At 41.8% G+C, this 144,179-nt stretch overlaps 2 protein-coding genes across 2 annotated transcripts in view; both read right to left on the bottom strand.

Moving 5' to 3' along the window:
- Positions 1–3,840: 3,840 nt before the first annotated feature.
- Positions 3,841–76,070, bottom strand: PLCXD3 (phosphatidylinositol specific phospholipase C X domain containing 3; the record flags this gene model as incomplete). The annotated part of the gene is made up of 3 exons (XM_084225093.1): positions 3,841–3,997; positions 28,991–29,699; positions 75,968–76,070. 3 exons carry the CDS (start codon positions 76,068–76,070, stop codon positions 3,841–3,843), a joined length of 969 nt encoding a protein of 322 aa, XP_084081219.1.
- A 65,858-nt stretch (positions 76,071–141,928) lies between these two features.
- OXCT1 (3-oxoacid CoA-transferase 1) overlaps positions 141,929–144,179 on the bottom strand; it is an 82,524-nt gene continuing 80,273 nt past the window's right edge. Inside the window, exon 17 of the mRNA XM_084224694.1 lies at positions 141,929–144,179. This exon is cut by the window's right edge and continues 1,475 nt beyond it. The gene's annotated coding sequence lies outside the window, so the exon portion shown is untranslated.

Raw genomic sequence — 144,179 nt, forward strand, 5'->3', positions numbered from 1 at the left:
CATGGATAGTATATCCCCACATGCACTTTTTTCTTTTAGTAATTAAGGCAAGTTTGTTTACCTGTTCCTACCATAAAGTGCTGTGCTTCTCCAATAGAAAGATTGACAGCTAAATGAAAACATATTTTTTCTGACCAGAATTTAAGATTTTGCTAGTATTCTTTCCCATTAATGGACAAATGATACAATTTGTCTATTATTGTTTCTTCTCAGAGGATTTTTTTTTTTTGCTTTGCTTTTACTTTCTATTTATTTCCAAATGAGAATTAGAATAAAACTGACACTAAGCAAACATTTCATAACAATAGTAACAAACTCTAGATAGCTCTATAGTTATTCATATATACAGGCACACACACATACACTTTTTAAAATACAGCAAAGCATTTGCCTTGAGTACACCTCTGAGCAAGCGAAAAGCCTGGTGTGTCTGGTGTGTGTTTGAGCAGGGATACCAGCAGAAACCTGGTGTTGATGCTCTCAGATGCAACAAAATTTCAGCCAGAATCCAAAAAAAAAAAGAAAAAGAAACCTAATTTTCACTCCACTCAAGGATTCGGATCACTTTACTGTGAGAGAATGATAGATTAACTCTTTTGGCTACATTTGAGCAGCTGAAGAATCACAGGAGGAGTCTGGAAACAACTGACTCCAGCTAAATGGAAAAAAGAGCATTTTACACTACACTGCCAATAAATAAGCAAACATTTTCACATTTTTATGTAGGACACCTACATAGGTGTGAGTTCAAAATTTGTTTTCATGTTTCATTTTATATGTCTGTGACATAAATTTTGCCTGGAGAGCCTGTGGAAACCAGAAACAAAGACTATCAAGCCACTCTATAACTTGCTTAGTTGTGGGTGAAAACATTAAAGTCATACCCCTTGTTCAACTAAAGCATGACTTGTGACTCTAGGTAAATTTTGACAAGGTCTGGATGAAGTTTAAATGCCATAAAAAACCTTACTAGCTTAGATCACAGATTTCATTTGGGATGACTTGTACAGTCCTAACCTATACAGAAGAGAATGCTGCAGAAAGAGCCATCAGAACTTCATAATGGCTGCATGGGTTTTTTTCAAACAAATTTATAGAAGTCCTCTCCAGAACCCCAAAGATCATTATGCAAGTGTACAAGGATGCGTGTGTTATACACACACATTTAAATGTGTCATTACACTACACATACACTTAAATTATTCTTTATTCTACACTCACATGTGCACACACCTTTTTCAAGGCACCCTCTCAGTACAAAACAGCAAGAAGTGTTCTTTTTATGTCACTCCCTAAACTAAAGCAAACAAACCCCCTATAATGCTTGTTACCCATCTGTTCAATACGGCCATTTCTGAATTTCTAAACTCTGATGGGAGATAGCAGTCATTATCATCTGACAGAAAAGACCAATGGACTGTATGATCAATTCTCTCTTCTCATTCAAACAAAAGTTCTCGTAATATCAACAGAAATTTGACCTTAATTCTATCCCATGAATCCTTGCAATATTTCAAAGTCCATTTCCTTGTAAGATGCTATAGCATCTATTGTTTTGTACAGATGAGATGTTTTATTTTCCAAAGTTGTATATGTGTGTATTGATATGTCCAGGAGATAAGACTGCCTGTATTTTATCCAGTTAGGTGTCATACAGTTGCAAAGCTCTCATTTTATAAATTACTAAGTTTTCCATTTACTTTTTATATATGTTTCTTTAAAGCTAGGATGATCAGTGATTTTGTTGCTGGAACAGTGCCATTCAGTAGATTTTCAATCTTGTGTTATGCAGTATTATATCCCACAGACAATTTAAGGACTATAGAGTACTGCTCTTAGCTAGAATTAAACTACTACATTCTTTAGTACAGGAACTTTTCACTGATGAAACTGGCACTGATTTTTTGTAATCAGTGGAAAAGTGTTCTGCTCATAGCTGCCTTCAAGAGAAGCTTAGACTGCATCTATTTTTAAGCGCAGTTTCAGTCTTGCAGAAATCAGGTTTCCACTGCAGGACAAAATACTGCCCATGTTAGAGTATGCACAACTCACCATATGCTCAATCCATGCTAGACACAGTCATTTTCATATTCAGGACACAGGATCAGGCTCTTACATAAGATTAATCCTGGGAAGAAGTGGCACTCAAAGCTGGCCTAACTGTGTTCCTGATGGAACCAGGGAAAATATGGACCAGCACCTGTTCCTTAGAGTTCATATTGTGACCAGTGTTATTTAATATCTTCATTAATGACGTAGATGAAGGAATCAAGTGCACCCTCAGCAAATTTGCAGGTAACACCAAGCTGAGTGGCACTGTTGACACACCTAAAGGATGGGATACCATCCAGACGAATGTGGACAAGCTCAAGAAGTGTGTCCATGGGAATTTCATATGGTTTAACAAAACTAAGTGCACAGGCAGCCCCTGGTACCAGCACAGGCTGGACATGAGCAGCCCCAGAGCAGCCCTGCCCAGAAGGACTCGGGGTGCTGTGGGTGAGAGGCTGCACATGCCCTGCCATGGCACTCACAGCCCAGAGAGCCAAACGTGTCCTGGGCTGCAGCCAGAGCCCCGTGGGCAGCAGGGCAGGGAGGGGATTCTGCCCCTCTGCTCTGCTCTGCTGAGACCCACCTGGAGCACTGCATCCAGAGCTGGGCTGCCAGCACGGGAAGGACAAAGACCTGCCTGAGCAAGTCCAGAGGAGGCCATGAAGTTGATTAGAGGGATGGAACACCTCTCCCATGAGGAAAGGCTGAGATAGTTGGGATTGTTCCATCTGGAGAAGAGAAGGCTTTGGGGTGACCTAATTTTGGCCATCCAGTACCTGATGGGAGTCTACAAGAAAGGTGGACTTTTTACAATGGTATGTAGTGACACACAAGGGGGAATGGCTACTGAAAGTAGGTTTAAATTAGATATTAGGAAAGAATTCTTTGCTGTGAGGGTGATGAGACACTAGAACATGTTGCCAAGTAAAGCTGTGGATGCCCCATGCCTGAAAGTGTGTAAAGCCAGGCTTTGGATGGAGCTCGGAGCAACCTGGTCTAGTGAAAAAATGTCCTGCCAATGGCCAGAGTGTTGGAACTAAATGATCTTTAAGGTTCCAACCCAGGCCATTCTGTGATTACAGAGTTAAGCCAGTATCATGTGCCTGCTGGCTTGATCTGAGGCAGAGACATTGGAAAACCCCATTTTGAGAATGAAAAGCAAGCAGGATTTCATCTGTGCATTGTGCAAGCTACACAGTACATGATGTTTACTGTCCACTGATTATGGTACATAGCACGTCATGTTTACTGTCTACTGATTATGTGTTAGAAGCATGACTTTGGATTTACATCACAAAGGCATTTAAACCTGCAGCTCATTGATAAATATGATCAGTTAAACCACCTAACAGATGAAATGTAGCAGCTTAAAATTTGTGTGCCAGATATACTGTCCTCAGTCTCCTGGTGCAATGCTCACACCGTTGGGAATCCTGCTGCGAGCAGGAAGAGGACAATATATACATCCCCTTGCTCTGAAAACAACAAATTTCTGTTCATAACCACAGAAGACACATGAATCACATTTGGTACCTCATGGAGAACCTGTAAATGGCCTTCTTTTATCAAACACTGTAAACATGTTTAGTTTTGCTCTTCACACTAAACACAAATATGAAAAATGATCATAAATGATGAAAACATTTCCCTTATGCCCACCCACTAAAGCCCTAAACACCTCAGTGTGTTACAAGAAGATGAGTGTTTTACAATGTAATCCTTTTAGAGTACAATCTTTCTTTTTTTTCAAATTCTGAATAACGCAACAACACACATATCACAGTACTATCAAGTAGTGTCATCTTCACCTTCATCCAGGGAATAGTTGAGCTTTATGACTGTGCTGATAAAGTCACCAAGTTCTACAAAATCTGCAGTGATAATATTCACACCACTCTCTCCTGCTTTCTGAGTTCGGACCCACTCCATCATTGCAGGAAGAGCCCTAAGGAGAAAAGAGGAACAATAATTACTCATGAATCAGTGAGACAAATGCATCAAGGCAGGATCTACTGACAGTGTCTCCCATCGATCCTACTTAGTTCCTAAGGGATGAAATCCAAGTGAGAGAGGGCACAGGTTACTGCTCAAGCTTTTAAAAAATTCTTTTTCATTTTCATTCTCTGGGGAAATAATATGTTGGTTGCACTTCAACTTCTCAATGGAAAAGAATGGAAGGAAGATAATGCAGGCTTAGAGTAATTATTGATTTTGCCTAGGCGCAAGGCAAAATTGGACCAAGGACCAGATACTTTTTGATATAATCTGGCCATATGACTCCAAGGGAATTGCTTATGGAAAAACCAGTACCAGAGAACTCAAGCCATTTGCCAAGCATGTTTGATACACTCAAGGAAATGAGGAAAATAGTATTTCAAGGAACACAGAAACAACCCTGATTCCTACAATATAAGTACAGCATATACAAAAGACCCTTTCTTCATCAGTACTGATACCCAAGTCATTAACTAATTAGACTTTATAATAAACCAGTGGCTGGTAACTGAAATAGAAACACGACAGTCATATCAACTCTTTTCTAAGATGGCAGATTTTAATTATGTCAGATCATTAGCACAGGAATACTGGAGTCTGAAGGATATCTGCCTAACTGTGCTTTTGAATATAAAGAAATTTTTCTGACATTTTTCTGTGCAAATACAAACTAACAATCACAAGAAACATCTGTGAGAAAAATAAAAGGCTACTTAGACCTCCTGAGGCTGTCAAGCAGCAAAATCCAGGTTTTAGAAGAAAGAAGTTAAGAGACTTCCAAAAAAATAAGGTACACATTTTTCAGAGAAAGGGTATTTTTCAGAGAAAGGGCATTTTTCAGAGAAAGGGTAATTGACCATTGGTACAAAATCCCAATGACTGTGACAAACTCTGCAGCAGTCTTTAAATCAAGCCTGGGTATCGTTCCAAAATTATACTTTTGGTCAACCTCAAGCTGTTGAGTTAAATAAAAGAACCTAAAGTCTGGGCAGGGCTGCAGTCAGTTTAGATGAACATTGTGTTCTCCCTCTGCTCTAAGATCTATAAATCTGTGATTTCTCCTAAACCAGCATGTTATGCAGCCTTTTTCACAGACACAAGGTACGTGGAAAATTTTGGTGTGACAGTAATTTAAATTAAGGTGAACATGTTGAACCTATATCTTTTCTCAAAAGCTTTAGGAAAACAGAACTGTTAGCAGACAGAGATTGTACTTGTCAGTGGCTACTACAATCAGTTTTAAAAATAATTTAATACCATATTAATAAAACCCAAGTGGCTAAAATTATTCATCTCTGTGTTTTCACAGGAGAATACCAAGGTTTTATTTCACCAAAATGTACTTGAATCTACTGTAAGATCCACATATCAGCAATACATTTTATTTCGGTCATTGATTCCGTATGACTGAAGCACTTGTGTGTATGCACACCAGCTGATAAAACCAGACTCAAGCATTCTGCTCTTTATGAACCCAGCCAGTAGCTTTAGATGTAAGTTTATGTAACCCTGAAAAGCTGCACTCTGCAGAACTGTAACAAGGCACAGGTCAGGTGTTAAAATACCTGGCAATGCCTGGACTGCTTGAAAAGATCTGCAAGCAACCGGAACAAGGACAGATTTCAGCAGAACACCACAGACCACCAGGGTGACAAAAGGCAGCTCAGAGCAGCTGTAAACTCCACTGCATCTTCACATGTGAAAGGTGCTGCTGAACTCTGCACAAAGATACAAGGTGGAACCTACGAGATGCCAGTATGTTGCTTTTGTATTTAATACCATCCTATTACAGGCCAAAGAGTTAGAGGTTTAAAGGTCAACTGATTCATTGTAGGCAGGCACATATCCTTCCTTCCTTCCTTCCTAATAACCGTAATATTTTACTCCCTCTTGAGGCATAATTAACCCCTTTTGGTGTCTTTTACTTGTTCTGAAGATGGTTCTGATGTCATTCTTTCTTCACACCAAGCAGTTTGCTGTCCATACACTTACCCACATTGACCAAAACACTATTTTCCTTTTCCTGATGTGTTCTTAGTAAGTCAGACTCCACCAAAAAGTCATGCCTCCTTTTGATTAGTCAGCCTGCCTTGCCATTTCCTCCACAGCTGGCTTGGTTGGTTGAATAGGTTATTTTTGTTTTACTAATATTTCACACAGGACACCATTGCACGACCCTCTGCTCATATGTAAACTGCTAGATAAAGTCAAGGAAATCTTTTGTTCATGAGACTAGAAAGCATTTAAAGGTAAGTCAGAAATTAATCACATTATCAAACAAAAAGCTTATTTGCATAGCAAAGCCAAATAAAAAAAATCCTATTAAAAAAAAAGATAGTTGAAGAAAACTTAAAGATTTGATGTAGGCCCTGTAGCTTTCTTTATGACAAAAGTTAATACAAAAACCATACAGATGATCTCTTCCCCATGTGCCATCTTGAGAGTGGATTACACCAAAGACTCTAAGAACCACACGTTGCTCAGTTTCAGTGTTTATCGCGAATGCTCACAATAATTATTAGAATAAGCCTGCTTTAATATTCCTCAGGGTGCCTTTGTGGTAGTAGTACAAACCTTGCTCACCCTGCCTTGTAATTTCCAAATTGTGCCTCAAACTAGTGATTGTGCTCACCAGGGTTTTACTCAGGCGAACAAACCACCTGCATGACTGAGCTCACAAAAGACCAGTACGTACCATAATCTTCATAGATATTCTTATGTGGTTCTCTGTCAGACATGGGGGAAGCTTCTAGAAGCTTCTCACAGAAGTCACCCCTGTAGCACCCCCCCTCTACCAAAACCATGCCACTCAAGCCCAGCCCATCTTTCTGGGTAGGTAAGAAATTACTTTATGCACGAGCAGAAGCCTCTCAGCCTGCAAACCCCAGGAGCATCACTGCCTCTGTGTTAGGCAGGTCCTGGCTCTCCTATGGAGGATATCTTAGGGTGCCTCCCACAGCTGATACAGTCCAGCCCCAGTTCTCACAAGGAATCATTTCTAACACCTACAGGTTCCAAAGCCACCATGTTACCCAGAGCCACATGCACAGAAGGTGCTGCTTGTCTTTGCACAGAGCCAGGGAGGAGAGTAGGTGTGCTCCTCCACAAGACCTGTCCCAGGAGAAGGAGAGGAGTCCTCTCCCCTTTACTTCCTGGGGCACTGTTTTCCTTCTGCTGCAGTTCCTCTGACCTGGGTTGGACTTGGCCAGATCTGATCCCTGCTGGTGCAGCACTGCCCCACAAACCAGCATCTGAAGACAATTAGCTTTTTCACATCCCTGGGGCAAACAGAGGGGTTAATGGAAACAGTGGTCTAGGGAGGGCAAAGACACAAGGCTGGGGGGCTTGAGTACTGGCAGGGAAGGAGGTGAATGGCATGTTACCTCGATTTGACCGTGGATTGAGATCAGTAATCTTGGTGATAAATTTTCTGGCCTGAAGGAACATGCCGAGTATCTCATTTCTTTTCTCAAACTGGAAACAAGGAGGTGCCAGACAGCTGCCCCTCACTGCCAGGATGGTGGGAGTAAAGCCATGTGACTGACTGATGTGGAAGGACCTCATGGGAAGGGCTGTGGTCCAGCCCCAGCCACCACCACTGCGCCTCCACAGAAGCAGACAGATCCAACCCCTGTGATGCCCAGCAGCCTTCTGGAGCAGCATTTCCGCCTGCCAAAGACTGCATGGGAAGGGGGAGAGTAGAGGAGGTCTGGGTGGTAGGGACCTACCTATGCTGGACAATGCAAAGTCACACAGAGATGCTTGATGTGGCTGTGTTACTTCAGAAATCTAAGTTTTTATCTCAGGTGGCACCACACTAGGTTAGTCAAAGGTACTCATAACGTGGGTATGACCTGGGTATCAGGATGGTTTATATCCTGACTGCAAGCAAGCCTTACACCACCATCCTCAGCCGTTTTGGTTTTTTTTGAGGGGCCATGCACTTTCTCATACAGCATTGCTACAGCAATTTTCACTTACAAGACAGTAAAATCTAGGCTCAGCTTTGACACTTATTTTATTACCTCTATTTTCCCCGTTCTGCTTGCTTGCTTATATAAGCAGAAATTGCACATATTTATTTTTAAGTTTTTTTCCTCTTTCAGGAACCATTTTCTGATACATTAGAGATCTGCTGAGAAGCACTGACCTCAACTACAAAACAGGCATAGCCCTTTTTAAGGTTACTGAATATTCAAGACCTCTTTCTTCTTCTTTTTTTTTTTTAATCTATCAAAGCTCTCAAGTGACTTCAATGGCATTGAATTTTGCTCAAAAATAATAATTAAGCATTCAACTTGTTTCAGTTCAAGCAGTAAAATCATGAGTCCCATTAAAAGCTTTCAGAAAGAAAATATGACCTAATTATTTGTATTAAGATTTGCCTTTAAAAAACTGTTCTTAGGCTATTTTAGTTCAGGAAGAGGGTTGGTTATTTGGTTTTTTTTAATGCCTGAGTCATGAAAGCCTGACAGTGCGACAGAAGACTAATGACAGCAGTGCTGTAAGACAGGACCTCCCGTGGCGGAACAGCCGCTCCTCTCTGCAGAGATTCCACAGGAGAGGAGAAGGAAAAGCAACTTCACAAACACAAAACAGAATGGCTATTCACTATTTAATGAGAGTTTGGTCACTAAAGGCAGAGAACAGGTTTTCTTCTGGAGTGCAGGGAGTCAGTACAACCTAATCCACAGTGAGAAATTGGTCCCATTCACAGGGAGTGATGCTGCCGAGCGCTAAGTGCCCATTCCCAGTAACACCAGTGAGAACTGCAGCAGGTCTCCACGCTCAGGGCAAAGTGACATGTGACATTTCTTCCCTCTCCAGTGAAGCACACACTCTGCTCCCTGCAGCCTCTTGCAAATAGCTGTTATGGCTGAACAAAACCAGCAGCCCTATGCAGGAGGCTGTGCTTACACAAGCCTGACTCAGCGTCCCTACATTCCTTAATCTCCCCGCTCTCCATTCAGTTTTACCACTGTCTGCAACAACACTGAATTCTAGAGCCATAATTCAGCATATGCTCACCTTGGCTTTTCAAGGATGCTGAGAATTCATCGCTCCAGTGGGAGTAGTGGGTTTCCTGTGTGTCACTGAAGCATGAAAATCATGACTGGAAAGAACTTTAAAAAGTCATCCAAGTTCATCCAGCCCACCTTCAACAGGATCAACTGCACTAAGATCAGTGATACAAACCACTCCTGGTTGAGTTTAATCTATTTATAAGCCTCCAGTGAGGGAGATGTCACAACCTTTCAGTGTATTCAGAGCAGCCCTATAGAGAAATCCTTATACATCCTCATTTGCTTCACATGGAGTACCCAGAAATATTAGCATTGTGGCACGCTGCTCAAGAGTGTTGACCATGCCCTCACTCTGCTCCTTTTGAAGACTTACTCTGCATCTGTAAATAAGTTTCCTGCAAAGGATGAGCCTGAGGTATCATTCCACACTACACCATTCTACCATAATTTTCTCTGTGGCAAAACTACTTTAAAAGGTCCTCCTCTTTTATATGCTAGCCATTTGTTTCCACTCCCTGATCAAAATTTGCAATTCTCTCCGTTGTGCTAATAGACCTGTAGAGACAAAATTAACACAGCACATGGAAATGGTCTGAATTAACAGAACAGTTAAAACAGAACAAGTGGTTTTGCTCTCCCTCTGTCCCTGATTCATGGACAAGTTTTGGTTTGTAACACGTCCTCACTAACTGCTGAAATGCGACAAACAAGGAGCAAATTAACTGAAGCACAGAGATTTACACGAGCTCAGCACAAAAAGGCTGGAAAGGAACTCCTCAGATGCACTTCCACAGCCCTTGGATCCTCTTTAGGCAGCAGGAGCATTGTCATACAATTGGCACCACCAAGATCAGATTGACTCAAACCAGAAAATTTGGGCAACATTGAGTGGGAATTGCTTTCCCTGGATCTTGAGTGGACATTACTGCAAGTGAGCTGCCATGTTGCAAGAACAACCTACATTAATACCTAGCAACCTTGAATCTATTCTTCTGAAAAGCTTGTCTGTAATTTAGTCATCCTCAATTGCTTTATACAATTTGGAAATGCATCTATTCAAATGACACAGACAAGCATGGGGTCAGATTCATCTTTTAATGCAATTATTTTAGTAGTATACTCCTTAGAGTCACCAAGGGCCAGATGTCTTCCTTCACAGATTGAACTGGTGTTAGCTTTCTGGGTTTCTTTTATAAAGGGAGGCAGAAATGAGCTCAAAAGGAATATTCCTGCCCTCCCTTCGAAAAGTATTTCAGCTGAATTTGTTAAACCTACATGTTGTACAAAAATATAATGGGATATTCAATAGCAGCAAATGGTGGTTTCTGGAGGTAATTAATGTTCAACATCCCATTTTTCCCTTTTCCCTTGTTTTTAGCCATTGCATCTAGAGCATTAACTAATAGCATTAGGGATGCAGGCAGGAGGAAAAGGACTCAGTGGACACTGTAGTATAAGTGCTCTCTGTAGTATACTGTAGTATTTTGGCTACTCTCTTGGTTAATGCAGTAGGGAACTGAAGTGGAAAAGACAGAGCTGAAAGTTTGAGCTGCTGCCATACAAACCATAGTGTTTAGCTTTTACATTGGGACTGAAAAAGGCTTGTAAAACATGTAGTTACCCTTGTATGGAAAATACACAATAGCCAAAGGATTTAAAGGAAAACTGTTACTTGCTATGAGGATGTCTCTACTCAAAGGCTGGTTTTTCTCAATGATTCAGCAGATCAAATTAGACAATCTCATCAACTTCTTCTCTAACCTGGAGCTGTGCAAAGCATTTGACATGGTTGTGATATCCTTGTCTCTAAATTGGAGACATAGATTTGGTGGATGGCTCACTTGGTGGATCAGGAATTGGCTGGACAGTCACACTTAAAGTGCTGTGGTCAGTGGCTTCATGTCCGGGTGGAAAGCTGTGTCAAGTGGCGCTCCCCAGGAATTGGCATTGGGACTGGTGCTGTTGAACATCTTTGCTGGTCACATGGACAGTGGGATTGAGGATTCCCTCAGCAAGTTTGCTGATGACACTGAGCTGTGTGGGGCAATCGACACATGGGCGGGAAGCGGTGGCACCCAGGAGGACCTTGACAGGCTTGAGAGGCAGGTCTGTGCAAACCTCATGAAGGTCAAGGTCAAATGCAAGGTTCTGCACATGGGTCAGGGCATCCCCAGGCTGGGGGCTGACAGGATTGAGAGAAGTCCTGCAGGATGCACTTTGGGCTGTTGGTGGATGAGAAGCCCAACATGACTCAGCCACGTGCACTTGAAGCCCAGAAAGCCAACCTGGGCTGCACCCAGAGCGGTGTGGCCAGGAGGCTGGAGGAGGGGATTCTGCCCTGGGTGAAACTCCACCTGGGCTGCTGCATCCAGGTCTGGAGCCCCCAAAATAAGAAGGAAATGGACCTTGGAATAAGTCCAGAGGAGGCCATTAAGATGATGGGCTGGAGCAGAAGGCTGGAGTACCTCTCCTGTGAATACAGACTGAGAGAACTGGGATTGTTCCGCATGAAGAGAAGGCTTTAGGGAGACCATAGAGCACATTCCAGTACCTAAATGAGGCCTACAGGAAAGCTGAAGAGGAATTCTTCACAAGGGCATGGAGTGAGGAGACAAGAGGAATGTCTTCAAACTGAAAAAGAGCAGGTTCAGATTAGATGTTAGGAAGCAATTTTTTACCATGAGGGTGGTGAGGCAAAGAAGCCACAGATGTCCCATACCCAGAAGGGTTCAAGTCCAGCTTGGATGGGGCTTTGAGCAACCAAATCTAGAGGAAGGTGTCCCTGCCCATGGCAGGGGCTGGCATAGGATGACCTTTAAAAGGTCTCATACAACACAAACCATTCTGTGATTCTATGTTAATCAGTTATCTCTTGGAGATCACAGAGTGGTGATCAGAGAGGTCAGAGCAGTGTTCAGCCGTTAGTCCTTTTAACCTCTTGTAGCACAAACACAAAGCTTGAACACTCAGCTATCTGGATGAGGTATATTTAATCTGCATGAGACAGCTGGTCCTGCTCCCAGTTCCACATAGAAATCTGAGTGTTCAAGAAACATTAAAAAATTCACATAAATGACAGTATGCCTGGAATATGGAAACTGGAATTGGAACTTATTCCACTGTCTGTGAAACAGAAAACCTCTGCTTTACAGAAGAAAATATCTGTCACCAATCGAAGGAACAGCTACAGGTTTGGGGTTTTTTTCCTCCCCTATCTTCTAGTTCTTTAAAAAAAGAGATATGATCTATTCATACAGCCATTACACTTGAATCACTGTATTAAAGCATCCAAATCAGGTGTTAAAATCTGACAGCAGAGCTGGAACTCTTTGACACAAATGTATGTTGTAGCCAGTACCAGAACATTCACAGCCAAGGTTTCCTCCACCAGACTCAGCCAAAGGCTTCGTTTTGTCCAGGAGCTGGCACCATGTGTTATCTGGGATCTTTCAAAGAGCTGTCCTGCTGAGGAACTTATTTGGGTACTCGAGGCATAGAACTGGTCAGCTGCCCCCCATTTTGGAGTGTCACTTGCTGCTGCTGGCTCATCTCCATGTTACAAAACTCACATTCTTGAAAATGTAAAATTTCAATGATTCAAGAAAGGCAGAGATTTAGAGGGGAAAAAAAAGTAGACGGTAGAGGAAATACTCTGAAATTTAATGTGGAGAAGAATGAAAGAGAATCTACCACATCAAAGTAGAAGAGGTGATTTTTACAAGCATTAAGCCCTGCCCAGAACCTTGAAACACAGATGAATTAGCAGAGTGATTATGAAAATCCTACTTATGAGTAACAGGAAAAGTTAGTAAAAAGGTATGTAACATTAGCAGAGAAAGCAGAGCCGTTAGGTGGAGGGCAAGGTTTATTAGGAAACTTCTGACTGCCAGCACTATTTCTCTGCTCTACGACTTGTAACAGAATTTCACACATCATTGCAGTTTCCACTGACATTGTTGCTGCAACAAATCTAAATTACTTAAGTATAAAGATAAAACATGCATTTTTTCAGACCAGTAGTGTAGCCTGAAAAACTGTTTTTTCCTGCAGATACCTTAAATGAGAGTTAATCTCACCAATATTTTAATTCTTTATTATTGAATACAGAGACAACCAAAAAGTAAAAATCTTCAGCTGACTGTTTGCCATAGTACCTTATTCAGTATATTCCACAATATGTTATTCAGAAAGACATATGCAAAATAATTCATTTGGAAGGCAAAGTTGAAAAATGCAAGGAAAATAACCATATTCAAATAAGAGAAAGTTACAGTAAAGAGATGCATCTTGTAGTTCCCAGGAGTTTAATACTTTCTTACTATTTAGAATAAAGTTGAAAATATGCTTTGTTCATGAAACATTCAGCAAACAGATTATGATGAAGCAATGCACCTAATAAAGTTGAAAGAGAAAATTATAAGAGAAAGAATTACCTCCAAAGAAGGGAAATAGTAGTTTTCATCCCTAGTGCTATTTGGACAGCAAGAAGCAAAGAATATAGTAAGGGTTTCAGGCAGCACATCCAAGTAACAGAAATTGGGCATAATTACAGCTCTGATTTGAATGATGTTGTGATTAAAACAAGTCAGAAAATTAGATGGTGGAAACAAAATGACATAGGAACACACAGTTTTTCAGTTAATTAAAAATATATTAAATGTGTAGCTCATGTTCAGCACAGCCAATTAAACATTCTTTTCTCACTCATTGGTCTCTTAAAACTGTCAAAACACTTCAATATTTCTAAAACACTAAGGTTGAAAATATCACATGTAATTGTTTTCTTACATATTTTTCTCATATACAACTAGTCTTCAAGTTTGTTCCCATTTCACAAAGAGAATCAACAACATTCACATTTCTGTTTTCCCAGTGCATTTCATTTAGCCCAGAAACTCCTCTCTGCTGTACCTCTCTACACCTGAGGCATCACTTCTTCTTCTTCCTGACGTCTCTTTTTTTTTCTTCACCAAGCCTTCATCTGCAAGGCTGGCTTTATCATTTCCATTGCAAGGCATGTACCAAAGGATCCACAGCACATACAATAAGGATGCTTATTTCACTGCTGTCATGGCCACCTCTAGTGCAGCGGTGCCCCAAAACCCCAGCTTGGTGCCTGGACCACAGGCACACTCCTATTAACTCCTCCACAAAAACTGCTTCACCTCACCACAGAGAAGGATCAAGCTGCTTATTATAATTTATACATCTTCTGGCTTCTAGCTCTGGACTCCCACAGCTAAACCATCTTTGTTAATCAGCTGGATCCCAGAGGCACTATCCTCCTAAATAGTATCCTGGGCATTGCTGTGAATCATTTACCAGGAGCAGCCTTCCCAGAGCTATTCCTCATTCCTTCTACTTAACTTTCCTCACAACCAAGAATTAACAAGCCCAAAGCATTCATATGATAAACCCTTTACTATGCCAATTATAATTATCTAAAATATAGTACCCAGGAGATATTACAAAATAGTCACTGCTCTTTTACAGTGAGAAATGTTTGTCCTGGATACAGCTGGTGGAAACAGGATCACCAGCTTATCTTTCTGCTGAGGTGGGAACTGTGCCCCTAACACAGACTTCTCAGTAATCAGTGGGGTCATGGATGAATACTGGAAGAGCACCCCTTTCCCCACCCCAGTGTGGGAGCTCCCATCCCATGTCTCAAGACCAGAGTTCTCCCAGGGCTCCCACAAGCAGACCAGCGGGCAGCAGAGCACAGTGAGGTCCTGTCCTCCCATCTCTGGTGACAAAGCAAGTGCCATGGTAAAGCACTTTGGTAACGCAGCTTAGCAGCCACAACATTCTTTTGTAGAATGGTGTCTGGGAGGAACTTGCTAACTAGTGATCTTTGTTCCTTTTTCAAAAGTTGATGAAGCTCATCTTAAAAGCAGTCAGTTTTCTCACTCCCACTTTTCCAGCTGGAAAACTTCACTGCAGGGAGCCCTTCTCTCACTTCCAGCTTAAATTTATTTAGTCAGTGTTGCTCTTCTAAGAATGTTGGCCCTTAGCCTAAACTGTTTTCCCTCAGTGGTATTTATTCCCATGATATTTACAGTGAGTAGGTAATCACAGAACCTCTCAGGATTCACTGTGCCAGGATAAACAAGATAAGCTTTCTTGATGTCTTCAGCAATTCACTCCCTGTTTATCCTAGTTAGTAGTCCCTCTATGCAGCTGTGCCAGTTTTATCTACCCAGAACATGGATGACCAAAATTGCATTGAGCATCCAAAAAGATATCCTATCATACCTTAGAGGGTAGTGTCAGCATCTTTCTGTGCATGCTGTGAATGTCTAGGTGTATAACACGAGGGTACCACCCTTTCTTCTACATGGTTTCCACCAAGGGCTAAGATTTAGCCAACCATGGGTGACACCACAGCAGCTACCTTGCCTGGCAATCCCAGCTGATGAGATCCTGCCTTACAAGAGCATGCTGCCATCATCATGACATTACAATTACACCACTGAATTTTGCCTCACTTCTGCAGGCATCCAGGCCTTGTTACCCCTCAGCTTTCCTCAGTTACAATGACAGACTCTTTCTTTGTGTTAGCAGCAAACTCCCTTATTTACAGCAGAATTCAAGGTCCTTACTGGCAAAATTAAAGACAATCAGGTTCTTTGAGGAAAGCTGCCATTTCTACAGTCTGGTACTTCTAACAAGTCCAACTTTATTTCTGATTTTCAAACTCCAGCTGACAATACACTCCTTCACACTTTACCAACTGCGTTATTTACCAGCTGCACCGGGCCTTCCCAGGTGTGACAAACATGTCAAGGGAGGAAATTATGCCCCTCTGCCCTCCTGAGACCTCACCTGGAGCACTGTGTCCAGCTCTCAGGTCCTCAGCACAGGAAAGACAAGTACCTGTTGGAGTGGATCCAGAGGGGGCCACAAAGATGATCAGAGAATTAAAGCACCTCCATCAGTATGAGAGATCTGGGGCTATTCTGCCTAGAGAAGGCTTTGGGGAGGCACTAGAGGAAACAATATCTGCTTCTTTCATTCTGCTAGATAGTTCTGCTGACCTCTGAGCAACCCTTTCTAGCATTCATTACTGGCATATTTTGTAATCAAACAATAATACTAATTTTTTCTTTTAACTCAACCTTATAGCCAACAGTCTTGAAAAGTCGTGTTGCAACCATCAATGGCATCATAACATGACAGACTGCAAAATTCAGATCAGTCAAAAGCTAACTTAGACTCTTCCACATTCCATAGTCCTGAATTACTACCTCTAGACTACATCTGCCAATATGCTATGTGCCTTGAGTTCAAATAATCTTAGATTTTAGAGAAGGCAGTTTGGTCATTTAACTTCTATCCAAAATAAAGCAGTTGAACTTTCTCAGAGAAAAATTAAGGGCAGATTCTGATTTATTTCTCCTGCAAAAAAGTAAAGGATCCTGAAACGTGCCACAGTATTACTTAAACAATAGTGCCCCTGAAGAACTCCATCCTTCTACAGTGCGTATGATTGTGCACACCATGTTAATTAATATTGTTAATAATACTGCTGCTTTGCTTGGCTGGTGGTATTCACCTTACAGATAGCAGATAAAACTGTAGGTTCTAATAGTCATGAGCAAAGTTAAAATGGATATTGAGAATGGGACATAAAGGCTTGATCAACTTGATCCACTGTGATACCAAGGGGCAGGCAAAGGCTGGATGCTTCAGGGCTAGACATCCACTGTGGGACTAAATAGATGTGAAACCAAGAACTGCTGTTCTGTGAAACTTCAGCATTTCAAAATATGATTTTGTTTCATATTAGAAAGCAAAACAAAAATTTTGGCCTTTCCACAAAACAAAGTCCAAGACCTATTTCTAAATAAAAAAATGAAAAGCTGTGAATATAGAAATAGCATTAAATATTGCAATTAAGAGTGTAACATAAATCTAAAGACAAGACAGAATTAATAAGAGTGAAAATCGAAATGTTTTGACATAAAGTATTTTGCTAAAATAGATTTTTCCCTGGGAAAAAACACAGAAAGGAACATTCTTGGGAAAAAAAATAGACTTTAAAATACTGGCAGTTGTCAATAAAAAGTGGCATTGATGGCAAAAGGAAAAAATGGCATTGTAATCTCTGGGTTGAAAAAAATCACAGAAACATGCACTTAATGTCACATCTAAAAAACTAACAACAGTAGACCAAACTCTTAACAAAGGAAATAAAATATTAAACAATATACCACTGGTGTGATCTCAAATTACCTTTAAAAACAAAAAATTATTTGGTGACTTGGAGCACTCTTACTGTTCTGATCAGCACTAAAAATAGGCAGACATTGTGAGAAGTCTCATGTTTCCAGTAATGCTGATAACTTTTGAATTGATCTCATATTTTATTTAACAAGAACTCCACAGCAATGAACTGTGGTTACCAACCAAAGGGAAAGGTAGACTAAAAAATACATTATATGTCTTGTAAAAATTTACCAAGGGACTACAGAGGATGCATCAGCAATAAAGTAAAATCCCCAAGGAGAGAAGAAAAGAGAGGTACTTGGTTGAGAAACACTTCAAAGAGGTCATGGAATACCTGAACTGTTTGGGTTAAAATGGAGTTTAAAAGTCATCTGCGGGACACAACTTGTCACTGACGTCCATCAGGAGGACTCTGAGCTGTTAACAACTATACTCTGGATATCTATCCAAGCCATTCCTCATTCACCAAAGTCTACTCATCAAATCCATCTCTGATTTAGAGAGAAAGATGTTGTGGGGGACCACATCAAAGGTTTTACATGAGCCCACACAGATGACATCCCCTGCCCACTGTTGTGGTCGTTCCATCATAGAAGCCTAGCAGGCTGACCAGGCAATACCTGCCCTCAGTGAAGCTGTGATGCCTGTCTTGAACCACCTCCCTGTCCTCCCAGTGACTTCATATAACTTCCACGAGGAACTCTTTCATCATCTTCCCTGGCACAGACGGGAGGTGACAGGTCAGAGTTCCCAGGGTCCTCCCTTCTACCCCTCTTAAAAATGAGTACAACATTCCCCTTTTTCCAGTTACCTGGGACTTCACCTGACAGCCATGAATTTTCAAACACCAGCAACTTGGTGGCTCCAACAGCCAATTCCCTCAGGATTTTAGGATGCATCTCATCAGGTCCCATACACTTACATACTACCAAGTTCCTGAAAAGAACGCATACCTGATCTCCCTCTTAGAGAGGTTTTCCTCCCTGCTTTAAGGCCAATTCACTCGAGGTATCTGGGAGGAAAGGCTGCCAGAGAAGTCATTCCATCATCATAGCATTGAGCCATGCTGCTTCATCAGCACAAGGAAAAGCAGACCTGCCACCTCAGCCGTACATGGTGCCTGAGAGTCCCTGCGGCGGCTCACGCTCGTCTCGTGGAATGCAGACCAAGCTGCACATTCATCACAGGGATGCTGCCGTCCTCTTCCTCCAGTAAACTCCTCACACCAGGGGCTAATGGTGGTCAGGCTTGGCTAAGCACTTGTCTTGCATCAAAGGCCAGCAGACAGACCTTGCACACCTCTGCCTCAGCACAGACTGGGGTAGACCTGCTGGACAGCACAACCTCTGTCAGTGTCACCCTGTGCACTGGCACACTGGGCGTCAACAGAGATGTTATTTAAGAGACCCCAGGGTTCACAAAGTGTGGCCTGGAGAAACACACACACCACTTCAACAAGCAGATGTGAATCTGTATCTCCAGAGATACACCCTCTCTTCTCAGAAGAGCTGGGCAGTTGGTACGGTCAGTGCTGGCTGTTAGCAGAAGAGGAATACAGAAAGTTACTGAGAAGCAATTACAGTAACTGACCCTGGATGTCAGTTCATCCAATGCATTATTTCATAGAATCATAGAATCTTTTGATTTGGAAAGAACCCACAAGGATCATTGAACTCCAACTCCTGGCTGCACAAGACAACCCCAAGAGTCACACCATGTGCTTTGAGAGCATTGTCCAAACTCTTCTTGGACTCCGTCACATTTGGTGCTGTGACCACTGCCCTGGGGACCTGTTCCAGGGCCTGACCACCCTCCAGGTAAACAACCTTGTCCTGATATCTCACCTAAGCCTCCCCTGACACAGCTTAATGCCATTCCCATGGTCCTGCCACTGGTGAATATAGAGAAGAGACCAGTGCCTGGCTCTCTGTTTCCCCTTATGATGAATCTCCAGTCTGCTATGAGGCCTCTCCTGAAATTCCTCCAGGCTGAAAAAGCCAAGTGAACTCAGCCGCTCTTCATACAGTATCTCCTCTAGACTCTTCAGCATCTTTGTAGCTCCCTTTTGGATACTTATACTTCCAGTTACTAAAGGAAAAAGCAATGTCCTTCCAGAGCTGAAAAGTATTTTTTCAAACAGTCCATCTGTATTTCTTATTAGAAATAGATTAGAAGAAAAAAAAACAAAATAAACAAACCAGGTGTTCATCACATGGATTAATACTTCCACAAATGTTCCTCAGACTGCTGAGCTCAAATGAGGGCGATTTCCACCAAGAGAAAACCATTCATCTGGATTTACGTTTCTCCTGTTCCAGCACAGCCAGACACTAACAGCAGTGAAACGCTGTCTGATGGAGAGAGGAAGCCAGCAGCAAATGCCACTGGGCAAGACAGATCATTATCAGCCAAATGTTCTGAGCTGCAATTAGCAACAGGCTCAGAAGAACTTGCTGTGCCTGGTGTGAAACAGGGCAAGAGGCAAGGCACTGCTCTTGTTTGCAGTGGCACTGCAGGGACCTTGCTCACATCTCTCAGCTGAGTTCTATCCTTCACCTCAAGCAGAAGGACACTTGACTAACTGGGCACAGAACCCTCCCCATGTGTCCTCCTACTCTTCACGGAAACAGCACCAGTCTTGGACAACACACAAGTACCTTGATGACATTCCAGCAGTGAGCTTCAGGACCACCTGGCTGGCACCTGACAACAGCCTGGAACAGCATCCCTGCGTACAAAACATCTTTTTCTAAATCTTTACAATCTTCAAAGGCTGGTAGCATTCTGGCTTCAGGTTTATATTCTCACCCTAATCACCCAAACCCTAACCAGCACCTCACATGCTGAAGTAGAAATTAAACTTGCTGGGGTGACTACTTGCAATAGTTTAGAGGAAAAAAGCAAATCTGGGTAAAAAGAACATGTGGGAGGAGAGAGGCGAAGAGAGGGGCTAAGAAAGGATGTGACGGCAGTGCTCCTTTAGCAGAGGCAGATCCTCCTCCTGACATGGGGTGGTTGGCACAAGACCCACACAGCTGGAGGTCAGCTGAGAGAGTGTGAAAAGTCGTGAGGAGCCAAGTCCTCACTGTTTCAGTGTTTTCCTCAGCCAAAAGCAGGGAACAAAGAGATGGCCCTGTAGTTGCTTTTCTCTGGTAAAACATTCAAATCCAAGACAAATCATAATGAACTTAGCTCTGAGAAAAAAGCCTGCTCACAAGGAAGCAAGTTTCTTTTCAATATCCACTCAAACCTTAGGAAACAGCAGTGAACACTCTGGACAAAATGACCACTTTCCCATTATTTAACCAACAGTGCACTACCATACCTGCAGGAATCATTTGGGATTACAGCCTTGCCTCAGAGCTATAATTTGAAAAGGTCTCACTGGAAAAGCAAAGAAGCCAGTTTCAGACATCAGAGTATGTAAATAATTTGGGCTGGAGTGTTGATCTGCTGGAGGGCAGGAAGTTCCTGCAGAGGGATCTGGACAGGCTGGATCCATGGGCTGAGGCCAGTGGAGTGAGGTTCAACAAGGCCAAGTGCCAGGTCCTGCCCTTGGGTCACAACAGCCCCAGGCAGTGCCAGGGCTGGGACAGAGGGGCTGGAAAGGACCTGGGGGTGCTGGTGACAGCAGCTGAGCACGAGCCAGGCTGTGCCCAGGTGGGCAGGAAGGGCAATGGCATCCTGGCCTGGATCAGCAATGGTGTGGCCAGCAGGGCCAGGGCAGGGATTGTCCCCCTGTGCTGGGCACTGCACCTCAAATCCTGTGCCCAGCTTTGGGCCCCTCACTCCAAAAAAGACATGGAGGTGCTGGACTGAGTCCAGAGAAGGGCATCAGAACTGAGAAAGAGTCTAGAGAATAAGTCAAATGAGGAGTGGCTGAGTGGGTGGGGTTGTTTCACTTGCAGAAAAAAGGCTCAGCAGTCAACACTTTGCTCCCTCCAAATCTGTACAGGTTGGAACCTGGTGGGGTTGACCTGCTCTGCCAGGCAACCAGAGACAGGACATGAGGAAATGGCCCCAAGGTGCACCAGAGTAGGTTCAGGTTGTACATCAGGAGGTTCAGGAAGAACATCTTCACTGAAAGGGTCATTAGGGATTGGATCTGTCTGCCCAAATGGGTCCTGGATTCGCCATCCCTGGAAGTGTCCAGGATACTATTGGACGCAGCACTTTGTGGTACAGTTTACTTGGCATGATGGTATTTGGTCAAAGGTTGGACTCAATGATCTTCATGATCTCTTCCAAGCATTTTGAGTCTTTGATTCTAAATGCAAGTAAGAAGAGAATAAAGATCCATGGCAGTCCCTCTTTGCTGTCCAGCAGCAAAATTAATGCATCCATTACCCAAGATCAAATTTCATACTTGATTTACTATGCAACAGTGTCTGCTCACAGAACTGAGAGTGCAAGGTGCAGGTTTCAATACTCCACCATGGAACAAATCGTGGTAAAGTTCATCCTTTGTGCTATTCCTCTGAAAACAAGAATGTTCAATAGGAAAGTGCCTGCATCTCACCATGGCTCCTATTTCACTCTAACTACTTAGTCTCCTTCATATCTTAATACTCTTTTATGATATAATACATTCTGGATGACAGTTGCTTAGCTACAAAAACCCTCAGATCAACAGCTACAGTATTAAAATATTGCCAAAGGTCAAATCCCACTGTATGATCATTCAGCATCTTATAGATATGTCTTTTATTATTTTTCTTAGTGCCTGAAATAAATACTGAAAGACATTTTAATATAACAGGCTGTGCTCTCTAGGGCAACTGTACAACCCAGGACAATACATGCAATTATATCATTATAATTACAGTTAAATTCTTATTATAAACTTTGACTACTTCAAGTTTGTGTATTAGACCTAGCCCTCCCCTCCTCCTCCTCCTCCTCCAAAAAAACAAAATCACTCCTGGAGAAAAATATTATCATTAAAAATTTGCCCTAAAGAAAAGTTGTAAAGAAAAGATCAATAAAAGAAGGCTGGATATTTGAAGGATTTCTATTCATGAAACCAGCATCTTTCACAGTGACAGTGGCTCCTTAAGAAAAAATTGCATTGCAACCCACAGACATTACCAAATTCCTAGGGAAAAATCTGATCACCTCTGCTTTAACAAAAAAAAAGCATGAGCATTTTTACGGCTTATGCAAATTCTGCATCATACAGAAGGTGGTACATCAACAAGACATTTGGCCTGCCTGCTTTCACTACTTCCAGCCCCCCTGTTGCAGTGATCTCTTTGTACAATTGTGGCAGCAGTGTGCCAGAATCCCTACTGCTTCCTCTGCATGCTTTACCCAACACATCTCTGGCTGTAGCCTGCATGGCCAACTGCTCACTCTGCCCACAAAGGCTGCTTGTTTGTAAGCACAGGGAAGCATTTAACTAAATTAATTGCAGGCTTGGTGTATCCCCTGAAAATGGATTTAAGGGGTTTCTGTTGCTAAGGCTCCTTTAACACCTCTTCCTGTCTTAAATTTTTCCCACCAGCCAAGTGGAGATGCCCACTGCAGAAGCTGGGGATATGCAGGTGACTTCTCCAGGGACAGTGTGGATGCATTCTCTCCAGAGTGCATTTGAAAGACCTCTTAGGTTTTAGAGGCTGCTGAGAATTGCTCAAACCAATCAAAAATGTAGAGCATGTTCAACATGGTTTTACAAGCTGACAGGGTTTTGTTTTGGCATTTCTATTCGCATCCTACCCCTCCAGGACCGTGGAGCAGCGTCAGAAGGTTAAAAATGGAAGGGGTTTTTTTGGAAGTTTGATCCAAACATATAATAAGCTGTTAGTTCGTGCAGAACTGTCCAGTTCTCTGCTTAAACTGTGACAAGGATGTGCATATAGATCTACATATATAGTTCTATAAGCAGACTAGCATGGGTTGCAGCAGTGGTTTGCAGCATGCAAGAGCTAACACAACACAGAGACATGGATGTTGCCAAACCTACTGAGTTTGTATTTTCTTGTGTTTGTGTGAAACATCTTTGCGTTACAGAAAATTATTACCAACTTGAACAACACCTTCTGAATATATCTGGAAAAGCTTGTTTGTGTAAATCTCTGGGCTCATTTTGTACCTTATAAAGGAAGAGCAGAAGGATCAACCCATCAAGGAACCATTTCCTTCCCAATGAGGTAGAGAAGCAGCTACACAGACCCAGGCCCAACATTAGCAAATGCATTTTCCCTGAGGTCAGCACTTGTTAGCATCTATTAGCTTTTGAGTTTCCTTAGTGATCTGAGTAACACAGAAAGATCAAAGAAAACCCAAGCGACTTAATGAGACATTTGCAATTTCACTACAGCAGCCATAAAGACTGAAGTGTGAAATCTTTGAGACAAGTAGATGTTAGACAGCTTACAGCAGTGGAGCTGAGAGAATGAACATTTCCTTTTTTTGTGATGAAAAGCACTTGCTGCTGTCTGTATGTGCAGGGTCCCACTGTGCCCAGAGTGCAACGACAGGAAAACATAAAGCATATTTACGATAGTCACACAGCACACACAGTAACTGTAAGCAGGTGTTTTGATGCCCAACATGATAAAACTCACAAGCACACCAAGCAGAGGGAAAAACTGTGAGAACCCATGTCTGCCACAAGAAAGCAACAGAAAACTGCCCCAAACCAACACCCAAAAGCCAAGCCATTGATCACAGAGGTCTCTGTGGTGATCCCCACGCCAATCTTCTTTCTCCACCAAATCCCACAGGCTACTACTGGGTATGTAGATAAATACTTCAGCAAAGCCATTAAAAACCTGTGCTCCTGTATTTTGTGACAATTCAATACTGTTCCAGAGCCATCAGACACTGCCACAGAGCCCTTCCTGTGGGAATGCTATACCAAAATTCTCGTGCAGGCAGATGGTCCATGATGAAATGCCACTACACACAGGCAGCCCATTGGGGGTTTCATTGTGCAGGTCTGTTGACCTGGTCGATAGATTCTTCCAATGAAATCTCCCTGTGCTGTTCTCTGTGCAAACACAGCCTGTTGTGTAGAAAGACTGGAAAAGTAATTAAGCATAGTTTGAGGAAGAACAGAAATACTAAGGATTTGTCTGGATTGTCCAGAGCTCTTTTGAATAGCTAGCTAATATACCAGAATGCCATTTTGTGCCTTCTGTGGTCAGGAAATGATAACCAAAAAAAAAAAAAAAGGAAAAAGGAAACGACAGCTGCGTCCCAAGGCAAACATGTGTGGTCAGGCGTGCTTGCACCACACACATCAGGGAGGGACTGAGTCTCCCCTCACCTCTCAGCAGCCAAAGAGCTGACACATCAGCTTCTCGAGTCCTAAAATTGGAACCAGCTCACTGGAGCCTGCTGCTCTCCTGCAAATCTATAATGGAGACAGACATCAAGGTTACAATCAGGAAGGATGCAGAAAATTAGGAAATCAGAGTTGCCATTTCTGTTGTTTTTCTTTTTCATATAAAATAGTTTAAGAATGGCATCAGTCAATATGGAATGCGGATTAAAATACGATCAATTCCCACTCTTCCTGTCACACAGAAACTCAAAAATTCAGCTGAAGGAGGTGTGGCACCATCAGTAACTGACTCAAAAAATCCTACTTCTTGCAACTTCAGGAATCATTCTCCATACAATATCCACCTAATCATCTAATATCCATACTCTAGCTAAATCTGACTCTGCTTAGTTCATGACTGTGCCCAGAGATGGATTTTCTCCTGACAGTTTCTGTGGCCTACTTACCACCCCTTCTGTTAATAGTGTGAATTGGATGCTTTGCCTCCCTTTCAAAAGGTTTATTCTCATGTGCAGGACATTTTTTTTTAAATTTGGTTTGGTTGCTAAGGAGGAAGCTTTAGCATGGTAGGCAAGGATTTAGTCATATGTGAGCCGCAGGGAACATTATCCTTAGAGATTAATTTGGAAATCAAGTGACAATTGGCGGGCTTGTGTTTGCTTTCTATTTTTTGAAAGCTTTACAAGTATCACAGGGTTTCTGCATCCTCTGAAGGAGATCTATTCTTCTGCTACATTAATAAACGACAGAGACAACAAAGAGAGTATCATGCTTGTCTCAAGTGTCATAGATAAAATTAGTAATTTCACTGCAAATCAGAAAGCAAACTAGATTATTAGGAACAGCTCTACACTAATCAAAAGTGTGTCTCACAACCACCTTTCAGATATACTGAAGGCAGCTGCCTCACTGTGAAGTTAATTCAATGAGCACAGCAAATGTAATTCATTTGGCATTTATTGTTTGCTAATCAAAGAGCATTTCTTGGCATCTAAACTGCATGTGTGAAAGAATGTTAAGCCTGGAAACACATTGATAGTCCTCAAAGTTTTTCATCAAATCCAAGAAACATAATGTGCACACATGCAAGAAATTCTCCTCATTCAAGTAGTGAAGGTGAAATCTGTGTTACCGAGTTTTGTTACACTGAAGTGTGTTCCTAGGAAGACTTTACAAGAAATAGCTTTGCCCTCATGTATTTGTGCAGGACAGAAAGCTTCAAAACTTTTAAAATTTCTCCTTCTTTCCAATTACTGTACCACAGAATGCTACCTGTTATGACAGCAAACCCTGTGAGCAAACATTATCAGTAGAAAGCTCCTGGCCTATCTTCACTGAATTGAGTCTTAGGAGCAGGAAAAGGTTTTTTTGTTTTTTGTGGGGTTTTTTAATTGAGGTTATTTTGGGCCTCACAGCTTGCATACCTGTGCTCTAGGGAACAGGCTGAGGAATAACATCTCTTCCCCCTCTGAAGTATATTGCCTTGGCAGACTGCTCTACTGCAGGGTGCGTGTGGACCTCCACCACCACCACAGGCAATCATGATGAAAAGCCATTAAACCAACCATCTCGGCTAAGAGGAATACTTCACTGTGCTCTTCCCCAAAGAAAGCTGCAAAACAGCAGAATGGAGTCCCGATGGGATTGCTGTATGGAGTCTGCTCACGGATTTCCTACTCCAACGATGCTGTGACTGAGGGAAACCCTGCTCTCCTTCTAAGGCAGCCACTGCTCTTCAAATCATAAACAATTTCATTATTAAAAAACAGCTTCAGACATCAAAACCTGGCATGTTTCATTGTATCTGAGAGGATCTAAACTTTGCCCTATTTTCAAAACTGAGTCAATATGTAAAAGGCCACTGTGCAGGTGGAGAAACAACACAAAAGAAATTACTATATGTTTTATTCAAAATGCAAAAGGAACATTTCTCAAATGTAATACTTAATTAGGAAAAAAATCCAAACCAAACCAAACCAAACAACAAACCCCCATACCAGAATTATTTGAAAAAGTCAACCTTATTCATTTGCATTCATACTTTTAAAATTCAATGAGAGGGAAGAACCCCATCCAAGCATGGTTACAAAACTGCTTCCAAAAGCAAGATAATTCCATTCTAAATGTAAGGCTCTTCACCAGCACGTCTTAAAAAGGAGAAAACAGTATAATGTATAAGTCTATGCAGTAACTGGCAACAAAGAGACATATACTATCTACCTGGACACAAAGATGGGATTTGATCTGAGTATTTATTTTGAAAAGGACAAAATAATGTTTTTACTAGTGATGGTTCAAGTTGGCAAACACAGCACAGCTGGAAGGTACATTTTGCTACCTTTGGTGTAGATTGCATATTTTTAAGCTACTGAAACATTAAGGCAGGGAGATTGAAGACAACTGAGCAAATACTCCTGTGTAAATTTTACTTCATCTTTTAATTGCTTGCCTATTTATTTTTAACAGAATCATCATAAAATGAGGAGCACTTCTGAATATATCTGATGTTTACTTTTAGAGCAGTTAACTCAAAATACAGGCTCAGTTTCTATCAACATTATCATAAATTCCAAGCCTATTTCTTCCTACAGTCTATTTTTGTATTAAAAATAAAAATTAAAAATGGGATGCCATACTTGGAAGACTAAATATTGGCCTTGGAGATTATTTTGAAGGTCTATTTTTCTTATAATGGCTAAAAGAATTATGCAAAAAAGGAAACAACTTTTCATGTAGAAACATGACTACACGCTTGGGAATCATGGGAAAAATCTCCATTGAAATCTGGCAAAACAACATTTCCAGGTTTTTCAGCCCAATTACTTGTGGATTTTTGAAGGTAGTTACAATTTCAAGATTTGGGAAAGGCATATTAAGAGTTCAACGTCTCTGGACATTCAAAATTCAGTCAAATGTTTTCAGCATCTCTTTCAAGTCTTTGCTTTACAAACAGCTTCTAAAGAGCACATTATAAGCCAAAGATGAAGAAAATGGGGTCTGATGGCTATTTTATTGGTACAACAAGCTTTAAGAGCAACCTGTTAGTTTCCTGATTGTCCTACTTCATGTTCTAAAGAACACTCAGGAAGACGTTTACCAGAGGAAGAAGTTCTCTAACAACAAGGTGTTTATCAGTAAAATCCACCAACAAAGCAGTGTTTTAGTACAGAGAAGTGCTCTTCAGACTCAGGAGAGAGGGAGACTCCCCAGTCCAATGGAGCCCCTAAAACACAGATGAAGGATATACCAACAGCTGCAAGTACAGTCACACAAGAGCTTCTAAATCACTTTCCACTGCTCATAAAACCTTCCATGTCAGTGTTTTACCATGTCAGGTAAAGTTTGTACCTATTTTTTCAAGTCAAGAACTGCTTTGGAAAGCTGTTGTAAAAACAGCCCAACCTTCTCAAATATGAGGCGTGTTTTCTTTGCAGACACTGCATCTTTCACTTCATAGAAGGGGATATGCTCCCAACAGACCTTCCTGTCAGAGGCAAAGAGGTCTCTGACCCTCACTGTAATTTTTTTTTACATTCTGCAACCCTTCTTTATTTTTAAGGAAAAAAAATAACATAGCTCTTTTGTCTGGGCATTAAATTTCAGTTTTCCTACCAAGTTGTCAAGAACATAGTCACATATATATGCCTTTAAGCTCAAAACTGGCTGTGATTTATCAAAGTCAGAATGGTATAAATAATGCATGTCTTGCAGAGGTGGCTTTTTTTGTAATGTAACAACTAATGGCCTATCAACAAGCTGTTCCATATACAGAAGCTATACGATGGTCTGCCATCTCGTTCCTGTGTGGTAAATGAAGAAAGACTTTAAGGAGCCAAATTCTCTCTAATGGTGTCCTGCTGTCTTTGATACAAAATGTGATGGTACAGAGACAGAGAAACCATGCATCTTTGAGGTGTGTAATGGCAAATCCTGCAGCATCGGGCTTTGCTGATGAGCCAGGAAAATTTTTTTATTTTATCCAATATCTGAAGCCTGATGCACAAATAAAAAATTATCTAGATCATACAGATAGACTTGTCTAGATCATACAGATGAGATTTTCCAGTAAGGAAAATCTAGACATGATGTTCAGTGCTTATGGTAAGAAACCGCATTTGGAAAACAAAGCAAATTAGTAAAACCTGTATTCAGAAAAAGGAGAAGGTTAAGCCAATCCCCCAATATCTCATCATGCTTCAGTGGCAGATTTTCTTTCAAGATGCAAAAGCTTGTCCTTCAATGTGTTTCTCTTTAAATATTTTAGGATCATGCCAAGTTCTGACTAGCCCACAGTAGCATGGAAGAAATGCATCTGCTAGAGTGCCTTTAAAAGGAATTGGGAAAACAGCACTACCAACACACATTCAGCACAGTCAGCACACCTCACCAGCCACAAACTCACCTTTCTGTGATCGTTTCTCTGAGACCACTTGCAACCCCTTTCACCACCGTGCTAGCCTTTGGTGTCAGCACTACTTGAGATATGAAAAAGGAGCCTTTCTTTCTTCTTTCAGTGATTGATGCCTGCAGGAACTGAATTAACTTTTCCGTATCCGTCGTGTTTGCCCAGGGAGCTGGCATCATCTGGCCTGGCCACAGAAAGGCGACCTCGACAGCCACTGGGCTGTGGTAGAACACCAGCACTTGGTGCTCCTTTTCCCACAGGTACTGGAGGCTGACTTCATGGGCAAATATAGCAGGACACATTTTGTTTCCGTACGTGTCTTTGAGCATCTGGACAAGCTTTTCATGGTGGCATTTCTGCATCCCGTAGAAATGGTTGAAGTCCAAGAAGACCACTTCTTTTGGGTGCTCAGTGAGAAACGCATTGATCTCCTCCAGGCCTTCCTTGACTTTGGCACTGAATAAACCATGAGCGAAGTAGAGTTCATTGTCTGGGTCTCTGGGCTTGGTGGAAATTCTGAGATCAAAATACCGTATACCTGCCCCCAGCTGGCTGGTGAAGTTCATGGTCTGTGTAGCCAGCCACTTCCTCATCAGCTTTTTTGCCACAGTCCCAAAAACTGACACAAAATTCTGGACCGTCTCTGGCTGTTCAGGCCCAACTGGAGAGGCTTCATCAATGTAGAAGCTAAAGGAGTCATGAGACCCTAAAACACAAGAGAGAAAAATTGTAAAAAATATATTAAAAATCTTTAGTGGGTTTTTCTCAATGAAAATAATTTTCTGACCTGTACCAACACCCACCAACCACCTCCCCCACCATTTCCCTCAACAACACTACATTTATCTGGCAGCATTTGCCCCAACAACACATTGTAGAAACTTGAAAGAAAGTCTTTTTCACTGTTTGTCTAGATGCTCAGTCATTCTCTTCCAGCTCTTACTTATGCCTTTAGGCTCAATGAACCCAGTGGTCTCTGAAGATCAAAGCAATTCTGGTAGCAAAGCTAGTCACACAATAAATTCCTTGAGCCAAGGAGGAGAGTTTGGCCCTGCACACTGAATTGTGCACTGTCTAGTCTGTATAATTAAAGGGAAAAACCAAAGCAAACCAATATCCTTCCACACACACCTTTATAGCCAGATAAAATAGGAGTTGGAAAAATGTCAAGGAACACAAATATCTTATTTTCTATCTTAAATCAAGTCTCATCTGGTCATACACAAGGTTACTGAAAGGTTTTCCTTCTTAAACTTACTTCTAAAATTCTTAACTTTCCTTTGCTAAATAAGTACAAGAGGTAGAGCCAATTGAATTCCACTGATAAAATTCAGAAGCTCAGACAAAAGCCACAATTAACAATGCTCAGCATTCAGACATTGACGTGAAAGCAGCTATATGGAGATACGAGCTGACCCTAGGAGATGCTTATCACCTCTGTCAACCATTACCCTGCTGAACACCTGGTGTTTGCACCTGGCAGTTTACACAGAAACACTGCCCAGCTGCTGGCAGAGCCACACTCCTGCTGCTCCAGCCATAGATGGTTCTGGTCAGACTCGCAGCAGCAAGCAGGTCTGCTGCTCAGCCTGAGACACACTGCCTGCAAAACTCCTTCAAAGTCAGCAGGACTTGTATTCTGAAAATGGATTGCAGTACTAGGTGCTCAGAGATCCAAATCCTGCATCAAAATGAGTTCAGAGCACTGGTCTTGTCTGTCACCAATGCTTTTGCAGGTGCTTTTCAAAATTGCTTTCCAAAGCACACATGCTGTAGCAAGTAAGTATCACATTAATGAAATTCTGCTAGTCAGTCATTTCTGAGAGTGATGCTTCTTTACCTGAACTGGAATAAGCCCTATAAACAGAAGCAGCAGCTATAACATTTTCGTCTTTAACAACAAATGGAATCATGACAAATCATCCTAGACCTTGGCTTGGATTTGGCTTTGTTTAATCTGAGAAATCTCTTTAAATTTTGTACACACCAGCTTCTCATGGTTGTCTCTTTGAACTGCATTTTGCTTTAAATATTAAATAACTTTTCCATTTTGATGAAGCTTTCTACTGCTAGGTGTTGAAGTGATAATATATTTCCTGCAGTACCTGATTAGATCACGGAGTATCTGGTTACATATTGATATCCTTGGGGACTAGATCTGCATACAGAATTCTGATGGTAGAACAAATTATTACAGCAGTGACCTGTGTATCAACAGTATTAGAGGGAAAATCAATGAGATGCGTTAAATGTTCTGCTCACTGTAACCTGCAGTAATCTAGAAATCAAAGTAAATCCAGTCTTGTTTAAAACAAGGCACAGCTACTGATATTAGGAAGGGATGGATATTTCGAACCCCCCCCTTTGTCCACTGAAGCCCATTTTATTTTTGTAGAGTTTTATGCCAGATTAAGAACCTGTGTAAATCTGATATACTGATTAGAGCAGTAGGCTCAAAATGGTATTAAGACTAATTAAACCATTTGTCTTTTATCTTCTGATCTGCAGACATGGGCAACCTGAAGTTGCAGAAAAGGTAGTAGCTAAACCTGACCCCAGCACTGCCAGGAGGCACATACTGGTTTAAAGGACTTTCTTAAAACTGCTTTAGTCCAGAAAGGCAGCACAATTCTCACAGCAGAAAACTAAGGTGAAAACCTGTCAACAGGTAGCTTTTAGCTACTGGTGATGAAAAACCACAGATTTGTGTGTGTGTGTGTGCGTGTGTGTGAACACCACAGTTAGAAATACCTGAACGCTGCAAGTAGGACAGGTCAGAAAAATATTTTTTCCTCATTAAAGTTTTTGTGCACATATTTGAGCCAAAAAACAGGTATTCCCATGTGGACAGTAATGAGAAAACTGGACAGTGCTCTGAGAATTTTCATGTTTTGTAACCCAAACAAGGAAGCCCTACAGCATAATACAAAAAGGAAATAAGGCTTAACTTGGTTGATGCAAAATGAAGCAGCGGTCAGCTGTTCAAAAGTACGTAAACATTCCTCCTGAACAAAAAATACAGCAAATATTCTGTCTTTCCATGTGTATAACTACTTGGAAGAGAGCAATTCAATATTAATTTTCAACATGCACTCATCTACATTTCCTTTTGCCTTAATCATGCCTGGTTGTCTCAGATAGGTTACTTGTGTAACTCACAGAAATTTAAAATCCTTACACTTAGCAGAGCAAATTGGGGTATGATCTTTTCCACTGTCATGCCCAAAATCACTATATTCCTGGTAATGAGGGAATCCTGTACAAACATGCTTTTGGCAACCATGTTTCTTTTGTGCACAGGGACATTCTCCCCCTACATTTTCACTGCAAAGTGTTCTTGTAGGTTCTCTGTATCACCAAACTTCAGCTTCCATGAAGAGACGATGCAAGTAACATTTAGGAACACAAATGCAATGATGCTTGCAATCTTTGGAAGGGGACAGTGCTTGCACATCATCTATCTCTGTTATGGCAGGTCTGTACCACAGAGACTTCCCAGTCTGAGACTTGGAGAAGCAAAGAGGGGAAATTACTCATACCAAGTCATTCAGGGAGCAAAAGATGATATCCCGCTTGTGTGCAAACATATTTTCTCACCAGTTTACTTAGTGTCTAAAATTTCCTTAAAATATTGCACACTGTTTCCCCACTATTTCAACAACCCAGCATATCCAAGAAGTCAAGGATGAAGGCTCATGGATCAGCATGATGGGGGTAGCAAACAAGGGGTTAACATGGGGTGCACATACTATAGACTGCCCATTCAAGAAAAGAACGTGGATGAAGCCTTTGAACAACTGGAAGAAACTTCATAATTACATGTTTTCATGGGGGAATTTTGAGACATTTGCTTGCAGAGCAGAACAGCAGAGTGCAGGAAATTCAGAGAGCATCAGACTTATTTGTTCTGCAGATACTCCTTTAAGTAGCGAAGTTGCACTGCTGGATCTTGAATGAATTAAGGAAGAAATTGATAGGGACATAAAGGCTGATGACAGCCTTAGACTGAGTGTCTATGAAGAGAAATAAGAATTTGAAATACTCAGGAAAGCAATGAAAGCAAAAAGCAGAATAAAAATCCTGGATTTCAGAGCAACTGTCTTGGCTTGTCCAGGAAATTGGTAAGCGGTAGCCTGGAAGAACTCAATTACCTTAAATGCCAAGAGACTCAGCAGAAAGGGCTGAACTTGAAAAGCAACTTCTCTAAATCATATGAAAAGAGTGTGAAGAAACAAGGAGGTAAGGCAGGAGGCAAGTTTGGCTGAAGGAGTAACTACTGAGTGGCATCAAACTTAAAAAGCCACTAGAGAAGGTTTTAGCAAGGACAAGTTGCCAGGGAGGCACAGAGGACAAAGGCACAGGGGGAGTTCGGACAGGCACAGCTGGGAAGGGAAACCTGCAAGGGATGGAAGAGAGAGAGCTTCTGCTGACATATCAACAACAAAACAAAGCACAGAGAAAGCTGGTCCACTACAGAACAGGGCAGGAGACCTGAAGGATGGGCTGCCATCCAGAGGGACCTGCACAAGCTCAAGAAGTGGCCCTTGGGAATCTGATGAGGTTTAACAAGGCCAAGTGCTGGTGCTGCACCTGGGTAGGAACAGCCCCTGGTACCAGCACAGGCTGGGCATGAGCAGCCCCAGAGCAGCCCTGCCCAGAAGGACTCGGGGTGCTGTGGGTGAGAGGCTGCACATGCCCTGCCATGGCACTCACAGCCCAGAGAGCCAAACGTGTCCTGGGCTGCAGCCAGAGCCCCGTGGGCAGCAGGGCAGGGAGGGGATTCTGCCCCTCTGCTCTGCTCTGCTGAGACCCACCTGGAGCACTGCATCCAGAGCTGGGCTCCCAGCATAAAAAGGAATTGACCTGCTGGGTTGAGTCCAGAGCAGTGCCTTTGATCATGAAGATGGGGAAAGGGCTTCTCCTCCAAGGAAAGGCTGAGAAAGCTGGGGTTGTTAAGCTTGGAGAACAGAAAGCTGCTGAATAGCAGCTTGCCAGTATCTAAAGGGGTCTTATTTGGAAGATGGAGAGCAAGTTTTCACATGGACAGCCATAGGACAAGGAAGAAAAGTTTTAAATTAAAGAGGAGAAATTTAGATTAGATGCCAAAAAGAGGGCAGTGTTACTTAGAGGGCAGTGAGGCACTGCATCAGTTGCCCAAAGAAGTTGTGGATGCCCCATCCCTGAAAGTGTTAAAGGCCAAGTGTTGGATAGCATTTGTAATCCAGTCTAGTGAAACATGTACCTGACCTCAGCAAAGGGGTTGGAACAAATGATCTTTAAGATTCTTTCCAACTCAAACCATTCCATTATTCCATAAGAAATTATCAAGAGACCCCTAAAGTGTCTACACCAGCCATGACTCAAAGAACAAAAGTGGCCAGTTTCAACCACTGAGACACAAAATTTTCATAAACTAGATATTAAAGAATAAATTGTGCAGTATCTTAGATTGCTAGAAATCACCTGCTAGTATTTTTACTAGGGAGACCGGTCTACTCTTTCCTTTACTGGATTCCTGTAATAGGGCAATTGGGAATATTTAACCCACTACCACTCACTATGGACATATTTATGGCTTCCCTGGAGGACTAACCCCCCAATTAAAAAGTGATTTGGCTTGGTGCTGAAAGAAGTCCCTAAGGGCGAATACATTTTAGTTCAGAATTGTTTCTTCAGGCTCTTGGAGATTTACACAGAGGCATGGCAAATCTACTATTTTTGGTGGCTAAGTTTTAATATATCATTCACAAAGCTGACAAGTGTAGCTGAACTTTGCCATGCTTTTCCTTGCTTCCCTGTCATCTCTGGCCATCCCTTGGCAAATACAGCCTTGTAAACACCACCTAGAATAGAACAGCACTGACCAATATGCTTCCAACAGCAGCTATCCCACCCTGATGATCCACAAGTACCAGAAAAAAACCACAAATAGAAGAAAGAATTCACAGGTTTTAGCCTGTTTTGCTCTTCCTCTTCCATGGATCTCTTGTCTCTATGCTAGGAGTCATTCAATAGCTTTTGGAAGTGGAATGTTTTACTAGCACTTGGAGTGTCATTAAAAGCTTTACCTGTTGTCTTTCTGTATTTGGGAGATGTCATCCCTTTGTGACTTGCTGAAATGTCGCATGCAGTGCCACATAATTTCTTTACAGACATCCTTATCAATGAACGCTCTATGGGGACTGACAGCAGGTAATATGTTTCTTGGATGGTGTAGAGACTAGCTAGGACAAAGCCCATGACCTCTGGTACACAGGAGTTCAATGCAAAGATTCTTGCAATCTCATTTGGTCTGTCTCTCTGTATTTTTTGACCTTAAAAATCAATCAGTCAAGGGAGAAGCCCTAGGAATTGTCAGGTAGTTGTACTGCCACTTCAAGGAATAGCAAAGCCTAGTCATGAACACTAGGTTAATGCACCTCAATACTGTGTTTTGCCTTCTTTGTGAGATGGCTGAGCACTGTTCTCTTCATCAAAGCCACAGCACATCTCAGGAAGTCAAAAGGTGCTGCCAAGAGCAATGTAATTCAGACTTAACAGTCTAGTTCCCTTTAGCATGCAAACTGCTTGGGTGATAACAGCTTTGTTTGATGAAAACACTAAACAGGCAAACAAAACCAAAACTGGGAGAAACAGAGAGATTATAGATTGCCCAGTGTCCAAGTGTCCACACAGAAAGTGCCTCACTTTCCAGTTGTTCTTCCAGTGTTCATCACCAGCTGTGTGTTCCTGAAGGTCACAGGGCTTAGTCACATATTCTCACTCAGGAGTCCACAATATAAAGGCATGGAAAGAGTGGTACACAGTACCTCTGATAAAGCAAAAATCCAGATACTGAACAAGTCCTGAGAACAGGAATACTAGCATAACATTAAAAATGGGCATACATGTATATGTATGCAGCACATACATATATATATTTATACACACACACACGCTCATGTCCTCCAAGAAATTGCACCCTTCTTGTACTAGTATCTCATTCTGCCTTGAAGACATTAGTTACAATGTGCGAAACAGCAAGGAAAGGAAATGTTTGCTTCCTTCTTGCCCCATAACTTCTGAGAAGTGACAGACCCCTGCCTCCCCCTGCATATCCTCTCCACCACCAGGTGAGTTCTGGACCAGGCACGGGAATTGCACTTGGACCCTGGTGCTATGCATGAGAATACATCGTTGGCAGTCTGGACTGTGCTGCTTTATTGAGACCATCCTGTAGACAAAAGGGACAATCTGAGAAACCAGGCAGGAGCACAGTAACCACCATGCCAACATTTTAACGGGGTGTGCTCGCAAGGGCGAGCTGAACTACTTTGTATTGTATTTTGCAACCTCTGTCTGGGTTCTAATGCTACTGCTGCCATTCCTGGAACTCAGCATTTCCCAGCCAAAGCACCTCAGCTGGAGCCCTTCAGTCCATATCAAATGTCCAAGCACAACTTCAACAGATTCACCAGCTACTGGACTGACCTAGGACACAGCCTAGAACTGCACATACAAAACACTCAAAACTCAGCACAAAACATCTGCTTCTTGTACAGAACAGAGAGTTTATTTTCAGGGATTCACAGAACAGCTCAGTTTGGAAGAAAACTCTGGAGATCATCTGGTCCAATCCTCCCTTCTCCTGAGTATTAAAAAAAAAAAAAAAAAAAAGCAGACTTGACAACAGATCATTGAAGACTTCTCTATTCTCTAAAACACTTTGCTGAAGCAGCTTCTTAGCCAGGAAGAAAGCAGAACTGGTAGGCCATCAGTCCAGAAATGGCATTCCATATCTAATGACCAACTTTCAAACCTGGAATGACTCTATTTTGTCCTCCCTATAAAAAAAGAAAATTTTCATGCAACAAGAGAGGATTTTAAACAATTACTTGTTCTTGTTCCTCTTACGTGTCCTTATCACCTGTGAAATACTCTTGAGAATCATTTTGGTTTGTACTTTTGAACATGGCTATAATTGCTTCCATGGGGAGATTACTACTGTTGATATTGCCAGTACTCCATGACCATGATGAACTGCTCCTCACTCAGGCCAAAGTTTTTACCTTTTGAAGCTGTTAAGAAACAGCTTATGAAATATGGCAGTGCCTGCATTGGGAAGTGTTTCTGGTCACTGGACTGAGCCAAGATCAGTGCCTTGCCTAAGCACTGCTTCTTTCCTATAAAGAACTCACTTCTAAAAAATAAAACAGGTTGGGAGGTGGGGAGCGATCTGCTTGGTATTAAGGCCCTGGGTAGCTAGTAATTATCACAGTATGACAGACAAGCTTGGCTACAAATCTGATTAGATTACTCATTATTCAATTCATACTAATATGTTTGGTGTATAGAAAAGTACCCACATGCAATTTTGCAAGTTCCCTCCTGCCAACACAAAGACCAGCTCCCATTCCTTTTAGAACACTCTATCAGCCAATTCCACTTTTCAAATCCTCAATACTGTGTTGAAAAGTAGAGAAATAAAAAACCCAAGATGTAATTATGTTTCTTGCTCTCCAAACTGTGTGAGCACATTGACAATCACAGCCATCACAAGCTCAGTTTTGCTAAAGAAACTGTTCTTTAACAGAAGTTTAGCACATGCTGCCCTCCTGAGAGTTTTCCCTCTTACTTACTAACTTCTTTACTGTCCTGTAATTGTTTGTGTGGGATGAGATGAAGTAACTTTTTCTGAGACACTGCCAAGTGCAGATAGCCTCCCACTTCTTCCCAGGCAAACCACCTCCTGACAGATTTCCTTGGAGGCTTCCTGCAGCCAGCGCTCAGAAGGCAGCATAGTGCAGCAGCACATGGACGGCAGGGGCTTTCTGAGAGTCCCAGATTATGTATTCTAAAAGCTCACCTTGAAGTGAATAACTAGTTAATCAAATGCAGGCTCTAAACAAGGCAGGTGCTACCCAGGCAAATGTAAAATTAACACAGCTGGGAACCAGAAAAAGGGCAGCGAGGCCAGGACACAGCAGAGGGTGGAGAAGGCTCCTTCTCCTGTTCGCCCAGCGCTGCAGGAGCAGCAGGGCAGGTGTGGGGCAGCAGGGCAGCTCAGGGCAGCAGAACATGCCCAGAGCCATTCCCCACTGCTCACCCAGAGCGGGTCAGGCCACCAGAACTCCTGCAGGCACTCAATGGCAAACAGAAGTGTGGGGAACATTTTTGCATTATAGATGTAAAAGTGGAAAGGATCATGCTGAGGACTGAGAGATTCAGCTGTGTGTCTTCTCCACTGTTTTTTTTCAAATGTGGTCTAAACCTCTCATCTGTATGCAGAAGAAAAGGTGAAGGTGGAAGGCAGTGATACTACTTGTGCATATACCATTTTCAAAAAAAAAAAAAAAACCTGAATATTTGGGCACTGCGCTGAAAATTTTAAAAGGTGCAAAAGGCTTAAAACTTTAAAAACCTGCCCACAACAAGACACTAAAAAAAAATACTTTTATTTGTTGGGTCAAGCAAAACTGCAAACATGATTTCACAGTGTTTTGTGAGCAGACCAAAGCGCAAATTCTGTAATAGAAGAAGGCTCCCTTCATCCATCAGGCTAAAACACAGCAGAATTCATGTAAAAACTTCAATCCAAACTTACAAAAATTAGTAAATCAGCTCCTCATTTTTGGCAGAGCAGGAGTGAAAAAAAAGCCAAGAGTTTTTAAAAATGATCTTTACATCAGTATTGACCAAGCAACTAAAACATATAGTTTAGGATCATCAGAATTTATAATTTCAGCAGCAGACTGGACACACCACCACGGCTTGCATGGGGCAGGTCAAGTGCTGTAGTGTGCAGAGTGTCATGGTCTTCTTGTTTAGGTGTTTGCATATATGGAGATTGTATAGAATATTCTAGATCACATAAATTAGCATCACATATCGCCCTGTATTTTATGCCCAACTATAATTTCAAGACAAATTAAAAACCTAATCACTGGGAAATAAAATTCATTGGGGCAGCTGTAGCTACTATTACCCAAACTCCGCAAATAAAAATTCTTTCAAGTCTTTGCTTTTCTGTGAACTGTGTAAACAAATATAGTATAACACCTTTTCTTTTCACTCTGCAAGCTCACGGCTGGGTGTTCAGATGCATCAGAGATCTCTATCAGATCTCACATTTTAGTTAAAGACTAGTCTTAGAAGTACCGTAATAGCTATTTTTCATCTTGATTTAGGGACTAGCAGACAAGAATGTGAAGGAAGGAAAGAAAAAGGGAGGGAAAAAATAGCAAGAGGTATATCTGATTCTAAGCATAAAATTAATGTGCCAGGAATAGTTTGGGGCATATTTTGTTCCAGCACCAGCTCAGTCTGTCTGAGTATGTCATCAGCATCCCAGTCATATCTCCTGGGGCAGTCACAAGCACTAGAATCGTGAGCCAATAGCTTTGGGACTAGTGAGAGGCTGTGATGATCCCAGGCAGCTTCGCTGAGCCTGCGAAATGGCATCTGCCAACAGTGAGCACCTTCCAACCATAATTCTGGTTCATGATCCAAATGCTATCAATGACAGAAAAGCCTTGAAGGACAGCATGCACCTGAGAAAGCTCCTAAAAGAGAGAATGCTCATATTTCCTCCTCTCCATGTACACAAGGAGCACAGGTAATTCAATGTTCACACTCTAAAATAGCATCAAATCAGACAAGTTCTGCTGCTTGAGTTTTATTTGATTTATTTTCATGAAAAACATTCTTTAGTACTTTAAAACATGAGAATTTGCCTTAAAATAATTGCCTCTGATTACACTGATATATCTCTTGCCACCTATTGTATCTTTTTTGCAATGCAGAAGGTTTTGGATACTTGATTTTGCCTTTCCCTCACCTCTTCTTTGATTTTTTTTTCTCTGAAATGCACAGTGCAGCCTTTTCCTAACTCACAACTGCACTGACACATCTACTACCCTCAGTATAGTTCTTCTTTCTATTTAAAAATCAGTAACAGTAATTTTAAAAACCCAACAAAATGAAAAAGGTGCAGTATTTTCTACTCAATATGAGCATCCCTTCTAAACAGTTGTAGTGATCTTGTAGCTGACAGAAACTACTTGCACAGCATATATAGTTTCTGCATATCTTTACCCATAATTTTAAGCCAAGAAAAGGACAACAAGAGGTGTGTCTGGATAAAATGAAATTGCATTGCAAAGCCAGTGGGAAGAATCACCACTTCAATCAGGTTTCCTGTTAATTTTAAGATCCCTACAGGACAAGCACTGGGATCTGAGATGGATCACCACAATAAATTTAAAAGGCAAGATTTTTCAATTTCACAAATATCAAACTGTGCTGCAAGAACCTCTGCAATGCAAAGAAAAAGGACTCTTCCTGCACTGTCATGAGTGCACTGGCAGTCAGTTTACCAGAGCTCTGGAATGGGACAGCCGACAGACAATACGGATAAAGTTTTCTATTACCACACAAGAAATCCAGGTTAGCTTTCTTTTCTTTTTATCAGCCACTGAGTTTGAAAAACTGAGGCAAATCTAAGCAGTTCACCCAATTCTTAGGGAGAAAAGCTGCAAAATATTATACCCTGTGATAGGAGAAATATCATACCCTGTTCTGAGTCAGTTTGCAAAGGCTTCCACAAAGAAACACTCTTAAAGTATCATTTTAAAAACCTGTGCATAAAGACTTGACCACACCATGCCTGAGAGATAACAAAAGGATGTAAAATACTGCAAAGTAAGAAGGGTTAAGATGGAAGCTTGTCAGGTGTTTTTTATTTTGACCACTGCCCTAGTTAGGCACCCTTCCTTATCATTGGTTGCCTCAAACGTTCACATTAGACATTGCTCTACTTTTGTGCACTGTTTGGGAGATTTGACAAAGAGCTATAAACAAAGTAACTCCCTAAGCCAATCTGTTGAATGCAAGACTCGTCCTCTGAGACCAGGTGCTCTAAAAGAAGTCCCTCATCCAAGGTCCCCGCAACTATAAGCATTGTAATGTTCAACTTCACGTACCCTAGAGGAAAATATTGGAGCAATTTCCCTAAGACCCTGAGATACAGATGGAAAACATCTGTATCCTTTCTGCCAAAGCACTTTTTTCCTGCCAAACTCTAGAGAAATATCCTTAAGCAGTTGAAGCCCAGACTTTAGGAATTCAGCAGCTACACATGCTCAAATGGAGCACCTCCCCAGCCCAGGGGTTCCCACGCAGTCAGGAACTGTAACTCAAGAGACTGGGCAAAGGAATGGGCAAGTGGAGCAGTATCACCACAAGGAAGCACACGGGCTCATTCAGCTGGCCATAAATATAACCTCTCTGCCAAGTCACCACACCATGGTGTCACTGGCCTTCTCAAGCCCAGAGGTCTGCAAGTAACAGCACAGCTTCAGCTTCGTTATGTACACCACTGCTTGTCTGTCTCAGAAAGCAACTAGAGAAAAAAACCTTTCTAGGAGGCCTCACTGTCTCCTCCACACAATCAGTATTTGTCTTTTACATCCAGCTGCATAACGAGGAAAACAGTCTGATCCAAAAATTTTTGTATGTGAGCACTCAAGTCATGGCTTTCCTAATTCATCAGCTGCAAGGACTCATGAGCCATCAGGCAATGCCACATTCTGAGCTCACAGGCACCCCGAGCCCATGGCAGGTCCTCCTCAGACAGTCCTGTCTTGCACTGTGCTTTGCTGCTCAGATTCCCTCAGAAGTTCTCCAGTCATGTTTAGTAACTGCAGATTATCCATTCTAGTAGCACGTGCAGAAGATAAAAATGTGACTTGCTACACACTGAATGAATAAAACCAACGCCAACACCTGTAAAACACAGGATCAATGCCAGAAAACAGCCTCCTGCTGTGAGGTGGCACCAAAACTGGAAGACAATGAGCCAAGAGGCTTTATAAATGGAAGCAGCAGAGACATGTACCTATTTGGAAAAGAAGGACCCAGAGAACACCTTTCAAGGAAAATATTTAGTTGGTCGTTGCTAAATGGAAATGTAAGAAAAGGTGAGCTGTTTTTTTAGCCATGAAAATAGATCAAAAAGAACAGAAAACACAGGAAAACACCAGAGGTATCAATCTCAATCAACAGAGAGGAAACAGGACACACCTGCATGCTATATTAGTCTGTAGATGAAATAAAAAACAAACAATCAAAACAAACCACCACACTATGATGCACAAAAGAATTACAAGTGCCATTCTTGGAAGAGTCTCAGCTAGGATTGCAAAATGTATCTATCTGCCTCATCACCTGGTCTATATCCTCGCCAGCCCAGTAACATAAAAACACTTTTAATTTCATTTTGCAAACAGAATGAAGACAAGTAAAGACACACAGAATAGAGAGAACTTGAACTGTCGATACCTGTCTTCTACATATCTCTTCTAACATCACTAAAGAGGCAATTTAAAGGTCTGCATGATCAAGGTGTCAAACACCTTGTAACGCCCAGCAATCCAATTTCAATCAGTCCTTTCTGCATTATTTGCTGCTAACATTATCCCTGCTCAATTCAACACAGCAATCAAATAAGGCACTACACAATACAGAGGGCTACAAGAAATGAATGAAACCAGTTATAAAACGGTATTGATGTCATTTCATTTCCTAAGTTTCCAGCCTACAGTCCACACCAGATCCCCAGTTGGCATTTATCAGTATAGCTCTAATGACCCATTAGGCCAGTTTAGACTGCTGCAGATCTGGCTGTTAGTGTTAGACTTTAGCATTAAGAAGTCAATGAAAAAGCACAGGTGGTGCTATTGATTAACTGAAAAAACAGACAGACGATCTGTCCTTTTTCCAGACTCAGGATACAACTAATTTACACTGGATATGCTTGTGTCTTCAAAAGCAATTATTAGTTTGGTTGTTTCATACTAACACTAAGTAAAATACCATAATTTCATAGTATTTTCCTAACATGCAATTGCATAATATTGTCATCCTCTAACTAATTTCAGCTGTTTTCAAGGATTCAAAAGCTAACTTTAATTCAGTAAAACTTAAAATAAGTAAATGCACTGTAAGGACATTTCAAGACTGAAAATGGAATGTTTTTCAGTCTTGCATATGCTCAGAAAAGAAGCCATGTCTTCTCTGAACATAATGGCAATGACTGCAGTCCACCTAGACTGACATTGTTTTGGCTTCAGTGTGACACACAGCTTAGAAGTCAAAATATTGTTATCTGCAGTAATTCCACAGCTGGTGATACTGGTAAAGCTGAGGGTATTAGTAAAGCTGACATTTACAGTGTGGTCATGATGCCAGCACATATTCTTTCATGCTTCTTTTAAATTCTCAAACAACCTATGTGTCATACTTTTCTTCTGGATAGAGATTGTCTTTATTCCTTGGTCAGGAATATCACAGATCAAACTGCCTTAACATCCTTCTTCTCTCCTCGTTTTAGCTCTATGTCATCCTGAATATCTTCAAGGTACTTGCAAGGACTTGCTAATTTCTGACCCAATTGCATGAGAATGTGAGTGGCCTGCAAGGAAGGAGACCCTTTTCCTTTTCCTTTTCCTTTTCCTTTTCCTTTTCCTTTTCCTTTTCCTTTTCCTTTTCCTTTTCCTTTTCCTTTTCCTTTTCCTTTTCCTTTTATCATTAAATAATTCTTCAAAATGACGCTGGCAGACAGCATCTCTGTTCAACAGAGGCACCTCATAGCCAAACACAATGCCAGCTGTTCACAACGCTGCTACTGCTGTTTTTCAAGGAGACTGTCGAAGTTGCCCCATGATCAGTGGCTTTTTTTTAAATCTCTCTACCTTTCCTCCAGACAAATACATTAATTCAGCAATTTGAAAAACTTTGAGTAACTGAGATATTTTGAAAAATAAAGTCCTGTTTACTCACTTTAGGATCAGCTCTACTGAGTAAAATAACTATACAGCAAGCAACTTGCAGTTACCTTAAAGAGGATCAACTGGCAAGAGACTCAGATCTTCACATGTAACTATGTAAAAACCTTTCCCACAACTTTAATCTCTCTCTTGGATATAGAACTGCCCTCCTGCTGGGACATCACTGAAGCTTTAGGGCATATGAAACTGAAGTTCCCAGGACCTTTCATTCCTCCAACCCAGCTGTGATCCAGAGGGAGTTGTGAAAGACAAATTCAGGACGTGGCTTTGGTGGAAATCTCTTTATCACTTAATAGCAATTTCTGCAATACTGAGCTAATAATACACTCTCCCCCATTACAGTAATGTCCTGGCAAGAGGTGCCACATGGGAACTTGGTATTGCTGGATTTTCAGTTGGGGCAGTGTTTGGAGCAGACAGACAGTCAATATCTTCAAAACATTCTCATTGATGCAATCACGGACCGTAAGAATATCCGTGTTTCCCACAACAGCGCAGCTGCACTGCCACCCTTCAGCCTGCAAACCTGCAGACCACGGGCAGCCAGGAGCCCTCAGCTCTGCTGCCAGTTCATCCAGCCAAAACCAGCCACCACGGCAGCTGCAGAGCCTGTACTCTGCCCTTACAGGCACACAGTGCTCCAGATGGTGCTGCAAGGACATGGTCCACCCCTCCTGCCCTGCAAGCATCACGAGCTATCAGACAGATCCCACATACAGCAGAGAAGGAATTTTCACTCAAGTTCATTTTTGTGTTGGGCTCACAATACTAAACCTTGTGTATGGTTAAAATGTTTAATGTTTTAAAAAGGACATATAAAAATAATTGCATGGAAAAGTGTTTATGAACTATGAAAGCACCTAGTCTATAAATCTTCTGTTATTAACAATATCGTTGACATATAAACAAAAAATACATGCCTCTTCTCAGAGTATCTGTTTTTAGATCTAAATATATTCATCAAAATTAAAATTTGTATGAAGCTCCGAAATCTTTCCTACAACTGGAAATCAGCCATTTTTTACATTAGGTTACTGCCATCCTTTAATTAGCTCTAATTCACAAATTATAATCACTGTCTAGAAAAATTGTGACACATTTTTTATGAAGCAGTTTTGCATCTTTATCAACATGCAGTCACCTTATTCCTACAGACTTCGCTAATGCAAAAAAAGGTTTCTTTTCCCATCATGAATTGTGACATACCTGTCTTCCACTTAAGTACACTGGTTCTCTGAAAATCATGTGCAAACTACTAGCTAAAAGCATTAAAATCTCTGTTCATTGGAAACAATCCAGCAAAAAGGAAAAAAAATCACTCCTTTGCTACAGGGACTAGTACTTTTCTCAAATACATTTCAAGAGGGCACAGAAACTAATCATCAGTTCTTCATAAAAAAAGTCTTGGGTGTATGGTTCTATCTTTCTGTTCGCAAGGACCTTTGAGACCCTGACTTGTGGGATTCTGTCTATTGCTGTGAGTCAATGATATCCAGGCTCTTCCAAATGAGACAGTTTTAAGCCTGCTGGTGTTTAACTAAACATGCAGCAATACTCCTATTGAGGAAACACAATTTTAAAATTGGAATTAAAGATTTCAACCCTGTATAATAGTGATATAGCTGTTGGTGTTACTGAAGTTCAGGTCTCATACAGTTCTTCAACATTCACAGTTGATTTCCAAGCATTATTCCAGGCAGTTTTATTTGAGCTCAGTTTTCAAGTGCAGAGTTTTATTCATTTGCTGGACCTGCTAGGTGAAATGTAATCTTCCTGAAGCACTAATAACAAAAACCAAATATGGTACAGGTAAGTGCAAGCCAAAGGAATAATCAGCACAAAGTCTTGAGAAGAAAGGCTTTCAGATTGCAAACTCTATTGTCTGAGAAGAGACTGGCAATACAATGCCTTCTATATTTGTCGAAGTGCACTTGAAGCACAGGAACTTCTTGCTCCATGAGCTTAGCTACCCAGGAAAGCAGAAGATACATTCCAACTTTTGCCTTATTTCATCTTCCATACCCACCTGTGACAAGGTATAAATATACATTAATCACTAATTGTTTCCTTCTTTCACAAGTCAGTATCCTTTGAAGAACTCCAGAAAGAAGACAATTCAATTATTTGCACACAAAGAGCCAGATTTCATGACACTGACTGATTTTCACTAGACAAGCAGAAGAGAGGCACAGAAGGGCATTATGCTCTGGACAGTTAATGACATTCAAGGATGACAAGCCAAGTGTGAATGTAAGTGCTAGACGTGGGTTTGTGTACGGTGCCACACATCAACAGCCCATAAGGAGGGATAGGAGGCAATCTGTGCTGAAATCCACCCCTGCTGCATGCTCCTTTTAGTGGCTGCACACAGGCACATCACCCAAAAGGCTCCCCCATCCTGTGCAGCAAGAGCAGCTGCACTGGAGGCAGAATCCGGCCCCCAGTGTAGGAGGAAAAGGAACAGTGAGCAGAACAGCAGTTCCCACCCTCATGGCACCATTTAACAGTTTTGCTGGTATGTGACCTTTTGTTTGCCATCAAATCATCTCCCTAGCATTCAGATCATATGTTTGTCTATTCATCAAATCCCCTGAACATTCAAACCACATACACAAAGGCTGTTTGAATCCTTCCTGCCTCTATTGTGGCAGCTCAATAACTAAGACAGGGAGCTCCCAGCTGGGTATCAGCAGTAGAGAAATACTGCACAGCCAGAGGGGAAAGACATGTCAGCAGAGCACACTTATATAGGGAGAAAATTAGAGTCTGGAAACTCACCAAAAAGTCTTCCCTTTTCTTCTGAGTGTCATAAAAAAGATGCTCAAAATAATTACTACACTAGCAGTGTTTAAATGTTAATTTGTACAGTACTCTGTGGAGCATACAGTTCTGATTGACATTTTGGCTAGGAAAGGAACCTTACTTAGCAATCTCTGCTGAATTAAAGCATTAATAGAGGCAGTTTGATAAAAATTATGTCACCCTGTTTGAAACTAAGCCAAAGGAAAGATATGCTTTTATGACTTTGGCCCTGCAACTGTACAGGGATATTTAGACCTAGAGACTTTTAGGATGGATTTGAATCCTCACCATTAAAAATTAGGAACTTGGAAATCACTACAAAATTATAGCATTAAAACTGCCCTCAGCTGAAGAAGTTCTGTGTGCAGAAGCAGCAATTTATTGGGTATTTAATTTCATCACACAGTTGCACATTCACTTAGCTAGCCCATGCTTATCACACCAACAATTTCATCAAGTTGCAACCACTTAAAAATGAAGCCTCTTGTCTAAACTGATATGGGTTATCTAAATTCCTTCTGAGGTGAAAGAGAAAGACCTCTGGTGTCTATTTACCTTGTTCACATATCTGTGACTAATGCAAGTTAGGATACTTCATTAGTGAAGGTGATTCTTTTTCTTCCTCTTCAAATGTGGAAAAAACAGCTCACTTCAGTCAGCTAAAATTAGGTGAGATGTATCCCAGCATACATATCTCTGCTACTAATGAATGAGTCTTTAAGGGGAGGGAAATATTATCCCTTTGTTACTAATGGGCAAATTAGGGTCCTGAGAGGCTCTAAGTTGTACTTTCAAAGAATTTAAAGTCCATCTCCTTTAAATGTGGAAGTTTAATGTCTAAAACTGTAACCCTGAAAACCCCTCTGTGGAAGGTAATGAATAGAAAGTCTTACCTTTTTTTGTCTCCCTGAGGTCCAATTACAGCAGTTACACCTGTACAGGGCAGCTTGAAGAAGTGTCCACAAGAAGCATGTCTGTTTTACTTTAGATAGGAGCTGGAGAAACTTCCACAGAGACATAACACAGGGATGCTTGTGTTATTGCTGGGCAGGGCTTATGCAGAGAGAAGGGCTTTCCTGCTTTTCTGTTTTTCTTAGTGCCATACTAGGAAGGACCCAGCAGGGGAGGCTGGGGGGGAGACACAGGCGGGACAGGTGACCCCAGCTGACCAAAGGGATATTTCAGACCATATGACATCATGCTTAGGATATAAGGTAGGGGAAAAGAAGAAGAAAGTGGGAGAGATATTTGGAGTGATGGCATTTGTCTTCCAAAGTAAACACTCCATGTGATAGACCCCTGCTTTCCTGGAGCTGGCTGAACACCTGACTGTCCCTGGGAAGTGGTAGATGAGTTCTTTGTGTTGCTTTTTTTCTACATATGGGTTTTTCTTTCTCTGAGAAACTGTCTTTATCTCTGAGTTTTCCAGCTTTTACTCTTCCAATTCTCTCCACGATTCTGCTAGTGGTGCAATGAGTGAGCAGTTGTGTGGTACTTAGTGGCTGCCTAGGGTTAAACCATGACAGACTGGAATAAGACTCCCAGTCCAAAACAGTGTTTCTCCACTGGAGTAATACACAGAAGCACAAAAGATAAAAGATGATTGTGTTTTGTGGGAAATGCTGACTCAGGTTCAAGAGTAGAGGCCATTACTAAAGGGATGCAGGCAAGAACCAACTCCCCACAGCTACCAGAACTCACTGGATGGGCAGAGGCAAGCTGGGCTCTGAAACCAGGTGTGAGCACCCTGTGTTCAGTGTTGTGGGCAGGGAGGTGTGCACAAGGACAAAAGGAGGGAGAGCCTACAAGACCCGAGTTGCAGCTACGGGTCCTGCAGAAACACCTGCTGGGAAACACACCCTTTTCTGCTTGTTTGTTGTATGTGAGTGGTATTGGGACAAATGTACATGGCTTCACACAGCCCAGAGAAATCTCTTGTAAGCTACAAGAGAGACAGAAATCCTGTTGGGAGAAACAGCATACTTTCTGTTTGATAAACTAAAATTGCACAAGCCAATTTGGTATTACTCCCAACATGACACAAGAACAATGTCGAGACGGTCAGTCCTTGGTGTACCGAAAAAGCGTTTTTTGAAACACATTCAGCACAACCCAGGCTGGAATAGACACAATATCCAGACAGTAACACTTTCAGGTTTCACAGACAGAGCTATTCAGACTGCGTATATTCTTAGATGGCACTAGTATTAGTGTCAGGTTGTATTTTTCTATATAGCTTGAAGTCTGCTGCTTCCATTTCAGGCCTCAAGAAAGCTTTCTATATCTAAAAGTTTATCCAATTTTTTCCAATTATAGCTGCTGGTGGTCAAAAGTTATTACCTTTCCTGTGTGCCTGGGACCATCACAGTCATCAGGAAACTACTGCAATATGCGAAGACACTGAATTCGGTGCCTGAATGGAGATTGCCCAAAATGAAGAAAAATGAAGTCACATTACCACTTAATTCTCAAATGTTCACACCATGCCCAGTAGACCTATACCCCTAAACCTCTAAGTATTACTAATTTTTAACTACTATATACAACTAAGTAGAGAACATCAAACACTGAGAAATCATCTGTTTCACTCAGCAAACTCAACTCCTCAGGAAATAACAGAAACAAGAAAAGGGCTCCCAAACACTTAAACATTCATGCAACAAAACTAAACACTACATAGCAAAGCCTATTACACTGCCAAAATAATCTGGTAACAGACAAAACAAGGGGGAAAACAATCTCATTAGGATGAAAACACACCACTGCCAGCAACAGATTAACCTGGAAGCCCTATGAATGCATCAAGAAGTAACAATGTCATAATCAGCACCCTTGGACACAAACTTAAAGTTAAGTCCTTAAAAATTTCTTCAGTAGAAGGAGACTAATAAAAATCCAAACCTCTTAAACCTTTAATATTTTTTGTTAACTCTAAATTATTCATTAAACTAATCCCTGTAATGCCTGGTCAATAAACTCAGCTGCCAGATCTTAACAATACAGGCAACAACACCCAGCAGTCTGTGCTGGAAGTTTACATTTTCCCTCTGCCAAGTACATAACCTCTGAACTAAGACTGATCTGATACCAAAGGCTCCATTTTTAGATGAGAAAGAAACTACAGAAAATATATGAACTGTCAGGGTACAGAGGTGGCACTTTTTGGGAGGTAGAACCCTTTTCCCCCAGTCACCTCCACCAGCCCTCCCTACTAACATGCCCGACTTTTTGCTTTGATATGCTACTGACATCTGAGGAGAGACACAGCCTAACAGGCAGCAGAAAGGCAGCTCATGGTCCAACAGAAAAGAAATACATCTATAAATAAAAAGCATTACACATTGGCAAATGTGCTGATATTTCGTCTGTGTGCATCTTCCCACCTGCACAGCACTGGAAATTAACATTTTCTCAATTTGCTTGAAGAAACACACAGAAGGTCGGCTCAATCTTGTGATTTCTATGGATTATATTACCTGACTTGAATGCCAAACACAGTTTGGTATTTCCAAATATAGACCTTGCATGTATTTTTCTGAACAGTCTCAGCAAAGGCCTGGACAAAATTTGATTTTCCTTCTTCCCAAAACTGATTATGCTCAGTGGCATATCCACTCCTATACACTCCCTCCCCATCCCTCTCAATTCTCTCAACCTTCTGTTTCCAGCAAAGAAACAAGGGGAAATTATAACCAACATCAGGTACGTTTCAAGTGAAGCCTGTAACAGCATTTTTCCATAAATCTATTGGGTATTTCCCATTAATTATTTATTTATACAAGGGTGTGCAAAATGACAGATAACAGTTTCTTAATCTGGATGCATTCCTCCTGCAAAAGGTGGCTGCAGCTTTGCAGAAAACATAATGCAAAGCTACGATGGTGAATTGAAAGGTCAATCTGACCTTCACTTTGACAGGTTTTAGACATTAAAGGTTAACACACCCAGAAAATGCTAGCTCAGTCTCAAAGCCCCTTTTCCAAGCACTCTTTTGTGTACAGAAACAATGTTTCCATACAGAATCACAGAATCATTTGCGTTGGAAAATACTTTCAGGACCATTGAATCCAACAACATACATTGTTGGACTCCGAGCCCACCCAAGAGAGGCACGGGCACAAGCAAGACTTAAAATGACATTCTAAGTGGCTTTAGATAAATTAATGCAAGCCTGTCAGAGGACACTGACACTGACAGACACAGTTCAGCCCGTGGGGCTGCTGCAGGACACTGTGTCCATGCACTGTGCTCTCCTCCATCCATCCTGCCAAGGACTGGCATCCCACAGCCTGGCAGGGGATGCACCCGGGTGCCTCCAACCCCTGCACGCTCCCTCCGTGCCACAGAAATGGTTCCGTTAATGATACATCGTAACCTCATTGTTCCTGACCAGGGTTCATCTTCTTTTCATTACAAATGCAGTAATTAATCAATGAGGAGGATCTGCCACAGCCGAAAGACTAAGTTGTAACATAAGAACCCAATTGGCATGAACTACATTTCAAAATCTCAGTGGAGCCACATCATCTGTTGTTTAATGGAAGACTTTGCAGCTCTGTCACACTGAAGTTTCTGCATTTGCATTTGATACTACAGATACACCAGCCTGCACCTCCTCCCCAGAAATTCCCACCCTGCACCTCCTCCCCAGTAATGTATACCTCTAAAGGAAAAGAGAAGAGGGCCTCAATTAAAAGATCGATGGAAATTTAATTCCACCGAAACTGGAAAATTTTGAATAGAGTATTTTAATCTAGGCAGTATTTGTGAGCCAGAACTCTGACAAGGACATATTGTAAACTCAAAAAAGAAAAAAAACCCATTCCTGTTCTAAAATAAAAGCAGCGCTGTTTAATTACTTCACCATTTTCTCCTCTGGCAAAAGCATCAGCTAAGCAAATAAAATATTTTAGTATAGAGCTGTGATTCCGTATGGCTTTAGCCAGGTTGACAAATAAAACTAGCATAAACCTCAAAACCTGGGAAGGAAACAGTTATCTCATTAAAGTGCAGCACATTAACTTGCCATCAGCTCTGCTGCGTGCTGTGCTGTGAATAAATTAAATGTGAATTCAGAAGAATTCTGACTGTCTGTGTCTGACAAGCTTTATTACTGTGCATATACCAGCAATCATCTCCCCAGTTTTGCAGGGAAAAAAAACCACAAAAAAACATTAAGGAGGCAAGAGCGAAACAGTCCAAGTTTGTCTCTTGTGGCAGTGAAGGTTTATAAGCTAAGCTTACAATGCCAGAGATGGCCTCACATAAATGCTTTGATGGCAAATGCGTAAATGGAACCAATCTTTTGGACAGTCACCAGTGAAGCAGATATTTTGGTGACCTACCCTTAGCAGCTTCTCCTTGTGGCCAAACCTGCGGAGAATCTGTGATTCATGCAATTGCAATCTAAGTTCTCTCAAACAGAAATGCAACCTGAGCACTGACTCTGATGGATTTTGGCTCAGGCAGGCACAGGGGAGGTCACTGAATAATATATTTTCCTGGGGCAGTAGGAAACATTTCCTTACCTTCTGAAGTTCTTTGTCCTTTTTTCTTGAACTGTTGCTTAATCTTGGAGCATGAAGAGGCTCCAATATGTTAACTGTCTCATACATTTCAATGAGACATTTCACCATGAAAAGCAGGTAGTAGCATTTATTTTCCATCATATTTTCTTAAGTGATATCTCACTAATAAAAATCAGGATTTGTGACCATCTTCATCCATTTCAAAATGCAAACATGATAAAAATTAATGCATTCTAATCAGGCAAAACCATCAAACAACCAAAACACAAATGAGGACAGAAGTGAGACAACCATCACTCTAGCTGGCTCAGGACTCCCAAGACACTACCAGAGTTGCAAGTATTCAAGACTGGAAGCCATTGATCTGGCACAAAGCAGCAATGTGCAACCATGTACTTTTTGCATCTGGGCTTATGTTATGTTGTGTTATGTTATGTTATGTTATGTTATGTTATGTTATGTTATGTTATGTTATGTTATGTTATGTTATGATATGTTACATTATAATTATTCTTCAGATATGCTCAGATATATAAAATTCTTCAGATTATGCTTCAGATATAATAATGTATTAATATATTATTTCTGGCATGAGCTTTTGAAGACCTTATGGCTGGTTTAGCTCAATGGGTGCAGCATCACGTGATGACCATCAAAGGGTGTGTAAGAGCAGAATATGGGGCATGGGCAAAACTACAAATAGTAGCACATAGTAAGAAAGACTTTGATGTCCTGGAGCATGTCTAGAGAAGGGCAACAAAGTGAAGGGTGTGGAGCATAGGCCTTGTTAGAAGTGGCTGAGGCAGTGGAGTGGTTTAGCTTGGAGAAGAGGAGGCTCAGGGGGGACTTGATTGCTCTCCACAACTCACTGAAAGGAGGGGGTGGCCAGGTGGGGGTCCACCTCTTTCTCCAAGTGACAAATTAAATGAAAAGGAGATGGCCTCAAATTGTGCCAGGGAAGGATTAGATTGGGTATTGGGAAGAATTTCTTCACTGAAGGGATTGCAAGCATTGGAACCAGCTACCCAGGGAAGCAGCAGTCACCAGCACTGGAGGTATTTAAAAGATGGGCAGATGTGGCATTAAGGGATATGACTTCGTAGTGAATCTGGTAGTTTTAGGTTAATGGTTGACTTGCCAATTATAGAGGTCTTTCCCAACTGAAATGATTCTATGATTTTCTTCTATTGCACACAGCACCTTAGTCTTTGGCAAAATAAAATCCTGTAGCTCCATGCTCATTTAACTTGCAGATGCATTAAACCATATAATGTCAGCAAGTCTCTTGGACAGAAGTACACTGAATTTCTAGCAGTCCAGACTGATGGGGAATTAAAAATTAACCTTTTACTCATCAATATTTCAATGCCCTATTAGGTTCCATTCAGTAGAGAATGTCCTTAGCACATGTCCTTACAAAACAATCACAGCAAAGCTGGAGAGGACGACAAGCATTTAACTGAAGAAATTAGAAGGGCACAGAATTATGGCCCTTTTCATTGCTAGAAGTTACATTGCGTCAGATAACACAAGTTAGTCTACAGATAAAATTTGTGCATTCCATAGAAGGTTCCTTCTGATGTTGGTCAGAAGTCCTGAGGCTCACCCTACTCTGCTCACCACACAGAGACAGTATTTTCCCAGGGACATTTTAGCTACTAAGGAGGCTTGGAATCAGAGAAATGACATTTGATCTTTGGCCCTAAATCCTACAGTTGTATCAGAGGGATAGACAAAGCATCAACTCCAAGTCACTCACAGGGAACATGTCTCTGACAGAGTTTCTGAGCTGAAGTGCAATCTTGCAAAACTGTAAATTTAAAGCATGGGGATGCTGTAAGTGCCTGGTACCCACCTGCAGAAGGAAAGTGGGTTGTACCTCTCATACAAAGGACTTCTGGGGAATTAAAGCTCTGCCACAGCAAAACATAATTCCCATACCTAGTTTTTTTCCCCCTACCAGATTTCTCCAGCCAAATAAGACAGGTCATTTACAGGTGTTGGGGGGGAAAAATAAGCTAAGATAAAGGAAACAACTATAATGTACCTTTTAAATGAGAGTTGTCCAGACACTATGTCATCTGGTGATTTAAATTAACTTCTCTGGAATTTACAAGTGGTAAAGAGGTCAAGCTATTAAATACTGAGTAAATAATTTTCCTCAACAAATATGCTGTTTTTCTCTGGGAAACAGTACAGGAATCACTATAACGTACCTGAACAGACACAACTTACACATGTTCTCTGAGAGGTTCTACATGGGTTCTTGCTGCTCAACTGCTTCTGCACTACCTGGTGTAGGGCACCCATGTGTGCAACTGCCACACATACAGAAAACAGAGGAGTAGAGAACTGCAGAAAACTATGGCAATGTTCACTCTGGAAAAGGACTGTCGAGCTTATGAGGGTTTCCCACAAAGACAAAACTTTCTAAACAGGTCCTCCTTTTCTAATTTGTTCATCTATCACTTGATTTGTCCCATACTCTTTGTGTGTCTTGCAAAATAGAATTTAATTTTATTCTTAAAAACTTTCAACAGGGAGTTGTCACCTGAAGGAAAAAAAACACAGAAAAATATACGTGCACATATGCAAACACAGCCATACACACATAGACATTGGAGTCAATGCAATGATTAAAACACACCCAAATTATTACACCTACTAGCCAAGTGATTACTGAACATCATGTGAAACCTTACTCTTTACAAGTTGACGGGGAAATCTCTGTTCCTGGGGAGGAAAATTTTCTCTTGTCTCCAAAAACATGGATTTTGAAACAACCAGGATTTGGCCCAGGAATAGCAATCCCACAAAATCCAAAAAAGCCCAGCAGCCAGTCCAACACCAAGTGTGGCTTGTTATCTTGTTTGGTTTTAGAGTGGGATTTTTCTGTTTGTTTGTTTGTTTGTGTTGTGGAGGTTTTGTGGCTTTGATTTATTTTGTTGTTTATGGGGGTTTTTATAAATAATTAAAAATTTTACTAAAATTACCCCTGTGTAGAACTTAAGTTAGCTAAGCCACAGGCAGTGTCTGCTCTGGATATCTTACAGTCTACAAGGAGAAGAGATGGACAGACATAAAAAAGTGCAGAGGTAGAGATAGAAAACTACTGGTGGCAATCAAAAATAAAGAGAAATTTCAAATCCCTGTTCATGTTAATCTTTGGCCTCCTGTATCCCACACAGGAAGAGGAACCTGCCTCAGCTCTCCTACAGGGAAGGATGGTTTAATGAGGACCTGACTCAAAGTAAGACCTTGCTCATCTCTGGCAAGTGTTTGCTTATGAAGGTGCCTCTGCTTGTTGCAGGGGGTTTGGATGAGATCAACTTTCAAGGTCCCTTCCACATGCAACTATTCCGTGACTCTGCAATTCTAAGCAGCTGCACAAATTCAACAAGACTCGAAATAGCACATAACTTTTCCTTTCAGCACACGAGGCTGGTGTTCACGTCCAGTGCAGATCTTTGATCCTCAAGCCCTCAAGTAGAACACCCAAGTGAGAACACTCAGGTTTGCACAGGGGGCAGAGGGGCAGGTTGGTCCTGTGAGCCCGTTTTTAACAATGTCTTTCAAAGAGCTGACTTGTATAATCAAGAAAGAAACGCCAGTGACTGAAGCATCTCTTTGTAGTAAAAGTGAGAAAGTTGTCTTGAAGCTCAGGCACGACTGATACTAGTCCTTTCACTCAGACTCAAGGAGATAAGTTAGCTACAAAGCTCTGTGTTCAGCTGGTTATAATACCTGAGAAAGAGAAGGTTAATCTTTCAGGTTTCACCTCTCAAATCAGGGGCACAGCTGGTGTCTGACACAAGGGTAAGGACGCCAAATATTGCCAGCTCCAATGTATCAATTAAGTAGTGATGAACTCTGAGAAGAAAAGCCCTACTGTGTTTTAACCTCTTTACCCTAAAGAGCTATACACAGAGGATAATTAATTGTACAGATCCCTATGGGTGAAAGCCTAACTCAGCTGCTGGAAAAAGCCATGAATGAATGAATTACACACACACACACATAAATATATATAGATATATATACACACATACACAAATTAAAAAAAAATCTTCCCACATACATACATACATACACACACACACACACACATATATATATATATGAATTAAAAAGTTTGCAAGACTCCTTTGAATGTGAGCCTAAAGAGTACACCTGCAACATGTACAGACACCTTCAAAAGGCTGGGACGCATCCTTGCAATCATTTGTTACATTCTAATCCCACTCACTGTCCTTCCCAGGAATTAAAGAACACTTGGTGAAATTAGCAAGACATCCAGACTGAGACAGACTGTAGTCTGCCCTGCATTAGGAAGAGGGAAACACCCTGAACATGGTCACAGAATGGGGTCACTTTTAAAATGTCTTGAAAACATAAAAAATTCCATCCACAGGGGAGCCCACATGTATTTACTTAAGGCTCAAGTGGGTCAGCTTAGGGCAACATGTACATGGACCTCAGCAGTGACCTAACTCTGACTTCTTGAGAGCATTTCATGAATTCCAGATGCCTTTAGAAATTCAAATTTGAACTTTTACCAGTTCCCATGAAAGTGAAATCATATATCCATGTTACCCGAGCAAGTCAGCCAAAATCCCAAAGAGCGCTTGTTAAGTACGTCAGGTCTCACAGAACAATATTTCCATTTTATTATCTTCACTTGATATTAAACATATGGAAGCCTGAAAATATATACAGATATTTGTTTCTTTTGATGGCAGTGCTAGTCATAAACAAGGAATTAAAAATGTTTTCATTAACTTTACCCTTCTGCTGATCACCTACCAAAAAGGTTCCCTGTCTTCATATGGCTTGTATGTTTTTATTCATTATGTTAAAGCTCAGCTCCAGGCATAGGATTCACTGTTCATATTATGTATCTTAGTCCACAGTTTGCTTTGAAACAGTGAATTTGGCTGGGACTAATAGTATTGCCTGAACTTTGCAGCCTATTGATCAGTCAGATTCATCAATTAATTCTCCTGCGACCAGTGATAAGTAAACTTTCATTAATTGTTGCCCCACACATAATTGCTTAGTGTAAGAAAGTTAGGCAAGTGTTCAGGGAAGTTCACTTGGTCTGTGCATTCAAGAAGGACCTTTTTGTAATTCTAATTTAGTACCTCCCAAATGTTTGTAAGCTACTGAACCAGGGTCACAGCCACACTGCACCCTATTCACATTCTGACTTTTCCTGTTTTGAGCATATGAGTAGGCATTTAGAATTTAAACTACTATAAAACATTTTGAGAAGAAAGCTCTACCTAGGCAATTCTGATGATGAAAGGATTGTAATTTAGATAGAAAAATTAATACAAAGTACTGCTGAAAACAATGTGTTTCCATATTGCTCTACCTTGTTCTAACCCCATCTAACCCATAAATTCATTCTAAACAGTCCATATTTGACATCTTACTCTGTTGCAGGGAATGTAAAAATGCAAAGAAAAACCCTTAACAAACATTACTTTTTTTTTCCAGAAAAGGATTAGAAGATAAAGCACCTAATTCCAATGCTACAAAATGTAAGCTTGATTTTTACAATATTGAAGAGGAAAAAACATCACAACTAAGATGAAAAGACAGTAAGAGTAAGGAAAACAAAAATTCTACAGGTCAATGTGGTTACACTATCTGTTATGCAAAACAAACAAGTAAGTCTAATAACTATGAAGGGAAGAAATAAAGTAAGAAAAAAACCCTACTTATAAGAAATTGTTGAAGCCATGATTAAATGTCCTTGATTAACTGTTCCACAATTACTGTTCCTTTTTCAGTCTGGAGAGCAATATTGTCCCAGCATACATACTCTCTATATAATGTCTAAGTGAATATTTTCAGGTATCACTGCCTGCTTCTGGCTCCTAAAAACCCAATTTCTGCTCCTAAAAGCCAAAAAATGATTCAGTGCTTCAGGGCATGTACAGGTGAAGCAATTATTTAGTCATCCAGGTGATACTCTTCCTGAAGCAGACAGCACAATTGGCATTGCTGTGAAATATCCTTTCATAACCTTGCCAGAAGTAGCCTCTGCCTCTTGAAGAATTTTTAAAAATTTTATTTATTTAATAAAAAGTGGTGATAATGGCTTGGTTTCCAACAGAAATCTCTGCAAAGTGGTGAGACTACCATACTTTCCAGGATATGCAGGTAATAGAAAAAGGCTGACATTTTTTAGGCCTAAATTAACATGACATGTCCATTTCATAAAATATTTCTTATATTATTTAAGTTACTAAGAAATAAGGTTAATTTTTTATGTGTGTTCAACTATCAATCTATACTTATGCATTCTATTGTTCAAGAGCACCTGAAAGGTAGTATTTTAGAGGAAAGTAATTTGACATGGTTGGTTTACAGAACAGAAAAACCCAAGGGGATTAAGAGAAAATATCAATAGATTCACACCAAAATCATATTAGAATAGGCTGTTAAACAAACATAGATTGCAACAGTTAGCTCCACAAGAGAAGTAGCTTTAAAACACTGGAGGCTGGAATATACTTTAATTCTTGAGTATTGAGTATTTTCTGCTCATCTTGGCTCTTTGCCAGGAGTTTCCATCCCACAATTCCAGTTTCTGATCTAAGTCTATACCCACAAAAAACTGAAACATGTAGCATAAGCAGTTAAAAACAAAATGAAAAAAAAAGAAAAATCTGTATTTCAGACATCACAGAAAGGGAAGCTTTCAATAAGAAATTTTTCATTATGGAATGAGAGAATGCCTACAATCCATCCCAAATGGAGTATTCCTTTTTTGCAGTCTTTCATCAGCTGTGGATGAAGAAACGCATTTGTTACTTTCCAAGTTCTTCTCCTCACAATACAGCATTTACTGGAAAACGGACAACAGTAAGGGCATCTCAGATCACGGTTGCTTTACCTCTAAGGCCACAATAGGTAATGGTTATTGATGCTGGACTGCTGCCTTGCATGGAAGAAATCAGTTCAAGCCATGGAATAATTCAATTCAATAGACTCTACAGCGACTCTGAAACCTCATACTAAGATGGAGAGCTTTTTCTGGAAAGAACTCTGATCTCACTTTTAACAGATTTCTATTCTCAATCTATCAGTTGTTCTAGCAGTCTCATCGGTAAAAACATTCAGTTTAATTTCAAGCTGAATATATATGGAGAAAAATGACATTTATATTTCACTTCTTGACTATCCCCAGAGTATGCTGTGATAGTTCTAATCCTACCAGAAAGCCATTCTGAAAAATCATTGCTCATATTCTTTAATCAGACTCAGAAACATTTCCATACCCTGTAGGAAGAGACAGCTCCATCAAAAATATGACTCTCACAGGGTCTCTAACACCAACTTTCTTCATGGTCTTGATGTAGCAAATGGTCTCTTCAGGATTTCATAATTTCTAGTATCAGAATAAAATGTGTCATTAAAAGCTTTAAAAGGACAGCTCATGGAACAACTTATGGGACATCATTTTCAACTGACACCCAAGGATACAGAGACTGAAAAGCACAGGCAGAGCAAAGATCTCAACATCTTCTCCTGGTATCCCCGGTTTCCTCCTCTTCTCTTTAGCCAGGATAAGGAATTCCTCATCATTTGCTCTTCTTGAGGCTTTGAAATTCAGCTTTGACATACTAAACAGCAATACCCTCTTTCTAGGCAACCAGAGAACTATGATTATGGAGAACAGCATAGGCAGGAAACATACTTTAATACAGAACTACACTGTCACATACCTGGACCTCGAACACACTTTGAAAGTGCATGTATGAGGGTAAAAAGAGGATTGCATCAAAGGTGGAAGGGCTGTTCAAGCAGAATGAACAGAGTAACAAATACTGTGGTGATTGTGGGGTTTTGGCTTGGTTCTTTCTTTCATTTGCAGATACAGGGACAGCTCAGAAAGTCAGCATCACTGCCTAAAAAAGATGATGATAAACTGGTATCACGTGGGCTCCCCAGTAGGTACTCCAGCATTTTAATACACATATTCAGAAACTGCAAATTTAAAGTAACAGGAATTCTTTTTCAGTGCATATTACAAGAAAAGCTTCAGAGAGGGAGACACTAGTAATTTTTTCCACATCACCAGACCTTTTGTTTATCTTCATCTTATGGAAGTATTTCTACAACACAAGACGTGACTAGCACCCCAGAACAACTCATGGAGAGAGCAAATTTTCTGTCTGGATCTTGCAGAGGTTAAGGATGAAATGCTGCCAGAGAACAACAACAGTGTAGGCAGTACCCAAAAATAATAGTTGAGCAGCCTAGCTGAGATGGGAAGTGAGCTATAAACAATAGCTAGGGAACTGCCTGATACAGTATGTGGTCAGGTGTGTCCCATGGGTCAGGGACACCTAACCTCAAAGTATATCTGCATATTGAAAAGTAGCATAACTTATAATTATTAATATATTTCCTTGCATCTTCCCTGTTTTACATTTTCTTCTAGGATAGAATGTGCTTTGACTCCAGCAAATAATTAAAATATAAATTTACTTCTCACTGAGTTACAGCAATCACTAATTAAGGCCCGACTGGAGGTTGCCATCCTCCAGTTAAGGAGAGGTTTCTTATAGTATAAACAGTCCTATCAGCAGGCTGGTTCATGTAAAACACCTCACTGGTAAGAGAAAAAGAATCCAAAATTTTCTGCTTGTTAAGTAGTGACTTCTGCATAATCATCAGGCTGTAATTCAATTTGTTCAGACTGTGCCACACATGCAACCACCTAGACACAGCCTCCAATGTCACAGATGTTGGCTCTTTACCAGATAGAGGTACTCATCACAAAACTTCACTATAAAAGAGCACTGCATTTTGACAGAGCTTAAAATGCCCTCTGCGAAGAAGAGCTCAGGGAACAAATCAAGTCATGTACAAAAATTCAGTCTTCCAATGCCTGCCCAGGCATCTTATATGGTATGGGAAAACCATTTACCAAGGCATCCACAGCATCAAGTTTTATACAGCAACAGTTGTGGTAAATCACCCATAGTCTGGATTAGCAGCAAAGTCTCTAAATCTACAATACCCTTCCAAACTTGTCCCTGATGAAGAAATAAAAAAGTGTCTTAACTGCTACTCTCTAAACTACTTCTAAATACTTTCTACCAGAAAGTAATCTCAATTAAAGAGAAATCAACAAGGCATGGATGAACATTTTTCATCTCTTAAGAAGTTTCTAGAAGTGTTTTGTGGAGAGTTCCCTCAGGAGTAAACTTCACCAACATGCTGCCAACCTGCAGCAGACAGCTGCATTAGCTGCAAGAGGTAACTACCAGTGCTCCTGGGATCCATCTGACATTATCCACATGCAGCATAATGTGTGATTCTTAGGGATGTTCCCGTGCAGGGCCTTGCCAGTCCCTCCTAACTTAGCTTATTCTGTGAATGCTGTATCTCATTTGCAACCACACCAGAGCCACCTCCTCTTCATTAACCATCACAGTTCTGAGCATGTGGCTGTCTTAGGTTGCAAATGCAAGATATACCTAGGGGTGTGTATTCTATTGCCATCTGTTTGAGGTGGGGCAGTTGTCTTCTGTTAATTGGCCCCCTGTTAAAACCAGGTGGGGCAGTTTTCTTTATCTCTTCCACAACCACTCCTCCCTCCGGGAGATATCTTCTGTTCATGGCCCATTGAGTCTCACTGCATGACTGATGAAATTACATCATTCCATTGGGAGATGCCCCGCCCAGGGGGAGGAGCCAAGCATTCCTACCCAGATATAATCTGAGCCTTGGAACACCACAGGCAGCCTTTTCCCACTGGATTCCCAGGGGGAGACCAGGCCCATCTACACTACCACTGGACCTTCAGAGGAAACTACACCCTTCTACAGGATCACTGCTTCAACAGAACCACACCCGTCTCTGCAGGACTGCAGCCACCATTTAATGGGACTGCTACAACACCCTGACCCAGGGTGTCAGGTCGTATTCTGACTCTGCCAGTGTTGTTTTGTATTACTGCCTTTTTATTTTTACTTTTCCTGATAAAGAACTATTATTCCTATTCTCATATCTTTGCCCAAGAGCCCCTTAAGTTCAAAATTATAGTAATTTGGAGGGAGGGTGTTTACATTTTCCATTTCAAGAGAGGCTCCTCCCTACCTTAGCAAACACCTGTCTTTTCAAACCCAGACAGAGGATAACAACAGCAGTGGTGATTTCTTCCCAGCTGCCTCACCTGTCATAATCCCAGCTTCTGCCACCCTCCAAGTCTCTTCCTGAATTTAACATGTTTAAAATCCCCCTTAAAAAAAGAAACCCTGACTTTCAGTTTATTTTTCTCCAAATCAAGTCCATTTCCCTGTGATGCAATACAGTCTGCTTTTTTCATGTGCTTCTTTACACTGGTGTTCCTTGTATACTTCAATAATGAGCTTGTTATCAGCTAGGTTGTTAGTGAAAAAAAATTTAATTAAAACAGTACCCACACATAGCAGCAATGAAAAAGCGCCATGTTCAGTACTCAGTTTTAGCTGTTCAGTGCTGCGCTCACCAGCAAGCCATTCAGATTGACTGGATGCAAACACTGCTACCAACATTTATTTTGGATTTTTTAGGAAGTATCACACACAACAGGACAACTGTAAAGAAATTTTAACCTGTTGCTTCGACAAAGTAATTAATCTCTCTTCTTCCCCAAAGAAATAACTTGAAGCTTATTTTTCTGAAATCATGAATTCATTGCCAAGAAGAGCAGCAGGAAGTGTCTAACAGTAGGCATAGGCCTACTGGCAAACATCCTTTTAGGGCTTCAGTAATTTGATATTCTGATTGAAATTAAAGCTATAAAAAATTAAAAGCTATAAAAAAATTTTGTCAACAGTTTTCACTTTAAACATCCAAGCTTGGCACTCATAATGTATTTCAATACTGCAACATTGCTTAATTGCAGCACCAAGTTGTCAGAACACAGCCCCGTTCTGCTGTGAGCTTGCAGAAATCTTTCACCTGCATGGTTTATCACTCACTTTACTCAAACGTCCCACCAAATTCTCTCACACTCACATTTTTTTAAAGTAAGGTCTGGGCTGCAATGGTATAGACGGTTTTTGCCAAACAGGGGTCCAGAGTACAAAATTTATTAGACAGGGGTATTGCAGTAATGCATATTCTTGGAACACACATAAGAACAGAAGAAGTACAATTGTCTTTTCAGAGCCCACAAAAAACTTAGCAGCTGGTGAAATGCCTGGGTATATCCTGTTATTTAGCAGTAAAACGTGGGCCTTGTTACTGTAAATTTCACTTATTTTCCCAACAGCCATGTAATTAATACCTGTGTCCCTCTTTCTGAGCACACATTTTCCTTAACTTTTGCTGAAGTCTTCCAAGCAAAATCAGCCAACAAAAGACTCCCGGGCTCTGCTCTAGATGCTTTCTGAAGCAATGCTTTGCAAAGAGATGGAGCTAAATCTGGCAGTGTTCACTCGCTAATCTCCAGGCAAAGATTTAGGGTGGTAACCTAAATGGCTCATCTGCATCCCTCCATCCTTCAGAATATTTATTTCTTTTTTTTTTTCACTTTATTCTTTCTCTTGCATCATTTTGGGAGCATGGATGAAACTACTGGTGCCTTCATGCTTTCAGGCAATGCATATGAGGCTTCCAAGTGCTCACACCTTGCCTCTCTCCCCACTAGAATACATTAAAGATTACAGCAATATGCAACTTGCTTAACAACCTTCACATCAGGAAACAATTCCACACCATGCAGATAAAACCACCTGTCTGTGGTTCCCAGACTGAAAGAGGAAGAAGTGCTGCCAGATGCCACTAGGGAACATCCAGTGCAGGGTCGAGGCAGTGCTTGCACATAATTCCAACACAGCCCATGCAACCCCTAATGTAACTCAGAATGTGCTGCTAACTGGCCTTCCTGGCTCTGCAGGGCTTGCAAACCTCCAATCTAGCTGGAGCTGCTGTAACCCTTTATTTGATTCTCAAGTGAGGCCAGAAACCTTATCTCCTGTAGCTCACCCTCTAATCCATGGAGATCTGCCAAACCATTTACAGCCTGGTTTCACCTCTGACTGGTCCTTCTTTTGGGAGACTACTTCAGAGGTGGGTGATGCAATGCAGTGCTCTGTATGCCATCACATTTGATGCACGTGTTGCTTTCCTTGTTGGTATGACATAGTGCAAAGCACACAAATCTCATGTACAAGATATAAAAAACCTGGATGCATCTGCTGTCAGAAGAAGCTTTTCTCCTCTATGCTTGGGAAAATGTATGGCTTAAAGGTCAAGTCACTAAATTAAGATCGATAAAACACAGGTTCATTTTCTATTCCTGCCTCAGCATCCCTTATTTTAATCAAGTAATTTAGTTTTCCTGTCAACAAAACATGGAAAACATCCTGTCATGGTAGAGAAAATGAATCCTTTATAATTTGTGTTTAATATGGAGGCTATGGAGATGGATAAAATATGCACACACTTTCCATGTTCTGGCCATTTTTTCAGACAAGGTTTAAGCCTATGTCTTTGGCTCAAGCATCAGCAAAAGGCAGAATTCAGAAGCCCTGTCCTAGACCAGCCCCACCACCAGTCACTGGTGTTTACATATGCACTGGTGTTTACAGAGCTGTATCTACTTGGCAGGACTAATGTTGAAGTCACCATATCTGATCACTTGCACTGTGATGTCTCAAGAATCTCCAGCGCTACTGCTCTTCTCAGTGCCCCGTCCAGGTATCAAAAACTCCCTAATTCCTTATCTTCAATGCAATACAGAAATCCATGCAGTGTTTTTGACAGCTATTCTTCTATTCTCCCCACCATAATTTAATCTATTTTCAAGCCATCACATAGCATTGCAACATGAAAATCCAGCCTAGATCAGAGACCAGAGGAAGAGGATTGGTCTTTTGGAAGAAGCTGTTCAAAAGAGGTATGATGAGCCTTGGTGTTCCAGGTTTTCAGAAAATAGAGCAATACTGCTGTTAGGAAAGAACCATATGCAGCCTCAAATAACCCAAATTTTAAAGCCCTTTCTTGAAGAGTATTTTCTGTTTCAATGCCTATCTCAATTCCATAGTAATTCCAGGAAAAAAAATCACTACATCTGCATTGGGAGACAAAACCCAGAAATTTCAACCTTTACTTACTCTTGTTCCAAGAGTTCTCCAGACTTCAATTACACCAACATCTTAAAAGATATGTTGAGACTTTGAAAATAAGCTAGCTTGTCTTTGAAATACTTTGGTCTAAATATTAAAGCATATTATTACAAATAAATGTTAATACACCATATTTTCTACAGTAAAAAGGAGCAAAGTCTGTGAAAGGCCTGCTACCTCAGACACCATTACAATACAGATAAAACGCAAAATATTACTTAGTGGTATTTCAGCTTCAAAATAATCAATTAGGCTATATGCTATTTCCTCCTCTTTGGTACATAAGGTTTTGATCTAGCACCATTAGTCATCACAGTGTATGTGTCAGCTGATTGCAATGCAATAGGCAAAATCCCCAAACCTGCTTTTCTGTTGTTGTTCCCTGACTTATATTTAGGTCATAAGCAAAGACAATGGAATTTTTGGATAAAACTGAACTGTAAATCTTGTGATTTTCTGAAGATAGATTTTTTTTTCTTTAATGCATCTATTTAATAATGGTTCACTTAAAGACTATAAGCAACATAAGCTGGTACTTTTCTTTCTGACAAATGCATTTCAGTGGGTATTTTAGAGGGCCATATTTAAGTTCATCATCTAGTCAGCCTTGCTTTCTTCAGCTGTTCAGAGCAATTTATTTATCAAGAGCTAACTGAGGCAGACTCAGTTCCACCCTACATAGTGCACAAAATAAAAATACAGTTACTGCCCTAATTTAGTGACATTTCATACAGATCTGCATTTACACATGGTATAAGGCAGTGGAAAACCAGACTCAGTTAGATTCATGTTAAAATTTTGCCTCTTAGTGAACAGTGAATACTGTTATCCAAAAAACTGCTGAAAATTAATCCAAAGGAATTAAAAGCACCCGAACTATGAACTGAATAGAACTTATGAAAAAAAGTTCACTTTAAACACAGCAGTCCCATTTGTTCATCCTGGATCTTTCCTGGATTGTCTGTAAGTAGGTGCAAATTTTTAAAACACATCATTTTTTCTTACATAGTAACTTTTAAGCACTGTTTCAATCTAGCAGGCATGTTATCCTATCCCCGCTTACTTTCAAGTGTCATTTCCAATTAGAATACTTCTCCATATCTCTATTGGATCCTCTATTTCTGGCCTGTATCCGACTCTTAAGACAGAACTGAAGTAACATCTTATGGAAAGTGAGATGTAAAAGAGATTGCATTTTGCTTCTTGGCTTCTGCATTGCAAGAACAGCATGCTCATGTAGACAATAGCAATTTCAAAATGAAAAGCCATTATCTCTCACTTGAGTTGGAGAAGCTGCTTTCAAGGAATTTAATTTGTTTATCAGTACTTCTGAATACCTTTTGAAATACAAAACCAATTAATAAACCCAAAAAATTACAACAAAACACCATCATCTTCCTTCTCCATGGGAAAATTCAAGGTAATTCACAGCCTAAAATAGGTGGCTTGAAGATTAAGAAACCTTATCTCTCTTAGCATATCTGGGAGAGCCATGCTGAAAAAAGGTAAAATCCAGTTCTGAAAAGTACACAGGCCAGAAGAGTAAAAGGATATGTGTAGAGGGGAATATCCCTTTTTTCTCACCTGGTCCTTGAGCCTCTTCCATGATATAGATCAGAGATGACACCAGAGCCAAGGCGCTGAACATACTGCACCTTTGATCTCCCTTAAACACAGCACTTCTCCCTGGTCCTGGGCCTCCACCTTCACTCAGTTTAACCCCTTTCAATCGATATACAAACAGGGCTCTCCTCCAAAACTGAAATCACTTTCTAATAGCAGAGATTACTCTTGGTTTTGTGAAGGATGCAGCCTCAAAGGAAACAGTAAGAATTCTGTGATGTACAAAGCATATTAATAAGCAGCTAGGAACTGAAATCCCAACATGGACCAGATCACCCATCCTTTCAGTGACTTGTTCTCACCCCTGCAGGGCAGGAGGATGTGACCGGGCCAAATACATAATGGCACAAAAGCCAACCATTTCTTTGCAACACCACCATCTCATCCTAAGCTCCCAAAGAAGTCAGTGTTAGCTTTATTGGTTCATACACTGTTTTCAGCAAGGAAAGTCTGAAGCATTGCTGGCCAGTTCATTAAAACTGGTCTTAGAAATCCCAGTTTTCTCCATATTCCACACTTTGATTTCTAAAGGAAATCCTGCCTCATGCACACCAGAAGCAACAGCATTCATTTGTACATGTGCTGTTGATGTCCTTCACAGCATCCCTTGGCTTGTTTCCTCTATTATACATCCAAAAATTACTGAAGCTGGCTTGTTTTCTCCTTATGTATTGTCAACTTATAAAGTGTTTCTCAAAACACTCACTCGGCACATGCACTAAATAACACTTGGCTAACGGCATGAGTCCAGCTCCCACTCACAGCAAGAGCCTGCACTCCTAGATAAGCCTTGAGGCGTATCTTGACATGTGCTCCCCATTCCCATCCTGGACAGCACCTGTTTTGAGGTAATCTCTCCTATTTGAAAGAAGAATGGCTGTCAATTTTGCAACAGAAGTAGAGGAAGGCAGAACTCCAACTGAGCAATGCTTTGCAGATTACAATTAATCAAAACTGAGTATTTCCATACCACTGGCAAAGTTTCACTTCAATCATGGAAATGGTGAGATAACTGTACAAGGTGGAGGAAAAGTTAAAGCATTAAAAACAAAACAAACCAAACAAACTAACTCACAAATGTGGCCCAAAATAGACAATTCCAGGTTTGGATTCACATGGTCTAAGTGTTCTGAATCTAAATATATACCAAATATATACCAATCTATTAAAAAAAAATACTGATGCAACCCCTTTAAAGTGATTTTTTTTTAATGCAATGAGGATGCAGATGAATACAAAGACAGCATCTGCTACTCAGTGTCCAAGCTATATCTTTGCATCTTCCAGTTAATATCCTCCCTCTTTTGATGGCTTAGGTTAGCTGGGAATTTCTGTCCAAAACCAGCTTCATCCAGCCTGTTTACCCCAGTGAATGAATTACTCCTACCGTCGTGCCATGCAGAGTGCCAACACAATCTTCATTGCTTTCCAGCAATGGAAAAAGTAACTGGCAACTGCCTCCTGCAGCAGCTTCAAAGTGATCTCCTGTTCTGCCCACCACACACAGATGAGCCCCTTTGGACATGCAGGCACTTCCAGTCTGAGGGAACCCATCCAAGTGCCTCCCATTTTTTGACCACATGATGGGAATATGTGAAAATCATCCTCACAAGTGAAATACAAGAGACACCACTACCCCAGCTTGCATGGCTTCTCATACAGTAATCATGAACCTGATCTACACAATTCAAACAGTCTCGCAAAATTTGAGAGTTTCAACAGAAAGAAAGAAGACTAATCCTAAAATAGCAAATCTCTTGGGATTCCTGTGCTAGCACCTAGAATGAGCACCTGCTCAACTTCCCCATTGACAAAGCAACTTTTGGGTAGCCTGCACAATAGCTGGAAAGCAGAACTCCACCAAAAGCTTTTGTGAGCTTTGCGGTATAAAACAAACACCTTATCTTCCAAAGCACAGCCTAGGGGTCAGTGAAATTTTCCATAATGCACTGAGCAGACTTCCTAACCCAGCTCTCCTCCTAAGAGCAAGGCCAGCCTCAATATCAGTGGTCTCCTTGAGAGTACAGCAGGATTTAGCAAAGCTAACAAACTAATAACCTTTGAGGCTCTAAAGCATCAATTTGATTGCACAGCACTACATGTAACTCACCTTTTCTACATTTTTCTTACTCTCACTTAAATCCCAGTTTAGTAACCTTTCATAATTATAAAACCAAGCTGCATGACTGCCAATGTATAAAGAAAAGCCAAGTGTTTAATAGGATTAAAAAAAAATTCTATTCAAACACAAAACTACTAGGGACGACAGCATGACAACAAGGTAAAGCATGAAATATACTATTCATCTTACTGGAGTTTGTTCTGTTAAAAAAAATGGCTACAAAATTTATTTAAGGCTAGATTAGTTCAGTGCCCTTTATCCTGGCTTTTTTAAAATTATAAACAAAATTCATAATGCAGTAGACTTCATAGATGGGTTTTTGCCTTGATGGCAGCAGCACATGTCATGTATCTCCAATCATATGAAACATCCTAAGCGACTTACACAGAAGGGAGCAAAGCCTGGAACCAAAACAAAGGAAATCCCTTTCTTCTTTACATCCTCTATCTTTTTAAAGTATTCTGCAACATTTTATTTTCACAGTTGCAACACTAAGTATTTAAGCATGAGGTATGTGAGCTAACCAGGTAAGAGATTGGATGAGTCAAAGATTAACTTTTTTAATATGAAGAGAGACACCATTTCAAAAGATGGCAAAGCATCTGAAAACTGTTTTAGCAATTTGTTTTACATTAGATTATGGTGAAAACTGAGATGGTGTTAAAATAGACAGAAAAATAGAAACCTGGACCTTCTAAAATGAAATTATATCTTTTGGCCTTTATGTATCATTATTAGCTGATACTATATAACTATTCAAAATAATGGGAAATATTAAACCAAGGTTTGCAACAGTAAGTCAAATGAAAAACCCTTCAACTTAGCAAAAATTTAGATTTAAAATCCAAACCTTCAGATTTTCAACCACATTTCTTCCCAATTATATTGTTTGCAGTGTCCCAAGGGCTATACTATAGGGATTGCACAAAGAGATCTGTTCACAAATTAAGCACCTATAATTTGAACTTACTTTGAAGAAAGGATAAGATTGGAATGAAAGTTATTCTCCCTGGAACTGGCTGCTCTTTGAAGAGTAGAACAGTTAAACACAAATCTGTGTACTAAATCTGAATACCATTTATAAATTTTATACAATTAATTTCTAAAAAGTACTGAGCATTTTAATTATTATTTCTATACAGAACAGTAGAAGAGATTGCACAGTACTCTTAGGGTGTTTAAAGTTACAGTCTGCAAAATTTTGTCTCCCTGGAATCTGCATTTTAAACTACTTACACAGTTGAGAGCGTGTCGCATTTGAGCATCTTCAAAGCAAGATCCATTGTGCATGAAAGACAAGAGTTCAAGTTGCAGGAGAGTAAGAACCACAGGAAATTACCAAACATAAAACACACACCAAACACAAAGTTAAAGACTGTCAGAAGGTAAGGGCAGTTTGGATACACAGAACAGTCAAGAAATTTTCAGACAAGACATTAAAAACCCCAGCAGTTCATTGAGTTGGAAAGACAGAAATAATTCCAGATGGCAACAAAGCTGTTCCCTCTGCCACACCTGCCACGGTGGCAGGATGCAAGGCAGGTTGGAGAAGGCAGTTCTGCTGGAACTGAGCCGCAGGAGACACAGTGGACAGAGATTGCTGGACTAATAAACAGCCCCTGTCGGGAAACCAAGCAAAGGCAGTTTCGAATTACCTCTGGTAGCAGATGGGCAAGTAACCGAAGGGTTTGAACTGTTTGATTTTTACGGCAGTGTGAGTAAACAAACAGCTTTATTTTGTGTGTGCTAGAAACATATTTCGCAGCAGGAGAAATTAATGGTGAATGCCACAGGAAACTGTATCACACAGAAATATTTCTGAGAGGGTTGGAAATGACACATTAGCACATGCAAGGTCAGTGAGAAACTGTTTTGTGGCTAAAAGTGATTGATTTAAAAAGACTGTCAACAAATTAAAAAAGAGCTATCCTAAAGAAAAGTTATAAGGATATTTGCTCATTTTCTGATCAGAAAAAAAGAAAGCATAAGGTCCTTACTTCTGGTAGAAAACCACTGAAAATTGAGTGCAAGGCACAGCGGAAAAGAAAGAACTCTTCTAGGTATGTATACATGTCAAAAACTAATGGGCGACTTGCATTATAGTTTTATTTATAAGTTTACTTGCATCATCAGTTTAGAGCTCTAGGCAAAGCTAATTTTGTACAGAATTGGACCCAGGCAAGTGAAGCAGAGGTATTCTGCTGACTGGGAGCAGAAAGAAAAGGCTGAAACAGATCCCGCATCTCAAAGACAATCACCCATCACTCTTAAAGCCAAATCCAAATCATTGGCTATTCAAGATCAAAATTAAAGAGTTTCCTAATAACATTTAAACAGTGAAAATGCTGTGTGTCTACATAACCAAAAGGAAGAAGTTCTAGCCTTTTTTAAGGTAAAAGAATTTCCCCGGGGGCTAAGAATGGGGAATGTCTGTCCAAGAAACAAAATATCACTTGAACATTTGCAAGCTATTACAATGGAAGTTAAAATATTTGAAACAGAGCTGTTATGTTAATGCAGCAGTGCTATCATTCACAAAAAAGGCTAAAATATTCTGGTTGCACTGACTTTCTTCTCCCAAGTCTCCCCCTACCATCTTCTATATCCTAATGCATCTTTGACATTTGACACTACCACACATCCTCCTCTTTGTAAAATAAGTCCCTGTGAGGTCTTGCTCTTTCTTTGCAAAGTATGATGATAGTGGGAAATAGAAATTTCAAGTCTCAGAGCCTTTTTCTAAAGATGGGTAGTACAAAAAAATTCCACCTGATAACTTGCTTCTTATTTGAGGTGAGCCAAGATAGCTCTGTTGTGTCTAGCAATTACTTTCCAGTTGATGGACAAAGAAATTTATATGTCAAAATAAAAAAAAAAAATTAAAATCCCATCTGAAAAATGACAGAAGCCAATGAGGTCCTGGGAAAATACTTTTCCCGAGAATTGTATTGTTCATGTTGCATTTTCGAGCAACAAGAACATATGCTGAGGTCAAAGGTTTCATCTGCACAAGGAAATCAGAAAAAAAAAACCTGAAGAATCACAGCTCGAGAAAGTTATGCATCAAGAGATATTCTGGGTCTTAAATTCATTCAGATGATTTTACCCACACTTTACAGACATGGCCCTAGCATGCATCATGACTGCTCATATGGCAGAATCTTGGCGTAGTACCAGTTTTGGTGGAGGGATGAGTTACTTATGGAAGAAAATACTCTTTTCAATCATAAATTATTCTCATGGACTTCTCAGAGTCTTGGAATATTAGCACCAGGGGAAAAGGCAACAATGATTGCACAAATTATTCATACAAAGACTCTGATATTAAACTAGACACATATTTAAAAACTGACAGTGAGATAGTTTATTGATCAGTAAATGGAACAATTCATAAGGAAATGCTGCCTACTGATGTCTATTTACTGCACTGCATGTAACTGATATGATCAGCTCAGATTAAGGAAGGTGCATTGACACAGCAGAATACGCAGGCTCTCCATACCTCACCTTTCAGCCTCAGCTTGGGAGCATGAAGATTTCAGTCCTATAAACATGCAATGCCTCCAAAAACCTATTTCTTATCTGGGTCAAAGAGGCACAGGCACTGACAAAGCCCCATTTTATCAACTTCTGAAAGATTCCCTTCCTCCAAAGACTAGAATCCAGAGTCTTCCACCTTTTTCTTAGACAAACTGTTGAGAGTTTAGCCAGGAAGATCCTTTAACACAAGAGACAGTCTGCAAGCACTAGAACATGTACACCTTGACCCAAAGTCCTAAGAATATATCCTTTCATTATGCTAATTGTCATAGCAATAGAAGATTAAATTTGCGTGGCATTTTCTGGAAACTAACAGATCATTTTATTTCCAAAGAATGTATGCTGTTATTTGCTACCATTATCACTTGAGGAAAATCTGTTGTTTGCAGCATTAAGAGAACACAGGCATAGTCAGTTCAAAGAAAGATGAAAACCTCATAGAAAATGCATCATCCTCGTATGTGGAAGAAATTGAAATAGAAAAGTTTCTGACGGACAAAGCTGGCACAAGGTATATTAGAGATTTCTGTCCCATCTAGAGGGTTCCTGCAGTTGGGAAAACAAAAGGACCTAGCTTGAACTGTGGAGAATGAAATGAGTAGAAGAACTTCCTGAAATACTAGAAAAACCCAGCACTGATTTGTTATTTACAAAAGTATAAGGGGTGGTAAATAGTATAAATTTGTACTTGCATAAGCTTAGCAACTGAACAATAAAAGGGTTTTAAACATATTATGAACACAAAATTTCTTCAACAATGTAGTTTAAATACAATCATGACAGGGTATTATGGGACTTGTGCTTCTCTTTGCAACAGCTAAAATGATACAAGCATATATCTGTGCAAATACAACTGAGTGTATCACCTCAGTTCCAAGCACTCCTTCTAGACAATGAGAAATGCTCTGATGATTTCTAAAATAAAACTTCCCCCCTAACACAGTGGAACACCCTTTGTAATGGAAAATTAATTCTAACATTTTCAAGCTAACAGCTTGTTTTCTTCAACATTAGTATTGTTGGACTCTGGATCCAGAACCGAATTTCATCCAGCTGAAATAAGGTCAAAATCAATATTCCTACTGCGCAAGGGAAGTTTAAATCCTGCTGGAAAAAAAAAAAAAAAGTACTGTTAACTTCTGGTATGGAGAAAAAAAAAGACAGTGTAAATAAAATGCTATGAATACTTTAGTTCTTAAACACTAACTTCAAAAACAGTGAAAAATTCACATGAAGGTTTGGATTACACGCATTCCTTGTATTACCTACTTGAATACTAGTAATGGTAACAGTTACTATGCACGTTATTAATGCTCAGATGTAGACATATGGGAGAAAACTTTAACATAAATATTATGAATGTCCAAAAGGTTATTTATTCTTAAAGGATGAAACCAATCCCATGTTAACCCTTTTGCTTAATACTGTGCATGTCCACATTGTATGTTGAATATAATAATAAATCAACTGTTAAAAGATAGTGCTTAAACTACACTGATACCTATAGTCTGTGTGCCATGCTCCCTAGCTGACAAATTCACATGAACTATACTGCCACCCTCCCCATAAGACTCTATTTGCCAAACCTGGCATTTTAAAAGTGAGACAGGCAGATAAAAGGTCTGTGTCAATTTACACTAACAGAAGGACAAATTTCAAAGGTCTTAACGCTATGCCACTCAAATAATGTAAGTTTTTCTGCTAATTTCACAAAAAAGAAGTCTGTGTGCATTGCTGTTACATGAACAAAATAGTTCTGCCAATGTAAGGGCTCAGTCTCTGCACTTACAGCCTGCAGAACTTGCCCACTGCTAAATGCTATATTGGGATTAACCAGCACAGCCCACCGTAAACTGGTTTGTTTGTTGGCTTTTAATTTAAACATGTTGACAAGGTGTGAAAACTTGTATTATTACTGCCAAAGCTCTGAGAAATGTCCACTTTGAAAAACTGTGGACAGTAAGAAAGTAACAGAGAGATGTTGGTGAGATGTACCAGTAACAGCCTCATGATGCTTCCTTCGGTAAGAGAAGTCACTTAATGCTGATGCACAACAAAGGCAATTTTTTGCATATGGAAGCAAGTTAAGTTTCATCATATCTCCTCAAACCAGGAAAAAGTCTCTAAAACAATACCTGAAAAACCACCATGCATCCCAAAGAGGATAATTTCTCATCATGCCAATAAGAGTATTCCACAGTTTGTGGGTTAATGAAAAGTTATTATATTGGAAGATTTTTATAGGTCCAACAGAATTTGATTGAACAATTGCAGATGCCGGGTTCCTATGCCTTGGAGGGACACAATTTTATACAGGATATATTCAACCAACAGCAACACTCAGTGTAGCAAGTAAAATGCTAGATATAGCTTGTGTAAACCATAAGAAACTAAGAGACACTTAATTTAGAAGGGCACACCTGTGTCTAAATGAAACTATAGAAAACACATTATCACAAATATCAGCTGCTATTACATTGTCCTAAAGTATCTTTATACTATAAAAACTGGTGTAACAGGAGCACCTACTACACGAAACTTGCAAGAAGTGAACATTTCTCATAAGAAGCTTAAAAGACATTAGAGCTTCAGCATCTCTGAAATTTCATTCCAGTTAGACACCTTAGAGAGGAAGGATGCTGGTAAAGAGGTCTTGCAAAACCATGAGGTGCTCCTTCAAAACAGAGATCATCTGAAACAATTACTGGTTTGCATTCTAACATGTATTTTGCTTGAGTCTACAACCATACTTAATATCGTACCAAAAAAAAAAAAATTACTGAGGCAGGACAGGAAAGAGTTCGTAGTCTGAACACCATCACCTGCTATCCCTCATCTTATTTAAAATTGTGTTGAGATCGAGCGTTTTCTGACAGCGACATGACATGAAGCCGCACACTGCCGCAGCCTGCCTCCCCTCCCGCAGCCGCAGCCCTGCGTCCGTCCCCGCTCCGACCGACCTCGCCGCACAAGTTTAGGGGGAAAGGGGCAGTATGTGGCATTTAGGTCCTAGGCGAGGTTTACTGCGCGGGCTGTTACGCCAGTCCGGCGGTACAGGAACAGGCTCCCTTCCCTCCCCGACACCAGGTACAGCCGCGCACTCCGCACCCGCCGCCCCGCAGCCGCTCACAGCGCGGGGCCGCCGGAGCCGCGTCCCACCGGCGGCTCTGCCCGCACCTGCCCCGCTCGCTCCCACCCTCTCCCAGAGGCGGTGCAAGGCAGCGCGGTAAGGGACGGGCGCGGAGCCCCGCGGCAGCGCGGTAAGGGATCTCCGCGGAGCCCCGCGGCAGCACGGCCGGGGCGCGCCGCCTCCCCAGAGCGTGGAGCGCGGAACCGCGCCGAGCGCTTCGCCTTCCCGGCGCAGGGCGGCCGCGGGGTGGGCAGCCGGGAGCACCCACCGGGGATGGCCAGGTTGGTGAGCGGGGTGCTGTGGAGGCTGCCCGGCAGCGCTGCCATCCAGTCGGCGAAGAGCAGCTCGTTCTTCCCCTGCGACGAAGCCATGCTGCCGCCGCAGCTGTACCGCCGCCGCCGCTCGTTCCAACTAGCCCAGTCCCGGCCACGGCCACGGCCACCGCCACTGCCACAGCCCCGCCGAGCCCGGGCCCCGCCCGCCTGGCACCGCCTCCCCCCGCCCCGCCGAGCCCCCGCCATCTCCCCGCGGCGCGGCGTGAGAGCCCTCGGGGCCGGCACCGTGCGTGGCGCGACCGGACGGCACCGCCGGGCTCGGCCCGGACACTCGGTGGGCGATCCCGCCCCAAGTACCGCGGGGGTCCGGGGAGGGAGCGGCATCACGGCCCGGTGGTGGCGGGTTCGCACCGCCCCGGTCCCGGGCCCCAGCGCCCCGGCCCGGGCCCGGAGCCGGCAGCAGAGCCCGCCCCGGGAGCGCGGGGCTGCCGCCGGCCGGGAGTGCGTGCCTGGGATGGCGCTCGGGGCCCCGGCTGGCGGCTGGTGGCCCTGGGCCTCAGCAGAACCTCTCTGACCTTGGCGATGGTTCGGTTGAATGCCCCGCGCCGGGACCCGACATCCCTCGCAGCCGGCTCCCGGGCAGCCCCATCTGCCCCTGATACGAACAAGTATCTCTTTTTGCAATGACTTGTTCACACGAAAAAAATCGGGCCACCTTAGTTGAACATGCCGTGGAGATCCAATTTTTTGGCAATAATTTTTTATTCTTCTTTGAGGATGATGCAAAGTTGTGTCTTCTATTATCATCTCCAGCCTGCCTTTGGAGAAACATCTTAGTGTTGGCAGTAAGGAAGCATTTGCACGGTTGCCTCAGGATGGATGAATGATGAACCTTATAAAGCTCTGTGAGCCATTTTGAACTGTTAGAAAAAATGTGGCCTTTTCACCTTCAGCATTACCCATTTCTGTGAAAGTTGTTTATACATGTGTAGAAGTTCATATGGGGGAGCTGTCAAAAACAGTGCCTAAAGAGAGAGCCATGATTGAGGCAGGTTCACCTCATCGGTTCACCTTGAATTCTTATGAGGGTCAGCTCTGGTTCTGTAGCTTGCGTTCTTACTCAAACCTTTCCATAACAGCTGAGTTTGAAAATAAAACTTCAGGGAACAACTAATAATAGCCCTCCCTTCTCTCTCTGTCTACAAAGTTTCCAGAGCAAGTGTGATGAGAAACTCATCCTTTGGCCACAATTTCATGAAAAGTGAGTGACTGTTTCTGAGGTATTTAAATAAAGGAAATTTTGCTGACTCACTTTTTGCAATAGAAATAGCTCTTGAGGAGGGATTTGACTGGGGAAATGTGATCATATGGTTGACCTTGGGGGAGATGTTGAGTCTGGTTTGAACAGTACATGAAAAAGGGGGAGGAGAAAGCAAACAGCCACCAAGGCCTGTCAAGTTTTTGCAGTCCTGTTTCCTGTGTATGAAGATTCTAATCTGCCCCTTCCAAAATCACTGATATTAGCAAGCATGAAAAAAAAGACAAACCCACATTCTGGATATGAAGACATAAACCTCACTAAAAACATGGAAGATATTACTCGCATAAAGTTAGAAGATGTTACCTTACATCATCCTCAAAGAAAGGAAGAAATTATAGTAAAAATTTCAAGATTTTAAAGAGCATTCCAGTAAGGCTCAATTAATGTTTCTGTCAACATGATTACATCAAATCAGATTTGTTATTTAAGGGGCAAAGTTGTTCATGAATTGCACTGGTCACCTGGAAAATTGCTGATGAATTTTCATCCATTTCACTATGTGGCCTATCTTTTCTGAGACGAAACTGAAGTATATATCTTTTTGAAAGATTAAACATGTTGCTAGTGCTGTTGTTGATCTCTTACGGTCTCTGAAGCTTTGGGGATAGCTCAGAGCAAAATAAAACAAATACCAGCAAACTCATCACTTTAAAATGTATTAATATGTATAATAATGTCTAAAACTACCTTTCAGTAGTGCTTTCTACTCTGATGAAGACTTGTAAATATCCCACTCTGTACTGACTAGAAACCTGTTGGCATTTGCTTCTGCAAGTAATTTGGGCTTTTGTATCTTCTTTTTTTAACACTCAGAGTAAGATTCTTAATAGTCTGGATTTTAAAACCATGGATACTCTGCTTCATGAAAACTGGCCCACTCTAATGTGTCTCACAGAAATCATTCTTGAAGAGGTCTGCCTCTGTTTGTAGTGCAATGTAACTGCTAAGATAGCAGGCTTAAAATCTGTCTTTGAGTCTCTATGAACCTGGGAGTCACAGGCTTAAATCACAGGCCTAATTTGAAGGGAGGTGGGAGGGGAAAGGAGACTTTTATGGGACAGAAAGCGAGAAACATTCATAGAGCAAACTAAGAAACACTGACTTGGAAGCTTTGACTTCAAATAAAAAGGTATGTTTTTTAGATTTTCAGTGGTATGAAAAGCATATTTTTGTATCTGCTTGGGAGGTGTTTAATGAAAAAAAGGCAAACCATTTATCTTGATTAAAGAGCATCTTATTGTGGTTTTGTTTGAATCTGTTATTTGACTCATTTTCACTGATTTATAAGCAATGATAGCCTGTAAATCAAAGGCAGAATATCTATACAACATTTTGTTCCTATTTAAAAACAGTAAGAAACAAAAAATCACATTTTTGACTATATTATTGAAATCCTTACACATAGCAAATCTGAACTGTTAAAGAAAGTAGATTCCAGGAATGAAATAATTTTAAAGCTTGAAAATATCAGGTAAAATGAAAATTAAAAGCAAGATACAAGAAAATGCCATCTTTGCTCTTTTATTCACAGCTATGCTGAGCTCACTGAAGATGCCATGAAGAGATGGAAAATTGAAATTGTGCTATCTGTTCATCATGTTCTGTGCTTTCTCCAGTCTGCAGTGTGTATGAATAGAGACACCTCTGCTTCCATGGAATGGCAAAATAGAGTAATTTAGCAAATAGGAATGTTGCTTCAGCATTCAAAACTAATTATACTATTAAAAAATACTTACTGTTGTTTTTATTCTCCTAAAAAAATAGCATTTTAACAGTATACATTCACAGTTATTCTTTTTCATTTTAGCAATCACATAGTTTGCTTTTTCATATGTCCTTGGCATCTGTTTAAATCATGTGAATAACAAAGGACTAACAGGATCTTTTTCTGTAAGTTACATAAAGTACATTCCACTCTGAAAGGTAAAAGAAAAAATTACTTAATGGGGCATTGTATTTCTGTGACTATCCTATTATATAGAAAAAGTATTTATTTACTTTAAATATATTGTTAATGAATTCAAAATGAGTCTTGGAACTGAAGAATTTGTATTGTTTAAACACTTGAACTTTTTCAGTGGATTCTGCTTCTGGTTGGTTTCTTCCTCCTTCTTACTACTCATTTCTATTATTAGAAGTTTTTCAGAACAAATCCTGGCTGCGATCCCATGTTTGCATCTCTCATGGCTTTCAGTGACTCTGTCGGTAACATTTGGGCAGTAAAGCCTTTCCCGTTGTGTGCAGCTGAGTTGCTAATTATATTTTTGTTACTTGGGAAGACAATGGATCCATCATATTCTCAATTTTGCTATTTCTCATGGCGAACAGGTATAACAAGTGGGAAAAGTACATAAAATCTCAAAGAGTCAAAGTAGATTGATTGAATTAGATAATTCATTCAATAGCCATATGGGTGAATAGAAGTTGTAACAGGTATTTTGTTGTTATTTTATACTTTCCCCGGCTACTTTGAGAATCTCATCCTGCATTCATTAAGCAATCTCTTTTTAGCAGTATTTGTCCTGTCAAAACAGATTACAAAATTCCTCCGTAATCAGAGACCTTGTAGAAACAGGAAAATAGTATTTTTTTCATTTTATCTGAAAGAATAAACCTGTTTCTGATTTTCAAGCAGAAGAAAATGTGGTTTATTCTGTACTCTGATTCGTTATTCTCTACTGAGAAAACTGGAGCATCCTTGCTTGTGCCAGTAATGAATTTAAGAAAAAATATTTGTCCCAAGCAGCTGACAAATGTCAGGATGATGCTGTTATCCCTACTCTCTTGTGATAAATTACACTGACTGGGAAGATGATGGGTTAATATAAAGGTACAACACATGTTTTTACTTGCATACTTTATAACCAAAGCAAAGACATTACAAAAATATACAGAAAATTAGGTAAGATGTATAACAAGACAGTTTGTTATAGTTAACCAAATTCTGGAAGCTTGAAACAAACAGGATAAAAGGCAAATTAGAGTCTTTGTATCTAGTCCTTAGGTGGAAATTTCACCTTAGATACTTCTTTCTAAAGAGTGTTTATCAGGTTTCTGGAAGAAGGTTTATTTTGTCTTTTTCTTTTTTAATTTTGTTAAGCAGAATCCTGCTATGTCTCACCTAGCATCAAAGCACACCACTGGCTACTTTTTTACCTGGTTAAAAACAAAGAGGTTTGGTTGTGTTGGTGTTACTGAAAAGACTCTAATGGCATTATCAAGAACAGCAGTGGCAGAACATGAAAAACTGTATTTTCCTAGAACCAGTGCTATCAGGTCACAGCAAAGTATGTAAATTTGGTGCATGGAAGGGTGAGACAGAGATTGTTTTTTATTTCTAGACCAACTTGACCATGTTTAAAAGGTTTCTGTAGAAGCTCATGAACATTTTGTCATGAATAAGTGTTTCTGAGACTTGAAGGCCCTATGTTTGGCATGGTTAGGAGTTTGCAGAGAAAGCTTGATTCAAGCATTTGAATGTGAGCTCATTCTCTAGGTAGAAAACTGTTGTTTTATTGAAAACAAAAGCAAAATGAGATAGTTTAGTGGTGGGCTTACCACAGGCAATGCAGAAGGAAGCATCAGTGCTGATCACAATCCTTGTAGTCTCCCAACACAGTGTTGACATGGTCACAAAAGACCTTATCAACATGAAAATATCTACCTTTAGTTAAAAAAAAAAGCTTGAGAAACCCAAAACAACCTCTCCTCTGCTATGTTTCCCAGCCCTGTCAAAAAGGAATGAGAAGTTTTTGAGGCAGTTAGATACTCTGTGACTCTACTTAGTTTTGTCAGAAAACACAACCCTTTGCATGAATACAAAATTTTGAACAGTCTAACTAAAATCTTCACTAAAAAGTAATAAGAGACCAAACATTCCAGAAGATTGCTTGGATGGTGTCAGGTCTGCTTGGGCATTATAACTAGCACAGGCAAATTAGGAATGTTCAAGGCAGGGTAAAGACTGTTAAAAATGCAAGACCAAACCAAGTGGAATAAAAAAATATTTTCATTGACTATACATTGTGTTACCACATAGTGGTAAATAAAAACAAGACCATACACAGAAAAATCAGTGAAAGTTGCAGGAATTAAATGGATGAGATAATCAGAAGTAGATAATGCTTGCAGGATTTTATAGTGAACCACCAGAAACAGAAGATGCAATCTGCTTGTATGTGTAAATCATTTAGGATGTAGTTCAGAACTACCCTGCATGGTATTTAGAGAGAAAAGAGGAAAATAGTATTTCTAAATAGATATTACTTTTTCATCTGTCAAGGTATGGAAATTAATTGCTATAAAAAGAAACACTTCTTTTACAACTGTTTCTTTACCATTAAGATATTTAGAGTGGCATTTTGTAATTGATCCTGGATTTGACTAGCAGTAGACATACTATTGCATAGTTCCCATCTCTTTGCTGTATGATTACTTTTAAAAGAGTAGACATCTGTCAAACAGTTCATGATCTGTACTAAGTGTTTTTTAAAACATTTTTAAAAAATGGGAACTTCATTAAATGAGAAAATTGTGAAAGCAAATAAATGTATAATGACTGCTTAAGCAATGAGTATTAGGCAATAATAAGTATTTTTATTTCTGTACCTGTTGGAGAATAGTCCAAAATCAGTGAGATGATGAAAATGCTCCACTAAATTTGGATCTCCTGGATGTAAAACTAGTATCAGTTGGTTAACAGCTGATGTACCTACTGTGCTTATATCCTAAGCCACTGGAGATGAAAATATTTTCTGTTTTTAAATAAAAAAGATGATGGATGACACAGAAGAATTTTCAACAGGAGCTGCAGTGTGTTAACAGTGGTCACTTCCACTCTTGGCTACTGGAGTCATGTTACATGAAGAAAGATGCATGTCTGCATCCCAGATGAGGCTTTCCAAACAAGCTCTTGCTGTTTGAATGGTAATGAAGCACTCCCAAAAGGTGTTGAAAATAGTCAGCAGGACTGATAAGACTTTTAGCATATGACTCAAATCAGTGTGCGAGCCACACTTCATGGGCTGCAGTTGGTGCCTGCCGAGTGGATGAGAGGTCATGTTCCTTTTAAATTACACGTACCCCATGATCAGTGAGCAGTGCTGTTGTTGCAGTCTGGCATTTGCAGGTTGGGTAATGCAGCATGCAGGGCAGTGTCTCAACCCCAAACAAAAGGGTGGTGCATCAGACTTCTCTAGGGGAACAGGTTGGTACAAATGCTAGAGAAAGAGAGGTGACAATTACATGAAAGAAGAAAACTTTTGCATGGTCTGCTCTTCCCCACTCCACTTTGTGATGTGGTGGAACACTACGTGGTCATTACTCAAGGTGCAGCAACATAAAACTTCTTACCTGAAGCCAGGGATTTTTTTTTTTCTAGCCAAGAAAGTAGGGTGAGAGAGAATAGGAGATAGAACAGCAGAATGGAAAATGTGAGTGATAGCAAAGAAAGGAAAGGATTCCCCCATAAGCATGGAGAAAGTTGATATCCAAATGTGGTGGTATCACCAAGAGCTTAGAAATCAAGTTTTGGGATTTATATCTGCCCTGGACGTTCATTCTCAGGGTCAATGGAGTGGAGGAGCTGGTCTTGCTTTTCCTTTACAGAGTGTCTGTTCCACTGCCATCTAACTCCTGGTTTTTCTGGATTCATCTCCACATCCCACTGCTTTGAATTACTGCCTCACCCTTGGACTTCATGGCAAATTAAGTTACGCACTTAGCACTTTAATCTCATGACTGCACTCTACCTAGTGGACCATTCCAAAAATCTGTAAATATTTCTAGCTAGAGACTGGAAATCAGACATCAGTTTCTGAAAGAATTCTCTGCCTTCAGGACTGGGCTCTAATTGCTGTTCATCACAACTTGCTACTTGTTAAAAACAGTTTCATTAAATGCAGCGCAGCTCAGGATTATCAAGATAATTAAGTTTGCAATGATCCATATGACACTGAGTGAATAAAAGCTATCAGGAATTCCTAATATGAGTACAATCCCCTTAAGACTAAAATTCATTATTCTTTGCAATATAAAATCAAACATTTTAGTGTCTAGGCCACAAACTATTTTCCCAGTTTTCTCGGGGGAAGAATTGAGATTTCATAGGCCAAGGGATTAAATAGGATCAGAGGTTTTTACCCAAGTAACCAACAGGCACCATAAACCAATGCAAAGGACAGAAGGTGCAGTCAGAGGCTTGCTCTGGCCGGCCTCCTTCATCTGCTCATCAGCAGGAAGGAAAGCCTGCAATTCACCCGCCTATATGCTGCATATGCTGCACGATTCCAGCAGCTCTTAAAGGTTGCAGCTTTAATACATTGACTCTGACAACCTGACAGTATTTTAGCAATGTTCTCCCATTTAACCATTTTTACCCTTTTTCATTTCTTGCAGTAGCTTAGTAATCAGAATAATGCCTTCATCCACTGAAGCACCTACTGTGGCTATATCCTAACAAAGAGGGTTTCAGCACCTGTTTTTTGGGATTCAAGATGATAAAGTCTGGTTGTGTTTTCTTGACGTCCTGAAGCCTGTTGAAATATACACATCAGTCAAATTAAAAGTCTTTAGATATGATTAAGTAAAAATGGATCACAGCAGCACAGCAGAGGGAGGGATGAGACCATTTAGGATGAGCAGCTGGAGGAAACAACAGCGCTTTCACCCTTGCCCCCTAGACTAGCATGGAGCAGGGAGTGTGGCTGTTTCTGCCTTATCCCTACAACAACCACTGCAAGCACTGTGGGTCACCCACTGTATTTATTTAGGTGAGGAAAATTACTCATCAAAAGTGGAGTCTAAATTCCAAGGCTCACTTGCAAATCCAGAGCATCACCTCGATGATCAAACAAAGCCCCACTGCTTCCCATAATAGCACTGGGCAGCTCCTTTCCTTGACACATAGATTGAACTCAGCATACCGTCACTTTGCCGTAATATATGTCTGAGTTGACAGACTCAGACATATATGCGTGAGGTTTTTTTCAGATACTCAGTTTTCTATTTACAAGTTTTAAGGGCAATAGAGAAAAGCAATTCTTTATAGAAATAGATATTCCCTGTCCTATCCACAAACCAGTCGCTTTAACAGGTGCTTTGCAAGGGCCGGACAGGTCAGAGCATGACTGTGTTATAATGCGCAGTGTCTTCTCTTCTTCACGTTGGCTCCTGGCCCTGTGGAGATTAGTGGGGGCTCAGTCCAGACAAGACAATGAAAAGCAAAAGAATTCTGCACAAATCTGCACACAGACATATAGACCTCACCGAAATATTCTTTCTTGTGTGTGTGAAGCAACAGATTTCCAATTTTTTGCTACTGTGGAAAACAGAAACTTAATTCAACCAGTGAACATGTTGTCTTCATTCACCTGGGGGAGATCCAAGGCATTTGCCTCATGGTGATTAAGAGCTTTGCAACCCACCAGTGCCTACAAAGGCACTGTGAAACAAAGAAGGCTTAGATGGACTTGGAGGAGTGGAAGAAGCTGGAGATGAAAGCCCAGTGTTCAGTTTCATTACTCTGCAGACTAAAGAAAAAGTCTTTCTGAGCAGAGCACAGTGGCAGAACATAACAAAGCATTTATTATTGCATTCAATTAGTACTAGGTTCAATTTGAAGATGGTTAAGTAGCCTTTTGTTTTCACAGGATTCTTTTTCATTTGAAGTGTGGTGCAGCTCTGTGTAAATCAACAGATTTTTATAAGTGTACATATGTAATCATGTCAAAATCAGAAAACACATATGTACGAGAAGAAAATGGACATTGATTCTAGGCATAAGTACTCTGTTTGAAATCTCTGTGTGGAAAGGATTCAGCAGCAGCTGAATTGTAGAGATAGAATGCTGAAGTCTCCTCACTGTTGTGTTAAGCTTATAGTATCTGAGAAACATGAGCATTGATGAGCTTGCTATTCCACGAGCCACATGAAGGGAGAGAAACACCAAAACTGTGTCCTGGTTTTAGAATTCAGTTTTTGGAAGAATCTTCCACTGTTGAAAGGGAAGTAAGAGTGAGAGTTTTATGAATGGTCTAGATGATAAATAACTTGAATCGCACACAGGCTGAGGAGTTACAGTTCAAACCCTCCGCCATCTGAAGCTGATGGGAGACAGACAACCTGCACAAGTGCTGTTTTGGGTTTCCCTACAATGTTGCAATAGTTTTGTACATAATTCATTTGCAAAACAGATCGAGTGTTATGAAAGGGGAAGGAAAAGCAGGAGCTACTTTTTCTATTGCAAATGACAGTCAGAAATACTCACTGATCTGCATCAGTTTTATTCCCTGGAACCAGACTTTGGATCTCAGGTTGAAAATTTTCTTGCATGTGGGGAGACAGATGTCTTTAAGACATGATACTAAAGAAAAGCTTCGAAACCAAGCTGCCCCCAGGAAGAGCATTTTGAGAAACACAGCTCAAGCACACACACATGCAGTTGGAAGCCCATCTGAATGTAGTTCACCACTCACACTAAAGGGGTTTCAACACTCTGAGAGAATAACTAGTCACCACCAGAACTCTCTTTTCCAGTACTTCTTTCTATAAAATATTCTAGAAATTCTCCTTATAGGGAGAAGCTGTTTGAGCAACTTTCAATAAATTAGAGTTTAGTTGAGATTGGTTTGAAGTGCCACCTTCTCTCTGATGCACGCTGAGGAACTGTAGGACAAAGAAGGAGGATAATTAAGAAAAATATGAGAGCAAAGGATTTCAGAAGTTGTGTGTGCTCCAGCACCAGGCAAATGGTTTGCTGATTGAAGTAGAATGCCTTTGGGAAAAAAATCCTCACAAAAGTACATTGGTATAATCTGAATGCCCTTTTACTGTGCACCCAATACTTGAAAAAAAGGAAGTCTTACTAAATGCAGAAGGAAATTCTGGCATTTCATTTACACACATAAAAAAATGTTTCAAAACATTAGTATGAAAAGGCAATGAATCTCTCTGCTAAAACTGTCTGTGTCTGTAAGAGATAAGAGGGCAGGAGGAAGGAGAAAGAACAGTAATTTCTTTTAAATTATTCTTGTAATCCATTTACTTACAGCACAGCACCTACAAAACACCTTGCAATGACTGGGCAGATGCTCTGGCAGAAATAAGTACTCTCACTGTTCCCTCACTTTTCCATTTCCTTGCAATTCACTTTTTTTTTCTAAAGTAGTGAATGCCTCAGCTCAGGTATTGTTCACAGTGACATGCTAATAGGGACCTCTGCTCATCAATGCAATAGAAATTATTAACATGAAGGAATTATTAGCATACTACTATTCATGTGGTTAAACATGCATGTGAAGTCTTTGGTGGGCTTTTGCTTTGCAATCTCTACAGCTCTACTTGGTGGCTCCCACAGCTTCGAAGTCCTCTGCAAGGGGGAAACCTGCAGAACTTCTGCCAGTCATCACAAGGACTGACCACTCAGTAAGGCCTTGCCCTGCAGAAGAGGGGAGGAGTTACTGGGGAAGATTTATCTTGTTTAACATTATTGTTTTGCCCAAAGGAAGATATTCTGGTCAAGCCTATGAAGCCCAGCTCCATTCTGGAATTTTGAAGGAAAAACTCAGAAGGATGAACAATGGGCCTTTAAGTGCCTATCTAGTGTCTTTAAATGATTCATAAGAGGGAATAAGTGTTGTTTGTGCTACACCTGATAAAGCTTGAGAAGTGTAAAAAATATCTCTAAAGTTAGGAGGAAGGCTTAGGGACAGTCAGTGAGGCACAAACAGCAGCAGGGACAGCAGTGGCAGCTAGAGCAGGTTCTGGGGGCTGAGCATGAGAATGAGCAGGGCAGGGGTGTCCTGGAGTCAGGGACGCCCAAGCAAGGGCCTAAAAAAGCCATACAAGGAGCTGCTTTAACCTGGCTTGTTCATCCTGGCCGAGAGGAGACCTGCAGATTCCTCACAAGGGGGGCAGGCACTGATCTCCACTCAGTGGCAGAACCCAAGGGAACAGCAGGAAGCTGTGTCAGGGAAGGTTCAGGTTGGGTGCTGTGAAATGGTTCTTCACCTGGAGGGTGGTTGGGCACTGGAACAGGTTCCCAAGGGAAGTGGTCACAGAACCAAGCCTGACAGAGTTCAAGAAGCATTTCAGCATTCTCAGGCACAGTCCTTGGGATGGGGCTGTGTGATAGACACAATGATCCTGATAAGTCCCCTGGAATTTAAGGGATTCTGGGGTTCACTGAAGAGCTGAGAGACCTGGAGGCAGCTCTCTCAAGCAGGGTGATGTGTCAAGGGTGTTGCCACAGGCAACCATGGCATATTTCAGTGACACAGAAATCTTCCTCTGGTGAGGGGAGCAGTAACAGTGATGGATAACACTGGGCTGAACAGGAGAAGTTGGGCAGGGAGACCAAGAAAGGATACCTGGTGGTCAAGGTCACACACAGGCCGCTGATCCAGAGAAGCCTGTTGGTGAGGCCTTCTTGGTTTGGCTGCAGGGCACATCATCCTCACCACCTCTCATCCTGATGGGAGGGTCCAACCACCCAGACATCTGCTGGGAGAGCAATACAGCCAGCTGTAAGCAACCCAGCACACTCCTGGAGCGTGCAGAGGACAACTTTGTGGTCCAGGATCTGGCCAGACCAACCGAGGAGAAGCATGGCCGGGCCTGGTGCTCAGTGCTGCGGATGAGCTCGTCTGAGGAACCCCAGTCTGGATGCAGCCTGGGCTGTAGGGACCATGCCCTGGTGAAATGTGTGATCTCATGGAGCGTGGGCTGTGGGAACTCGGTGCACTTCTCCTGAGGGCCAGAGCTACCGAGAGAACCCTTGGGGAGCTCGGGAGCCTTGGAATGTTGCAAAAAGTACCTGGTGGCTCAACTTTGACCCTGCAAGAGATGTACCACCTATATGTGGGGATATAAGAATCACTGGTGTGTAAAAGATATAGAAATAGAACATTTATAAGCTAAAGCACAGTTTTTAAGATTTGGTACAGGGGGGTTGGAAAAAAACAAGATGGAGGGAGTTAGGGCCTGCCACATGGTTCTTCCTCCTTCTTCTTGTCTTCCATTTTCCGGGTGACGTAGGTATTTTTGATAGGTTTATAGTAAAAGTACAGTTAGTAATAAAAATTATAAGTATTGGAGACGAGAGATAAATATAGTTTACGTAGACTTTGTTATAAAAGATACGACCGCCCCGTGGGCAGTCAGAGTGCCTTTGGCTGCCTTGCTGGTCAGACCCCGGCTGGGCAGAAAGAAAATTTTTGTAGATAAGAAATAATAAACAACCTTGAAGACCGAACCTGAGAGTCCAGCCTTGTCTTTTGGAGCCCGAAAAGCGAGCCCATCTCACCCTTGTCTGGGCAGAGACAAATAACAGCGAGCCCGGACAGTGGGCCTGGCAAAGAGAATGCTCAGGACCCTGAAGGTTAGAAGAGAAAATTTCGACCTGTTTAAGGAGTTGGTGAATGAGATTCCTTGGGAAACTGTCCTTAAGGACACGGGGGCTGACCCGAGCTGGCAGCACTTTAAGGCCGTTTTTCCTAGAGCGCAAGAGGTCACCATCACCATGTGTAGGAAATCTTGTCAGGCAGGCAAGAAAATAGCATGGCTGAGCAAAGATCTGCTCCTCAAATTGAGAAAAAAGAAGAAGATGTAAAGCCAGTGGAGGAGGGAGAGGTGACTTGGGGAGAGTACTGGGATTTGGTTGAGATATGTGTAGGGACAGCATGAGGAAAGCCAAGGTACAGATGGAACTGGCCTTGGAAGGCCATGTGAAGAATAACAAGAAGGAATTCTATTAAGGATATAGGTAAGAAGGGAAAGGCCAAGGAAGCAATGGTCGCTTTTAAGTGAGAATGGAGAACTGGTAACAACAGATACAGAGAATGCTGAATTACTCAATGAGTTCCTCCCCTCAGTCTTCACGGGCTTGTAGTCAGCTTACCGCATCTCTCAAGTTCTTAAAATTTAGGTGGGAGCTGGGGGACTGAATCTGTGCACAGAGAACAGGTTCTGGACCACTTGATGAAACTGAACAACCACAAGTCTATGGAATCTGACAACATGCATCCCAGGGAGATCCCATTCCTGAGGGGAACTGAGTGCTGCTGTTGGCAAACATTTGCCATCGTATTTGAAAAGTGATGGCAGCAAGGCGAAGTACCTGGTGACTAGAAAAAGGGAAACACTGCTCCATTTTTAAGAAGAAAAGTAAGGAAGGTGTGGGGAATTACAAACCTCTTAGCCTGACCTCTGTGCCTGGAAATTTAATGTTGCAGATCCTCATGGAAGCACTGTTAAATCACATACAAGACAGGTGATCAAGGAGGTGATCTGAGACAAAAGAGCATGGCCTTACAAAGGGCAGATCATGCCTGACCTCTCTGCTGACCTTCTATGATGGAGTGACTGTAAGACTCAACATCTCACAATTTGGTGCACGTCAGTGCTGTGAGTGAGCCAGTAGACAGCTTGGTCCTGATCTGAATTCCTAACTCTTTTGCACTGTGGTAGTCCTAGTCATGGAGTGTACAGAGTAGAAGAAAACTGTACTTCAATACAAAGATTGAATACAACTTGTCTTGGCCCAGTAATTAATTTTTTTATCACCTCTGTCTTACTTGAAAGTAACAGTATTCTGGGTCCACCTTTTTTTTTTTAGTGATTTTGGATGTCAGCTGGAATCTACAGCCTGTACTGCCATTACGGGTATGAAAGGTGAGTCTCTACACAGAGCATACCACGCATTGCTCTGCTGTGATACAGAAGTGTAGTTGTAAACCAACTTCCCTTTTCACTGCCATCTTATAAGAAAACTGGTATGAAGAGAAGATATTCTGGGTGATATTTGGGGTAAAGTGTAAAAAATAGGTGATGTGAAAGGACAAGATGCTTTCTAGTAAGACATTGGTGTCATTGGCACCAGACCAGAAACTATTTTTCTCCTCTTATTTTCAGCTGGTCTTAGTATGGAAATGCAATATAATGAGAAATGGCATAGCCATAGGAAATAATCAGTATAAACTCTTATTGGAAAGTGTAACAGAGAAGAGGATGAGAAAAGCAGCATGCAAACTTCTAGCCAGTTACTCTCATAACCTTCAGCACCATTGCAAGGGTCTCTTTAGATTTCCCAGTGCATTTTGTAACAGACATTAGATTCCTGAGCCCGAATTTGATGGTGGGAATTAACTTTATTTTTGGAATTGTTAGTAGGACCAACTTAGGTATAAAGTAGTATGATTTGTGACACTAGTAGCTGGACATACAGTAGAACCCTCCGTAGTAGGATGTGCTACCTGTCCCTGTGTTGCTCAGAGGTGTGGGATGTCCGCCGGAATCTATGAGATTGTCTACTTGTTGCCCGGGATTCCCTGGAGGGATCCCATTGTGCCCGCTGACGGCGCTCACTCCTCCCCAAGCGCACTGGGACGTCCCGTCCGTGCCTTGTAGCTTGGTTCCAACTGTGAGGAGTTTCAGAAGCTGTGTCCTGAGCCCTGCCATGCGGCCATCTCCTCCTGCTTGAGGCGTCAAAACTCCAGGACTGTTGACCCCTGCTGCGACCATCATGGTTCCGCCTCCGGTTCCTGCTTTGGTCCCTTTCCCAGTCTCTGGCACGGCTATTGCTGCGCTCTCTGCTGGGAGATCTGTGTTGCCTGTGGCCTGTGGCAGAATGATACCGCCGCCTGTTTGCAGAGTGGCGACGATGTCTCCTTCCTTGATTGCGTCTGATGGAGTTGGTGTAGTGCCCTATCGAGTACACCTCATAGCTGTTGTCACCCACTTTGCGGAGGAGGTATCGGAAGGGCTCCCGGCAGATCGGACAAACAGGTCTATTGCGGGACCATTCCAGTATGCAAGGAAAGCAGAAAGCATGGCTGCACCAGCTCACTGAGACTGGGTTGTTAATGGTGTCCAGGCAGATTGGGCACATTTGGATCTCTGGGTTACGTGGAGACTCAGCCTGGAGAACCTGGTTGTTGCTGGCATGAGAGGAAGAGGTGTCATCTTCTGCCAAGCCCTTCTGCAACGCCATCTGGCACTGCAAACCAAAGAGACACAAGGCTCCTGCCCTGTCCTGGAGACACAATCCAGAGATGCAGTCTGCAGACAGCAGCCAAGCTGTCCACATCAAGCACTGAAGAGCTGCCCCTTCTACCTCGAGGCTGTGCTTGAGCTGCCACAAGGGCCAGGGACTATCCTGGGGCAGACAAGTGACACCAGAGGTGTCTCTGCATGTGGCAGCTCTCAGGGCAGGGCAGTGACTGACCTCTCTGACATGTGCAAGCAGGAATTGTGAAGGTGTAAAAGCAGTTTCTGGCTTCTCAGCAACAGCAGCTGAAGCCTGGGAATGTGGCAGGAGGTTGGGACCAGCTCCCCAGGTCCTGCTGCTGTTACTGCACAGGAAATCCTCTCTATGCCTTCAGAAGGCAGCCAATGGGATGGGGGTCCATCCTTCCCCACCTTCCAGTGTCTGTCCTCATTGGAGGAGGGCAGGCATTCTGGCCCTTCAGGGCTGCCGCACCCTACAAAAGGGATTGATGTCACACATGTCACAATGACTCTGATGACACCACAGGGCTTTCAGGAACTACACACAGAAGACACAAGCTCTGACTTCAGGGAACAAAAGCTTTCCAGGTAGATTGTCTCATTAGGCTGCCTTGCTATCAAGGAGTTTCCTCTTTCTGTATTTTTTATAAAGTCACAGGTTTCATCATTCATACCCAGTACTATGTTCTGGTTTAGGAACAAACCAGCTTAAGGTGTATTTTTTAGCTTCTACCTAATAGCTTATTATCCTCTTAACCTTGGACACCCTTATGTAGGTCTCTAGATTTTTGGATCTGTTTTTTGATGAAGGAGAGATTCAATGCTCCAAGCTTGATGGTTGGAATTGACTTTATTTTAGGAATTCTTAAAAGGACCAGTTTTGGTGTTAGTAGGACCAATTTGTGACACAAGCAGCAGGACATACAGTAGTACCCTTCTTGGTAGGGTGTGATACCTTTTCCCGTGCCACTCAGGGCTGTGGGATGTCCATCAAGATTGATGGGATTGACTCCTTGTTGCCTGGGGTTCACTGGAGGAAACCGTTTGTGCCAGCTGATCGGGCTCACTCCTCCCTGAGGAGCTGGGGACATCCTGTCCAGGCCTTGCAGGTTGTTCCTCATTGTGATCCCTCCTCCTTTGCTCTTCTCTTTCTGTTTGTTCCGAGCTCCTCGGAGATTGTCTACTTGTTGCCTGGGATTCCCTGGAGGGATCCCCTTGTGCCCGCTGACGGTGCTCACTCCTCCCCAAGCGCACTGGGACGTCCCGTCCGTGCCTTGCAGCTTGGTTCCAACTGTGAGGAGTTTCAGAAGCTGTGTCCTGAGCCCTGTCATGCTGCCGTCTCCTGCTGCTTGAGGCGTCAAAACTCCAGGACTGTTGACCCCTGCTGCGGCCATCTTGGTTCCGCCTCCGGTTCCTGCTTTGGTCCCTTTCCCAGTCTCTGGCACGGCTATTGCTGCGCTCTCTGCTGGGAGATCTGTGTTGCCTGTGGCCTGTGGCAGAATGATACCGCCTCCGATATCTCCTTCCTCGATTACGTCTGACGGAGCTGGTGTAGTACACCTCATAGCTGTTGTCTCCCACCTTGCGGAAGAGGTATCGGAAGGGCTCCTGGCAGACCGGGCAAATACGTCTGATGCGGGACCATTCCAGTATGCAAGAAAAGCAGAAAGCATGTCTACACCAGCTCACGGAGGTTTCCTCTTCAATGGTGTCCAGGCAGATTGGGCAAACAAAAGCTCTTCGAGGGATAGGCAGGAGTTCCTGGCTGTCGCTGGCCGTAGAGGAAGAGGAGTCACTTTCTGAGAAACTCTCCTCCAACGCCATCTGGCACTGCAAACCAAAGAGACACAAGGCTCCTGCCCTGTCCTGGAGACACAATCCAGAGATGCAGTCTGCAGACAGCAGCCAAGCTGTCCACATCAAGCACTGAAGAGCCGCCCCTTCTACCTCGAGGCTGTGCTTGAGCTGCCACAAGGGCCAGGGACTATCCTGGGGCAGACAAGTGACACCAGAGGTGTCTCTGCATGTGGCAGCTCACAGGGCAGGGCAGTGACTGACCTCTCTGACATGTGCAAGCAGGAATTGTGAAGGTGTAAAAGCAGTTTCTGGCTTCTCAGCAACAGCAGCTGAAGCCTGGGAATGTGGCAGGAGGTTGGGACCAGCTCCCCGGGTCCTGCCCTTATTGCTGCATAACAAACCTTCTCTCAGATATAGATTTCCCCAGAGGAGGAGGGCAGGCATTCTGGCGCTTCAGGGCTGCCACACCCTACAAAAGGGATTGATGTCACACGTGTCACAATGACTTTCTGGTGACACCACAGGGCTTTCAGGAACTACACACAGAACACACAAGCTCTGGCCTCAGGGAACCAAAGGTTCCCAGCTTCACTCGGCTGCCTTGTTATCAAGCAATATCCCCTTTCTGTATTTTTTATATAAAGTCGTAGGTTTTACCATTCATACACAGTACTATGTTTTGTTAGAAATTAATCATATTGAGGCATTTCTTACTCTGCTGGCTTTGCAGGTCTGATTTCAACTCCTCCTGCTCAGCACTGAGGAGGCCACACCAGGAGTACTGTGTCCATTGTGAGACTCACCCTCATGAGAGAGGGGTGGACATACGGGAGAGCACTAGAGGAAATTTTCAAGGATAATGAAGGAACTAGAGGACCTTCCCTGTTAGGAAATGCTGAAAGTGCTGCTTCTAGAGTCTGAATGGGGTAATTTTTCAAGGTATATCCATACCTGAGGGGAGGGTGCAGAGAAGACTGAGCCAGGCTCTTTTAAGGGATGCCTAGTGAGGATAGGCACAAAGCAAAACACTGCAAAGCAAAAATCTTCCCTCTGAACATCAGGAAACCTTTTTTTTTGCTGTCACAGTGAGTGACTGAGCAGTGACAGAGCTAGCCCAGCGTGCTCATGGACTCTCCTTCCTTCGAGAAACTCAGAAGCTGTGGGGCCATGATCTCTGGCCATCATCTTTCCATGGCTCTTGTTGAGCAGGGGAGCTTGGACCAGTTGACATGTGGTGGTCCTTTTTCACCTCAGTCATATTGAGGTGATTCTGTGACTCAAAGCCCACTTGTGCAAGCTAAGAAAGCTGTTGGGGTTGCCTGATGTGGGAAGATTTCAATGCTTCTTTATGCTCAGGTTTGCCTTGTAAAAGTCAGTCATTCATGAATCTGCAACTTTTTACATCCAGAGGCTCTATTAGTGACTGCACAGAAAACTAATAAGCAGATTGAAAGCATGAGGGCTGTATAGGGTTAAACATCTCCTTAAAGCTATTGGTATGTTTTCATAGCATGCATTGCACATGACCATAATTTTCCCTAGTGCTTGTCAAGTCACAGTTTACAAGTAATTCAACTTGCTGCATGTCAGGGTTGTGAAAGAAAGTGGGCAACTTGATTCTGATGTGAATTCCTTGATGGCAGCATCCTAATCCTTCTGCTCTGTGACAGTCCTGGTCATGGAGTGACACAAAGAGAATATAGAGTCAAGGACGACTGTAGTTCAGTACAAAAACTGAATACAGTTTGTATTCAATAAAAGTTTGGGTCACCTCTATCTTTTGACAAAGCTCCTCTTCATACCAGTCTTACTGGAAAGTAAAAATTTTTAAGACTTCCAGTAGGACTGTTGAAACCTTATCTCCACACACTTCCAAACTGAACCCCATGTGATCAAAGATGTAGGCCAATAAAAAGCGCTATGTAGGCCTTCATGGACCCCCAAACAAGTGGAATTTTCAGCACAGATCAGTATCTGCAATTAAACCTGCCTACTCATCATTCCTGGGCACATCTTACACAAGATGTGTACTGACCTCTCCAAAATGATCAAGGAGAGATGTGACTGGTATCCCGGGGACAGCATTAGGACTATTACAGAGCATGAATGATGAAGTCCTAGTAAAGAAAATAAACTCAGTACCAAGCGTTTGATATAAATTGCATCCAATTGCCCTTATCAGGTATATTGCCTCAATGGGAAAGGATTGACAAAAAGGATTGCCAACTTATTTAATGACTATTCTAGGAAGCTCCGGTACCAATACCTATTAGTTGTGTCCAAACTCAATTGTGGATACAACTTCCTACAGCAGCAATTATAAGGGAAGGCAAAGTACCTTGCCCACTGAAATTCATAAAGTAATCTGGGATAATGCAAATAAATTTCAAAGAGACTTTCCATTTTAGTGGCATCTAGTTAATTTCATCTATGACCCTGCCAGCTAGTAAAGATTTTATTCTAATATACAATGCTTCAGCATATATCACATACCCAGTCATTATACTGGGGTTAAATAATTGTGGAATTATTCCCTATCTGATATTGCACAGAGTATGGGTCCAACAAAATGGGAAACAAATAACAAACCATTCATGTTGATGCATGCATTGCAATGGAAAAACAAGTACTTCCACAAGGTGGAAGTATTACCATTAAGGCCCATCAAGGCATTTGTCTTGACACTGAACAAAATGTTGGTCAGTTTGAAATCCATCCGGATGGAACTGTGCTTATACACATTGGAAAGGGATGTGTTTGTATGAGAATATTCTTGATACCATATTGAGAGACAACACCTCTACAGAAATAAGCAAACATCTGTGTTCATAATTTTACTTAAATTGATGATTCAGTCACAACCCACGAATTCCTACTCATCCTGTCCATATTGCTGCCCACCCCCATTGGAATGAACCTTGCACTGGTAAAAAAATTACTGCAGCACAACGACGTGTGTTGGCTGCTGGAAAGCATCTGAAGCAATGGACAATGGGCAATGGACACAGAACTTAATCATCCTTCATTCTAGTTTAGAAGAGGTACACCATATCTCGGAAAGTGAAGAAAGATGGATAACATCACTAGTGGGACATTTTGTTCAGCTGGTCACCACTGTCTAAGGTTGCAAGGTGTGGCTGTGGGTGTGTATTCTATTGCCATCTGTTTGAGGTGGGGCAGTTGTCTTCTGTTAATTGGCCCCCTGTTAAAACCAGGTGGGGCAATTTTCTTTATCTCTTCCACAACCACTCCTCCCTCCGGGAGATATCTTCTGTTCATGGCCCATTGAGTCTCACTGCATGACTGATGAAATTACATCATTCCATTGGGAGATGCCCCGCCCAGGGGGAGGAGCCAAGCATTCCTACCCGGATATAATCTGAGCCTTGGAACACCACAGGCAGCCTTTTCCCACTGGATTCCCAGGGGGAGACCAGGCCCATCTACACCACCACTGGACCTTCAGAGGAAACTACACCCTTCTACAGGATCACTGCTTCAACAGAACCACACCTGTCTCTGCAGGAGGACTGCAGCCACCATTTAATGGGACTGCTACAACACCCTGACCCAGGGTGTCAGGTCGTATTCTGACTCTGCCAGTGTTGTTTTGTATTACTGCCTTTTTTTTCCCTAATAAAGAACTGTTATTCCTACTCCCACATCTTTGCCTGAGAGTGCCTTTATTTCAAAATTATGATAATTTGGAGGGAGGGTGTTTACATTTTCCATTTCAAGAGAAGCTCCTCCCTACCTTAGCAGACACCTGTCTTTTCAAACCAAGACAATCACCGGCAGCAGGAATTCTTAATCTAATGTTGCACACTATCAACAACTTTGTTGTTTTCTGTCATGTTAAGCTTATTGTCAAATATTGTAATAGATGTTAGAGTTTCCCGACTAGCACTATTGCATGAATCTCCTCACATAATATTGTTCTAGCACATTCCACAAGGTCTTAAAAAAATTAAATCTGTTAACTGATCAAAATTTTCCTTCAGTTTATAATTGAAGCATAATATATCTCTCTTTACAACTACAGAGGCAAGATGGTGACTGCACCATCATTCACTGAAGCAAGAGAGAAATTGACTTTATTAATGGATTGTGCTGGTGCTGGGGGAAAACAGTGTGACAGACAAATCCCTTCCAGCCTTCCTTGGCTTCCCAGATGCACTAAAACAATTGGTACAAGGCTCTGAAACTTGAGGGGCAGGCAAATGACACAGTAGATGAAAATCCATCCAGGGGGCTAGTCAGTGAACCCCATTCATTGCAGCTGTTTCAAGTTCAATTTTTGCCAAAGTCAAGTTTTGAGTAGCAAAAACTGGTTTTTTCTTTCCTTTGAAGCTCCATAAACATTAGGGTGATCAGCAGGCACTGCTCTGCAATTTTAAAAACTTTCCAAAAAAGTTTATGGAGTTTTTATGCCCCAAATCCAGATTGTGTCTAATTATTTTCCACTATGACACAACTTGTTCAAATTCTATGCTTCCAGTAATCACCTCCAGAAGAATGAAAATTCTGTATTTTTTTCCTCAGGAAAGCTGTTACAGATTGCATTACATAGTTTCCTTTTTTCCTTTTGTTAAATTAAAGCAATATTTTAAATATCCTGAATATAAATTTCTCTTTCCTCACTTACTACTAGGTCTGAAGAAGAAACAAGAGATGGTCTTATTTCCTTAGCAACAGAGTCAGGTGTGATTTATGCCACTGTGTGTTCCTGCAGCTGTCTCCAAGCAACAAAACAATCTGCAATGCCAACTCTTGTAAGCACAATGTCTGGAGGGGACTGAGGGAAAAGTTTGGAGCCTGGATACCTATCCCTGGCATCAAAGAGGAGGTAAGACTGAGCAGACATGTAGTTTTCCTAGAAAAAGAAATCAATCAAATATTCCAAACATATCCGTTCAGCCTGACAAATGCTCGGCATTCAAAGAGTAACCTATTTCAAATCAGTCTGTGTTTAGGAGACAGCTGTAGATGTGTCTTAACACTTTACCAAGGTTTTGCCTTAGCTTATGAAAGTGGTACCACTGTGTTTGCTGTCTCTGAGCTCAGAAGAGGCTTCTCAGAGTCTCTGCACAGCAAGAGCTCTTGTGAAAAACAGAGTAATTGCATGGAAAAAAAATCAGTTAGAGTTCACTGTTAAAGTAGTTGCCAAAATTTGCCAAACTTAATTTGCCATTTCAAAGCTGTTTCCTCTTTGAAGTCAAAGAGGCTTGAATCTACAATTGTATAATGTTGGCAAACACTGTGTCTCTAAATAGCAACTTTAAAGCTAGTGAGCCTTGCCAAATGCAATCATGACAGATAACACTATTTCCCTGAAAAAAATTACAGTTTTCGTTAAGGTGAAATTTGCTTTGGAATCTGAGGTTTTATGAGCAAAAGCTGCAATTTGTGCATCAGTCTCTGCAAGCCAATACCTTTTAGGTGCTTGTCAGGTGCAGAGCTAGGACTGGGCGTGAAAGCAAGAAAGCAAGCAACCCTCCCTTGTGTAAACACTTCATCCCCACTGCTATCTTACTCATACTGGAAATCCATGAAACCTCTGAAATGCTGGGATTTCCCCAGTGGTGGAGTCAGTGCACCCATGTTTCACACCCCTGAGCACATTCTGTCCATGCCAGCCTGAATGCAGAGGAAGAGTGGGCATTACCCCTCCCTGCAGTTTCCCTGCCATGTCAGTGTGAACTTACTGTCTTCTTTCAGCCTTTGAGAAATGGAAAATACCCATAGACCAGGGCCTTCCACTCATTGTTGGATGCACCAGCATCCATGGCTAGCAATACCAGCAAGCAGAGGGGAAAGGCTTTGTTAAGACCACTAGACCAGCCCTCATTTTTAGGGGTCAGCTTCAAAATGGCATGAAGATCTCTTAAGAGCCCGATTGCTGGGGCCAGGTTTGCGTCGCTTCTGGTAGTGCTGTCAGGGTTCATCCCAGCCTCGTAACCAATTAACCACAGTTTCTGCCCTTCCCAGGCAGAAATCAATTTACCATCATCCTTCAAACTTTCAAGTTTTCAATTCCTAGGCTTCTACCTAAGCAGTTGTGCTCTGAAGCCAATCTGCCTAATTACAGCACATTAGGCAATAGCCACCTTGCCTTGTATTTGTGAAAATTGCTTGTTTTTTTTCTCAATATGTTTGTGTTAAATGGTTTCCTCCTCCTCTTCCTCTTTATGTTTGTTTTATTGTTTGTTTTGGTTTTGCTTTGTTTGAGTTGGTTTTTTTTTTTGTGTGGGTTTATTTTTGTGTTTTGGTTTGGGGCTTTTTGGTTTTTTTTGGTGGGGTTTTTTTGGTTTTGTTTTTGGTTTTCTTTGTGTTTCTTTTTTTTTGGCTTGTCTTTGGGCCTCATCCTTTAGGAAAAGGAACAGCCATCTTACAGAAGAACATTTAGAGCATTTCCTACTTTTTATACCATCCCCCTTTACTTCATATATTTGTCCTGAGTTTAAATGTCATGTTTCTGCAGACCTTCTCTAGAAGAGCTCTCACTGAAACATTTTTATGATACTCTAGCAAAATTCTCATCATCTGGCAGCTGTTCCTTAATTTAAAATGAGCATAAAGCTGTAATGCATAATGTTGATTTTTTTTTTTAATATAACATTTTGACCTGAAGTGATAGATTGTCTAAGCCTGGATTTATGCTGAATATTGGATGAAAAAACACTTAAGGATTTGCTAGCTGTCTACATACACACTCCCATTGACACTGTTTCTGTAGGTCAGGTCTCACTGCAAGTTTCAATATTAAAAAAGAAAATATACTGCATCTTTGAGACATGATGCACTACCAAAATCAGGCTTGTTCTCCCATTCCCTTTTTTACCCAATGTAATAAACCACAGACTTTTACATCAAAAAGCAATCCCTAGGAGCTTCAAGAAATGCTGGCCCTATCTCTTAAAAAATAATAAACATTAGTCTAATTTCTTTTGTGAGCTACAAAAAATCTTAATCATATTAATCATATCATCCAATCTGCTGGACTACCTCCACATCTGGTGCTGCCAAAAAGCTCAAATAACTTTTTCTTTAATTTGAGATGGAAGTTCTGATTCCATTTTATAGCATGCACCTGCTATAGCATGCACCATGCCTCCTACTTTCTGGGATGAGGCAGGCTGCTTCCCATTGTAGAATGACACAAGGTGAAAGAATTGAGAAGCCAATTCTCTCTGAAACACAAGCAAAAGCTAGCTGGGTCTCCCAAATTATCCTCAAAGTGTCTTTAGGTCCTTCAGGAAAAGTGAAAAATGTGAATGTCCTTCTTGAAGGTATAAATACACGGACGTGAATAAGATTTTTTAGTATAAAACCTCTCTGAAAGGAGAACCAGACCTGTAGAAAATACAAATCCATTTCAAATGTTTTAATACTAATCTGCTTATTATTTGTATATGTATTTTTACAAGATTTTATATACTTTTAATATGAAGTGTGAAAGTATCAAAATGGAAATAAAACTCTATTTTATGCTTTCTCTGGATTGAAGTTTCTTATACTTAAAAAAATGAAAAAGGTGCTTCAAGACACCTTATTTTTGGTTTGGATGGTTGGGGCTTTTTTTTTTTTAATAATCCCTCCTGCAGGAGTATTTAAAGGACAACTTAAAAGTGTCAAAGTTTTTATTATTCATCAGGCCATCCTTTTCATTAGCTATTATGTCTCATGTACACTTGTTTGCTTATAGGAAGCTAATTTTAAATGGTATATCTTTGTATTTGTTCATTATTTTAACTTAAATAAGCACCCTGTAATTGTTAGAGCTAAATTTTTATCTTACTCTTTTACCTTTATATAATATACCAATTTCTTCAGCGTCCTTTTCAGTCTATGTTTAGTGCTGCATAACCAGAAGCCTGACTATGGGATATTAAAAGACTGATTTCTACACTGCCTTATACCAGTCCTTGTAGAACTAATTAAATTTAGAGATGAAACAGGTTGTCAACAAGCCTGCATGTTGCAGTTCTCTTAGTAGAGTTGGAGGTAGTCTTTTCTATCAGAATGCTGCAAATCAGACAGAATCACCTCAGTCTTAGGAGCAAGTTGGTGCAAAAGAGTCATGACTGAATCTGAGAAGCCTGGGAAGAAGATGAGTTTAAAGCAACCCAGACACAGCCGCGAGGTCTGTATGGAAATTGTGGCCCACAAGTCTGGACAGCAGCATCAGGGGACCCCAAGTGCCAGCCAGCAACTCCAGATTGGTGGATGCCCACTCTAAAATACACATTCTCCACATCCCTCTCCTCTCCTCTCCTCTCCTCTCCTCTCCTCTCCTCTCCTCTCCTCTCCTCTCCTCTCCTCTCCTCTCCTCTCCTCTCCTCTCCTCTCCTCTCCTCTCCTCTCCTCTCCTCTCCTCTCCTCTCCTCTCCTCTCCTCTCCTCTCCTCTCCTCTCCTCTCCTCTCCTCTCCTCTCCTCTCCTCTCCTCTCCTCTCCTCTCCTCTCCTCTCCTCTCCTCTCCTCTCACATAGTTAAGATCCACCAGGCACCTCCCCTCCCCGTAAATCCTCCCAATGACAGACACATTCTTTCCTGAACATTTTCTCCAGTATATGGGACTTGAAAAAGTGGCTAATGAAATGGTCTTCTGTGCCTGCACCATAAACACACGTTAGCCCTAGAGGTACCAATTCCCAGCTGATACACAAAACCCATCTTCAAGCTCTTGCTTCTTTACTCACTGTCTAAAAGAGTCATTTCTCATTCCCTGATGAAGCTTTAACCAGTAAAGGATCACAATGGCTCCATTTAAATTTCCCTAAACAGCAATAAAACATTATTAATCCCTGCTCCCTCTCTCGTCCCAGATCAACTAACAGCCATCATAAACACAGCAAACTGGGCTATTTGTCTATGCTTCAGCTCATGTAGGAATAATTTTCTGTTTGATTCTTCAATCAGATCTGCAGACTTTCCATCAGCTGCCTCTTTTATTCTCAGCCCACACAACACAGTAAAATTGTCATATTTTAAAAGCAAATATTGTACCTTCCCAGTTACATTTTCATTTAAAAAATAAATCAATGGAGTTTGCAACTGATAACCAGATTGTGATTGCTTTTAAGATTCTCCTATCTTTCCCATGAGATAATCAGCACAACAAAATACGTCTATTTATTACGAGGAAAACTCACATATTCAATCAGCCTGTTTTAAAAGGGGCCATAAATGAGATTTAGGATTTTAAACAGCCTGGGTAACTTTCTGTCCTCTTTATTTCCAGTAACTTCCAGTTAAGTCCTTCTTCCCTGAGAAAGGTTTTTAAGAATGCTTAAAGACTTTTATTTATGTACTTACTTATGGATATGCATTCCCCTGCTCATATAATTAAGAAACTTCTTTTAGTGTTTCTTTTACAGAAACTAAAAAGAGGTGAGGCACTTTGTTCTCTGCACAGCTTATCTCAAGACATCCCTCTCTACAATCTTCACCAGCTGCCTAAACGCTAGTACTGATCCCTGCCTTAAAACACCTGTTCTGCAATCGACCCAAAAGGAGAAGCAAAGAGCTTCTCTAAAATAATTACCTCAAATAGTGTCCTAGCACACTTTGTCTTGCAGCATGGGGCTGTTGTGCTCTGGGTTTGGAAACAAAAACAGATGAAAAGGAAGACAGAAGATGCATGAAAATATATTTTGCACAGGTTTCTGTAGCACTCTAAAACACTGTTCATTGGATGTTTCTACTTAAGTCTGAACAGATTCACTGGGTATTTTTGTCATTAAAGAAGAGTTGGGTCTGAAGTGCGATATTCTAGTGCTGTAAGGCTACAACATTTCATTGAAAAGATTCAGGTGTAGACATCCTACCTGTGATTATCTCCAGCAAAGGACCTGAAGAGGCTGAGTGAAGGCATTTGCCATTCTCCCAGCATGTGGCCCGTGATTCCCCTAATTTCTTGAACTCTCTGGCAGGGACTAAGAAAGAGAGTCGTGATGCAACACTGAACTGCCCTACAGCATGGCACAGGCCTCAGTGCCAGCAACAAAACCAAGTGCCAAACTCCTCCTTTCACCTGGTAACCTTGCTGGAAAGCCATAGTGCTTTAAAAGGATAAAGATAGGAAAAATATAGTGGTAGGAACTCTGATAGGTTTTCTTTCTTTTCCTTTTCTCCCCTACATTGTGTTTTCTTGACTGCTTATATTACTATGGGCACCTAATCAGAGTCAGGCTAATCCCATTGCAATGGGAGCAGCGCTGTAATGTTAGAAAAGGCCAGAAAGCCACCCTTCTGAAAGCAGCAGTGACAGACAGTTTTAATGCCAGAGACCCCAGAGTTAAGCCATTTACATCCAACTCCCCAGATGGAACAAGAGCAGTCAGAATACACTCTCTGTTAGAAACATTGCAAGCTCTGTATGTTAGAGCATTCCCGGCGCTGCTCCCTGACCCAAGTCAGCCCTGCAGTATTAAAACTCAAAGACAGCTGAGGGGAGCGCTGCTGGCTCATCCCCTGCATCATTGCTTGGGGGCTGCACGGACCCTGGCCACCTCAGCGTTACAGCTACTTTTACATTCATACCTTCTCAGAACAGGCTTAATCAGAGATGCAGGTTAAAGTTTATTCAATTTTAGAACTGCTTGTCCCAAGGAATTTGGTGTCATTGTGGGCTCCTTCCTGCAGTGGTTTCCAGCACAGCCGGTGACCCAACGCTGCTCAGGAGCTGTGCACACCGTCCCACGAGTGCAGTTCTTGCTGTGCCGCGGCTGGGAGGAGCAGATCCCTAATGTGGGACGTCCTGGGGAAAATAGACGTGCACTCAAGCTCCATTCTCACCTTTTTTCCCCCAGCTTCCAACTTATGCTTCTCCTGCGGAGCATCTGGCTGCTTAGGAGTGTTAAGTGCATTTCACTGCTACTTACCGAAGGCAAAGACACGCCCCACCGTGCCAGTGTTATTGTACACAATACTCCATAATGCTCAAATTACACCAGACCGAGTCAAAAACCCGATCTACATTGTATGTTCAGAATGAATTGATATAAAACACCATACCAAACACCACAAAAGAACTATTCATTTGTGCTGTAATGCATTTTATTCTTGTTCTCTTTTTGTTTTGCTAATGAAAAGTTGACTTATGTTGCGAAGCTATAATTATATGTGGATTTTCATCTGTTATAGGTCTTTCACTTCTCTAGTTCCCTCACTAGATTTTATAATTCTTGATAACACAAGGATCTATACAATGTCTTCGCAAGATTAAATAAGGCCACTTAACTGTGCTAAGCTAGTTCCATAGCTGCCTGCACAAACGTAAACACCGTGTGCCCTGGCTCTAAGAAACTTCATAATTTTTTTACATCAAAGCAACATTTAAATGGAAATGGGAAATCAGATAAATTACATGTAGAAGAATTTAAGACTAGTTTTATTTGAAAAATTACCTTGAATATGCTGAGCACAAAGGAAAAAAATAGCTTAGCAAATAATATTCAACATTAAAAACTTATTTATTATGAAATACTATGAACTGAACAGATTGTTCCTGGTGACTATGTCTTCCAAAAGTTTAGAACCAATAAATTTTTCTTCAGCTTGGTGGTGACAGGATAGGAGATCCATTGCTTCTTGAGATGTGGATGGTGGGTATGCCCGTCTAGGGGATGGTACAGTATGGCTCCAGACCAGCCAGTCTCCTTCTCAAGACTTCCTCTTAAAACTACTTGGCCTTTCTCCTTCTCCCCTCAGCTCTGGCACCAGCCTGAGCAGATCGCCCATCTGGTCGCACCTCACACGGCTGGTGTCTCTGCAGCCGGCAGGCTCCGGCAGGTTTTGCTCTTTTGGCAGCACCAGGCTCTGGCTCTCCCTGCACCGAGACCTGGAGCCCCGCACACGTTCGCGGGCGCTCGCTCAGGGTCGCCGTGTCCTTTCTGGTGCACGGAGGGGATGCGACTTCTGAAAAATGGACGGATTTGGACTCGTGGAGTTTTGACGAGCGGAAACCAGGTCTGAGCTCCTTGGGTGGTGCTTGACCGCCATCCGAGCTCGGTGCCGGGGTCCTGCGCACCCTCCGGCCGCGGCAGCCCCCGCTGTTCCGCGCCCCGGCTGTTCGTGCGGGTGGGGTGGCGTGGTCCCTGCGCGGTCCCTGGGCCGTCAGAGCTCCTCTGGGCCACGGAACCACCGCGTCCCGCTGGGGTGCTGTCTCTGCTCCGGCATCGAGGGCTTGACAGGTAGGAAAGCTCCGCCTGCTCGGTGCCCTGAGGCGCAGGCATGTGACTCACTCCAGCTTTGACGTCCAGGAGGGACCCCAGGCTGGGCTTTGTAGTCTGTTCCTAAGCAAGCACCTGAGGAAATCTTCACACCGGCATTTGGGGATAAGCTTCAAGCTCTTAGAGAGTTCCTGTATCTTTTCCCCCTCCTCTCCTCTTCCTTCTCCTTGTCCCTCTCCTCTCGTCTTTCCTCTCCACTTTCCCCAAACAGTTTTGGGAACTTTGAAGCTGGCAGAACAGCAGCATAGCTCAAGAAGACATTGAGTTTAGAGTAGTTACAACATCAGGCTACATGCTCCCTCCCCCTATGTGAAAGGGGATGCAGCCTACCGCTCAAAATACGTGGCAGAGGCTTGCACATTTGACATGTAACTTCATGGTGTAGTTTTTTGGCTCTTCCGGTTTTATACTCGTTTTTGGTCTACTCTGTCCCTTTCACTTCTCTGCTGTGCAAGACCACAACTCACAAATAGTTCTGCAACATTACCATTTGCTTGCAAAAAAATCATGGTTCCAGCCTTTCCTCATAAACTCAGATGCAGCTCAGAATTCAGTGAAGGTGTCATCAGATTAACTAAAATCAAAATTGCCATGCATGGATCTTAAAAGCAATTATTGAAAGCCCTTCATCTGGAGGAAGTAATTTCTCTAAAGGTTATTTAGCAGTCATTGTTCAAATATAGGAACTCACAACATTTCTCATGCCTTTTATTACAGTGGTTTATCCCCTGTCAAGGGGGATAAAATATTAAGAACAAAATATCACTATAGCATCTTATGATTTGATTATTAACTCTGCTAGCATCTCTGTTTGCTTATGCATAAATAACAAAAATGTTCTCTGCAGTTTCATGTGGGGACCCCCACTGACACCTTATGTTTCTCAAGCTGTAGGAAAAAATTGTGACCTTCTTGTCCTCAACCATGCAACCAAGGGAGATGTAGCTAAGACCTTTATTGGTATTAAGAATTCTTCACGCTACAAATCTAGGCAGATGGCAGTGTAGGTCTAGATCAAATAACCCTTTGAAAACCCAACAGATTTAAATGTCAGAATAAAGTAATTTCAAGTTCTTGGTGATATTCAAAAATTTCCACATGACTGGATGAAAACCACCCTATTCTCTGACATGCCCCAGTACTTGTAGTCATGTACAGTCCAGACTGGAGACTCCTAGAAAAGATAAGAAGTAGAAACAGTCTTCAATGTGGCTGGAGAAATCATATGGTTACCAGGCTGTTGGTAAGCCAACTGCCAAGAAGCAAGTCTGTGAGGAAGTAAAACAGTTAACAACTCAGGACATTACCTAACGGGCATCTTTCCTCTCGGTGGCTCAAGAACAGCATAGTGTATGCAGTCTCTTTGGAGGAGAAAAGCCCAAATGATGATTCTTACTTGAGCTCCAGGAACTAGACAGTATTATGAAGACTTCCAGAAAAACACTACTAGTGATAGTCCACTCTGGGACAAATATGATATCAAACTAAACTAGACAGATGGGAGAAAAAACTTGGCTCCGTGTTTTCTACCCCCAAGAGCGAGACAGCAACATGAAATAGAAATAACGGAGACAAATTATTAGTCATATTAATAGAGTGAAATGGGTTTTCCCAGAGTCCTAACAGAAGGATTTTTTTTAAAGACTGGATAAACAGTAGTTCCTGTGTTGCATCAGTAATTATTGAGAATGGAGGGAAGTGGAGCACTAAGGAAGGAGGTGGTTTAAAAATAGGACTATGTAAATGAGACAAATATAACACAGACATGAACTCAGCAAATCACAAATGAATTGACCTACAATGACAGAAAAAGTGCACAGAAATAGCTTTCCAATTGATAGAAATCGCAGCAAGAAGCAAAAATAATTGGAAATTTCTTATTTTAGAGAAAACACTTAATTGACATTGCAGACAACTACTGGGAGGAATTCCATGTCTAGAATGTTAAAAGCATTGTTAAGAGAAATAAAACAGGTATTACACAAGTGGAACAATTAGAGCATGTGTCACAGGAACCACTGCTCACCTTAGAGACTTTAAACTACAGTCCAGAGTGTGCGCGCACGCCTATGATTGTTTGATTTTCCTTTTTTAGCTATTTTTTTCCATGTTTGACATACGAGACAATTGAATGTTGTGAACCAACGAGAAGAGTACCTATATGGACAACATAGACAATTGTTTTAGGTTGCTATTTTAAATTGGCATCTTCAACTTTAATGCTACCTGATGCTGCTGGATGCTGTCTGTTCTGTTCCTATCCCATCTGTTCATCCCTTCAGACTGCTAAGTGGTATTTCTCCCATTTTTTTGGGATTTTTTTTTTGGTTGGGGTTGGGGTGGTGGTGTTAAGCTTCCTGCAAATGTTAACACATTTTATCTTGTGTTAAAAAGTAACTGAGAAAAAGTTGGGCTTTTCTCCCTAAAGTTTCATTGTATACATTCCCACTTGGAAGTCTTCAAGGTCAAACAGTTTTAACTGCTCTAGCTCTTTATGACTCTTGAAAGATAAAACTCAGAGATTAGTGACAGTGACAGTGATAAAAAGGAGACAGTTCTTCTATTGCATATGAGGATGGTTTTAGGTAACTTCATTTGAAAGAGAAGGACCAGTCAAAAGAGAAGGAACAAGAAGGGGCATTGTCATTCTTTGAGAAAAGTTTTATATGGTCAAAAATGTACAATTACGGCAGAGAAATTTTTTTGGTCAAAAGTTCCTGTTAAATAAATACAGACCAGATAGAAGTTACATATACAAAAAAGAGACAAGGAGGAATAAGTATAAATAACATGTTGTCTACCTCAGAGTATAGGAAGGTGTAATAAGAGAAGTTAATATGCTACATAAACCTTTTATAAAGGTTTATAAACCTTTGTCAAATAACAAAACAACTTCCATTTAAATGTTTTAAGAAAAAAAATGAAATCAAGATGGACATCTGTTTAATGAACGCCTCTTTCTATTTCATTAGGAGCAATCTTTAAAAATAATTTACTACTTTGTATCTGGAAAAAGGCAAGATGAGATACTTGAAGTATTTCCTGACAAAGATGAAAAGGCCAGCAGAAGAAGAAGCACACTAATCTTATAGCAGATACTTGAGACAAGAGGGCCCGGTAACGTTTTCCCAAGTCATGAAGTGAATTTTCTGTGGAATGTTCTAGACAGTTGATTTTAAATAGAAAATAAGTTCTAGCAGAGGCCAGAGAAAATGTCTGATGCCTGGAAGATCTGCAGCATTGTCCACACTTCAGCCGGAGCAAACAAAATGACAGATGGTGGCTTAATTTGATAGCAATCTCAGGCAAAATAGTGGAAAATCAAATAATCAATTGTAGGAGATTCAGCCGACAGAAAATGAGCCATCTTGCATCTACCATGGCAACACATCTGCCACTGCTGTTCTTTAATCTGCCCAAATGCTCAGCGAAGGTTTTTTGCTTTGCAGACAAGAAGATACAGCTAATCTCAAAGGCTAAAGTCTTTGTGGTGTTACTCCCAGCTTCCTGTGTTCTCCAAGTTCCTTTCTCCCTTTCTTTCATTTTCCAGAGTCAATGCTCTTTAGATGGAGCTGGAGAAACAGCTTATCCACTGAACTTGGAAAACACGTTTCCCAGATGGTGGATTTAATTAGTGAGTGGCAGAAGGTAAAGATAACTTGAAGTCTTGAATGGTGGTAGTAAATTGTGCTTGGCTCTTCTTTGTAAAGTCACAATTGAAAAATGAGTGTTCTAAGATATCTTCAAACTGCTAGCTATGTGTTGGAATAATTCTTCTAAGATTATAGGAAAAATGTTGCCTGAAATCTAAAAAATCATCATCAGCTGCAGTTGCTAGAACTCCAGTGCACAGCAGTTTGCTTGTAACCTAAGCAATGAGCTAAAACATGAAACAGACTCAATTACAGAGCAAGTTTGCATGATAGCAGCAGAAGACTGTTAACAAGATACAGTGCATTTGAGAAATCAGCAGAAAGCAGAAGTGCACAGCAGAATCCTCACTGAGGTAATGCCCAAGCTGTGAAAATTCAATCATAGGAAAAACACTCTTTTGACCTAACTACAAATTCAAATACATACTGCGCCAATCTTACAGTATGAGCTCTGTGGCACCCAGGGATCCAGTTGAGTTTTGAAGACCGATCATTCTGATCAGACAAAAGAAAGCAGAACATGTTAGTCAGAGGGATGTGTGTATATGCATATGTGTGTGTGTGTGTATGTGTATATACATGTATATGTAAGAGAAAGACTGTTTGCAGTACCTGATGGAACATCTTGAGCTTCTCAGCTTTGAGAAAGAACTGTTTCTTTAGGAAGTTTTGAGATACTGAAAAGTATGACATGAGTGTGTCACAGCATGAGTCAGACATTGAGTGGAAAATGGGCTAACAAGGTCTTTCAAACTATAAATTTGTTTAAAAAACAGAGTGAATAAATAGAAAATAATCTTACATGGATAGGGCTGGAAGAGACTACATGGTTTTAAGCAAATAGTCATGGCACATAGGTGTCCCTGGTCTCTTTTCTAAAGAGCTTTTGTAACCCAGTCTGGAAGAGATGATGGTACCCAATGCAGCCATCTGCTCAAAACAGCAGCAGCAAGGAGATCAGATCATGTGGCTTGTGGCTTTCTCCAGACCAATCCTGAATGCTCCAAGAACACAGACCTCACTTCCTCTCTTAGCAACCTGCTCTACGCTGGATTGTCCCTACAGGGAAAAAGGTTTCCCTCTGTATATAATGTGGACTCCTCCTGTTTCAGCTTAGACACACACTCTCTCATCCTGCTGCCTTGCACTGTTGCAGAAAGCATGGCTCCATCTCCTCAGTGACCTGCTCAGGAGCAGAAGGGGGCTCTCAGGTGCCCTCCCTTCTCCAGCAAAAAGCAGTGCTCTCTGTCAGGCTCCCCTTGCTAGGCTCACTCTACCCACTCAACCTCTTCTTCAGGTTTTGCTATTCCATAAAATGCCAAAAAGGTGCTCCCATTAATTTCAGAGATTTATAATTTAAAATGGACTACTGTTGATCTGATAGTACTAGGAGAGAGATACTGTGTTCATTGCTTATACGAACTTGTAACAGCTCTACTGGTCAGGCAATACCAGTAAGGAAGTAATAATTTCCATTTCAGCATGCTGACAATTGTTGGTCTTGGTGTCTTGTAAAAGACCCTTTTTATGATGAAAAAGATTGGGCTGCTACTAGTTATGGATAGAGGCAAGTTTGGCTGGACAGGACATAAATTCATCAAACTTTTTTAGAGTAATGAGTAAGATTTATTTTCTAATTTGGGAAGTTGATCAGTTAATCTGGGCCAAGTACTGCTGAGGAGAAGAAAACCCCAGTAAAACAAAACTAACAACCAAAACCAACCACCACCACCAGCAGCCTATGTGTGAATATTCTAAGATTGTACAATAATTTCACCTGATCACAATGGGGTCTCATTGTATTAATACATACAATATTTGTGAGTATTCTGTTAATTTACTCTGTTAATTTACTCTATTATTCATTAATTTACTCTATGGTCTGATAAGAAAAGCACTGATGTTAAGGTGCTTGGAGTTGCAAAACCCTTGGCCTGGCAACTTAGACTTAAATTCCATGCAACACATGCATTATATTAAAAAACTCAAGAAAATTGCTTTTCAGGACTACCCACTCATCAAAGCAATTATTTCAAAAATGCATTTAATAGTAAATAGGAATTTAATAGTAGATACTAAATCAAATAGATCGTCATTTCTGGACAACAGAAAGTGAAAATACATTGTTCTGAATATGTGTAATTTTCTCCAAGCCCAACATGCAAATCTCTTACTCTGAAATATCAATTTCCTCCTTCACCTCTCCTTTTTTATGCTCAAGCCAAAACACTGGTCCACATGTAAGCTGCTTCTTAAAAATCTGCTTCAGATTAAAGTAATTGATAATTGTAACCATCTTTTATTTTTGACATGTTGGAAACAACAGAAACATTACAATAGAGATATTACATTCCCAGAATACATCTTCTTAAAAGGGAGTCAGATTCACCCAGAATGAATACACCCATGATAGATGCAGTGCACATTGTGCTCAGAAAAAGCAGTTCTCTTCCACTTTGAAAGGGGCCTTATTAACTAATTACACAGTAATAATCAGAACATGCTGATCCCAGCGAGTAATGACCAGAAGGGTGTGATTTTGTCTCTGCACACCTTGACCCAGCAAGCCCTGTGTCATTCATCCTCAGGAAACAGCATTATTCTTATTGGCAAATTAAAATGTGTATGGGAGCAGAGCCTGCAGGTGTATGGGCAGCTCAATTTTATTGGCCACTGTGGAAATGGCTGTGTGTACAGCAAAGGGAATGAATGTTGTGTAGGCCAAATGTTATGTATGTCAGATTAACTGAGAATAATCCCCAGAAATTCTAGTTGCTTGATAATCACAACCGATTTTACAGTAGTAACATGACTGATTTCATTTCACACCACTGTACTTATTACAGTCTTTTTTTGTTTTTAATAACAGTGGTCTATATGAAACCTGAAATCTCTGGTGCTTACTGATTTCAAAATAGTAATTGCAGTCATTCACAAAATTACAAAAACTTTGAAGAGGGAAAGAGCAAAAAAGGAAGTAGCTGAATTTTTCCTGCTGCTAGCAGGACTTGCTTTCACAGAGAGGAGTGTCTCCCATTAATTAGCAGCAATTAGAACCATGATCCCAAAGTTCCTGGAGAGCTGTGGAATGGCAAGTCCTTATAGTCAACAGCCTCCTTCCTGAAGGGAAACAAACATTAGGAAAGGGCACAGCCTCTTTCCTGCTGAATATGTTTTCCATTCAACATGATTTTCCACAACACAAAATATAATAGAACTGCTTTGTTAAATCTCAGCTAGATTAAGTAATTTCTTGCAACATGGTTTTCCAAGACAAAATAAAAGGAGCTGAACATATTCCCAGACTTGAAATACATTGCCAGTGCTGTTACATCTAAAACTAGAGCTAATGACTTGTTTTGTGACAAGTAGCTTCAGCATGTGGTTTCTCCAGCTCTGCATTTTTCAGCAGCAGTTATTACTGGAGGCTTAACCAAGACTTCTACTGGCAGCAAGGGCTTGGTCACATTTGTCAGCACAGCGGGACGCACACCATTGTGGTAACTTTTCAGACAAACAGAAGTGGAACATATGCTCTGGACTTGTGCCGTTTTTAGAAACAATCATTTTATCATTTATGAAAGAAACCGTATCAAAGCATTGAACACGCCTTCTTGAGGAAGACAGGCAGAATGAGAAAAATGGGAAAGCTGCTGCTCCCTAATCTAGCATAGAAATATGAGAATGAACAATTCTATGGTGACGTTCAGCCAAGGTGCTCCAAGTGGTTAAATTAAACATGTCTTGAATTTTTCACTTGTCCAACATTTGTAATTTTAGAAAACAATCTTTTATATTCACGCATTAAGTTTGATTTTATCTGAGTAGACTGGAGATTTAAAAGCTAGTAGTATTTTTCCCATCATTATGTTATCCCAGTCCCTAACAATCATGCATTGACATAATTTAATTTCCTGTGAATAAAAGACAAAAGCAATATTTCAAGCCATAATTTTACAAATGAAATAGCAAGGTCCAGAAAGAATTAAAAAATGGATAAGAAGAGCCTGGGGACAGCAACTTGATCACAAGATCTGCTTCCTGCTTGCCTGGCCTGTTTCCTTGCCTACTGCAGGGTGTGAACATAGATAGAAAGAGGTTTGGAGTCTTGGTTTCGGTTTGGTTTTTTGGTTTTTAGTGGGTTTTTTTTGTATGTGCTATAACCACAGAATGGTTTGGGTTGGAAGCCGCTTTAGAGATGATGTAATTCCAACCCCTCTGCCATGGTATACGTTTTAATACCAATTGCTACACACTTGACAGTAAGGCTCATGTTCAGCCCACTTCTCCCTCCTCTACAGGGATACTCAACTCAAGATTCCCTGCACGTCTCAAGACCTGTCCCAGAAGCATTATCTTGCCTGGAGCATGGAATTTTCTGGATGATAGTGAAGTCCCTCAAGCGGAAAGCCCATGATTACTCTGGCAGTGAGTTTGTCAATGAAAATGAGGATTTTTTAATTCTGATATGAAATTGAATTGCTCACTTGAAGGTCATTGTTTTTGAGACACATTAGCTGCATGCCATACAATCATGGGCTTCTCACAGCATCCAGAATAAGATGGAGGAAAAAGGAGTTGTGAGAACCTATAACAGACATGACAGAAACAAGGATCAATAGAAATGTTTCTTTGCTGGAAAAACAAAATTAAAAGAAAGTTTCTGTACTACCTGAAAACTTCCTGACCAAAACATGAACACAATGCTATACTTACTTTGCTAGCCTGTTTTGAGCTGCTCAAAATACTGGTGAGACAAAAAGATTAATTTGGATCCCGAAGTGTTTCCTAACACTGGTACAAAACTGCTAATTCTTATGTAGTCCTTGTCTAGGTAAAAGCTCCACCAGCTGGTCTCTGCTCATAGGTTTTGAATTTCCAAGATCTTTGGTTTCTGCCAAAAGGAAAGGATGGAAAGCTATTTGTGATCTCTACAGAAGCATGGCGTAAATGTCTTGCTTCACATCCCTCAGGATGCACAGTGGGAGGGATGGAACAAAGTGAGGAAAATAGAGCCTGGGTGACTCACTAATATACAGACATAAACAGAAGTGTCTGTCTAACCAGGATCAAGAAAGTTTTCTCTCTGTGCATGGAGATCTCCAAGTCCTTCTTTACGGTCTGTTACACACCTTGATATTAGAGGGTGGCAGCTGGCGGGTCAGGCACGGCATTCCACAGAGATGCAGGTACTCTTTACTTCCCATGCTATGGACAGAGATTCAGCAGACCAAGAAGAGCCTTCTGCATTTTTGTTGGGAGAGGGCAGATCTAAGCTTCAGTAAGGCCATTCCTTGAGTTTGTTAGGTCTAGGCAAAAATCACTATAATTTTGCCTTAGAAACAAGAAGAGAACCCTGACAGCATAACTGTCGGGCAGGACTAATCAGTCTGTGTGTGCCACACAGAGCTGTTAGAGTAGTTAGGATTTGCCTGATACAGTTGTGCCTGAGAGAGACATTATTTATATACCTGTTGCAATGGAAACACAGAAAGACAAAAAGAGTTACCAGCTGTGCTTATTTTGAGTCAGAATGACTTTTCTTCAGGGATGCTGATCTCTTTGTTTTTTGCCCCCTACTTTTAATATACTTATAACAAAACAATGAAGAATTGTGGGGCCATTGAAGTATAGTGGATAACTTCAGCAGATGCCAGGCACCCACCAAAGCCGCTAACTCACCCCCCTCTGCAGCTGGACAGGGGAGAGAAAATTTAATGAAGGGTGCATGGGTTGAGATAAGGACTGGGAGAGGTCACTCACCAAATGCCATCAGAGGCAAAACAGGCTCAACTTAGAGTATAAAGTCAAAATCAGAGCGGGATAATGAGACGTAAAACAAACCCTTAAAAACAGCTTCCCCACCCTATTCCCTCCTACCCCAGCAGTGCGAGGAGACAGGGAATGGGGGCTGTGGTCAGTTCATCACCTGAGACTGTTCTCGCTGCCGAGGGAGAGTTGTTGCCCTGCTGCACTGCGAGGTCCCTCCCATGAACAACTCCAGCGTGAGTCCCTGCCGTGAGCAACAGCACCCCTCAGACTGCTGGAGCAGTGGGTCACTATTCCATGGGGCACAGTCCTTCAAGGCTGCTTCTCCTGGGAACAGGGCCCTTCTCTCCATGCATTTCTCACAGCCTCCTTCAGGCACATCCCCCTGCTCTGGGGTGGCTCCTCCAGGGGCTGCAGGTGGATCTCTGCTCCCCCCTGGACCTCCCTGTGCTGCAGGGGCACAGCTGCCTCACCAAGGGCTGCACCAGGGGCTGCAGGGGAATCTGGGCTCTGGCTCCTGGAGCAGCTCCTGCCCCTCCTCCTGCCCTGGCCCTGTGTCTGCAGAGCTGCTCCTCTCACATCTTATCACCCCGCTCGGCTCTCGCTGAAACTAAAACTGTGCAACATTTTGTTTTGATTTCTTCTTAAATACATCCTCACAGAGGTGTCACCACTATACCACTATTTCTGATTGGCCCAGCCTTGGTCAGTGGCACATCCATCTTTGGACCCACCACGAACTGGCTCTGCAGGCAACTTCTCACAGAAGGCGCCTCTCTGCCCCCCCTTCCTCCCCAGCCCCCATCAAAACAAGGCTGTGCAAAACCAATACATGAAGAAATGCAGCTGGTTTTGATCTGACATGGTCAGGTTCTGTGGTATTTCCTCAGTGTATCAACATGTTAATCTCTCTGGCAGTGAATTTTCTTCTGTGTTATTTGAAAATTCTCAGATTATGTTTTTCCTGCAAAGTACTGTCTCAAGACTTTCAAGTAAAGGCCACCTATCTGGTTTGTCCTTTACTAGGTGATAGATCTGCTACTCAGGTTTAATCTTCAGCCAAAAATAAGGAGCAAACTTCCAATCACAGCTAGATTGTCTTAGCATAATATATTAATTATGTAATTTAAAAATTGCTGTGTATTTTTGGGCTAGGTCAAACAATGTAGGGTTTCATAGAACTTGAGAGAAGGTGCATAAGGGCTGCCTTTGCCATCTGCTGAAATACAACCATCCGTGAAGACAAGCCATCTCTGTCACAGACAAGAGTGAAACAAGAATGGTTGGCAGTCATCTCCACCTTAGAGAGATGAGGACACCAAGTCCGGCACGTGAGGATGCTGATGGCTGGAACAAAGCACCAAGAGACACTGATGTTCAGCCATCACTTGGCCTCTCTAAATCAAGACAGGGTATTTTTCTGGAAGATAGGTCATACATAGATCAATGAGTCAGGGTGAAGCTTTATAGCACGTGGCATATGGGTCAGACTAAGTAACTAAAGGTATCTTCCAGCATTTATTTCGATTAACCAGCTGACCAGAGGAGTGAATGACAGGTCATGCATTCAGTGAGAGCCAGAGGCAGGAACCAAGGCAGGCAGGGCATATGAACTCCTCACCTTCCACTGTGCAAATCACTGCCCCTTAGATAAATAAAGCCATAACCTATTGTACAGGAAGGTACGCAGGATCCTGATTTCACCCCTGTGTGGTGGGGTTTTTTCCTTAGGAAACTCTCTGTTTCTCTCCATGCTTTTTGTTTGTTTATCTGTTTTATTATGAGACAAAGGATAGGAGCAGTACACGACTTCCTTTTGTAGCTCATGATTTTATATCCTACATCTGAAAATGAAATGTAGCATGAAATTTACTTTTTGAAGTAATGTGAAATTGGATCAAGTAAAAGCAATTTCTGTACTCTTAGCAGGGTGAGCCCCTTAAAAACGGCTGAAAAGGCCTCCATTTCGTTTAAAAAAAAATAACCATCAGATTTGGACCATTTCTCACAGTGATTTTATTACCATCTGATATATGACTGATATTGAATTACAGATGGATCACCATATCAAGCCACAAAACTATGATATTTTCCTTTTGCTCTAATGTATTGTTCAAATTCTTTCTCTCTCTGACTCAATAAAAAGCATCAGACTCTATGCAGCTGCAGCTAAAAGAACTTCCACCATAAAACATTGGCTCTGTTTGCAGCAACTAGGACAATGGTTTTTATTTTAATAACAGTGTTCAGTGATTCATGTTAATAAAAAAATCCTCAACAACTATAGGCCTTCAATGCTGGGAATTTTTTTTATTATTAATTATTCTCCCATTTGATTATGATAGTACAATTCAGAAATCTCTGGAAAAAGTGTCATATTATGGCAATTACTGTTATTCACCCTCAGGCTAGCAGAGCAGAGCAGCTGCCTGGGAAGTTGCAGCAAAGTAAGGAGGAAATATCATAGCCTCTTACCCAGTGGCTTCCCCTTGCACTTGGTCCTGCTCTGTGAGCTGGGTGACAAAACAAGAGCTGTCACAGCACTGCCCAGCTCCCCCCACACATCTGCCTGGCAGCACCATGCAGCAGCATAGGCTCTGCCACAGCCCACAAGGTACAAAACAGCCCCGGGGTACGAGGAGAGAAGCTCTTGAAAGAGCTTCTGATAAGATGCTATTTACCAACCCCATCAAAAGAAACACAACAAACCAGACCTCATCAAATAAAACAGCTCTGAGACTAAACTGATCCCTAGAAGTCCTCCAAAATACCCTCCTCACAGTGAATATTAAATAGCACTAATGCACACAAGTTGGCAGAATAAGTGAAGTGTGGGTTCCGCCATGCATCCGTAATGCTGGCAGCCTGTGCATGGGGAAAACAAGCCCACTCAGAGAGCAACTCTCTTCTTTGCCTTTCCCATTGCCATGCAGAGTACCTAGCAATACTGCTGAGCCCCTGTGGTTTGAGTAAATAAACAGTTCCAGTTTGTAATTAGTATGAAGCAGAATGATAAAATATAATGAAAAATGAGACCTTCACCAGGGTATAAATAATTGTTTCTGACACAGCACTGAAGAGTGATTTGTCCGTGTACAAGAACAATGCAGGACAAACAGCAAACCATGAGAGCTTTTATGCATGACTAAATTAAATTGGCTGGAAATTACACACACACTCATAGTATACACAGAGATTTCACCGACAAAATTGCTGTTCCTCTGAAGCCATAGTGGTGGAGTCATCAAACTCAGACAAGTACTCAGATGCTTGGCTTCACCTGCTCAAGCAGCCTTACCACAGGAAAGGGATTAGCAACCAGTAGCAGCTTAAGCAGGTGCAGAATGAGATCCCAGACAGCAAAACTACTGTTAATTTTGAGAAAGTCTGTTTCCATGGTTTCTACAAAAATATTCCAGGTAACATCAAACCACTTGCTCATCCTGTTTCAGCAATATTCCCTCTCCTGATGGCGATGGTGCAACAAAAATCTTTGGCCTGGCCTCCATGCCTTTCAACTGGAGATTGTCCATTCCATGTCAGGGAGCCACAGGCTGAGCTCCTTGCACTCTGCCATTTTGCAGAAGAGGTGGGTGATGGTGCCCAGGTCACTGTGGCTTGCCTGGTGTCCACAAGAATCCACAAGCTCAAGGCATCACCACATCACTGGAGCTCTAAAGCTTCCCAGTCACCAGTCCAGGATGCAGATTCCCTCCTCACCTGCCACGTTTGGTCAACAGCACTTTGTGTCCTGCTGTCAGCTGTAAGGAGCCTGTGGACCCCAAGGGCCTGCCCAGATGCCCATAGCACTAGGAAACCTCACCTAGAAGGGTGTGAGCACACAGCACCTGCCCCAGTGCCCAAGCCAAGCTCTGGGCTCCCTTGGAACACCACTTTGTAAAGGATAATGAAATACTCCTGAGGGTGGGGAGAAGGTGAGTGGAGCCATGCTTACTTAGAAGTGTGGTTGGAGCTCACATCTGTTGGGTTATGGTCTTACCTCATCCAGGGGCTAACATTAAACAATATTATTACAAAATTGAAAAACAAATTACAACTATTATTACAAATAGAAAAATAACCCCAATTTAACTTTTCTTTTTTTCCTTTTTTTTTTGTGTTTTGTTTTGTTTTGATTACAACAAAAGCAGTTTCTCCACAGTACAAATTAGTGTGGAGTTAATGTGGATTACCGTAAGCACACATCAAAATGGGTGGCTGGTCCCTGTGAGAGCATGAAACATCCTGGAGCATTTAGCCATTGGAAACTATTGGCAAGCAGCAGTGGAATTTTTATCTTGAAATAGAGTATGGATAAACTAAACAAGAGAAAGAAGACTTTTTAAGGCTAGGAGGTGTGTGTTTGGCACTACAGCAAAAAGTGCAAACTGCCAATAATAGTGTCAGGCTGGAAGTGGAAGGACAGTGGCAAGTCACAAGAGTCTCTGGAGAAGTCCCTCAGCCTGGACAACGGGCAAAATGACATGCAGAAGTGGGCTTGGTAGACATGTGAATAGGAAAACAAGAAGTGTCAGACAGGAATAGTGGGAGACTGTAGTTGAAGACTCGGGAAGGTTTGATTTCTATTTGCGCATCTGCGGGCAGACAGAGCTCCGTCTGAAGTTTGCTTTGTTTTTCACGGTGCTGATGCTGGGTAGCATGAAAGAATGGTGCTTTTATCCTTGTTGTCTCGGCAAGAGGTTCATTCCCATCATCACATGTGACTCAGCCTCAGTTTCACAGATTTTTATTAAGTCCACCAGAACTGTAGCCATTATGAGAACCCAAAACTCGAAATGGTTCAAGTCTAAATGAAGTAAAATGCTTTTCAGCACTACATTTTGGTCTCTAATGACATACTACAGAATGGTCCATACCTGGCTGAAGCACCATGGAAACCCTTCCAATACTACACTGATGGGGGTTCTGTAAAAGCCCGTATAAAACCTGTACCATTCTGATTAGAAATGCATACGTGGAAGTGAGATGTTAATACTATGCATTAGAGCCTCTACAGGGGCACACTGTGAATTGCTTTATGTAGTGCCTTCTGAAGTTTATTCTTTGGTGTAAATCTAAATTTGGTGAAAGAAAAAACAATCTCTGCTCAGGTCATATGGGAAAATATTGTTTAATGTCAATAATATTATAAAATAATAACTTAAAAGCCCGCTGTTTGTACAAAGCCGTCCAACTTGGTAGACCCAAGGGGTTTTTTAAAAATCCTTGCAGCCAAATCACTGGAAGAGCCTGCTGGTGTCTCATAGCGCTGTCCCTGCAGCCTGCTTTGGCCCAGCACTGGGCACTATGTGGATTTTGCTGCATTGGTGTCCACAAAGAGTTGGGGTGTTCAGTGGGACCAGCAAAACCCAGGTCTTTCTAACAAGGCAGAAATCTGTTGCTCAGCCATGGTCTCTGGGGCTTAAAAGCACAGAGAGTCAGGCACTCTCAGCAGCAGAGAGTACAGGCATTCATGTATGAATAGTGTGTGAGAGACTAAGCATCCATGAACAATGCATTATTTTGAAGAACAAACAAATAACGTTGGGTGCATTTACTGCCTGGATAGTCCAGAGAAGCCTTCATTCTTCACTTTGAGCGATGGCATTGATCACGTTCCTCACCACTAGCATGACTGCTGCACGTTCTGAGCAGAAAGAGGGAATTGCTTCTCAGGGGTTGGTAGCATATACACCTTAGCTCCTGTGTAATGAAAGGCTGCCCTCAAAGGACAAGGCAATTATTCCTCTTGCAGGGCGTGAATGTACAGGATTTCTGCAAGCTGGGAAGAGTGACAAAAATGTTCCTAACAATTCAGACTGGTTTGATTTTGCTTATGGACGTTGACAAAGCTGTCCAGAACACCTTATTTAACACAGCAACTCCTGCTGTTTCAAGACACGAGAGTCCCACACACACATGGAAGTGTGGGGCACCCCTGCAGAAGATTCTGATATCCCACATGCTTCTCATTTAGGGAGGTGGCAGGTTGTGAAATGGGCAGCTTTTAATAATCCTTGGTCACAATTTCTATGCAGACTCTTTGTAAAGGATCCTTAAACAATGTGCCATGGTTACCATTAGCGATGGTCCTATGGACATCTATGATTATTGACAATTATTTGCCATAGTTATGAACAATTTATTGACCTTTTGGATTTCTTTATTAAGTTAGCCATGATTATTTTACTAGCTTACCCATGGTAAAGTGCTTAAAACCAAAAATGTAATGTAAGGTAAATACGTTTATTTCCGAACTGTGTTTTTCAAACAAAAATGAAAACAAAAGTTCCCTACTGAAAGATAAAAATGTCAGTAGGAAGTACTGTTCTGAAAAAAAGGACAACTGCTGCCACTGACACATCACATCTACCTGCCTGCACGTACACAGACATGTCTATTCAGTTCCAGGTTTGGAATTGCCCAGAGACTTGTCTCCTTGCTGGGCCATTGCTCTCTCTTTCTGTCTGACCCTGCTGGCATTTCCAAAAGAAATCTCCCTGACAGATGAACTGGTTTGGTCTTTCATCTTGTATTAACCAAAACTGATCACTAGAATACCCTGCTGTAGCAGAGGAAGAAAGAGCTAGGCAGTGAGGAGCTGGAGACCTACTGACTGACCTGAGATTCTGATACTGAATCAATGCTTTCACAATATTTTTCCTGTCAGTTAGCTTTTCTTTTCATCCTCCTACCATGGACAAAAAAAAACCAAACCAAACCAAACCAAAAACAAAAACAAAAATAAAACCCAACCAAAAAACCCCAAACCAAACAAAAAGCAAACAAACAAACAAAAAAAGCAGGGTTGCATGCTGCTAATGCCACATGGGAAGCTTCACAGCTTTCCTATGTCTGCTTTCCATGCAGAGCAAGCAAAGCACACACAGCAGCAGTGCTGTGTAGGAAAATGAACATGCTACCTCATTTACCTTCCTTCATAGTCCTAGAAGTTGTAGGTGCTGCACCCCAGTTGAGATTTTACTCTCAGTCCATAGTGGGTTATATTTATGAAGTTTTCAGAAGACTTTCAAACAGTTAGTGCAGAAGCAAAAAACAAGAATATGCCTTTTTAGAACAGACCATACTCTTAGGCAATGCTGCATCACATTCTCCTGGGAACCCTTAATTCTCAAAAAATCCAGCATTGTTTCAGTGTGTACACCATCCTGTCAAAATTACCAATTTTCCTTTTTTTTTTGCAAAATTGTTTATTCAGTGTCATTTGCCCACCCTTGAAGAATATAACAGAAGAAGATAGCTAAAACTAGTTCTTCTGTTCCCAAGAACTGAGCTTCCACAGTTAATGCTACACACACTGCACCCAGCAGGTCCCATGACTTACTGTGGGAGAAGTCTAAAATCCAGAATTCTGTTCCAGGCAAAGACAACACACTGCTGGACGTCATAGAGACAGTTAAACAAAAAGCTTTTTTGCAAAAAATTCCCACTTGGTGGATGTTATATTTTCAGCTATCACAGGCACAGTTGATGAAAGTTAGCATGCTTGAAGAGAAAGTTTTTTCTAAGCAAAAAACTACTTAAATAGAATTTTGGTTCTATGTGGTTTCACGAAGGAAGGCTGGAAAAAAGTGCACAGCAGATGGATACGGAAGGGTAATTTCAGTGATGATAATTTTGTGAAGACTCAGCCTGGAATAAAAACCTTACAAAGTGGCATCTCCTGCTTTTCAAGGGTATTGGCAGGGCAACGGACAGTGTACTCAGTTCAGGCAGGAATGCCAAGCTGGGGCACTGTCATGGTGACCAAGTGCCAGGCAGCAAGTGTCTAATTTAGAGGGACTCCAGGACATCCACCTTCTGCCACAAACTCAGCAAACTCAGACCCTATGCTGATAAGCCAATATTCGTCCATAGGGAGAGAGCAGGAGAGACTGGGGGCATCAGGGGCTCTCCAGTAATTACAAATTTATGTGCCATTGTAGCTGTTACTGCTCCCTGCTGTTGTCTAAAGCACCACAGAGGTTTAAGTGGAGCAAGACAACAAAACATGCACTAAGACTCCTCTGCATGCCCCAGCAGCAGCAGTGCATGTCACCACTGCCCTGTTCACCAGTCACTGGCTTGGGTAAAGCCAAAGAGAAAAGTCCTTCCCAAGGAGCTCAAACACGAGTAATGACAGTACAAAAACTGTGCCAGCAGAGGCACAAACCTCATCTCTTTCCTCTGAGAGTTCCTCCCTTCACTTGTTCTGCCCCTCACACGGGGCCATGATGCTCCACCTTAAAACAAACCCAAACCCTCCCCTTCTGTCACCAAATGAGCTTTTCACAACTTGCCTCTTCAGATACCCATAAATTTTCATCCATATGAAAGTATAAATTTATCTATAACCAACACATTTGATCCTGAGCTAATAATATGTTCCAGCTCAAAAAGCTTTTTTCCTCTCCTCAGCATTTACCACCCAGCATATTTATTATGAGATATTATATCTCCCCTGACCTTTGTTTGACCTGGCTAAAGGAGCTAAGCTCATCAGAGGAAATGTTGTAATTATTTTAAAATACAATTACCAGTTCTGCTAACAAGAGAGAATAGAGAGACTACAAAGTCAGGGGACTTCAGTTGTAACAATTAAAATGGGAAGGTGCCTTAGAGGTTTTAGCTGGAGACAATCATTAATTTCTCAAATACGTGTTTCCCCATGAGACACAGAAATGAACAAGTCTTCTACTAAGGATAAAGATAATTCACTTTACACTCCACAGGATGAAACGTGTCCAGTATCCAGCCAGCCTCCAGCTGGAACAGCTCTTTGCACATCTTCTGGCCTTTGCCAGTGTGGATCTCAGGAGGCGCCTCCAGCCACGGCACAGGCATTGCATGCATGAGCTGTAACAAGAGGCAGAATGCTGGCTGTGCCAAGGAGCACTTTTTCATAGGTTGTTAGTGAATTTGTTTTCCACTGAAATAGACTGTTAGACCCTCTTGGCTTTATGTCCAATCAAGCCTCTTTTCAATCTTTTTTGAAATAAAAAAACAACCCTCGATTTCTTCTCTTTATCCAAGCTGTGATTTTAAGACACTCATGTTTTCACTTTGACGTGTCAGAAGTTGTATGGCAGCTAAAAATTAACTGGGAAATCTGACTCCACCCTGGGGAAGGGGCCTGTCATTAAACAGGCTGCAGTCCATTTGTCAAACACCCAATTTCTGAGAAAGAACAGCAGAAAAAAGTTCCTGATTTAAATGACAGTTTCCTCCAAGAAGTTGTGGCTCAGCCAACTGGCCATGAAGCGATGCCTGGGACACAGCACTGGTCACCAACACCTGGGAGGAAGTGCCCTGGAAGGGCACCCTGGAGGCATTTGCCTCCTTGTTCAGAGTCCTGCAGAGGTGGTGGGCACATCACTAATACAAACTCACCCCAGCAAGAAGAATTGATCAGCTGCTGAACCTTCTGCCCTCTCTGTCTCACCGTGCTTAAATCATGATGAGTCTTAGAACATCTCTATGTGCCCAAGAAATGTGTTATATGCAGATAGATAATTCATGTGTCTGTGTGAAATCCTGTGGTGGGTTAAGCCAACCTGGCAACTAAGCACCACACAGCCACTCGCCTACCCTCCACAGCCCAGCCCCTCCCTGGTGGAATGGGAAGGAGAATCTAAGGAAAGTACGACTTGTAAGCTGAGATAACTGAAAAGGAGCAAAATAAAGCAATAATAAAAAAATGAGATAAAACTCAAGAAGAAAGCAAATGACGCACAATAAATTGTTCATCACCAGCTGACCAATACCAAACCCTGTCTCCAATACCTGATTGACCACTTTTCAGGTAATTCCCAGTGTTTGTGTGCTGGCCATGTTGGGCTGTGTATGGAACATCCCTTTGGCCAGGTGGGGTCAGCTCTCCTGGCCACGCTCCCCCAGCCTCTGGGGCACCTGAGCAATGCAGAGCACAGGACACTGAAATGTCCTTGACACAGGGTAAGCATTAATTAGCAACAACCAAAACACGACTGTGCCTCCAACATGGTTCTCATAGTGCATCCAAAACACAGCACTGTACCAACTATAAAGCAAAATTATCCCAGTCAAAGCCAGAACAAAGTTTTTTCTATAAATGCTAGAGAAACTGCTTCCATTTGCATAGAGGAAGAAAAATATCTTTGCCCTGCAGTCTGATAAAGCTTGTAAAAGCTGTTGAAGATTACTTCTTTTCCTCACCTAGTTAGTTTTTCCCAAACTGTTATATTTTCATCCATGAGCAAAAACTAATGGAATGCCAATGGAATATTACAGCTATTTGATGGCAAACAAGAGTTTACATCCTGCACATGGCCTTATGGACCTTTGGCCCAGTCCTGGTACATCTCAGGGAGGTTACAAGAGAGGACACAGCCTAAAGTTCCTGGCAGAAGCTGGATGTGAATAAATGGCTCCAGATGACAATTAGGCTGTCTGCAGGAGGAGCTGAGCCACTTGAATCACACAGGAGCCATCACCACAGAGCTGCCTCATTGATTACCTGCCCCTCTGCCTGCCCAGGCTGCACTCCAGAAAATGGAGACAGAGGAAAAAAAAGGCTTGTGTACTCATGGATACTGCCTGCATTCATCTGCATGGTAAGTGCTTCTCCCATTCCTCAGGATGATTTAAGCCTGGTCTTTCCTAGCTTTCCAGAAAGCAGGATTCTTTTGATTTATAGTAGCTGATCTAGGAAGGAGATGCAAATGTGCTCAGGAATAGTGCCTGTTCCAGTGCTGGAGCTTCTGTGCACAGCCTTGATGCCAGCCAGAGCTGAGGACAGGGGTTTGCTCTGAACATGTGAAGGAGCAAGGCATTGTGCAGGGCTTGAGACAGACTTCATGGCATCAGCTGCCTCCTTCATTGCAACTGCAATGGAATCAGGAATTCAAGCAACTTCATTACTTTCCTACCTGCTTCAGCCATGTAGGGACAGCTTTAATTAGTGTAGGTAATGCCACAAGAATAAAAACCTGACATAATGTAATGTCTCTTGGTGGTATATAAATGTCAAGACAATCATGGAAGAGCAGTGTTGCAGCAAAACAAATGCAGCATTTTCATTTACTGAGTGATAAATGAAGATGCAAATGTTGCCACATGGCTGAAGGGTGCTGTGCAGATAAGTGGAGGTGGCTCACTGCAGCATGCTGCCCAAGTTGATGTGCAGCATCATCCTTGGGAAGGGGACAACCCAGACAATCTGTACTAGAGCTGCCCAGGAGGACATGCCAGGACCAGGCTTGGGTCATTCATCACACACTCACTGAATAGTTTGGTTGGTAGGGGGCCTTAAAGAGTATCTAGCTCCAACACTCTTGCCATGGGCAGGGAACCTTCCACCTGACCAGGTTTCTCAGAGCCCCATCCAGCATGATTTGGACATTTAGAGGGATGGAGCCCCCATAGCTCCTCTGGCAACCTGTTCCAGTGACTCATCAACCTCACAGTGAAGGATTTCTTTCTAATATCTAATCTAAATTTAGCTCCTTTAAGTTTAAAGCCATTTCCTTGAGTCCTGTCTCTACATGCCCTTGTAAAAAGTCCCTCTCCAGCTTCCTTGTAGATGACCTGCATAGATACTGGAAGTGCTCTACAGTCTCCCCAGAGCCTTTTCTTCTCCAGGCTGGAAACCCCCAACTCTTTCAGCCTATTTGGCCCATATGTCGTGGGATACATGCCTGCAGCTCTTTCCCCACTGGATTAATCCTGCCTCCAGCTGATGTGGTATCTGTCTTGCCCATAAATCCTGCGTAGGCAAAAGGAAACACAGGTCCTTGAGGAAGAGATGGGGAGAGAGAGGCACAAAGGATCCTTTTCCCAAAGTCTTTGACACAGTGAGGATTTGGGCTCCAAGGCACCTTGACAGGATAAGCAAAGAGTAGTAACAGGATATAACCTGGACACAGGACTTCATTTTGAAGATGATATGACTTTAAATTAAATTAGCCTTCATGTTCTGTTCAAATCATAATCTAATTTCACTGACATTTTCAGAAGTCTCCAACAATATACACAGCACAATTAATGCATTAAAAATTCAAATGGCAAGTCAGGGATAAGCTAATAAATGGAAAAAATAAATTGTTTTCTTAAAGGGAACAAACTCTTTCTTCCTTTTGCCTCATTTTCACTGTTGGCATTGAATTACATTTTCCATTTCAGGATTTTTAAATGCAGACCCAGGTTTCATCAGCATGTGTAGCTCCAACCACTGAACACCACCAGATCCCCAGGTCATGATCTCAGCTCTGTGCAGCCTCCCAGCACCTCATCACAACAGGAGCAGCCCAAGTCTGCCAGACACAACACGTGAAGAGTTTCCCATGCACCATTTTCTGAGTGGCTGAGGATGATTCTCATCCCCTTCACTCCTGCTGAAAAAGAACCCAACAGCAGTAGGAAACCCCAACCAAGACCTTACAGTTGGAGGAGCTTGTAATTTTATGCAGCTCCTGAATCCCTGAGGAAATATCCTGGACTAGCAAAAAGATTATCTGCCTTTTTATTCAGCCACAAAGGGATTTATCTAGGAGATTTATCTACACCAAAGGAATTCCCTCATGTGATGATGCCAAGAAAAATTTTGATATATTATTTAGAGAAAACAGGCTAGAGCTCCATATTATTCAAAGTGAATTCCTGTGAAAAGCAGGGTTTTCACAAGCAAGCAGCTTAGGCAAAAAAATCAATGATTAAAAATGTCAGTTGATGGTCATCATGTAAGAAATGACAGCAACAACCAGAAAACACTGTAATTTAGAAATGTTGAAACAGGCTCTAGGAAAAAAACCAATCAAACTGTTTTCTCTGTACACATTAACACATGACATCCTTTCCTTCAGCAAAGAATTTTTGCAGCAGTGCCCCATATTGTGGGGAAATTGAAACACATGAATTTATTTTATATGTAGGTGATTTAAAACAATATGAAAGCAGAACAGAGCCAAATTGTTACATTTCTTCCCTCTGAAGGACTGAAGGCCAGTCTGCCCTACTGTCAATATTTTAGTCTTAAATGCTTCTATTTTCTTAAGATTTTTGTTTCCTTTTAAAATCAGATAAGCCCTGAGATAGGATAGCCTGAATTTTGCAGCTAAGGCTGCTCCAGAAGGCAGGTGTCCTTGCCCCTTTCCCCTGTTTTTGTAGGTTTCCTGTCTCGAGCATCCTCCTGCAGCACCTGCCATGAACATGCCTGCAAGCTGTGGGTGAGAGACAGAAAAGTGATTAATGGAAACAGCTTCCCTGTAGTCCATGTGCAAAGGCAGACACCCTGCCAGACAGGAATTCTTCTGCGGTTTTCCCCACTTCCATAAAACTGAGTTTATCTGCAGGCAGTCCTGTCCTCAGCAGAAAAGTTCTTGTCAAGCTGATCCCATCCCACCGAAGGTGAGGGCAGGCCACATTTGGGATCACTCAGGAGCAGGAGATGTTGTGGAAAACCAGCAAAGCCACGAGAGAGCGAGCAGAGCCCTGGAAGGCAGGACCGGACTGCAGGGCAGCAGGGACTAAAGGGATTTTGGTGAAGGTTTTATTTGTTTGTTTTTTCTTTTAAACCCTCGTTTCTACTCTGTCTCACTTTGAGGTTTTTCATCAATCTTTCATTTTGCTGCTCAGGCCCTGGGGTTCAGAGCCTTTTGGTGTCCTTGGCAACTGTGGCAAGGCAGCTGCCATCAGAGCTGGCACTGGCTGGAGACCCATCAGGAAAGGGAATCTCCCCATAGACCACTCCAATTTCATTCAAAGGCAGTATGAATGATCTTAAGAAATAAAAAGAATGCAAAAAGTTCTAAAAGCTCGTGATTTGTGATATTACAGGCTGTGTGACTTGGAAAGCCATCTCTGGAGGTACCTTGTCTGAGCCCCCTGCTCAAGCAGGTCACCCAGAGCAGGTTGCTCCGAGCAGCATCCACTCAAGTTTTGAACCTCCTCAGGGATGGAGACTGCACAGCCTCTCTGGGCTGCCCAAGGCATGAGGAAGGGGCTGACAGGCATGCTATCACCATCATAAGTATTTCAGTTTCAGCTTTTCTAACTTGTGGCAATATAGAAAGTAGTTTGTCTCTCTCTCAGCTCATGCTTAGCACAGCTATAAAAGTCAGTTTCCACCAACTCCAGACGTGTCCACTCAAATACATTTCCCACTAAACTAGTGAATCAGAGAAACACCTAGCTTGGAAAAGATCTTTAAGATCATCGAGTCCAACTGTAAGAGGCATGGATGAAATGCTACAAAGAACAAGAAAGTGCCTGTTGCTGTGAGCAATCCACAATTCCTCTGGTGTGAAGGTACTTTCAGCAGCATTTGCCACCTGTGCCAGGCCCCAGAGCAAGAAGGGAAGGCTGCCATTTTCTGTGCAGGGTCTGCAGTGCCTGAGCACGTCATCCTGGCCAGCTGAGATCCTGGCTGTAGGTTTATTAGCGGACCATAAACTCAACACCTTGTCTTTTGCTCAAGCTTGCTCTTTCCAGACATTAATGCCCCCGTGAATTATCTTACAGTGAGACTTCAGTGCCAGCAAACACTTGTCATGATGCCAAGCACAGAGAACCAGCTAACCAGCTGGCCTCCACTGCAGGGTGCCTTTCCACACCAGGGGCCAGCAGGAGCACAGGCACTGTTCCATCCCATTGCCATGGCTGGCAGTGGGCTTGGTGGCTGCAGCCTCATTGTCCTCCACAATAAACCTGTGCCAGCAGTGAACAAAGCCTGGGAACATCCCCACAGCACCCCACTGTCCCTGGTGCACACAGAGCAGCCCCATGGGGAACTGTTGTGGTGAGGGAAGTCTTGGGACTCTTAATGTAAGAATCAGCAAGCTCCAACTTCATTGATAAGCACCAGACTTTTATACACTACAAGTAATAAGCTCATGCATATCCTGTAAGTTATACACAGCATGTAATAAATTCATGCATATTCTGTAAGCTAAACAATCTATTGGTTATACTACAATATCAGCTCTTCCTCATTCTTGAGAAATTAGGTTTCTGCTTCTCACATCTCATCCTCATTACTGTTATCGTACTACTGCTACACTCAAGGACACAGTTTCTTGCAGGTGCAGAAACTCAGATTAGCTGGGTTTGGTACTTTCCTAGTCCTTCCTTGGTCAGCTAACAAAAGTTTGTCAGAGTGACCTCTACCCTGTAACCATTCCTCCACAGGGAACCACTGGCTGTGATTTCAGAGTTTGCTGCAGCAGCATTCTCCCAAGCACTGGGAAAGGCATCCAACACTGCTCCCAGCAGGTCCCTGCCATTGTGCCCATTCCTACCAGTCAGCTCAGCCCTTGGGAGCAGCTGCTTGGATGGTGCAGTCTGGGAGGTTTGCAGCCTGGGTGTCAGGGCACAGTCTGGGCATGGCCCTGGCAATGTGTGCTGTGCAGTAAAGGCAAGTCCTCCAGATGGTGAGTTTAGGCCGGTCTTTGCTTCCCTCTCCTTGGCTTTTTCACCTGCAGAGGAAGGAATGCCTGCAGGAAGTACAGCAGGGCTTGACCCGCTCAACTTTCCCTCCCCTGGGGCCATTCCAAATCAGCCCTACTGCACCCACTCATCACTGCCCCCATGTCTGGCAGCTGGTCTGCCTGAAATCCCCTCGGGGCTCATTTATGTCCCTAGTAACACTGTCTCACTGCCGGGGTGCACCTGTGAGCCCCTCTAGGTGTACACCAGGGAACAGCACCATCTCCTTGCTGTTTCACCACTCCTAGATGTGCAGGAGTATGCAACTCCTGCTTTGAATAATAAAGCTGCTGAGGTTTAGGTCTAAGTTTAAAGAAGGATTTTTTTCTGCCTGACACAGAGGACAGCCGATGTCTTCTGCAAGGGATTCCTGCAAGGCCTGTAAGTACCAGTTTCCCTGGGCAGCTCCTGCTGTTTTGGCTGGCCAAGCACTCCTTTCCAGGGGCTGGGGGGTAGAGGCTGGTGGGGAGCAGTGAAATCTGGGGCAGTTTGCCTCTCTCTTCACAGGCCACCGAGGCTGAGGCAAGGCAGCGCCTCCATTAGATCCCAGTTCAGCCTCCAGCTGATGCCTTAAACTTTGCTGTGGTTTTACTTGCTCCTCTGATGTTCCAGGGATGTTTTAATTCCTTACCAGATGGGATAAAGAGTAAAAGTGTCAGGGGACAACACAAAAAGAGACAAGGGACAGAGAGAATTTATGTCTCTTAATCTGAATATGCCAGGACAATGCCTGGTACCTGACCCCCAAGTTATTAATGTCCTGTTTCCCTCGGGGATGTTCTACGGCATCCCTTTGAATGTATTTGGAAGCATTAAAATAAAGGAAGCATTTCCCCAGTCCCTCCTGCTCTTACACATCCAGCAATTACAGGCTGACATCCAGAGCTGGGCTTGAGGTCCTCTAGGATCTAAAACTTATGGTTTCAGTTTCCACATTTGCAAATCTGTTTCCACAAGTCTATTACTGTGCAGTAACTCACCTTGTGGATCTTTATAAGCCCATATTTCTGTGAAGAAAAATAAGAAAAAATTCTTTTTCTTATTGCTGCAGATATGTAACAGTACAACGTTAGCTTGCTTCTCTTAGAAGCACTTCTGAGCACGTGAAGGGAATGAAATCACAGATAACCCTTCCAACTGCTGGCTTTTATGAACTGAAAACCAAGTTGTAAAAATCACCCATCACCCCAGAGATAAATGAAGACTGAGAATTTAAAGAAGAGGGGGTAAGTCTCCCTTAGCAACTATTCAGAGAGAAGCAGCCAGTTACCTTCACCAGGTGTCTGGGATGTTGTACCCTGGGCCAGGATCACTGCCCAGCTGTGGAGTCAGAGAGAGAAGAGCAGGTGAAATTCAGCAGTGAGAACTGGAAAGGAGTGGAACCTACACTGCAAAATTAGCCCTGTGTTTCAGGAGATCCCTTCAAGGTAGAACGAGAGCAGCTAAGAAAGCCATGAATATTCCATAAAACTTTGATTTGCTTCCATCAGTCATTGTTACACTGGATGCCATCCTACACGTCTCAAGATGACTTTTTTTGTGCTCTGTCTGTAATATGCATTGCTGCAGGACAGTACCTACCCTGGGAGGTGCTGATAAGCTGTGCTGAGCCCCACATACCTTCACAAGAGTCATCAGGAGAACAGTGCTTTGCAGAGTTTTACATCCCACGGTGCCCATCAGCACCTACATCCATCCCAAACTCCATGTTTCCCCAAGTCTTAAGCTGTGCTACTTTGATCTTGTGGAAGTGCACTAAGATTCATCAGGCAATCACGGCCCTGCTCATATTACTTCACTGACCCTGTGATAAAAAGGTTTCCTTTTACTCCAAACACCACCCACAAATGAGGTATTCACAGGCATCGCTGTCTGCTCAGCCGTGGGCAGGTCTGCTCTCCAACAAAACAAGTCACTCTGTTTCAGTAAGCAGAGAGGCTGGCTCTGAGGCTGGTTAATATGTATTATATATGGTTAATATGAGGTGGTAAACATGAGTTTGGTGAAGAAACCAACACCTGTGCACTCCAACGGTCTCCTCAGACATTTGGGTTGGCAGTGAATTCCTGAGCTCTATTCCATTAGTGTCAGGTGCCAACAGTGCTCCCAGGAAGGAAAAACTCAAGATGACATACCGAGTGTGTAAGAAAAAGGCAAAAACCTGCCTGTGGGGTGTTTCCTGGTGTCCAGGCAATGGTGTGTCCCTTGGGTATCTAAACACTATCCAAGGCGTTTAAACTGTTTCAGAGTGTTCAGCCAGAACCTCACACCTCTGAACAGGTCACTTTTGGAAATGTTGTACTGAGTAGGATGCACCCTTGAAGGAGAGTCCAGGCAAAGCAGGCTGGAGGGCAAGGGGCCAGCAGGGACTCAAGCAGTTTGTCTGTCCTACCATCTCCTCCACTCTCCAGCACAGCCTGTCCATCCGGAAAGCTCCTTTGTCCAAAACTAAGCTGCTCTTTAAGCTTCAAAACCTCAGCTACTGAATCATTACTTTCAAACACCCCAAAGGCTGTCACTTTGTTAATGTGGAAAGAAACTTTTGAAAAGCATTTGTTCCCCTACCTTGTAGGAGCTGCTCAAAACCTTGCCGGCACTGGGGATGGACAACTTCAGCATTTTTTCTCAGTTATCTGCATCTTGAAAGCTGTTGTCTGGTCAGCCTTCAAAACAACTTCCCAGAGAACATGTAGAAGCTGCATATTTTATTTTGCAAATACATTGAAAACAAATGCTTCTGTTGCACTAAGAAGGAATATTTTTATCTTTTTCTTTTTTAAGTGGATTTTTATTCTGAACTGTTTTATTTTGCATTTCATGGAAACAAAATGTTCCAAATAGTGGATTTGGAATTAATATTTATCTCATTCTGTAAAGGAAATTTCATGCTTTGGGCTTCCTTTTCATTTTGCTGTGAAAACAAATAGCAACAATCTGTGGCTTTCCCAGGAAAAGGAGTACTAAATTTCAACCACATCTGGTTAAAAAAATCTCAATTTTTATAGTCGTAAGCATACGAATTGTGGCGTTTTCTTAGTGTCTTTACAAACAGTGGGGTTTTTTTTCCCACCATTTTTCCTGAAGTTAACAAAGATTAGTGAGCTAGCAGAAGAGGCTAGGGAAGAGTCTAATTTGTTGCTTCTTAATGGTACAGATGTAAAACATTATCTAGATCCCTATTTACAGCTAATAGCAAGATAACATACCCAAGAGACAAATCATAGGCTCTGTAAAGTGCACGATAGCTCCGAAACACAGCACCCCACAGCATTCAGCAAATAGCAAAGGCTTGCAAAGGCATTATTAAGTTTATTGTTAGAGAGTAATGATGATGTGGATGGACACAGGACTATAAATAATATAATTTCATGAAAGGCTGCCAAGAGAAACAATTGAAACCAGCACCATTGTGGCACGACGGCGGAAGTGAGCAGGGGTGGAGCCCTGCTGAGGGTGATGGAGGAGGGCCCTGGACCAGCTGCTCTGAAAGCTGGTGGGAGGGGTGCTCAGCCACTCCAGTGACCCTTACTTAAAGGGGAAAAAAACGGTCTGAAATCCCATTTGTTTGCTTTCAGCTCTTGTTCCCAGGCTTCTGCCAGTGTTGCAGTTTCCCTGAGGGGGAACATTTCTTTTGCTGAAGTGTTGGGTGGAGTGGCATGAGATACCAAGGTGGAGGGGCCCCAGGCATACTGAGCTGGGTAGGTACCCAAAACCAGCAGCACAGCTTCAGCAGCAAAGCTTTCAGCTTTGATAAAAAGAAAAAAAATAGTGATTTTTTTTGCATTTCCTGCTGAGAGCAGTCTCATTTGCCAGACTAAAGCACTTTCCTCTCATGTTGTCTTGTGGCAGAGCAGGAAACCTGCCCTGCTGGTAATTCAGGAACACACGCCTCTCCCCGTGTTCCATGCAGCACTTCCCCCTGGCTCTGCAATACTGTACACAGCATGATAAATCCCAAGAAATAGTCAAGTAATATCCTCATCTTTTTCTAGGGTTACTTGAGGACTTCTATTGTGAGCAACCTGGGAAACTGCCTTGAACAGTATCCTGTAAGTCCCTTTAGCCACAAATGTCAGAGAAACGACCCCGTTGTAGGGGCATGGGTGGAGGTGACACTGTCCCTTGTGCCTGCTTTCTTGGAGCAGGTTCACCCTCATCAAAAGAATGTTTGCATTGCAATATACCATTATTTGCCAGACTTACCACCCTGGGAGAGTTACTGTATAATTCATTATGAAAAGGGCATTTAATAGGGGGAGTGTACAGATGGCCAAACCTGCTTTATACTCAGTAACAGCTGACGTGAAGGTTAAGGGAAAGGAAGAGTTTCTATTGATACTGTCAGATGGCAAGAACAATAATAACTTTCCTGGTAAGAGGAAAACTACCACTATTGGCCAAAAGTTGCTGTTTAAAACAAGTTTTACAAGACTTTTCCCAGCCATGGGCATAGACAAGGAACAAAGTTACTGTTCTCCTGTGCTTGGGAGAACAGCAACTGCTCCTTTCCTGAACCTGTTAATTTTAAAATGAGCTGGTTCTTCTAGATAGCCTTATCTTTTCCATTGTACCAAGATCCTCTGGGGAGTATTCCAGGGCCTGATTAAAAGCCAGAGTCCAAACTAAGCACACACAGAGCACCCTCATCCCAAGCTCTGTCCCCCAGCAGATCCTTGCCTGGAGGCTCAGCTGCCCCAAGGGCAGCAGCGGCCTCAGGCTCACATCGGAACCCTTGCTCTGGCACCACACACATTTCCCATTTTGTAATCAGAAGTATTTGTTTCCGCCTGTCCAAGAATAATCTGAGGGAAGTAATGCACATCTCCACCACTGAGGTGAGAACTTGCTCTGCCAGCACTTCAGTTGAGCTTTGTCAGTTCTAACACTGTCCAAAATACAAATTGGTATACTTTATGCTCTTCAGTGATCTAAAAAGCTCTCAGACTCTGAAAGCTGAACTTTGACCCACTCGCTGTCTCACTCTTCCCTCATTTTAAGTGGCCACAGGATTTTCAGGCACTACAGCTTTTAATAAGATGCACAGTGGCTTTTCCAGGACAGGCAACAAGACAGTGACTTGGCCAAAGAGGTTTTAAATTATCCCTAAATGATCCTATGGCATTTCTAGTCCCATGCCACTTAATATCGCTGTAACATGTTTGCCTACCATCTTCTCCCCCTTTACTCATACGGATGTACACATGCTGAGGATCCTGTTAGGATCAGGTGGAAGGTGTTTTTAAAAACTTTTGTTTTAAGAAAAAAACTTTAATTTCTTTTTCCCCACACAGGGAAAAGGGGGGAAAATACTATGTTTGTACATGACTGGGGAGAAAGAAATACAGTGGAGGAACAACGTGGGAGAGACAACCCTGCCCATGCTTTCTGGACATGGTTCTTAGCTGCAGGGATTTTTTGTTTACTAGGGTTAGCAAATATCTCTGCAATCTTACTGTTAACACTCAAATAGCAATAAGAGCTCTCTTTTTTGAATAATATCTCAGCCACAGCTCCATGTCATGCTTAAGGACCTCTAATGTTTTGCGATGCCTTAAAAATTAGTAACAGAAACAAAGCTGGCAGAAGGTGCTGGTGGGGGCTGGCTGGCACCCTGTCACCCAGAGCCTCACAGCTGAGGCAGCAATCAAACCCTGGGGCTCACACCACCCCAGCAAATCATGCTTTGCAGAGGAATTAATGCTCATGATGGACCACCAGCTCAACTCACCTAAGAGAACACAGCAGCTTTCTTTCTCCGCAATCCTCTGCAGTTTAGCAGAGGATTGCAGAGTTAAGAATTGACTCACTCAGTTAAGAATTGACCTTTCCTCCTGTCATTTCAGTGCATTTGGGTATTATCCTTCTGTGGATGAGGACGTGCTGAGTGCACACTTCCAGCTGCACCCCCGCCACTCCCTGGGTAATTGCACAGAGCCTGAGCGCAGGACGCTGACCTCCTCCTGCTGTGACACACGTAACCACATTCCCCAGCAGGGATGGCAGCGCTGATTTATTCAGCAAACCCAGTTATCTTTTTTCATTTCCCACCTTAAAGATTCTGTGTAACTAGTGGGACTCCAGCTGTATTCATTTTTATTACTGGAGGCTTCACCTGCGGATAGTGGCAGTAAAATTAGAGCTTGCTTCCTCTTCTCTGGCCCCAGTAATTATGAAGATGAATGTCAGCTGCTGGGTTTGATTTGACAAAGTTCCCTTAAACTGTGAACCACTGTGTGAATATACAAAATTTCGAGTGATGAGTGGCAAGAAATTCACAGGAAAGCCATTCTCTTCCTACCCTCTTCATTTACCAGATTTTTACACAACCTGTTACATTAAATCTAGTTGTATATGTATTGTTATTATTAGATTATTTCAGATTATATTATTATTAAATTATTTCTAGATTTTAGTGCAACCCTTCCTAATACTTGAAAGCCAAGTACCTTAAATATTTACTGTGTACTCAAAGATGAAAGCCCATACTGTGGATCAGTAACCCTGGGATACTTAGGCCACAATCTCACTAAATTAATACACATTTAGTAGTTGATATTTAAGTAGCTAAAATTGCTCTGGGCAACCTCCATTTCCTCACACTTTCCCCATGCACCTGCCCCAGCTAAAGCATCATGCTGTGCATATTTTCTTGTACTAAGAATTGCCAGTACCTGACAATTCTACCCTTTGGGGTAAAATTGTCAGGTACTGGCAAAATTTGTTGTCAGAAGTGCAATTCTTTACACAAAAAGCCTTCAGATGTGTTCATCTAATCCAGGGCTCAGCACTCAGCATCTCTGGGAGAAGACATGAAATCTCTGCAACGCAGGCTGAAGGATCTGCCCATGTCACATGGCTCCGCATGGCCTCGACCAGATTCGGAGATAGGAATTGGCAGCATGGAGAAACCTGCACTTCCCAGCTTTCCCCTCCCACCTTCCCTGGGAGAGCAGTGTGTCCTGCTTCCCATCTGCTGGTGGGTACTGCCTGCCCACGCCCTGCTGGAGCCAAAAAGCCTTCTCAGGTCACAATGCCTGTTGTCTGACTTCCTCTGACCTTCACCTCCAAGCTCACGCTCCTCAAGGTGTTCCTGGAAGCTCACAAGTGCACACTAAAATCTCATTAAATTTGAAAATATATTTAAACAACACATGCACTTGTAGAGATCACCCCAAAGAGGATCCCACTCAAATCAAGAGTCAGGAATCATGACTTTGGTGGGTGGGTTTGCTGCCCCAGCAGTGCCATGATGTGATGGTGCTGCTCCCTGGTCTCTCTACCCCTTTCAGCTCCACTGTGAAAATAGTCTGTTGCAAAGTTAAAACCCCCATGGAAAAAAGATCTCATGTTGCTGCTTTCTCAGAAGGATTCTTTTGCAATACGTCAAATAGCTTGTTTGGAAGAGATATACTCAGGGGCGATTAAATTAACGGATAATTAATTACCAGCCATGACCTCTCCACTTTTGAAGTTATCAGTGATCATATGCCTTTCTCAGTTTCTCTGTGACAGGTTACCTCCAGGTTTTTGTCATTACAATATGGTGGTTTTCTTCAGACTGGATGAGTTTTGCAACTCCACATCCAAAGTGGTCCGAGGCTTTCTCTACAACTTTGTCCAACTGGTGTACCAGTGATAACTTTTCTGCACAACAGAAGAAAAGTACTTTGGAAATTATAAATTGGCTTTTGTGAAGCTGTGGTTTATTTCATATTGATCAGCAGCTTCTTCTTCTTGCTGCAGCAGTTAACATGTCCTAAAAATGCTGAATTGCTCTAATGAGAATATGGATATGCTTTTGCAGAATAATTTCGCCATCCTTCAGTTTTATAGCTAGCAGATTTATGCAGTTGGCTTTTTTTATTTTTCTCCTTTTCCAGGCCAAAGGTTGCCTGAAGAAGACCGGAATCTTAAAATGTTGGCATTAATCAATACAGCAGGAGAAAATCAGCAATACTAGCCTGTAATCCTGAAGAAGTATTAGCACGACAATGAGAAGCATCCCCTGGTGGAACTGAGTATTCCAGCCGTGGTTCCACCATGCAGGACAGAAAAATGGGTTTGTGCCATTCAGTCTCAGATCTCAGATCCTGCCTTCTGTTCCAAAGAAGTCCTGAGCCTTTCTCAGCCCTGTCCTCCACCACTGTATAAGCACAGCCCACAGGACAAGCATCTGTGATCTGAGAAGAGCCATGTCCAAGCCTGATGTTTTCCTTCTTGCCCCAGTGGGCACTGCAGACAGGAAAATGCCCAGGACTTGGGTGGCCAAGCCCCTGGCTCTTCACTCAGATTCATCCTCTTCATTGGAGTTCATTATTTTAATTTTTCAAACAGAGCAGCCGTGTTATCTCCAAGTTGAAATAAAATTAAAAACAGAGAGAAGAACATACTGTGCATCTGTGGTTTTTTTTCTGACAGGAGATGTGTGAGTGGCAATTTAGAAACTGGCCAGAACACCAGAGGTGCTGATGCTCAGCAGTGGCTCTCTAACACCATTCCCCAGCACCATTTCTGCCCGTGATGTCTGCTCTGCTATTTTGGTCTCAGCTCCCCTGCTGGCATGGCTCAGCAGAACACGGGCACACACACTATTACTTCCTCTCCTCTCCCTAAGAACAAGTCTAGGCAAGCAAGAAAACTGATGAAATTTGAGCAGTCTTCCTTGAGCAGAGGGAGATATTTGTTTAGGATTAGTAGGGTGCCAGAAAGAGGAAAGCATGGGTGATGGGTTTTATTGGAACAAATGCAAGATGGAATTAAAAAAAAATGAGTGGCAAGCCAGAATGACTGATTAAAGTTTGTATTTTTAGGGAAATTATTGGACATGACAGCCTCACTTGTTATAGCATCACATAGCTTGCCTTCTTTTCTGGACAAATCTGAACGATAGTGTTACTTGCTCATACAGCCAAATTTTTGAACCAGGTGGAAGAAACATGATTTTCCAGGATATAGGCATCAGATCCGATTCACAGTCTTTATTCACTCACTGCTTAAACAGATGAGACTGAATTTTTATTACATTAATGTATAGTTTCTTAAGCGGCATGAATGTGGTGCTTCTGTGGCTTGCCTTTGCTTTATGGGTGATAACATATAAGTTTGCTTTTCATGTTGTTTCTGTTCAGTTTCTTCAAACTAATTCTCCTCCTGGCTGCAATTTTTGCTCTTCTTGAAATAGGTTTCCCCTCCATTTAGAGAAGTTTCAGTTCCCTTTTCTACCTCTCTAGTATGTAGTTTCCAGCTAGAGAACCAAATGGAATATTTAGGAATTTATTCAAATAATAAAAGTATTGGGCATCTACAAACAATGGGCATCTACAAACAAATTTGATTCATTTAGAGAAATCAGTCTGAAAAGGGAAAATCCCTGTGTACTGCGCTGAGGTGCCATAGCAGTATATTGCTTGACCTGCCAGTTCTTTAAGAGACTTCTCAGTTTTGTTGCTTGCCCTGAAACACCTTGCAGGTAGGTGCCTACACATGGGACAGACAGAAAGGAGGGGAAGTGACTTGCTTACACATCTGAAAGCACGTTATTCAGAGAAGAGCCATCCTCTGATGGAGAGTTCAAGTCTTGCCACTGTTGGGTGAACACACACTACATGAACATCTCCTGCTCCTTCTTGACTTCATTCACAGCCTTGTAGCTTTTGACATCCTTTCTGCTAAAGAAGACATTATTCCCTGGAGCAGCTCTCTCACTCAGCTCTCTGAGCAGCATGGCTGGTTAGGTGTTTTTCTGGGACAAGAAAGATGTACTTTGAATCTACTGGTCAGGGTTAGGAGCGGAACCTTTGCAAAAACTCTCCCTGCTGAGTTAATACAGGGAAAGAAACATCATCACAATTTTTCAAAGGAGCTGGGGCTGTGCCAATTCTATGTTGAAAGCAGCACAAACCTACATACAAGGTGAGACCCTTTAGCAGCCAGGTGGGTGGACACTGGCTTGTGACCCTCATACAGGCATAGGTTAGAGAGAAGCATGATGATCTGCACTCCACCAAGGGCAGCATTTCTCATCTGTGTAATAGCCTCAGGGGCAATGCCCAAAAGCATTACAGCACTACACCAGCTGCAGTCAATCTATCCAAGATTTACACAAATTAAACAGTTTTTCTCTGGATTACATGCTCAGGGGACAGTTTTAAGAACATGGAAATAAAAGTTCTATTTTTAGACTCTACTGCTCCCACAAATAAGTCATGTTCTGCTTGCTTCTGCAAGCCATTACACCAATAAAATACAATCAATAGAAAGTATCACGGAAGGCAGATGGAGAGACCAATCACCTTGAAGGCAAGGATTTCTCCTATGCCCTTACTTCTAAATGTGTACATAAACATGAACCAGACACAGCTACACAGCAAGTTTTTGTAACACAAAATAGCTACTTTTATCTTTGCTGCAGCCTCAAAACCTGATGTCATGCAAATACATTCAGTAAAGTAATTCCTTCCCCATTCTGTTGTTCTGAATTTTTTTTGTTTAAAGCTGCCAAACACACTGTGGAATGGGTATGTTAAGATCCCTGGTCTCCAGCAGCAGATGGCTATTTGCAGAAGAGGGTTCTGTTCTCAGAAGAATACTGCTGTGCAGCAAAGAAATTATGTCCTGGCCAAGTCTGCTCCCAACTCCTGCGATCCCCAGCCAGCCTCCTCACTGGTGGGGTGGGATGAGGAGCAGAAAAGGCCTTGGCTCTGAGCAAGCACTGCTCAGGATAAGGGACACATCCCTGAGTTACCAACCCTGTGTTCAGCACAAATGCAAAACACAGCCCCATACCAGCTACTGTGAACAAAATTAACTCTACCCAAACCCAAACCAGCACAATAGGCAAAACAGAAGACATACAAGCTACCACAAAACTTCTCAGATATGCCTGTAAGTAACTTTCTCTTCTTCCCAAAGGAAAACATAACCTTCCACATTTGTATGGGTGGATTTCAGATCTGCAAGATTGCTGTATTATCTCTGGGGGTTTGGCACTTACCTTGTAGCCCCCTTCACAGGGATGTTGGATTTTGACCACGCATATAATTTACTGAAGAGTTTCATTTCAGAGAAAAACATCAGGGTTTTTTTAAATGACTCTAAACATTTTTCTTCACATTTATCAACCTGCCTTCTGATGATACTGAACAGAAAACGACTCTATGACACATTTATGCATGACCTTATGACAGGTATGGAAGGATGACCCCACTACACACAGACATTTTCATCCCTTTGCAATCATCTATTTTATCATTCAGTAGGTGGTTAATGGAATTTGTCTTCATGTGTCATCTAGTACAATTTTCAGAGTGCAGCCACACGCTAACATCGATGATTAACATCTCAAATGTGATCAGTTCTACAGCAGTTTTAATCAAAAGGTAAAAAATCTCTTCTCTAAGGACTACATATGCAGTCCATTATTTAACTTGATTGAAAAACAAGTCATTTTGAAAATGAATGTGATAATTATGTTTGAGATTGACCCAACAGAGACATCAGTGAGAAGAGAGAACATGTAGAATCCAGCTGTTAACTGATTTTTGAGCTTCATTATTTCTGTTTATCAAACCCATCCACATTCAGACAAGACCTTGAGGTTTTGCCATGTGCTGATTTGTGATATGGTGGCGTGAACACAAGCTAAACTTTTACTTCTCCCAAACGCAGAACAGAACACCACAAAAAATAGTAACAGACAAATTAATAGACAAAACCTGTGATTTTTAAACCTTTATTTTATTGATTGTTTTTGCACATAGGAAGGACTTTGATGTTTAATTTGCAGAGTTTACAGCACAGCTATGTTTTCTACATTTTTTCCTTCTTTCAGGGACAAGAATCAATAAAATATAAAGTAGAGTGCAATGTGATAATATAGTAGAATCACCATCTTATTCAGGACAGAGGGTATCAACTGTCCTTGTTTGTGAAGTGCTGTCAAGCAGGGAATGATTTCAATCCCAATAAACCTTAATCCCTGCCATGCCAACTATTGCAACTACTGCTCAGAGTATACCTTACCTGTGAACCACACTTGTGCCCACAGAGAGGGAAATACTTAGGAGTGCTTTAATTTTTATTTTGCTTAACAAATGAATTATAAAAAGGATTCAAAGCTTGTTGCAATTATCTTGTGCGAACTCATGACATTTTCATAACAATACCAATATTTTAAAACAATCTTTTGTCCTCAAGATACAAAAATTCATGTGCGACATACATATCTTGTCTCCTGTTGCTACAGCATCACTGCTGTTTATGGAGAGAGCCTGTTCTCCTTTTATCCCCAATTTTCAGCACCATGTACTTTTGCTCTCTTGCATTAACACTGACACAAATAAGACACAGAACTCAAATGTACAGCACATATGACAGTCTTCAAGTACTCTTCCACACTCTTGATCAAGTGTGATCCCCAGGTTGAAGAGAACCTCTTGCACAGACCTTAGCTCCTAATTCCTCACAACATCCCTGTGAGGTAGGAAGAAAAACATCCCCTTTTCCAGCAACAGGAGACAAGGCAGAGAACACAGCTGTCATTCCACAAGGCAGTAAGAGGACCAGAAAAGCTGGAAATAGGGAGTTCTTGGGTCCTAATTCTTTGATTCAGAAACCAAGGTGCTCCCAGACATTAACAGGTCATTAGTCTTTTTATAGCCATGTACTAATGACAACAATAGCTTCTGTGCGTGTACCAGCAAAGCGAAGTTCTATGGCAGAAAGAGCGTACACCTGATCCTGCCCTCAGACACTTCTCCTGTACTTCATAGTTGTGTAAAGTTCACTGGAATTAACTAATCAGTTCTACAACTAATGTAGCATAGATAATTGCAATAGATCAACATTTTCACTTATAGATTTTTTTAAGACTTGCCCATCTATTTAAATGTTTGTGTTCTTTGGTCTTTTTGGTTTTGTGGGGTTATTTTCCTCTGGTAAGTTAACAGTGACTGCCCTCCCCTCTACAATAGTCTTTATAATTCTCCCCTAAAACCATCATCCATTTTGGGTACTCTATACAAGAGCTTTGAGTGAAGATGAACAAAATGCTTTCAGGGACTACACCCATTCCCTCAGAGTAGCTCTTCAGAAAGTATAGACAGGCACCTTTTGCTTTGTCACCACCACAAGGGTCAGAACTGTCACTCAAGTGTCTTCATGGATTAGAGAAGAGGCCTCTGGGCAGCTCTATTCAGAAGTGGAACTGTTTACAGTGAGCTAAAATAGTCAGGTTTTATTATATACAGATTTTTAATCTTCAAAACCTCTGTGAGAAGAACTTGAGTCTACCTCCACAGGAAAAAAAATGGTCAAACTTAACTCATGTGGAATGAGTGAGTAACACAGGGAACACATCTAAGTAGCCTAAATAGAGAAAACATGAAAATTAACATGCTGTGTTAAGATACCTTGGAGCACTATGATAAATGCAGTTTCAAGTCTTTGATGACAATTATCTATCAACCAATCACTTGTACACATTAATCATGAAATTAGCACTGGTCTTTGTACAACACACTTCTTTCCCACAGGCTCAGCATCAGGTCTTGCCTATAGATTCAGGCTACACAATGGCCTACCACCCACTAGCAGCCATGCATTCAAGTCACAGTTTAGTATTATGGGAATACTTTTGTACTGGCATAACGGTGTTTACAAAGGCATTTTGTTTATTTCTTTCTGGGATGAAGGGTAGTTTGTTATGATATTGACAAGAGATTATCAAAGAACTGTTTAGGGTAAGTGCAACTATACAATATAATACCTCCAATTGAAGCAGTTTCACTGCTGTAAAACCCATGCATGGATCAAGACACATTTTGTAGCTATTTCCATGAAAGAGAAGCATTTAATATTTTAGAATGGAAAAATGCTGTACTGAGGCTAGTACAAGAGCTAAATATTGCACGATTTTTCTGTCTGGTTGCCCAAGAAATGTGTTACATTCCTTCCATTACACACATTGAC

Source organism: Fringilla coelebs, assembly GCF_963513975.1.
Source record: "Fringilla coelebs genome assembly, chromosome: Z".
Taxonomy (NCBI): Eukaryota; Metazoa; Chordata; class Aves; order Passeriformes; family Fringillidae; genus Fringilla; species Fringilla coelebs.